This window comes from Heterodontus francisci, chromosome 9, assembly GCF_036365525.1.
Source record: "Heterodontus francisci isolate sHetFra1 chromosome 9, sHetFra1.hap1, whole genome shotgun sequence".
NCBI classification, from domain to species: domain Eukaryota; kingdom Metazoa; phylum Chordata; class Chondrichthyes; order Heterodontiformes; family Heterodontidae; genus Heterodontus; species Heterodontus francisci.
Window position 1 is genome coordinate 35,520,879 of NC_090379.1, and position 138,690 is coordinate 35,659,568.

At 43.0% G+C, this 138,690-nt stretch overlaps 1 protein-coding gene and 1 long non-coding RNA gene across 6 annotated transcripts; both read right to left on the reverse strand.

The window, feature by feature from the left end:
* Window positions 1-4,854: 4,854 nt before the first annotated feature.
* Window positions 4,855-35,404, reverse strand: LOC137373662 (uncharacterized). 3 transcript variants are annotated; one of them, XR_010975666.1, is made up of 5 exons: window positions 35,110-35,404; window positions 18,656-18,779; window positions 12,197-12,308; window positions 11,208-12,095; window positions 4,855-9,927 (listed from the first exon to the last, which is right to left on the reverse strand). It is a non-coding gene; the product is annotated as an uncharacterized lncRNA (long non-coding RNA). The 3 variants fall into 3 exon arrangements; XR_010975667.1 differs by adding an exon at window positions 13,037-13,079 and having other exon boundaries at window positions 4,855-12,095; XR_010975665.1 differs by having other exon boundaries at window positions 4,855-12,095; window positions 35,110-35,393.
* A 9,213-nt stretch (window positions 35,405-44,617) lies between these two features.
* Window positions 44,618-118,641, reverse strand: LOC137373663 (synaptotagmin-16-like). 3 transcript variants are annotated; one of them, XM_068038778.1, is made up of 7 exons: window positions 118,572-118,623; window positions 106,766-107,472; window positions 72,955-73,167; window positions 72,233-72,447; window positions 67,452-67,895; window positions 64,364-64,553; window positions 44,618-52,762 (listed from the first exon to the last, which is right to left on the reverse strand). In XM_068038778.1, the coding sequence occupies exons 2-7, from the start codon at window positions 107,388-107,390 to the stop codon at window positions 52,449-52,451; spliced, it is 2,001 nt and encodes a 666-aa protein (XP_067894879.1). In that variant the 5' UTR covers window positions 107,391-107,472; window positions 118,572-118,623; the 3' UTR covers window positions 44,618-52,448. The 3 variants fall into 3 exon arrangements, with proteins under 3 accessions (XP_067894879.1, XP_067894877.1, XP_067894878.1); XM_068038776.1 differs by lacking the exon at window positions 72,955-73,167; XM_068038777.1 differs by lacking the exons at window positions 72,955-73,167; window positions 106,766-107,472 and having other exon boundaries at window positions 118,572-118,641.
* Window positions 118,642-138,690: the final 20,049 nt, after the last annotated feature.

Consider the following 138,690-nt stretch of genomic DNA (forward strand, 5'->3'; position numbering starts at 1 on the left):
AATCAGAGTGGTCAATAGCCATCATAGTTTGCTCAACAAGCTCTCGTTCAGCAGAGGGCCATATTTTGCAGGGACACCCTTGAGTTAATATGTAGCTCACAAAGCCAGTGACAATACTGGCCAGTATTGAGGTCTCAAGCATGTCTCCTTCCCCTTCTAGGCATGTAGTAATGCCAACCACAGAGTGCCAAACAAGCCCAATCTCCTTGCAATCACCTCATGCAGAACCACCTTAGTTTCAGCAGCCATGACATTGTATGTTCACTTCTGCATTGTTCCATAATTTCAGTTTTGTTTGTCACTCCTTCTCAATCTTCCATAAGCCTTCTCAAAGGCTACCAAGTCCTTTTCAGCCTTTCCTAATGCTGCAAGCATTCTTCTCCCCCAATTCTGACATCTCACTCTCATTGTCCACATCTCCATGAATTTTAGCTACACACAATTTTCCTCTCCTGCCACTAATGTTCTTCCTTCTGTGTTCAGATCTGTTGGGTATTTCATCAAAACCTGGGTCAGATTAATACACAGGGGTCCCAGACAAATGTAGGACTCTGTGGTCTCCTGGGCACTGCTGTTAGTGAGCAACCTGGGAGAGGATCCAGAAGAAATGTTCATACTTTGAACCTGGAGTTTGCTCACGTCTATGATCTGTGTGGTAGTCGGGACTTCTCACAGAAGGTGTGATGCTTCTACCACCAAACCCCTCCCATTCCCACTCTCTGATCCAGTTTTACTCTTTGTCTTCCTCGTCTTCCTGTTGCTCTGCATTTGGTCCGTATTTTTAAATTGCTTTGTATACATTTATAATGGAAACTGTGTTACATTCTGTCACTAATTTGTATAATTTAGAAGCAGAGAAGGAAGCTTGGTTTGAGCATAAGGGTGAAAACAGATGATAAATGGGTGCTGTACTAATAAGGCTGTTTGAAAGTTTGGTTTTAGAACTGAGATTCTCAGACATTGGCACCGGAGGTCCTGGCAGAGCAGGTCCAGAAGAGGAGGAATGTTCTGTATGTACATGGGATTGGGGGAAAGGAGTCCACCTTGTTATCCTGCAGCAGCTGGTGCCTGGCCATAGTCCTCCTCCCATTCCTTCTACAGACCAATGGGGACCCTTAGCAAGATGCCCATGACAAAGTACTCCCTTTCTCCTTGTGGCTCCTACATGGTGTCCAATAAGGTACAGTAGCACAGCACTTCATCTATTTAGGTGAAGTCCTCAGAGAATTTCTGAAATAAATATTGATAAAGTGTTGAAGTCTTGACAAACTGTCCCAAAAAATTTCCAGATGTGTTTCAAAAGTCCTCTTCAAATCTCCAGCAGGAAGTGAACATTAAAAGACAAGTGTGCCTTTAAGCAGGGCTTGAAATCCTCAAGCAACAACCTGTTTACTTCCAATTAGCTGATCGCTGTTAGGAGAGTGCATTTGGTCAAGCGTTGTCCATCAAAATACTGTGCAGCCTCATCAATGCGTACTCGCAGGCAATTTAAATGGCAATCAACTCCCTAATGATCCTCCAGATGGCCGTTCCTAGCATGCATTTCAACTCCATTACAAAGATGGAATCCTGTGCTAGAAACATAGAAAATAGGAGCAGGAGTAAGCCATTCGATCCTGTTCAGTCATTCATTATGATCATGGCTGATCATCCAACTCAGTAACCTGTTCCTGCTTTCCTTCCATATCCTTTGATCCCTTTCACCCCAAGAGCTATATCTAACTCCTTCTTGAAAACATACAATGTTTTGGCCTCAACTGCTTTCTGTGGTAGCGAATTCCACAGGCTCACCACTCTCTGGGTGAAGAGATTTCTCCTCATCTCAGTCCTGAAAGGTTTACCCTGTATCCTTAGGCTATGACCCCCGATTCTGGACTCCCCCACCATCAGGAACATCCTTCCTGCATCTACGCTGTCAAGTCCTGTTAGAATTTTATAGGTTTCTGTGAGATCCCCCCTCACTCTTCTGAACTCCAGCGAATATAATCCTAACAGACTCAATCTCTCCTCATACATCAGTCATGCCATCCCAGGAATCAGTTGGTAAACCTTCACTGGACTCCCTCTATAGCAAGAAAATCCTTCCTCGGATAAGGAGACCAAAACTGCACACAATATTCCAGGTGTGGCCTCACCAAGGCCCTGTATAATTGCAGCAAGACATCCCTGCTCCTGTACTCGACTCCTCTCGCTATGAAGGCCAACATATCATTTGCCTTTTTTACCACCTGTTGCACCTGCATGCTTACTTTCACAACTTGTGGTACAAGACCACCCAGGTCTCGTTGCATATTCCGCTCTCTCAGTTTATAGCTATTCAGATAATAATCCGCCTTCCTGTTTTTGCTACCAAAGTGGATAACCTCACATTTTACTGCATCTGCCATGCATTTGCCCACTCACTCAACTTGTCCAAATCACCGTGAAGTCTTTCTGCATCCTCCTCACAACTCACCCTCCTGCCCAGTTTTGTGTCATCTGCAAATTTGGAGATATTACATTTAGTTCCCTCATCTAAATCATTAATTGTGAATAGCTGGGGTCCTCGCACCAATCCCTGTGGTACCCCACTAGTCACTGCCTGCCATTCGGAAAAGATCCATTTATTCCTACTCTTTGTTTCCTGTCTGCCAACCAATTTTCTATCCATCGCAATACGCTACCCCCAATCCCATGCGTTTTAGTTTTACACGCTAATCACTTATGTGGGACTTTGTCGAAAGCCTCCTGAAAGTCCAAATAAACCACAACCACTGTCTCCCCCTCATCAACTCTACTAGTTACATCCTCGAAGAATTCTAGTAGATTTGTCAAGCACGATTTCCCTTTCGTAAAGCCATGCTGACTCAGTCCAATTCTACCACTGTTCTCCAAGTGCTCTGCTATAAAATCTTTGAATTTGGACTCAGGCTGACTGGTCTATAATTCCCTGCTTTCTCTTTACCTCCCTTTTTAAATAGTGGGGTTAAATTAGTTACCCTCCAATCTGTAGGAACTGTTCCAGAGTCTATAGAATCTTGGAAGATGACCACCAATGCATCCACTATTTCTAGGGCCACTTCCTTAAGTACTCTGGGATGCATACCATCAGGCCCTGGGGATTTATCGGCCTTCAATCGCATCAATTTCCTCAACACCATTTCTCTACTAATACTAATTTCCTTCAGTTCCTCCCTCTCACTAAACCCTGTGTTCCCCAGCATTTCTGGTAAACATGAGCTAAACCGGCCTTTCAACTCAAGACCCCATCTTGGCCATCTCAGAGGCTCTTTAACGCCTAAAGGAGCTGGCAAAAGTCATTCCCGAACAGGTTCACCAGAATACAGGCTGAGAAGCTAAGAAATGTGAAACTGAAGTGCCATAGGACCACCACTGGCAGAGGGTGCATTTACAACATCACAACCTTACAGTGGTATTTCCATTACAGATAGGGAATTTGGAACTTATAGTGGGATGAGTTGAAATCAGGCTTTGTAGACATTCAGACATAATTTTATTTTATTATATACTGGGCATAGATATGCATTTGAAAACCTACACCCTGTCATGACACAGGATATTTTCAGAAGAGGAAAAGTATTTTTGGGGCCAACAAACCTTTTCTTTTGTTTTTGGTTAAAAACAGAGAGAGGAGTAAAACCCACGGTCTAGCAAACTGAGATAAACAATCCAGTGCAGTACTGAGGGAGTACTACACTGTTGGAGGTGCCGTCTTTCAGTTGAGACATTAAACTGAGGCCCCATCAGCCATCTCACGTGTATGCACTATTTTGAAGAAGAGTAGGGGAATTATTCCTGGTCTCCTGGCCAATCTTTATCCCTCAATCAACATCACGAAAACAGATTATCTGGTCATTTAAAAAAATTCATTCATGGATGTGGTGTCGCTGGCTAGGCCAGTATTTATTGCCCATCCCTAATTGCCCTTGAGAAGGTGGTGGTGAGCTGCCTTCTTGAACCGCTGCAGTCCATGTTGGGTAGGTACACCCACAGCGCTGTTAGGAAGGGAGTTCCAGAATTTTGGCCCAGCGACAGTGAAGGAACAGCGGTATAGTTCCAAGTCAGGATGATGTGTGGCATGGAGGGGAGCTAGCAGGTGGTGGTGTTCCCATGCATTTGCTGCCCTTGTCCTTCTAGATGGTAGAGTTTGCGGGTTTGGAAGGTGCTGTTTAAGGAGCCTTGATGTATTGCTGCAGTGCATGTTGTGGGAGTTTGCTGCACAAATTGGCTGCCATGCTTCCATTACAACGGTGACTACACTTCAAAAATATTTCATTGGCTGTAAAGCGCTTTGAAACATCCAGCGGTCATGAAAAGTGCTACATAAATGCAAATCTTTCTTTCATAACTGTGGTCCCATTTCAGATCCACCTAAGCCATTGGACGTCAATCTAGTTAAAGAATGGTCTAGCTTCTAGGGTTGAGAATTTCTTCAAACGTGTTCTTCCTTCTTTCCTGACATTTTTAATCAAACTATGGTCCTAAAAATTAATCATTTTAGAGCCTCACTTCTTCTGTTAAATGTTTGCTTAACAAGGGCCTTGAATGGTTATTCTCCAATATACAACATGTGAAAGCAGCCAGACCTGAATCGTAAGCAGCAAACTCAAGAGATGGACTCCAGCCCCTCCATTACTTGCCATTGTCAATCAAGGGAGGGGGAAGACACTTGATTAAGAGGTCATTAGCTTCTTCACAAGATAGGAGGAGGAAAAAAAGAGGTAATATTATACATTCTCCAGCAGTTGAATTAGCAAAGGCCTAGCAACAGGTAGGTAGACATTAATCTGAAGAGGATGGGGAGAAATCCTGTGACAAATACACCTTTTAACAATACCTCAACAGCACTTTATCTCCTCAGACAGTATACTGTAAACATACACAGCCAGCATGTCAAGCATACTTGTATTTCTTACAACAATGTATTACATCTGTGCTATTAACAATCAATTTTAATGCAGATTGGTATATGTATTTCAGTTCCAGTGTAGGCTCATTATGCTGAGGTCCTTGACGTGGAACAAAAATATATTTTGGTTTTTTTTCTGATGCTACAAGTTTTCATTAAAGAACATGTTAGAACATTAAATACTACAAATACCGCATGATAGCTATCTCTTCTTGACAACACTTTACAATACGTGAAAGTAAAAACTAAAACAGGAAAAGCTAATGAAACATGGTTTATATGTGCTATCATCATATAGTTATGCCACTGTGCACATTTTACATAAATAACGTTCAATTCTGATCACATTCATTACATTAAGGCACATTTACTTTACAGAAGTACTGAATATCACTATATCTGAAGAGCAGATGCAATACAGGCCATGCACAGCAGGTTACAAAAAGCACGCTGACAATACTAAACACTTAAAGAAAGTTTTCCATCATGAAACAATATTATTCAGCACTTAACCTGATAATGTGCACATACATGTTCATTCTAAGTACATATATATATACGTTTGTAACAAAGAGGCAACACAGCGGGGGTAGCACCTTATGCAGATCCCCAGTACATCACATTGTGTTCATGAGTTGAATTGTTTTTTGAAATCTTGGTTTAGAATTTAAAAATATTCTGAAGAAGTATCATTAATCATAATATTTTACTTTGGATCTTTAAAATATTTATGTCAGGAACAAGTGCTCCCATTTCAAGCTAACAGTTGCAAAGTAGCTGAATTTAGCGGTGTTAAAGGCTCAAGAATCTGAATGACTATTTCATAGAAAACACTTCTAAAAATTGGCTTATTTCTTAACTTTTTGTGCCATTCCCCCATCACACATTAGATCTCCACTATTGCTACTCACCTCAATTTCCCTTTACAGCTGGGAGGTTTGGATTGTTGGTGATGCAGATTACCCTGTGGTTTACGATCTGCAATTGCATTCTGCGATTGTGATGTCATAAGGAGTATAAAAGGTAAATACAATGTGCTATTTCAATTTAAACAATGTCAAAGACCAGGGGACACAGGGTTCAAAGTGGCAAAAGTCAAACTTAGGGCCAAGGTAAGAATGTTCTTCACAGAGTGAGCAGCACATGGAATGGGACAACCTGATACAATAGTGGAGGAAGAAACCCGGAAACATCAAGAACCAGTTGGATCCTCTAATGGGGCTGTTGAGTTTTTCTGGATGGCTGAATTAGGATAGGTTGAACAGTCTTCCTTATCCATATTTTCCTTACATCTGCTCTTCTTCACATGATTCTAAAGTAGAGCTGTTAAAGTTGGTAATGAGCATTGCACCGACTAGCGTGCAGCATTCATATCCGGAGCACGGAAACACATGCAATTACTTTATAAAGCTTCATTTTAAAACAAGATTAAAACAAAGGAGCAAATAGAACCTAGGCCCCAGTAAAATTATCTGAAGGAAGGCAAATTCCAAATGTATGTCGGAGTGTAAAAAAAGTGATAAATGAAGCCAGATTGTATTAACAAGTATACCAACCTGAAACAATAGCTGAGACTAGTAGGCCAGATATGTTGCGGATTTTACTCCAGAAATAGCACAGAATCTGAGCCATAGAAGCTTACAGACAGCACAGAAGGAAATGTACAACCCATTGAGTCTGTGCCAGCTGGAATAATTTAAAACTAATGCCATGGCCTAGCTCTCTCCATTGTCCATTAACTTCCTTTGCTTGAATTATTTATCCATTTTTCCTTTGCAAGATGCAATGGTCTCTTTCTCAACTATTTCCTATGGCAAAGTAGTCCACGGTTCAATAACTGTGCATAAGGAAACTTCACCTTGTCTTCATAATAACAATTTTATGTTGATGACCCCACATTTTCTCAATGTTTTTTTTCCTGTTCATTTTATCAAAACCCTTCATAATTTTTTTTTTAAAGTCTCTATTAAATCTCTTAATCTTCTCTGCTACTGTGGATACAGTGCCAGTATTTATAGTTCCCCAAACCTGGCATTATCCTGATGAATCTACACTGTATGTTCTCTATGCCTTTAATGTGTTTTCTATGATTGGGTACCCAAACTGCACAAAGTGCTGTAATGGTGGCTTAATCATTGCCTTAAAAGTTTATTTTCTCTTTGCTCTTTTATGGCTTTATCCATTTTAGAGAATTTTGTATTTGAACCCCTAAGCCTGTGCAGAGATTGCATCCCAATTCAATTTAACAGAACTCGTACTTCTTAAGGAGATTGTCTCACACTATTTCTGTTTCACACTGACTAAAATAACAACTGACTTGGAGCAAACGTTTAAAAATTCCAACTTTTTACAGCTTTAATGAGATAACCATCCTGTCACTAAAAATGTAAGTCGCATTTGGAGACCAGAAAATGAATCATTCATCCAAAGATCTTTGACTCTTTCTGACCATGCAACAGTGTACAGCCAGGAGTGTAACTCCAACACGCTGGCTTGCAATGCTATAAAGCAAAAACCCATGTCAAAATGATGCCTACCATATAGCAGGCCCATTAGAGCTCGTATCCACAGATTGGGAGTATTGTGACCCATTGCTACAACTATTGGACTATCTTTATAAGAAACACACAGGTAGATGACAGTAAAAGGGAGGAATATTCATTTTGCTGAAAAAGATATGACCAAGTCATGGAGATTTCAGCATAGGAACCAATCCTTTGGCCCTTCATATTATGCTGGTAATAGGTCCACATCAGAGTTAGTTGTACAAATGAGTTTGTGTCATTCGACTAACTTTGAATAGTTTTACAGACTAGACAAGTCCAATGCCAGCTTACAGGGTTAGCGGTCGAGCAAATCACCAGTTTAAACTTTGAATTTGGACATAAGTACCGGTTTGCATAATGCTGCAACAGTCAATAGTGTTAGTTATTTATAAAATGAATTTGCAGAATTGTGTCTGAATTTAAATTCTATCTTCAGGTATCAATTTAAAACTAGTGCAGAAGTACCTAAGCCATGAGGAACTTTAGCACTGAATCCAAGCCTTTTGGCTGAAAAGTGCAACACAAGTGCCTGCAGATTGTCCATTTTATTAGAATGAAAACTCCTGAACAAAGAATTTTTGGCTTCAGATGCGAGCATTTACATGTCAGTCCTGAGACTGAGACAAATGCAGATGAAGAAACAAAGGTAAAACATGAACAGATTCCCAATTTCTCTGCAACAATGATCCCACTGGATATTTAGCTCTAGTCAGACCATTAATCTTCTGAGAACTAAAGAGGATTTTAAAATGCACAAAAATGTAACAAGCACAAATGATCCCTGTGGTATAAAGTACATTTGGAGAAATGCATAGATGCACAACAAGTGTTTAAAGAAAATTTTGGGGGCAATTTGATTCAAAATGCTGCTACAGTCCTCAAAATATAAATCTGACATCTTTGATAGGGCTACTTTGAAAGTTTATTAAAACCATTGCAGGTAGAAATTCAACTTGCATCCAAACCGACAGTTCATTCCATGCTTGCCTCAGGACTGAACCAAATTTGGTATCAGACCTCATTGAATGGAAGTGGCAAGCTGCGAGCAGCAAACGGGAGTCACAATGCAGCTCGCCGGTTAGTTGGTTAGGCCGATGAAGGCCTTATACAAATAGGAGGAGTTTTTGTGACATGAGAGATTTGTACCTGAGTTTTTCATCATGGTCCCACAACTGGCGTCGGACCACAATTTGCATAGTAAAGCAGCATTCCACCTGTTTCAGGTGGACAGGCTGCTTGCCTATTTACAGGTCTGCCTGAATATAATATCAGGTGGGCCTTGGTCATCAAGGGAATGATCAAAGTGAACCCCACTCTCCCAATTTCCGTCTTATGACTGCATGTTTTTCAGGTGCAAATGAACGGCCAGGCCTCCAATGTCTGCGATGTTCCAATTTGTTTATTTGTAATTAATGTTATCATAAGCTTATTTCATTGTCTGGAATCTGATTATATGAAACTAATTTAGAACAGTATAAAGTACTTTCAATTACAATTTACTACCTTCACTAAACTTCAAAAAAGTACTTAATTAGTTGTAAAGTGCTTTGGGACATCCTGAAGTCCTGAAAGGCACTGTATAAATGAAAGTTCTTTGTTTCTTTAGAGGGGAATCGTTGACTGCACTAAGGAGGGAGAGGAACTAGGAGCGCCTTGCATCATTTAGCACAATGCTGTTGTTCACATGCAATGCAAATTATATTTCTGTGATGCTATCATGCATTGACATCAAGTAAATGATTAAAACAAGTGTAGGCTGTTAAGAAATTGTTTGCCCGGGGCCTGAGTAGAAGCACAATAGGCCCTGATACTTATGGCCAGGTGAGATAGAAATAAAACCAACCAAGGTTCCCAGTCCAGATTGCCAATGACCACTGCTGGAAAAGACACAATGAGTGAAGACAGGGATTGGGTTGAGCTGTGATACTGTAAATTGTCACTGTCTCGTCTCACACACAAAGACTAATCAATTGGGTGAATTAGCAGAAGGCCGTCAGCTCTGCAGAACCCAACAATTGTAGCATTTAGGTTGGAGAAGAGGAAAAAGGACAGGATATAAAATGGGGAGATTCACAACAAAGTTTATATAATACTGTCCAATTGCAAAAAGCAAAATATTCAAAAGTCTCAAATCAACGCAGACTCTAGGGATACAAGTTCTGTCAGGCCAATCCTTGGCTCATGCTAAGCATACCAATAGCAAAGTTGTTTATTCCCAGCCCACAATTAACCATCCATTAACTTTAATGAATGGAAAAGCACAGACTGGGAGTGTTCAGTTGTGCCACATTTACTCCAGACTTGGGACAATGAGCAGAGCGAGGAATTATTACCCTCTAGTGCCCAACCAATTAGAGTGCAAAGCAAAAGCATCAGAAAGTGAAGTAATTGACAGCTTAAACTCAAGTTCGGCAAAAAGAAAATCTTCATAGAATTGTTCTCCAATTATTTCACAGTCTTTTTCAGGTTATGCTATGGAGAAAAAAAGCATAATTTCAGAGACACATAGATTGACAGTAGTCAGGTTTGCCCTTGATTATAATTTGTCACAGGTTGGGGAAAGTTACCCCCAACATCATGGGATAGTTATCGGTGAAATTGGGAACATCATGTCAAATATAAGAACAGCTAATTGCTGTTCAAATGCGCTATGGACAAACATAAAGCATAAAGGGTAATAGAATTTATTTTAGAAACATCTATACAATCAACACATTTAGTTGTTAAATTGTGCCTTTTAAGACACCTAATCATGAGCCCTGGGATGAGCTGGAGTACAATATCTTACCAGCTCTAACATGTTACTCAACCAAGCTGCAGCTACACCCGATACAGTTACATTAGCGCCACTGAACTACAATATATACTGCAGCTCATCCCAATGTTTAAGTTTCTATTTAACTAAAATGCACATTTTAACAAATGTGATTATAGTATTCTCTTAAATCTCATTAGGTCTCTGGTGTTAGCCTTCTGGTGGTGCAGCAGTGTAGTTTAACCACTATTGTTTCTGTACTGTATCAGGTGCATCTGCAGTTTGGCTCTGTTCCACATGACAGTGGATGCAGTACAGGACTCCAGCTGATCCCAGGACACAAGCTTAAGTTTTTATTATCTTAAAAGGTACAATTTAACAAACACGTTTTTTTGATAAAAGAAATTGATAAGAGATTAAAATTAAAAAGAAATACGCACCGTGATAAGGTACAAAAGTCAATTGAGTTTGTTACTGGATGCCATACGAAGACAAATCAGTAAGTATTCTTACCAATCACTCAATGAATGGTGATTGCATTCCTTTCAATAAGGACTTTGGAGTCAAATGGTGTACATATCCAATTGCTCCACCCTACAAAACCCCTGTACAATAGATTAATTCTTTCCCTTCGCTTCATGCCCCCCAGCTTGGATCTTGTGTCACTTTCCAAGTCTGGCCATTCAAAAAGTAAACCCATTTTTGCTTTTTATAATCCTGTATAGGAGACTTTATCCAAACAAAAGAACCTATTGTGCATTGTTGAATGATTATGTGAATTAGTATTACAATGCATGTCATGATGTCTGCATAGGCACAGCTTCCCAAGCAATCACCCATAGTGAATAAGTTTGTTTTGTGAAGTATTAATTGAACCACACTCATTACATCATGCTGTTTTTATGATGACCCAAAAAGCTCCAGAAACTGAACACCTAAACTACTTTGGAGGTTATTGTTCAAATAACAGTCTCAATGGCTATCCAGGCATACTTACTCCTCCTTAGGTGAGAGGTGTTGGTTCCCAATCATGTCATTGGACACTGCATCATCAGGGACAAGAAAAAGTTGGCAGAATCTGACCTTCAGGAGCAGCATTGAAGGTGGCAGTGAAGTGTCCATCTCACCCTCCATCTAACTAAAGGAAGAGGTGAAATAGTAGAAACAATGACAAAAACAGATATAATACAAATACAAAGAAACACCAATAAATCACCATTTTGTACTGTGTCTATTAAAAATAATCTCCACATAGTCCATACTTGGCAACAAAAAATACACATTAAATACATAATGTTCCAAACAGATCTGATCAAAATCAAAGCTTAACATAAGTGCTTTCATTTTATTGATTTATAAAGTCACCAATTTTCCAACCAGAGAATATCCATCAGGCCTTGTATGCAGATTCATTGTTACTTTTTCAATGAATGAGTGTCAGTTTACAAAGCACTATCTCTGCCAAACACAGAGTGAGAGAGGTATAAATGTAACAGGTCATCATCCTGTTTGGAGTTCCATTTTAGGAGGTACTTTTTCCCAAATGGCCATTTGGGTAACCAAGTCCATAGATGACATTACTTGAAGAAAAAGGCACAATGGAGTATGAACCAATCTCTTCATAGTACAAAGATTGGGAACATCCATTACAATCCTTGATCATATACTTCACTCTTTTCTGCGCATCAGAATAGAGATGATCTGAGGCCTTATTAAACTGTTCAGCATAGTCATAAACTTCTTTCTCTGTTTCAATGTGGATTTTCCTCAATAAATTGTTTATTAATACAGCCCTTCGAAGATAGATTTCAGGATCTTCAAGAATCCTTAGTTTTTCAAGTGAAAGCCTCAGAATACATGTTCGATCTTCTGGAAAGATCAGGTTCTAAAAAAAAAGTACACTTGGATGTTTAAAGTAACAGTGCAAACGTGTCCAAAGTCGTTGCATTTGTTGTTTTAATTTTTTAAAATGTCATAAGCACTTACTTTTGGAAAGTACCCATTGTAAACTTTATGTAAATCTTCTTCTTCTGCATATTTTCTCTTGAAGTACGCTACTTTCGACGTTGTTAATGTATTTGGAAAATTTTCTGTCAATCTGTATGAGAAAAATAAAGAAAAACTCTTACTTGACTCAATAACTAGAAACTTTGTATTATCACCACAACCAGTGTAAGACTGAATTACGTGTTTTGAGTTAATACACTCAGTATTATCTCAGCTCCAGCAGCACTAGTGACTCCATAAGTCGGCCTCACATCCACTATGATCTGGGGTGCATCTTCTCCTATCCAATATCTGGGTAAGTCATAGTGTGACCCAGGGATCATAAAAGCGAACCCTTATTCTTTACACTAGCTACTAGAATATACCACCTATCATCACATGAATTAATTTTTCATATGGCTAGACTGGATAAATACACTGGCTGACGCACAAGCTTTGAAGCAACAAAGATTTTATGGATAGATGGATGAACAAAATACAGGAAGTTATATGTTTCATGGCACTCTTTGATATATAAAACAACAGACACAACTTGCTTTTTCTCTAAACATGAACTTTTAAACAGAAGTCCACGTACTGTAAATTCTCTCTAGACTACCTCTCTGGCAAAGATGGCACAGATTTTAAACTGGCCATGCATCTCTTGGCTGTGACGTTCAACCAGTGACCTCAAGTCCCACTATGATCTGTCAATATAAGTCTGGGAGAAAGTCTTAGTCCCCAAGCAGTCGATCAGAGAGAGTCTTAGCCGACCAGTAGCTCTATTACATTCTCACAAACATCTTTCAATCAAAGTCACTACTCAAGTCTGGGGCCTACCTTTGATCTGCGACTAGGTGGCTTGTGAACACCTCTGCAGATCCTGAAACAATGAGAGCAGATGATATACCTTTCATGATTTAATTCCAACATATAGCAATTCATCAATATTGAATGAAGAAAATCTCTGACATCAGCCTAACACATTTGTTATTGAATTTGAATGCCTGACCAAGTCAAACCCCCATTGCAGGACTTGATCCCATCATTCAGGCTGACACTTCAATGCAGGACTGAGGAAGTGCTGCATTACTGGCAATGACTTCTTTCCAATGCGACATCAAATCCAGGTTTCAACTGTCTGTTCGAGTGGATATAAAAGATCCCAAAGTACAATTCAAAGAAGAGCAAAGGAGGTCTCTCAATGTCCTACTCAACAGTTTTCCCTCAGCCAGCACCACAACTAGATTAATTGGTCAATTATTTCACGTAATTTTTTGGCTAAGAAGAATTCCTGAGACTCTAAAAGTCATGAGATATTTACGTGTTCTTTCTTCTTCCTTGACACCTGAAACATTCTATTGTCCTTAGTCTTACATTGTAAAAACATCATACTCAACATGTTTGGAATTGAATTGATGTGCTTGCCTTTGAGAAATACTATGTGGGACTCCATTTACTGCTTATATGCTGATTGTTTTTACTCTTTCATGGGATGTGAGCATTGTTGTTGAGCATTTGTTGCATATCCCTAATTGCTTTTGAGAAGGTGGTGATAAGCTGCCTTCTTGAACCACTGCAGTCCATCTGGTGTAGGAACTCCAACAGTGCTGTTAGAAAGCAAGTTCCATATTTTTGACACAGCAACAGTGAAGGAGGGATGTTTGTGTGGCTTGGAGGGGAACTTGCAGGTGGTGGTGTTCCCATGCCTCTGCTGCCCTTGTTCTTCTAGGTGGTAGAGGTCGCGGGTTTGGAAGGCGCTGTCGAAGGAGGCTTGGCAAGTTGCTGCAGTGCATCTTGTAGATGGTATACACTGCTGCTACTGTGAGCCAGTATTGGGGTGGGTGAATATTTAAGGTGATAGATGGGGTGCCAATCAAGCGGGCTGCTTTGTCTTGGATAGTGTCGAGCTTCTTGAGTGTTACTGGAGCTGTAGTCATCCAGACAAGTGGAGAGTATTCCACCATACTCCTAACTTGTGCCTTGTAGATGGTGGACAGGGTTTGGGAAGTCAGGTGGTGAGTTACTCGCTCCAGAATTCCCAGTCTCTGACCTGCTCTTTTTATTTAGAGATACAGCACTGAAACAGGCCCTTCAGCCCACCGTGTCTGTGCTGACCAACAATCACCCATTTATACTAATCCTACATTAATCCCATATTCCTACCACATCCCCACCTGTTCCTCTATTCCTCTTGTAGCCACAATATTTATGTGGCCAGTCCAGTTAAGTTTCTGGTCAATGGTAACCCCTGGGATGTTGATAATGGTGGATTCAGCGATGGTAATGCTATGTCAATACAAAATATAACTTCGAAATTTAGCACAGGCTGAATGTCACAACACATAAGTAAGAACTCTATACAATGACCATCAACGTTAGAATGATTAAATGATTTCTTGATTTTGTTGATAACGAGGGGCATAAGATAACCAATATGAAACTAACACTCTGAATGATACAAGTGGAGGAGCATGATTATTAGATTATGAAGTTCTGATCCTAATTTAAAACCAATTAATTCAGAGCTTTAACCTGACCAAAAGATGGAAGTTTGTACCATTAATATTCATTATATAATATCTATATTTGAAATAAATTTTGTTTACTTCCTAGCTGCCAAATTAATTGCTCAAAAAGAAGTCCACACACAGGTCAATGGATCATTTGTATTTCTCTTATTCAGTGTGTTGGATATTCTGTGCAAATTGCCGGGTTCTATTGTAGATTTCAATACATTAACTATTGGTTTATCTGATTCCATTTATAGAAGCACAATAAGCTTCTAGCACATAATACTTATATATTATTATAAATTCGTTCATATCACAGCTATGTATGATTCAAAATTACCATTATTGCACAAGGTAAAAATAGTAATCTTTTAGCCATCTTAATCACAACATAGTCTTGCCAAAATTGCCACTTGCTTTTCTATTTTAATATGAATGATTTGATGAATCCAAAACATAATAACCTGATCTTTGATGGCTCTAACAATAACAAATTTGTCACCAACATCAAGCAAGATATGAGCTCGTGAAAAGCATAAGGCAGATTGAAGAATGCCTTATTTATGTCAATGAGTAAAAATCTAAGGTGATGTTCACTGGTACAGGAAATATAAATTAGGCACAATAGGTGTTCCTTAACAAAGGGTAAGAGAAAAAGGTTTGCATGTGGTTTATAAGCATTCATGGCGTATTAATATGAGCCTGTCACAAAAAGATTCACAAAGCCAGAAGTTGCATCTTTATGGCAATAGATTCCAAGTCTAACCAACTTATTTTAATTACATTTATTGATAAGGGCTGATTTGGAATATTGCATGTTTACCTTATCTGCAAAACATTTTTGATGTGTTGCAAAGATTCATAGGACAAGAAAAATGATTATGATGATTGAATTGAATTTGTTCTCATTGGAAAAAGAGAAAGGTCATACCATTTGGATCTTGAGAATCATAGAATGATACAGACAGAAGGAGCCTTTTTCCTGCAGAGCCGTCCATCTAATCCCATTCCCCAGCTCTTTCCCCATAACCCAGTAATATTTTTCCCCTTCAAGTATTTATCCAATTCTCTTTTGAAAATTGCTTTTGAATCTGCTTCCACCAACCTTTCAGGCAGTGCATTCCAAATCACAACAATTCGATATAAAAGAAATGTTTTCTCATGTTGTCGCTGGTTCTTTTTGCCAATCATTTTAATTTGTGCCCTTTGGTTATTGACCATTCTGCTGCTGGAAACAGTTTCTCATTATTTACTCTACCTTTTACTATTCTTCTCAATGTTTACTACATTCCCTTGAACAACCTTCTTTGTGGCCTCATCAAAGAATTCAATTGAGTCAATCAGAGACAATTTACTTCTGAACACCTCTATCAAAGCTCCTCTTAATCTTCTCTGCTCTAAGGAGAACAACCCCAGATTCTCCAGCGTCTCCACATAAATGAATATCATTCTGCAAATCTCTTCACACATTCTCTATAAAGCCTTGACATATTTCCTATAGTGTGGTGCCCAGAATTGAACACAGTACTCCAGTTGAGGCTTAACCAATTTTTTACAAAGGTTTAGCATACCCTCCTCGCTTTTGTATTCAATGCCTCTATTAATAAAGCCAAGGATCTCATATGCTTTTTTAACAGCATTCTCAACTTGTCCTGCCACCTTCAAGCATTTGTATACATATTCATGTAGGTTGATCTGTTCCTGCACACCTTTAAAATTGTACCATTTCGTTTATATTGCCTCTCCTCATTCTTCCTACCAAAATGCATCATTTCACACTTCTCTGTGTTAAATTTCATCTGCCACATATCTGTCCATTTCACCAGTCTATGTCCTTCTGAAGTTTTTATTATTCTCCTCATTGTTTTACTACATTCCCTTGAACAACCTTCTCTGTTACCTCATCAAAGAATTCAATCGAGTCAGTCACACACAATTTACTTCTAATAAATCCATGCTTGATTAACCCATGCTTTTCCAAATGAAAGTTGATTTTGTCCCTAGATTTCAATGCTGAGTCTATAATGAGGGTACTGTTATAGTGCAGTCAATGGAGGAGCATGGTAATTTGTACAGCAATTTCTGGATTTCTGCTTTTAAATGTGTATGTGGGTGCTCTGGAAATTGCTGTCTGATTTATCCCAGGTCAAATTATATCATATTATGCCATTATATCATACTGCACATGGGGATTTGTACCTGCACTGCATCAACATTATTTACCTGGCTGTGTGCATTTACACACATCTCTAAACGCATCTTAGACTGCTTTATGTTTGTCTCCTGCCTGATCCCTCCTATTTCTGAACTATTCTTTACATTTGTGCTATTTGTCTCTCATAGTCCTCTGTGAACCTTGCCTCTCCTCTCTAACGATTCATCCTGGTGCCCACCCTCTCCTGCCAAATTAGTTTAAACTCTCCCCCACAGAATTAGTTAAACTTCCCATGAGGGCATTAATCCCAGCTCTGTTGAGATGTAACCCATCCACCTTGTAGAGGTCCCAATGCCTCAGGAATCTAAAGTTTTCCCTCCTGTACTACTTTTCTAGCTATGCATTAACCTGTCTTATCCTCCTATTCCTATGCTCACTAGCTCGTGTCACTGGGAGTCATCCAGAGATTACTACCTTTAAGGCTCACCTCTTTAATTTCCATCGAACTCCCAAAACTCTGACTGCAGGGCCTCAACCCTTTTCCTTCCTATGTCATTGGTTCCCACGACTTCTGGCAGTTCTTCATCCCCCCTCAAAATATTCAGCACCCTCTCATTGATGTCCTTTACCCCAGCACCAGTGAGGCAACACACCGGAGGGAATTTTATGTTGGCGGCAGGGGTCTTGACATTGGGAGAAACCGACAACGAGATCCCCTTGTCGCCTCTTTTCCGAAGGCCTGCCGAATTTAGTGCCAATCAGGCACTTGAGTGGACAGCGGGAGGCCTTCCATAGGATTTAGGACCCTGTCATCGGAAGTCCCGCCCTTGGAGAGCTGCCGGCCAATCAGAGGTCTGCTGCTGCAGTGCCACCACTGTTGCTTCTTGTGTTAAAGTACTCAGTACCTCCTTCCCCCTTTGCACCAAATTCCCATTCTCACCAAATTTCTGTCCACACAGTTTAGCAGATTCTCCCAACTCTGTATGCGCAGCTCAGAATGATAAAGGTTATGGAGTAGATTTGTAATGAAAATTCCCATTAAAACTTGATAATAAGTCCATAGTTAAATACTATTAATAAGAAGTATGACAAAAACTTATATAAGGTTTATGTGAATAAATAAAGCATATAGATGGTCTAATACACTGTAGAACATTTTGAGCTCCTGACTTCTTCTGAACACAAGTGTTTTGCACTTTGTATCTTTGGTCAGGATTGGAATGTACCTTCTAATCTTTTAATGACCTACACCTGTTCTTATGTTCCTGTGTTAAGTGTTAACTCTGATTATTTACTTCCATTGAGAGATTGGGAGAAAATATCAAGAATCTATGTCAATGCAGATTGTATATGGTGCACTGAGGAGTGGTCTTTTCATGTTCCATGCTTTCATACTTAGCTTGACCAAACAGTTTAACCTCAACTGGTGCCTTTAAAAGCCTTTTATCTTTAATTAAAGAGCTTTCTTGACCAATTTTCCTCTGAAAAAGGAAACAGTCCTGTTTTAAATTAAATAAATATTAAAATAAATTTTAAAAGGGTTAAAAAAAATTCTAATCATTTCATGTTACAATATGCAAGTGATACACATCACAGCATGTGCGGACTTGAGATACAACAAAGTATGAAAGAGATTCCTGACAGCTTTTCAATCGTGGGCTGTTGGAAGATCCACACCAAGCTACTGGGAGAATGAAACTTTGGAAAATAATTCTTGGTGGTACCCTGGAACATAAAAGGCCAGTCTAATACATATCTAAGTTCTTAAAAAGACTAAATCCAAACTCTAACCTTAATAGTTTCTTCACTCTATCCCATTCGGTCTTCCACTTGACTAATAAGCTAGTAGACTGCACGGTCAAAATCTCCCACCACTCTTCTATATGCTCAGGTACTGGTTGTAGCTTCTTGGTTACTGTGAAAAAATTAGAAAAGAGACTGATAATGTCCAATTTCTGACCTTTGGATAATCAACGCTTAGATCAGTGGACTTTCTGTTCAAATCATTCCACTGTACATGGCATCCACATACAACAAATGTCATTATAAAGATGAGAAGCATTGCACACACTCATTTACTACAACAACAGCAACAATTTGTATTTATACATGACACTGAGCTACATAAGGAGATATTGGCCAGGATTTTGTGTTGGAAGTGGGGCTCCCGGTGCCGAGCCGTAAAGATGGGGGAAAGCCCGCCTCTGCCTATTCATGCTGCCCTCCCCCTGCCGCCCCCCAACCTGGAGAGATTATCCGGTTGTTTTTAAATCTAAGTTTCACAAGCCGGCTTCCCCATCCCTTTAAAGATGGGGATCCTGCCTCCAAGAGCTGCCAGCCAATCAGGCGGGGATCCTCTGTGGGCCAAAGATTTTCCACAGACGAGGGACAGCACCCCTGCCCCCCAAGTCTGCAGGGAGCGCGTTTTGTAGCAAGGGTGAGAAGAGGCCTTCAATTGGCCATTAATAGGCCACATTAGGGCCTCAATTGGCCTCTGGGTGGGAAGGCCGTTGCCTATCCCACCCCCAATAAGATCACTTGGCAACAGGGAGGCAACAGGCCTTCTTCCCCCACAACCCATTGTGATTCTCCATGCCCCCCAGCCTCCAACCCGACCTCAGGGAGGGGGGGGCCATAAAATCCAGCCCATTAAGTCAGATGACCAAAAGCTTGGTCAGAGAGGTATGTTTTAAGGGGTGTCTTAAAGGAATAAAGCGAGGTGGAGAGGTGGCGAGGTGCAGGGAAGGTATTCCAGGAATTAGGGTCTAGGCAGCTGAAGGCACAACCACCAATCGTGCAGCTATTGTAATCGGGGATGCTCAGTAGCTAGAATTAGAGGACGTAGATACCTCGGTGGGTTCTGAGGCTGGAGGAGATTGCAGAACTAGGGAGCAGCAAGGCCATGGAGTGATTTTTTTTTAAAAGATGAGAATTCTAAAACAGATAGATGAGAATGGAACCAGGTGAATGCAGTTCCACCCAACTGGACGACGTTGGAGGAGGATGGTGTGATCAACCGTGTCAAAGCTGAAGACGGGTTGAGAAGGATGAGGAGAAATAGTTTACCTTTGTCACAGTCACATAGGATGCCATTTGTCACTTTGATAAGAGCAGCTTTGACTATGGCAGTGCGGAAAACTGATTGGAGGGATTCAGACATAGAGTTCTGGGAAAGATGGGCACAGGTTTGGGAGAACACGTTCAAGGACTTTGGAGAGGAAAGGGAGGTTGAAGAGGGGAAAGCAGTTTGGCAGGAAGGAGCTGTTTTGAGGAGAGAGGTGATGTTGATAGATTTGTAGGAGAGACCCTGTGAGTGAGAGAACCATTAACAATATGTGCTCACATGGGAGCCCAAAAGGGAAGTTGGGTGCTCAGTAGCTCTCTTGTTTAAAGCTAAGTTATTTCGCTTGTCTTTGTTATTTAGATTGCAGAATTCTTTTCAAGGATCATCTGGTAATTCAGTTTTAAAGGACAGCCCCGATGAAAGATCCAGATAATGCTTTACATAATCCACATCCATCTAATTTGGCTGCCAGCTTGTGTTTTGACTATATACTATTTTGTACAGTCATAACAACATGGCAATGAGCTTAAATGGATAACAAATCAAGATTAGTCACTGTAGGTGGCAGTAGATCTATGGATACAGAGTCAAATCCAGTGAAGAATTACAAGCAATTCATGTTTTAGATTAATCTTGTCAGAATCATTCAAGTGAACTTACGCAAGGTTATCACTTTGAATAGAACAATCCCAATTTCATCTCAACTAACCCATTTATCAATAAACTGTTTTAGAAGTGTTACATGTCCCATTTGTGACATTCACTGCCTCTTGTTAGCAGAATGTCGATGTGCAATTACAGATCTGCAACCTGCTACTGGGGACTGCAAACCTATAATGGGTCACTTACATGAACTGTGTCATTTGGTATATTTTCTTGTATTGCAACACATCAGGTAAACAAAAAATATTGTCATGCAATCAAAATATAAAATGTAGGCACTTTCTAATTAAGACTGACAGATTTCTCTAATACAGTATAAAACATGAAATACTTGCAACTATAAGTTCCTCAGCATGCACACAATGCAGCTCTTTTTTTTTTTTCTTTTTTGGGCCTCCTTATCTCGAGAGACAATGGATACGCGCCTGGAGGTGGTCAGTGGTTTGTGAAGCAGCGCCTGGAGTGGCTATAAAGGCCAATTCTGGAGTGACAGGCTCTTCCACAGGTGCTGCAGAGAAATTTGTTTGTTGGGGCTGTTGCACAGTTGGCTCTCCCCTTGCGCCTCTGTCTTTTTTCCTGCCAACTACTAAGTCTCTTCGACTCGCCACAATTTAGCCCTGTCTTTATGGCTGCCCGCCAGCTCTGGCGAATGCTGGCAACTGACTCCCACGACTTGTGATCAATGTCACACGATTTCATGTCGCGTTTGCAGACGTCTTTATAACGGAGACATGGACGGCCGGTGGGTCTGATACCAGTGGCGAGCTCGCTGTACAATGTGTCTTTGGGGATCCTGCCATCTTCCATGCGGCTCACATGGCCAAGCCATCTCAAGCGCCGCTGACTCAGTAGTGTGTATAAGCTGGGGGTGTTGGCCGCTTCAAGGACTTCTGTGTTGGAGATATAGTCCTGCCACCTGATGCCAAGTATTCTCCGAAGGCAGCGAAGATGGAATGAATTGAGACGTCGCTCTTGGCTGGCATACGTTGTCCAGGCCTCGCTGCCGTAGAGCAAGGTACTGAGGACACAGGCCTGATACACTCGGACTTTTGTGTTCCGTGTCAGTGCGCCATTTTCCCACACTCTCTTGGCCAGTCTGGACATAGCAGTGGAAGCCTTACCCATGCGCTTGTTGATTTCTGCATCTAGAGACAGGTTACTGGTGATAGTTGAGCCTAGGTAGGTGAACTCTTGAACCACTTCCAGAGCGTGGTCGCCAATATTGATGGATGGAGCATTTCTGACATCCTGCCCCATGATGTTCGTTTTCTTGAGGCTGATGGTTAGGCCAAATTCATTGCAGGCAGACGCAAACCTGTCGATGAGACTCTGCAGGCATTCTTCAGTGTGAGATGTTAAAGCAGCATCGTCAGCAAAGAGGAGTTCTCTGATGAGGACTTTCCGTACTTTGGACTTCGCTCTTAGACGGGCAAGGTTGAACAACCTGCCCCCTGATCTTGTGTGGAGGAAAATTCCTTCTTCAGAGGATTTGAACGCATGTGAAAGCAGCAGGGAGAAGAAAATCCCAAAAAGTGTGGGTGCGAGAACACAGCCCTGTTTCACACCACTCAGGATAGGAAAGGGCAACTACTACAATGCAGCTACTATAACACTAAACAGCCATGCCAGTGAAATTAGCAGCCCTTCAAGAAATATCTTCAAGCTTCTTTATCAAATTTGAAAGCAAACACAAACACCATCTGTTAAAATCACTACAGAGAAACACGCTCAGTGATACATTTCCCTCAGATTTGCCCAAAAGTAATTCTCATCAGAAACAATATCCTTCTACTTATGGACAAAGTACAAAGAATGCACAGCTTTAAAAGGCAACCTAAAGGCATCCTAGGGGTTGCAGTGAAGAGAGGCCCACACTATCAGGATTACGACTTCCTAATCAGCCTTCTGACTGCCTGTAAAACTCTGCTGTATACGTGTAAGAGTTTGATAAAGTTTAACATTGCAAAACCCGACCACATCAGAAAATATAAGGACTTATGATATCCAAATTATGGCCCATGGACCAATCCAGCCATTTGTTCCCAGGTCACTCATGTTCTATTTGCATGCTGAAGATATAGATCTCCTACTGCTAGCTTTACCTTTTTAAACCTTATATTTTTGAACTTCGCAACCCAGCAGATGGGGAAAACATCCAAAATCAAGTTGCTAAATCAGTCAATGAAAGAATGGTCTTTTCCATCAATGAACGGAGAAGAATTGCTCAAGACTCCAGGTTGATGACATTTTTTAAAAAGACAAAAGCAAAATAAATATTATCAGTGAGACAGCAATGAGCAGAGAAGAAACATAATCCAGTCAACAAGAGAGAGAGGGAAGCAGGCAGCTGGCAAAACGTGAGCAGCACATTTAATGGCCTTTTGACTGCATGTTGTCCAAGGTTACTGTTCTTATTAGTGTCAGCAGAGCTTTACAGATGTAATACACACACTGTATATATTACACAGACATACACGCAGTTTATTTCTTCTACTTATACATAGCCCAAACACTCCTTGATATACAAATAAGCTGTGCACAAAGGAAACTGTGCACCCTGGCCTAACCTCAGAGCTAAAGGCAAAATCTCAGCTCACTCTGAAATTGGTGGAAAATAGATTCTTCTTCATTTGACTCTTAAATATTCTTAAAAGGATATTTATGAAGCAAAATAATGACAAACAGAATGCAATTTAACCCTATTTGATGAAACTTTCAGGAGGGAGCAAAAACACGAATCCTGCCTCCATTTTCACTCTTAGAATCTCTCTTTGAATGTGTACAAACCACCAGTGGATTACAGCCTATTAGTAATCATTGGTCTAATCCTGATGGTCATGTCAATAACCAAAGAAGGATATCATGAAGTTGTATCCTCAATAACCAATGATTAAAGTGTTTCTTGAGATCATCATGCATTTTATTAGTTTGTGGAGGCCTGGACAACGTATGCCAGCCAAGAGCGACGTCTCAATTCATTCCATCTTCGCTGCCTTCGGAGAATACTTGGCATCAGGTGGCAGGACTATATCTCCAACACAGAAGTCCTTGAAGCGGCCAACACCCCCAGCTTATACACACTACTGAGTCAGCGGCGCTTGAGATGGCTTGGCCATGTGAGCCGCATGGAAGATGGCAGGATCCCCAAAGACACATTGTACAGCGAGCTCGCCACTGGTATCAGACCCACCGGCCGTCCATGTCTCCGTTATAAAGACGTCTGCAAACGCGACATGAAATCGTGTGACATTGATCACAAGTCGTGGGAGTCAGTTGCCAGCATTCGCCAGAGCTGGCGGGCAGCCATAAAGACAGGGCTAAATTGTGGCGAGTCGAAGAGACTTAGTAGTTGGCAGGAAAAAAGACAGAGGCGCAAGGGGAGAGCCAACTGTGCAACAGCCCCAACAAACAAATTTCTCTGCAGCACCTGTGGAAGAGCCTGTCACTCCAGAATTGGCCTTTATAGCCACTCCAGGCGCTGCTTCACAAACCACTGACCACCTCCAGGCGCGTATCCATTGTCTCTCGAGATAAGGAGGCCCAAAAGAAGAAAGAAAGAAAGAAGATACTTACACAATTGTTCATAGACAGCTATAACTAAAACAGCTATCTTGTATCTTTCTGTGTATATCAAAATCAGCTGCCAATTGTATTCATATAATACTTTGAGAAGTTTCACTGTGTTCTTGTGTAGGTTCTACACCATGGACGTTCAGTCCCTCTGCACCACCATCCCTCACCAGGACAGCCTGAGGACCCTTTGCTTCTTCCTTGAATGAAGGCCCAACCAGTCCCCATCTATCACCACCCTCGTCCACCAGGCTGAACTTGTTCTTACATTGAACAACTTCTCCTTTGACTCCACTCATCTCCTCTAAATAAAAGGTGTTGCTATGGGAGCCCGTATGGGTCCTAGCTATGCCTGCCTTTTTGTGGGATACATGGAATATTCTTTGTTCTGGTCCTACTCAGGTTCCCTCCCTCACTTCTTTTTTTCCTGTACAATGATGTTTCTATCAATGCTGCTTCCTACTTTTGCTCCGAACTGGAAAATATCATCAATTTAAGTTCCAATTTCCACCGTTCTCTCACCTTGACATCGTCCCAATCTGACTCTTCCCTTCCCTTCCTCAACTTCTCTACCTCCATTTCTGGGGACAGGCTAACAACCGATATTCACTATAAGCCCACTGACTCCCACAGCTTCTGTGATTAAACTTCCTCCCACCATGCTTCCTGCAAGGACTCTTTTCCCATTCTCCCAGTTTTTCAGCCTTCATTGCATCTGTTCTGACGATGCCACCTTCCGTATAGTGCTTCTGATATGTCCTCCTTTCACTGCAGCTGAGGAATCCCCTCCAGCATTGTTGACGGGGCCATCGATGGTGTGTATCCCAATTCCTGCACTTCTGCTCTCACCCCTCCCCCTCCATCCTAGAACAACAATAGGGTTCCCCTTGTCCTCACCTTTCACCCCAGCATCCTCTACATTCAATGGATCATCCTCTGCCATTTCTGCCACCTCCAGCATGATGTCACCACCAAAAGTATCTCCCCACCACGCACCCCCCCCCCCCCCCCCCCCCCACAACTTCAGCATTCTGAAGCGACCGTTCCCTCTACGGACCCTCGTTCACTATTCAATAACCCCCAACACTCCCTCCACATCCGACAGCACCTTCCCATGCAAGCACAGGAGTTGCAACATCTACCCATCCCAATGTCCAAGGTTCTAAACACTCCTTCCAGGTGAAACAGCAATTTACTCGTACTTCTTTCAATTTAGTATACTGTATTCACTGCTCACAATGCAGTCTCCTCTACAATGGGGAGAGCAAATGCAGATTGGGAGATCCCTTTACTAAATACATCCATTCAGTCTGCAAGTGTGACCCTGAGCATCTGGTTGCTTGTTGTTTTAATTCTCCACTCCACTCCCACTCTGACCTCTCTATCCTCAGCCTTCTACACTGTTCTAATGAAGCACACAGAAGCTCAAGAACCAGCACATCCTTTGATCAGGCATTTTACAGCTTTTCAGACTCAACATTGAATTCAGCAATTTCATATTAAAACCACTCCTACCATTATTTTTGGACATCAGTCGCTCGGATTGATTCCGCTTTTGTCATTTTTCAGCTCCTCTAGACCCATCTTTTGTTTCTTTTCTTGTCCCATTACCACTTTCTTTTGCCTTGCCCCATCATGCCTTTTTGTCATTAAATCCCTCCTGCCTTCCACACCATCACAGATCTTCCCTTTTATTCTTCACCCACCAACAGCACCCCCCCCCCCCCCCACCTGCCCTGCCTCCGTATTTGCTTGAAAACCTTTACATCGTTAACTTTTTCCAGTTCTGACGATGTCATCAACCTGAAACATTAACTCTGTTTCTCTCTCCACAGACGCTGCCAGACCTGCTGAGTATTTCCAGCATTTTCTGTTTTTATTTCTGATTGACAGCATCTGCAGTAGTTTTGTTTGAGTACTGTATGAGTAGCTGCAATTAAATAGTATCCTTCATGTAGATCAAAGATGCCAAGGTGCTTCACAGAAGTGGAATCAGACAAAAATCAACATCAAGCCAAAGAAGGATCTATTAGGAGGGGTAATTGAAAGCTTAGTCAAAGAGGTGGGTTTTAAGGAGAATCTTAAAGGAAGAAACTGTGGTGGAGAGGCAGAGAGGATAGGAATTCCAGAACTTAGCATCTAAACAGCTGAAGATAAGGCCATCAATGGCGAGACAAAAGGAGTGGGGAGTGCACAGGTGGCCAGAGCTGGAGGAACACAGGATTCTCAGAGAATTTTAGAGCTGGGATAAGGAAGGGTGAGAACATGAAATGATTTTTCAAGCAGCTGTTTATTATGTTTTGGTAGAGTGTAGGTTATAGAGATAAATAAATCTGGGATTGAAAGAATCAGTCAGATATTAGTTAATAAACTTCCACCAGCTTGGAGCACATCATAAGAGTATACAAATCTACAAACAACTCCCTGTAGAATTATTTCAAATGAGATCTTGTCAGTAAGACTGCTCTCAGAAATGGGTAAGACAGATTCAGCAGCCATATTGCTCTCATGATACTTTACAATGGTAAAAATGGTACAAGTTAGACAGCCTCCATTAAAGAGTTATAGATTAACCCTTTTTGCTCATATTGTCATGCCAACTTGCTTTGTTGAACGATAATTTTCTTTAATTCACTGACTGGAGATCTGAATTTTTTTTTGAAGAAATGTAAAAAAGAACAGATAAAAAAGATGACTTTGTTAGCAGCTTAAGATGGCCACCTAATTTGCAACACTGCATCCTACATTGAAAGGCATGTGAGGTGGGAAACAAAATGTCTGCTCATTCCCCAGCAAGAACCAAGACCCAGGAAGTTTAAAGGAACTGTTTGTTCTTTTCCTTTTAGCAAGAAGAAATACTGCTAACTACTATGCTTGAATGGCTGAGTGACTGTCATAGAACAAGTCCGTCCCCATCTGTTGTTTTAAGCTTGTGTTTCTCTATAGCGGAAGGGAGAAGCTTCTGGACTCTGACACGTGCAGACCCTAAGTGGGGGCCCCTCTCTCTCTCTCTCCATTTCAGCTTACAATCTTCAGACTCCGCCTGTTGGCTGACCACCTTTGCATACTCTGGCTACAATCAGGAACCCCATTGGAGGAAATCATCCACATCGCTATCTCCAAGAGACCAACCGAACCAGTCATCTACCTCTTCAAACTAAAAGCCTCAAGACCACCGAATTCAGCTGGAAGCCAGCTGAAAAGGGATATACAGTCTGTGGCTGCTGGTGCTTCGGCTGGAAGCCAGCTGAATCACCAGCCTCCACAGACAGTATACCCCTTTTTTCTATGGACTCCAACTCAATCAATCTACCTGTGTGTGTGCAAACCTCTAGTGTGTGTGTGTGTGTGTGTGTGTGAAAGTTGGCACATAGTATATTATTTTCATTAGTTCGGTTTAGGTACAATAAAGCTAACCTCTTTCTTTGTTAAACTCAAGAAAACCTGTCTGGTTGGTTTTTGTTATGATCATAGCAAGTAAGTAATCAAACACCTACTGAATTGGCCAGTACATCCACATTAAGAAAGAATTAAACCTGCTGTGGCCAAACAAGGAGAGAGAAAAGAGGGAAGCCCTTCAACACCACCCCCCCCCCCTCCACCTCCCCCCCCCACCCCTCACTTGACCTTAACAGAAATTTGGTGACTCATCCAGGATCAAACCCAAAGACAAATGGGAAGCAGGAAATCAAATTGATCCCTAGCAATAATTTAAAAACTTCAATACAGGTTTTCTTGTGGTTTTCAGTACTAGAGTAATAAATTGTCCACATTCGAGGCCAGTACCTTTCTAGAACAGAGTGAAGTAACTTGGGCCAGGTTAAAAGCCCTATATGTCGAACAGTTGAGGAATGTAGCTGGGCAGTTAGAGATTACTATCGTCCGAAAGTTAGGAAGCCTGAAATCCTAAAACCTGTGGCCAATCATTTTTAAATTGACACTGAAGAACCAGAGATAGGCATAGAATCTGAAGCAGACAACATAACATTAGCTAAGGTACAGCTAGAATTAGAATTTTAGAAGGAGAAAGAGCAGAGAGAGTTTTCGGGAAACAGAAAAAGAGAGAGCTATCCAGTGAGAAGAAGAAGAGAGAGAATTCCATGAAAGGGAAAAAGAGCTTTCCAAAAGGAGTTAAGGCAGCTCGAACTGAATAGGTGAAGACCCAATATACCTAGTGAAGGCACCATTAGTGAGGGAACTACCCCTAGCTCAGGACCAGGTGCTGAGCTTTTAAAGTTCTCCTAGTTGATAGCAAAATTCAATGAGGAGGATGTGGAAGCATTTTTCATCTCTTTTGAAAAGTTTGCAAAACAGTTGAAGTGGCCAGTAGACAACTGGATACTGTTATTGCAAAGCAAATTAACAGTAAATGCCCATGAGATTTATTCACTGTTGCCTGATGAAAGTTCATCAGATTATGAGATGACTGAAAATGCTATCCTGAATACATATGAGCTAATAACAGCAGTGAACCGCCAAAAGTTTTGAACCCGCTGAAAGCAGCCTGAACAAATTTACCTCAAGTTTGAAAGAGCTAAGCAGCTTGTTTTTGACCAGTTGATACAGGCCTCTAAGATAGAGTCCACCTATGAAAACCTCAGAGCGGTGATCCTCCTCGAGGAGTTCAAAAACTCACTTCCCCTTTCCATAAGAAACCATGTGGAGGAACAAAAGGTTCCAAGACCCAGTCAGGCAGCAATCCTGGCTGATGATTACACACTTATTCACAAGCCCTTTCCCCAAGGGAAACCCTTCCCTAGTCACCTCTAAAAACCTGAAAAGGATAGAAGGTGAGAGGGTGATAGCAGGATGAACAGCTATGGATGAGAAGGGGGAGCTGGAAACACAGGGGGCCCTCTTCAGGCCAAAATGGAAGGTGCTGAGAACAAGAGTGATGCCCAAAATTCTATATGTTTCCATTGTAACAAGGCAGGTTACCTTCAAGCTGAATGCATGACGTTACGGGGCAAACCCATAGGTTTAGTCAGGGTACACGAGACCAGTGCAGGAAAAGGGGTCCTGAAGAAAAGCACAGCAGACCCGGCTATGGCTTTAACTGCCTCTGTAAAACCTAGTAAACCTACCGCTTAGAGTGCAGGAAGACTTAACTAAATCCCTGAGAGTTATTAAGATTTTGTGTCCAGAGGAAAAGTGACCCCATACCCCGAGAGAGAGAGGTGGGTAAGCCCATAGTCATACTTAGAGATACAGGGGGCACCCAATCCCTTCTGCTGGGAAAAGGCATGACCTTTCCCCCAGAGAGTGCATTGAATTCTAGAGTGCTAGTAAATGGTATCGGAGGAAAGTATATGCTCATACCTTTATACCGGGGTGCACTAGAGTGAGACGTTGTTTCAGGACTGGTAACTGGGAGGATTTTCCCTAGTTTACCTGTGGACAGGGTCAACCTGCTCCTGGCAGGGGCAAGCGTGGTAGCTTCCCCAGCGGTTATATAGAGACCGAAAGAGGTCAGGGAGACAGAGCAGTTAGAGGAAAAGGTCCCTGGCATTTTTCCTGACTGTGTGGTGACCCCGTCCATGGCCGAACAAGCTCTGTTAGAGGAGGTGAATTGGCACTGCAGACAGCTGACTCTACTGTCTGGTTATCTGACACCTTCTTTGGGGAGTTAGAGGACCCAAAGGATGGGTTAAACAGGTCTTCCTTGATTGAGGCACAGCAAGCCGACCCAAGGTTAAAACCGTTAGCACAGACTGCCCAAACTGAAGCTGAAGCAGAGGGAGTTCCAGAGTACTACTATTTAAAGAATGATGTGCTAATGAGGAAGTGGAGACCTCCTCACAGACCAGCAGATGAAGAGTGGACAGTGGTTCACCAGGTAGTGGTGCCGCCAAGGTACCATGTGGAAATATTGAGAATAACCTATGAGATTCCAATGGCTGGAAATGTCGGTTTCAGGAAAACCCAAGCCCACATCAGACAGCATTTTCACTGGCCACAACTCCACAAGGATGTGGTGGAGTTCTGTAAGACTTGCCACACGTGCCAGGTTGTGGGGAAGCCGCAACCTGCAATAAAACCTGCACCCCTAATTCCCATACCGGCTTATGGGGAATCGTTTAGCACAGTGCTGGTAGATTGTGTGGGGGCCCTGCCGACAATAAAAGGGGGCTAACATTATCTTCTCACCATTATGGATATGGCTACACGATTTCCAGAGGCTATCCCTCGAAGAACTATCTCTGCCAAGGTAGTGGTTGATGGGTTAACCCAATTCAGCTGATATGGGTCTCAAGGACAGTCTTAAAGGAGGAATAGGATATTGAGAGGTGGAAAAGTTTAGGGAGGAAATTCCAGAACATGGGGCCTAGACAGTTAAAGGCATAGTCACCACTGCCGGTAGAAGGTGGCAGGAGGGCCCGGATGCACAAGAGATTTACAGGCCAATGTACATGCATTTTCAAGAAGTATGTTACACTGTCTAGTGACTATATGGCTATAAAATTTATCTTCACTTCTGAAGACATCCTTCAAAATCATACTTTTCAAAAAGATACATTAAAATAAGTCAATGTTTGGCACTGCAAGTTATAACTTCATAACTTTATCTAGTGACTTCCAATTTGCACCTTAGTTGATAATGTCCTGCTATAGCAAAAATATTTATAAACCTCCTGTTTAATAAATAGGTTATGATTTTATAATTGAGAAAGTCAAAGTCTATGAATTGTCTGGGTATCAAAACAACTAAAGATGTGCAAGGTTAACTATCAGGTACAAACTCAACTGTACGTGTAATATTTTTTCTCCAATGAGCAAGCTGAATTACATGTCAATCTGGTATAAAACATGATGCAATACAAACACATGATCATGTTACTGTTGGCCCTCTGTCCTTTTTCTCTCTACTTCTTTTCACATATATTTGTATTGAAAAGGGATTAGTCTGATTGTTATTTATACATTCATTGTGCAATCAGTGAATCTACCTAACAGTGGTGTAGTGATAATGTTACTAAACTGGTTAGAGACACAGGCTAATGTCCTGGGAACATGGATTCAAATCCCACCATGGCAGCTGGTGGAATTAAAATTCGATCAATTAATTAAATGAAATTGGAACTTGAAGCTAGTCTCAGTAATGATGCCATGAAACTATCATTGATTGCTGTAAAAACCCACCTGGTTCACGGCCTTAATGTGGTTGACTCTTAATTGCCCTCTGAACTGGCCTAGCAAGCCACTCAGTTGTCAAGGGTTAGGCAACAAATGCTGGCCTTGCCAGTGATGCCCACATCCCCTGAAAGTATATTAAAAAAAACTTTCCTCGGAAGAAATGGCTTCCCCTTTTTAATAGTGAAAATTATAATTATTCGATATTAATTTATTTATGATACAACCAAAAAACAAACTCATATGCTTCCGCTTTTGGTTGGAATATGATGTTTTAATGGTCCCCATTGTTGTACTATAAAGCCATTTATTTTATGTCAAGAAATCCATGGTGAAGCAAATCATAATGTTAGATTGTAAAATGTTTTGCTTTCCTTTAAACTATCCCTTTCTAAATATATTTTTCCTCCAGTGGCCCCTGGTTCTAGATTCTCCCACAAGGGGAAACATCCTTTCCACATCAACCCTGTCAAGATCCCTCAGGATCTTATATGTTTCAATCAAGTTGCCTCTTACTCTTCTAAATTCCAGCAGATACAAGCCTAGCCTGTCCGAGCTTTCCTCATATGATAACCCACCCATTCCAGGTATCAGTCTAGTAAACCTTCTTTGAAAAGCAGGATAAATCCAATCTAGCCTATTATCGCCCCATCAGTCTCCTCTCAATCATCAGCAATGTGATGGAAGGTATCAAGCAGCACTTAAACAAAAACAACCTGCTCACCGATGCTCAGTTTGGGTTCTGCCAGGGCCACTTGGCTCCTGACCTCATTACAGCCTTGGTCCAAACATGGACAAAAGAGCTGAACTCAAGAGGTGAGGTGGGAGTGATTGCCTTTGATATCAAGGCAGCATTTGACCGAATATGGCATCAAGGAGCCCTAGCCAAATTGAAGTCAATGGGATAAAAACAAGAAATGCTGAAAATACTCAGCAGGTCTGGCAGCATCTGTGGAGAGAGAAGCAGAGTTACCGTTTCAGGTCAGTGACCCTTCTTCAGAACTAGGAGATATTAGAAATGTGAAAGGTTTTAAGCAGTTTAAGCATGAAGTCAATGAGAATCAGGGGAATGCGCCGCCACATGCACACGCTGGACCTCTCTCTCCAGCAGCACAGCCTCACCTTATCTCAAAGCTGTTCTACTCCGCAGTTTCATCTCATCTTACGTCTCATCCGACGCATTAACAAAAAACTTTTTTTCTTCCTTTCAGGTGTTAAGGAACGCAATCTCCAGCAGCTGATGGGGACTAATGCCCCTCCAGATCCTCCCTCCGCTTCACTTCCCTCTGACCCCACCCCTTCTGATCTGACCCCTTGACCTTTTGGTCAGCTATGTGGCCTGGTCCAATCTAGACCTCCTTTGTTATCTCTTGCCCCACCCCCACCTCACTTGCTTATAACCTGTGACTTTTCTAATATTTGTCAGTTCCGATGAAGGTTTCACTGACCTGAAACGTTAACTCTGCTTCTCTTTCCACAGGTGCTGCCAGACCTGCTGAGTGGTTCCAGCATTTCTTGTTTTTATTTTATAATTGAAAACTTTCCACTGGTTGGAGTCATACCTAGCACAAAGGAAGATGGCTCTGGTTGTTGGAAGCCAATCATCTCAGCCCCAGGATATTGCTGCAGAAGTTCCTAAGGGTAGTGTCCTAGGCCCAACCATCTTCATCAATGACCTTCCCTCCATCATAAGGTCAGAAGTGGAGATATTCACTGATGATTGTACCATTCGCAACTCCTGAGATATTGAAGCAGTCCGTATCCATATGCAGCAAGACCTGGACAACATTCAGGCTTGGGCTGATAAGTGGAAAATAATATTCGTGCCACACAAGTGCCAGGCAATGACCATCTCAAACAAGAGAGGATCTAACCATCTCCCTGTTGACATTCAACAGCATTACCATCGCTGAACCCCCAACTACCAACACCCAGAAACTAAACTAGAGTAGCCATTATAAATACTGTGGCAACAAGAGCAGGTCAGAGACTGGGAATTCTGCAGTGAGTAACCACCTCCTGACTCTCCAAGGCCTGTCCACCATCTATAAGGCACAAATCAGGAGTCTGATGGAATACATTCCATTGTCTGGATGAGTGCAGCTCCACAAACAGTCAGGAAGCTTTACACTATCCAGGACAAAGCTGCCCGTCTAATCAGTACCCCATTCACTACCTTAAACATCCACTCCTTCCACCACTGACACACAGTGGCAGCAGTGTGTACCATCTAAAAGATGCACTGCAAAAACGCAACAAGGCTCCTTCAACAGCACTTTCCAAACTCACAACCTCTTCCACCTAGAAGGAAAAGGGCAGCAGATGCATGGGAACACCACCACCTGAAAGTTCCCCTCCAAGCCACATACCCTCCTGACTTGGAATTATATCACTGTTCCTTCACTGTCGCTGTGTCAAAATCCTGGAACTCCCTTCTTAACAGCACTGTTGGTGTACCTAACTGACATGGATTGCCACGGTTCAAGAAGGCAACTCGCCACCACCTTCTCAAGGGCAATTAGGGATGGGCAATAAATGCTGGGCATTTATTGTCAGCAATGCCCACATCCCATGAAATTAATTTTTTAAAAACTAGCCTCTCAGTTTACAGACTGTCAGATACAGCTTGACTGAATGGATACCATTACTGGGTCTTCAAGCTCTAGGCTGCCAGGTAGCCTGTGGGCTGAGAGGATTCGATTACCTCGCCTCCAGTTTGCAGTCTCACTCCAGGACCGTTGAATACGTCTGCACCAATTACATTTGCTCATTCGTTTTTAAAAGGGGATTGATTTATTTTTACCTTTTTACTGATTGCAACTGGTTTAACTCACCGGAAAGCAGAGGTGTTGTGAACTGTCCTTTTTCCCCCTAAATAAGAATATTATGATCTGATGTGTAATCAAACGCTGGGAGCAAGTTTTAACGTCGTTAGTATGAGACTTTAAACATGAAAACACCAATTAAAAACACCAGTTGCCAACGGGAAATATAAGTAAACGTGTCAGAATCATAGGCATGAAAAAAGGTGGATCAAAATCATCCGTCTTAAAAAAATACTCATAAAACCTTTTAGTTTTAGAAAATAGAGAAAATGGAATAGAATTTGCAGTGGTTTAAGTGGGAAATATATGTAAAACTGAAGTGCGTGAATTCAACTGCATTCGTGCTTTGAGCAAAGCTACACAGCGCGTTAGAACGCATAGCACACTCCAAATCTGACATCGATTTTTTTAAAAACCAGATACAGGGTGAATTGTCAGATAATGCAATTATCTTTGGAATTGGGAGGTTTCACCCTTTCCCCTTTTTCTAAAGTTAGGTTTCCGCCGGTTTGCAGACTAAGGGATTAGAAAAAACACTTCTGTCACAGTCATGCATTTGCATTAAACATCACTTACTGTCCGAGAACTGAAAGATCGGTGGGATGGTTGGTCACATGAAAGAGCAAAGCTTGAACTGAGTCCAAGGCTGGAAACTATTCCGACACGAATGGTTTGGGCTCCCTGTGAGACGCAGACCTGTAAACAAACTCTGACTGGGTGGTAAAGTGAAATCAAAACTCGCAATCACCATCTAATCATGTTACATGGCCCGAGTTCGAAAAAATCCCCAGGGTTGTTTTAAACAAATTATCCCATCTGCAGGTAGGGAGAAACTTAACTGATAAAATTAAGCGGGGAGAAAGACTCGGGCGTAGAAGCTTTCAGTAATGCAAACTAGAAGACACTAACTTTTCTCAGTTTTCAACCCTTTAAGTGTTCTGAGATCACCTGCCCCGTTCAAGCAGGTAAATCTGGTGCCTGTTGAGAATTACCTTGTCAGTAATAAAACTAACGAAGGCTTGATCCTGGGAGAATGAGCGGGTTTGTCCCCAGGTGGAAATGAACCTTCGACTGGACAGCACTCCAGGGTGTGAATGAGCTTCTCCTGACCGCTCCAAGTTGCTTCCTGAAGCAAGGTGCCCCGGGGAAATGTCCAAACGGCCGCTCTCCTGCTTGGCTTCTGAGCGACAATCTGTTAATGAAGAGAAGTCTGAAACTCACATCACACCGCAGCGTCCCCACCGATTGGCCCAGTGGCGAGCAGAGGTTGTCTGTTTCCAGGCAAGTTGCTAGGAGCTTGTTGACGCTCTTGGTATCTCAGGTACAACCCCGTTCTGTGGGAGCTGAGCTCAGCTCCTGTTCCTGCTCCTTCACCCATTCACAGCTTCGGTGGGAGAAGACAGGGAAAGAGGAAGCAAGGGTGTGCATCCAACCCCCCCCCCCCCTGTTCGTTTTACTGCGGTTTCACACTTCATTTTAAGTGAAGAATACAATCTGAACCTGTTCAGGTTTTTTTGCTGCAACACCAACAATTGCAGCAAATAAGAAATATCCAAGGGATCAAAAACAGAAACTTGCTGGAAATACTCAGCAGGTCTGGCAGCATCTGTGGAGAGAGAAACAAGAGTTAACGTTTCAGGTCTATAACTCTTCACCAGAACTTTGTCATCGACCTGAAACGTTAACTCTGTTTCTCTCTCCACACATGCTGCCAAACCTGCTGAGTATTCCCAGTATTTTCTGTTTTTTCAGATTTCCAGCATCCGCAGTATTTCGCTTTTCTATCCAACGGATCTCAGTGTGGGCTGCTTAATAAGTTACTTGTAACTGGAGCTCAAAAAAGGATAGACATTGAGAATATAATTTCAGTAGCAAAAATGACTTATTGCAAATAAAAAAAAGTCTACACCTTACCCTCACCACATCGTGCATCACCATTTGTTAGGGCTGTGTGTCTGTCTTCCCTTTGCCACACATTCAGCCTGCGTCATTATCAATAGAGTCAAGCATAACAAAGATACCTTCTACAGAAGTGGCCAAACACACAATGACTGACTTGCGAGGTGTTTGTAGTGTCATAACAATGTAGAGCATTAAAACTAGATTCCTGCGGTTGAGAAATTGGGTTTCTTTGTGCCCATTTTATGGGACTTATGAATACCCTTAGAAAATGACATCTGCGGCAGCAAGCCCCCCCACCCCACCCCACACACACACACACACACTTACAGGGTGGATCGTGCCAAATGCCATATCACTGCAAGTGTTGGTGTGCAAGCAGTGAACATCCATCAGAGGTATGCAAAGCTGGTCAATTATGATCAAACAGCATGCCATGATCATTTGGTGGCAGAGATGCCATTTAAGAGCTCAGTGTGCCAACCAATGCCTGCTTTTAACCATGTTCAGTAGCAGAAAGGATCCCCTACCAGCGCTATGGAAAAGGGTCATCAACTACTTGCAGGGTAGCTGCTGGTTGATTTCTTCTGGCTGTTGCTATGATTCTACAAGTATTTGGTACTTTCTATAGTTGTTTCAAGCTGCAAAAGTCAACAGGGAGTGGTAGGCAGGTGCTGAAGGACTTTGATTTGATTTAGAGATACAACACTGAAACAGGCCCTTCGGCCCACTGAGTCTGTGCCGATCATTAACCACCCATTTATACTAATCCTACACTAATCCCATATTCCTACCACATCCTCAGCTGTCCCTATATTCCCCTACCACCTACCTATACTAGGGGCAATTTATAATGGCCAGTTTACCTATCAACCTGCAAGTCTTTTGGCTGTGGGAGGAAACCGGAGCACCCGGAGGAAACCCAAGCAGACACAGGGAGAACTTGCAAACTCCACACAGGCAGTACCCAGAATTGAACCCGGGTCGCTGGAGCTGTGAGGCTGCGGTGCTAATCACTGTGCCACTGTGCCGCCCAGTGACTTTCCAGTGACTTCAAAGCTTCAGTATGAACCACTGGCTCCCAGACATGGGTGCACTAGTAGACATTCCTCTTGGAATATGGCATGAATTAGAGAATGAACAGAGGGCACTGAACTGGACAAGCTGTTGGAAGAGGGAGGAGGAGGGTGAGAAGGGCTCTCAGCAGAATGCCATATATGCCCAAAATGTTCAGGGAGCAATTCTTCTACCCAAACCTCAGTGAGAAACAATGTGCGAGATGTCTGCATTTCAGTAAGGACGTCTTCACTGAAATCTGCCATCTGCTGTGGCGACAACTGCAACCTCAGAGCAGGGTAAGGAAGGCACTACCAGTGACTGTGAAGGTGACTGTGGCCATGAACGTTTATGTGTCTGGCTTCTTCTAGGCTGGAGCTGGAGATATTTGCAACATCTCAGTTTTCTGTCCACTGTTGTGTAAGGGAGGTCACTGAGGCTCTCTATTCAATGAGAGCTAACTACATTTCATTCTCTTTTTTCAGAGAGAAGCAGGTGGAGTGAGCACACAGCTTCACTAGGATTGCAGGCTTCCCCATGGCACAGGGTGCCATCGCCATTGACTGCACACGTTGCTTTGCGAATGCCACTTGTCAACTCTGCCCTGCACCAGAACCAAAAGGAATTTCACGCTCTCAACATCCGGTTGGTGTATGACCATAGGTGCAAATGATACAGGTCAATACCCGATATCCTAGCAGCAGTCATGATGCCTTAATCCTACCAAAGGGTGGCTAATGAGTGACAAGGGCTGACGACATGGCTGCCTGCTCTGAGGAACAACCCACACACACGTGTGCAGCATGCACACAATGAAAATCATGCTGCCATACAAAAAGTGATAGAGCTGACCATTGGTGTGTGGGAACAATGCTTCCGCTCCCTTGGCCACTCTGGAGGAGCTCTGCAACACTCAGCAGACTAGGTGGCAAGATTTGTGGTGGTCTTCTGCATACTGCACAACCCCACCATCATGAGGGGGCATCCCTTGCCGCCAGCTATATGGTGTGCAGCTGAGAAGCAGAAGCATAAGTGGGAGGAGGAGGAGAAAGAGGAACAGAGGAGGCAACCTAGCCCCTTGCTGCCCAGGCCACCTGTGAAGAACTCATCCAAGTGAGATAACAGTAACAACCCTAATTCCACAATCACCAACAGTCCCATACCTTCCCTTCACTTTGTCATTGGCCATCACAGCATCCTGTAATGTATAGACGATCATATTATCATAGAAAACCTTCAATGATTTATCAGGTCAACATTTTAGCCTTCCCAAGCATCTGCCTTCTCTTTCCAATGCTTTTCCCCATCAGAGCATTGTACTTCCTAGCCCCTCCATCTTGCTGCTTTCCTTTGTGGTATGTCCAGCTCCTTATTGCTGTTCTCGCCTATTGATCTCTTTATTTCCCTACTTTCATTATTGGTTTGTATGGTGGCTTCCATCTCTTTGTCCACTTTGCTCAATTGCTAAGACGGGTTGAGGCCTGTATGTTCTGTAGCTCCATCCCTAGTATTAAAACAGCAAAATTGTCTAATGCAAAAAAGAAAGAAAATGCAGAAGGACTATGTAATCTAGAGTTCATCTGTTATATGCACTAATTCCCTTCAGGATCACCAGTACTTAAAACTAATGCTCCAAAATGATGGAAGAACAGGCCAGTATCTGGCAGAAACCATTTGGTTCATTAAAATACATAGAACTACAAAAAAAACTATTCATTTTATGCATATTAGTGTTTATTGAAAATAAGTCAGTAAATAGCTCAATGAAGAAGCTTCTTGAAGTGGAAGCACAGTTTGGTGAGCATGTATTGTAATGCATTCACTGTTCCATTGGGCCAGATACATTCCTGTAGTTTTATTGGTCAGTTGCTAACTGTACTGGTGTTGCTCCAGTTGGTCAATGATTACATTTAGGTTTCAAGTCATTATTGCTCTATTTGACACTTAATAAATAAAATAGCAACAGTCCTACTGTTCTATCTTCATAAAACAAGTTTGTAAGTGAGCTGGACCTTGGTAAATGCCTGCTTTCTATTTTAATTTACTTTTTAACACTTCATCGGATACATTGAGAATCCTTGCTCCCAGTTTCAAGTGTTTTGAAATATGATGGTTATGATGATTCCCCTTTCATCTTTGCATTCTCACAAGATTTTTCAAAAATACCTCCACTATGCCACTAGGCCAAATGAAGAAATCAAAATTTCATACAAATGAACAAGGAACAATCAAAATGATAGTGCTGATAATTATGGCAAATGCATTTCTGAAAAGCGAGAACTGGAGAATATTTACTGGGGTAGACAAGACTTTCATTATGAGGACTTAAAACATCCAGGGTAGAATTTCACTATTTTTAATTAAATGCGTTCATAAAGATTGGTAGCGAATGATGCAGTTTGCCTGTATGTTTACAAGCTGGCATGGATTTCATCCAATGTTGTTCTTTAGTTAGCTCCTCATTGTTTACAGAGTATCTGGCACATTTTACGGCTGCTGCTGTGAAAGTCAGTGCAAGGCTACTGAATGATTTTTTTTTTACAAAGCCAGATACAATCATAGGTTCACTTCAAAAAAACACAACCGTTCTATTTATCGTAGCCTAAATGCACTTCAAAACTGTATTTAAGTGTTTCGTTTGTGATGTACGGTTGTACCTGATGAGGCATTGTAAATGATGACAGGGTTGATAAATTTTACCATAGCTACAATGTAAGCATTTTCTACAAATAGAAATTCTGTTATCATACCAATGATGACTCACATTTGAACAAATAGAAAATTATGGATTTGCTAAATACACTCAGCTTGATATAAATGCATCTGTGTGTAGAATTCAAGTAAACCAAATTACTTCCCATTTTCTGCTCTTATATATAATTACTAATTCAGCTGTAACCTACAAGTTTGCAACCCAGACCCAAGGATACAATTTTCCTTGCATATTCATGTTTTTACTGCCAAGCACACTGAACCATCGCCAACCCATTGACTGTAATACACTTACAGATTGTAGGACACAATACAGTAATCTTTTTGAGTATAATACAAGCTAGTGCAGAAATTGCTGTGATGGTGTCCTTGTAAACAAAATACTTTGCAAAATGAAAAGAGTGTTTTTATCTTCTGAGAGTGCTGCCATTTTTGGAAGTGTGTGTGGTGGTGGTGGTGGTGGTGGTGGTGGTAGTGCTGGCTAAGGAAGGTGCAGAATCTTTCAGCAATATTATCCCATCCTTATGCAGCTTAACTGTGACCTGCATTTGATACTGTTATGACCGAGACGGGAAGAATGCACGGTCTTTCCCTAGTTCCACTTCTCCACAGGTCACAACATATATTTAAATATTTACCCAGTTACCGAAATGGTCAATCATATACTCTACTCTTTATCCCAGAACAAAATACACCAACCAGGTTTCTTTAATAAACAGCAAAATTATCAGTTTATTATAATACAAGACTTATCCAGTAACAAAGCAAAGCATTAACAGACTGAAATGTGAAAGTTCCCTTTTTAAATACCCAACAGACAAACACTGATTAAAGAGAAAAAAAAAAGAAATTTTCTCTGCAGAGGTCTTCTACAAAAAAATAAAAGACAAAAAAAGACGACTTTGGCCAAATACTTGTTAATTGTTGGAGAAAAAAGATGAGATATGTTGTGTCCCAAAAATGGCATACAGTCTGGCATCTGAGCACACATAGATAGGTCACTGGGATCTTTTCTTGAGCAGTTCTTTTTAGGTGGGTGTTGAGAACTAATCTGGCGGGCCTTCCAAGAGCATCTCAGAAGAAATGCGGCATCAGGGGCTTTAGCTCTCACACCCTGGATTCACAGGGTTTTTCAAAGAGGTAGAGAAAGAGGAGTGTTTTTCAGCTGGCTTATAAACCCAACTGCTTTCAACACAGTCCATACCCCAACTGAACCAAAACAATATCCCCAAAAGTGAAACCTCCTGACCACCATAAATCTTGATGTGTCACTTCTCTGTAAACATTTTCCTCAAGTCACCAAGGTTTCTATTGTTCATTGAGCTTGAGACATGCAACATTCAGTAAAGGTTTGTTTTCAAGCAAGACCTCTCAGTGACACTTGTAAAAAACATATCCATGGAATCTTTTCAGTTTTCCCAAATGAACCAATCTCCATAATTCTAAAATATGAGTCCTCAAAAAAAAATTAAAAATAGAAGCACTTATATAACTATAAGTCAAACTGTATTTTGCGCTAATGTGGTAATCACCATCATGGGGCAATAAATATGTCTGGCACAATTTATGCCTGAAACGTAGAATTTAACAGCACACGAGGAGGCCATTTGGCCCATCACACCTGCATTGTTTCTCTGAGAGCTATCCATTTAGTCACATTTCATATGAATACTGACAGCAGAAAAGAATGGATGGGAAGCCATGGAAGGTGGCATATAATTACATGCAAGCAAAGCTGAGTAGAAAGAGCCAGAATGACGTCTTAGAATTCATCTTAAAAGCAGTATAAAATATCTGCTGGTGACCCACTGAGGACATGGGGCCAGGGCTGGAAGAGAATATTATGCAATTTTTATGAGAAAAACAGAGGGCTTGTGTAGCACTGAGGGGCACTAGTTGACATTATCACAGTTATCTTGAAAAGATTTGAAAATTGAAAGACCGATAAATATTTTCCAGCTGACTCAAATTATACCAAACATAGGAAGTGTATGGAAAAGACCAGCTGATCCATCAAGCCTGTCCCATCCTGCATGGTGCAGCTGTTTCCAGCATTAAATCCATCTCCCCCTCCCTCACACTCGCTTCCAGAGCCACGTAATCTCATGGATACAAAGTTCAGTCAATTTTGGAGAAAACTCTGGGAATTCCCTCTCTAACCCCTCAAACCCTGAAGGCCATCAAGCAATCTTCAGGAGACTACGGTGGCTTGCACCATTAACCTAGATCAGCCCATCTATATACTATAACTTGAGATGGCTTCCATTTATGAGAACTTATCCAATTCCATTTTGGATGTCGGCAATAAATCCACACTCACTGCACATACTGACAAAAGCTTACTAATACTTTCTAATTCTCCCCTGTCTTTCTAGCTCAAATAACCTGTTCACATGAACAGAATCTAATCCCTTTAAGGCAATGAGAAATAATAATGACAAAAATTGAATATCACTTTAAATGAACGTGGAAGCAAACAATTTGAAAGTGAAAGAATACAAAATGTCAGCCTGCCCAAACTGCAAACAGAGAGTATCTATAAGGAATTAGGAATAATATGAAGTCTCAGCGAACCTCAGCAGATTTGGTCTAATTTCTACTTAGGATCTAGATGGAATATTACACAGCATCATAGTACTTTCCTTTGGAAGGAAGAAGAACTGGCAAGTTATTTTGTGATTCCCAGAAGTGCACCTCTCAACTGAGTAGGTGGTGTGTTTAATGGTGATAATTGAAAATATCACATTTCAAATCACATATAACTAGGGACAGTGGAAGAAATACATTTTTAAAAAATTGAGTAAAATGTGTCCAGAGGTTAGGGTAAAGTGAAATCAAAAATATCTGGTTATGAAATTATTGTGGAATGTTGGAAAATCTTTGCACAAATATTATGGAGTCTATTGATGCATTTAGGTCTTCAGAAGAAGGAATTTTCCTCCACACAAGATCAGATGGCAGGTCGTTCAACCTTGTCCGTCTTAGAGCAAAGACCAAAGTACGGAAGGACCTCAACAGGGAACTCCTCTTTGCTGACGATGCTGCATTCACATCCCACACACAAGAGTGTCTGCAGAGACTCCGACAGGATTGCGGCTGCCTGCAATGAATTTGGCCTAACCATCAGCCTCAAGAAAACGAACATCATGGGACAGGACGTCAGAAATGCTCCATCAATATCGGTGACCACGCTCTGGAAGTGGTTCAAGAGTTCACCTACCTAGGCTCAACTATCACCAGTAACCTGTCTCTCGATGCAGAAATCAGCAAGTGCATGGGAAAGGCGTCAGCTGCTATGTCCAGACTGGCCAAGAGGGTTTTGGAAAATGGCGTACTGACACGGAACACAAAAGTCCGAGTGTATCAAGCCTGTGTCCTCAGTACTTTGCTCTACTTGGCATCAGGTGGCAGGACCGCATCTCCAATGCGGAAGTCCTCAAGGCGGCCAACATCCCCAGCATATACACCCTACTGAGCCAGCAGCGCTTGAGATGGCTTGGCCATGTGAGCCGCATGGAAGATGGCAGGATCTCCAAGGACACATTGTACAGCGAGCTCGTCACTGGTATCAGACCCACCGGCCGTCCATGTCTCCGCTTTAAAGATGCTTGCAAACGCGACATGAAGTCCTGTGACATTGATCGCAAGTCATGGGAGTCAGTTGCCAGCGTTCGCCAGAGCTGGTGAACAGCTATAAAGGCAGGGCTAAAGAGAGGCAAGTCGAAGAGACTTAGCAGTTGGCAGGAAAAGAGACAGAAGTGTAAGGAGAGAGCCAACTGTGTAACAGTCCCGACAACCAATTTTATCTGCAGCGCCTGTGGAAAAGTCTGTCACTCTAGAATTGGCCTTTATAACCACTCCAGGCGCTGCTCCACAAACCACTGAAATCTAGGCGCTTACCCATTGTCTCTCATGACAAGGAGGCCAAAGATTGTTGTGTGGGTAGTGAGTCAACTGCCTTGTTAGCTACTAGGCAGTAAACAGTCATCAGTTACACACAGGTTTCTGCAGAGTGCCCACATGTCTTAATGCTCTCTTGTGAGCACTTCATATAACTTGGCATGTGACATATGTCTAATTTGTCAAAATTGACAAGGGTGTGAACTGTTTCAGGGACATTGCCAGAAATCTACATTTAGTCCTCAAGCAGTTATTTTCACTGTCTCCTCTTTTGATATTTGACACTATGAAGAAGAAAAATGATATTGTGCATGTGTAAAAGCTGCTAGCACAAGAAGCGCTACTCTAAAAGTGTTTGAAATGATCTGCAGCCAATGGAAGAACATTTCTGCAAAATATGGGATAAAAGATCGACCAGAAAAATCTATCATTGTTTAATGTGGCAAATGAATTAATTTGACAGCTTATTTGAGGTTAAGTCATTAATATCAATGCAGTACCTTGGATATAATTTTGTAATTAGAACTTCTGGATTTTACCACTTTTGGTATCATATTCCAAAGCCAAACAACAAAGATGAATTATTCTAAAACATTAACTGTACCTATTTGTTGCTACAACTCATTACTGTACAGAAACAGTGTGCCATGGGGTAATAAGAGGCATGTGTTAATGCAGGCACAGAGTAGGAGAGGGACAACAAACTACTGTATAGACATGGTATGTCACAGGGTAATAGGAGGTACAAAATGTTACTGTCAGGCAGTGTTATTGTGTAATAGAACCTTCAAGAGCTGTCTTCTTTGTTCATTCAATTTCTGCAAAATATCATTGAATTTATACTCTTAAAGGATTGACACCGTAAGTGCAATAAAAGTAATATCTTTTATTGTAATATATAAAAGTAAATACATTTTATTTAAAAGATGCATGCAATATGGATATTTTACGAACCAGGTCATGCATAAAGATTAATATGCATGCACAGTGCATCAAAATCCTGTTTTAAGACCATTAACTACACATACCTATGACAAGTACTATGTGTTCTTGTTCATTAAAATGGGAAAAATTGATCAGAAGTATGTTTGACCTATTGACTTGTTTCATATTCCAGAAAAAGAATTTTAAAAGGCATTTAGTCTCTTTGCAGAGAACAGAACATGTTGAATTAACCAAGAAATCAGAGTTGACAAGTCCATTGTTACATTATATGTGACTGACACTAGCATGTTCACATTGCACAAATCAACAATATCCTCACTGAAGTGAAAATATTGCTCCCATGTTCTCACTACAGTGGCAACACATTATAAAATTCTATTGATTTTAGGAAAATTCAGAACAATAGAATTTTAAAATAAAAAGAACACTTCCTTGGCAATCATTTAGCAGGGCAGATCAAAAACCTTTTATGGAACCCACCTAATTTTCATTCCACTGATTTCAGTTTCACTGTGTCAGAACACATGTCTGATCTGAATCATAGCTTTGCTGTGAGACAGCAGTGCATAATACATTTATCGGCCTGTTTAATTAAAGTAAATTGTAATAAACTTAATCTTCTAGAATTCAGCACACCACAGTGGTTACCTATTGCACCAGTTGACTTTCCTTCATTTGGAAAGCACTATGGACAATATGTTCATTAATCATTGCCTGAGTAAATGGTCAAGCAGTGCAACTATCCAATAAATTAACTCATCAAAATGGCCAAGGTGACTCACTGATTCTTGTGTGATTTGAGGCTGTACAGTTTTTCTCCTGTATGAAAAGGCAGTTGACAAAACCACTGGATATGATCACGAATAAGACTCATAACAGAAAGTAATGAATATCATCAGGCCCTACTCAATTTACAACATACAATAAGGCATTCATTATTTTTATATTTAATCCTAATAATACACAAAAAAGATGTTCTGAAGCACAATAATAATTTGAATAGAAAAAACTTTGTAAGTGCTAGCTCTGGTTTGAATAATAGCTTGCTCATTAAATCTGTACTAACAACAAGCAGCATGATGTGGAATGGACTATAAATACAAACCATTCATATAGCACAACATATAGGAGATATTTATTAATGATTGCAAAGATATATTGATGATAACGGGTGCGCTGCCAAAGAATCTCAAAGTGAACTGTATTAAAATGCAGATATATCTTATCTTGAATTTGCATTGCTCCATATCATGAAATAATGAAATAAATCAAAACCTATTTATGGAGTTCTGAAAATTGTTAACGGTTAATGCTTTCACGTGAAAGGCAAATGGCTTGACCACTTAATTGAATCTCAGCTGCACTTCTTTTCCCTTACTGCTCGATTGCAATACCTATAATTCCCACAACACAGGGGAGCTTCACTTCAACAAATGTTGTCAGTTAATCAAGCATACTGTATGTGTAATCAATTTATTAAAGATGTACAACCGTAACTATAAAGTGGCATACTGGTTCATGGATGGACAATCTGCAGCAGTGACCGGTTGATCTGGCTTTATGATTAGGTCATAAAGTGTTTCCCTACAGCAAAGGAGGGAAAAACAAGCATAACATAACCGAAGGGGGTCATGGAGTAGTAACTTGGTGGCACAGTGGCCTTTAAATTCTTTTTTTATTTTATTTTTATTTAGCGATACAGCACTGAAACAGGTCCTTCGGCCCACTGAGTCTGTGCCGACCATCAACCACCCATTTATGCTAATCCTACACTAATCCCATAGTCTTACTACGTCCCCACCTGTCCCTATATTCCCCTACCACCTACCTATACTAGGGGCAATTTATAAAGGCCAATTTACCTATCAACCTGCAAGTCTTTGGCTCTGTGGGAGAAAACTTGGACCTATGTTGAAATACATCCTAAACAGGTGGGTTGAAAGTCTCTTCTCCTGTCTGTAAAACATCCTATGTGATGCTTTTGGTCAGTCTCAATCCAGTTCCTGGCCCTCTGGCACAAAATTGCCCCTAATTAATAGGTAATGTCCCTTAAACAGGGCCAAGGAGAGTTGGCATAGGAAATGAAAGACAAATGCAGTGGAAAGGGTTGGGGGCGTGATGCACTTTGGTGGGGCAGAGTGGAAGGAGGATTGATCTGCTATCACCAACCTAGTTGGGAGTACTTGATATGTACAAGCAATGGATATCTGAAATAGAAAATGTGCCATCTCCCCCAGTACTAACATCCTTTAATTTGATGAGCACAAAAAATGATTTAAAAGTATGAGTCAGTCCACACTGTTTCACACTCTTGTTTCCAAGCAGAATCAGCAGAGACCAGAGTACAGGTTGTCTTCATTAAGATGGTGCCTGGCACTGGGGAACTAAAAAGCATAACAGGTGGGAGGAGGAAAGATTATTCCATCTGAAGCAGAGCAGCCAACTGTGACAATAATTTTAAATTTTAATGCACAATAATGTTTTAAAACACACAATTTGAAAATGCCATACATAACATGGAACACAAAGAGAACAAATTCCCTCCCAAAAATTATCAACAGTCTCCCTTTAAACAACTTAAAGAGGGTCCAGAGGAGATTTGCTAGAATGGTATCAGGGATGCAGGACTTCAGGTACATGGAGAGAATAAAGAAGCTGGGGTTATTCCCCCAAGAGAAAAGGTTAAGGGGAGATTTAATTGAGGTGTACAAAATTATGAAGCATTTTGATAGACTAAAAAATGAGAAACTGTTTCCAGTGGCAGAACAGTCAGCAACCAGAGGACACCGATTTAAGGTAACTGGCAAAAGAACCCAGAAGCAGGATGAGGGAAAACTTATGCAGTGAGTTACGATGATCTGGAATTCATTGCCTGAAAGGGTAGTGAAAACAGAATTCAATAGCAACTTTCAGAAGGAAATAAAAGAAGGAAAAATTGCAGGGCTATGGGGAAAGGGCAGGGTAGTGATCCTAATTGGATAGCTCTTCCAAAGAGGTGGCCCAAGCACAATAGACTGAATGATCTACTTCTGTGTTGTATATACATACGAACGTAGGAATTAGGAGCAGGAGTAGGGCATTCGGCCCTTTGAACCTGCTTCACCATTTGATAAGACCATGGCTGATCTGATTCTGGCTTCAACTCTACTTTCCTGTCTACCTGCTATAACCTACGACTCCCTTGTCAATCAAGAATCTATCTAACTCAGCCTTGAAAATATTCAATGACCCTGCCTCCACTGCCACCTGGGGAAGAGAATTCCACAGACGAACAACCCTCAGAGAAAAAATTTCTCCTTATCTCTGCCTTAAATGCGAGACCCCTAATTTTTAAACTGTGTCTCCTAGTTCTAGTCTTTCCCATAGGGGAACCATCCTTTCAACATCCACCCTGTCAAGTCCCCTCAGGATCTCATATGTTTCAATAAGATCACCTCTCATTCTTCTAAACTCCAATGGATACAGGCCCAACCTGTCGAACCTTTCCTCATTAGATAAACCCCTCATCCCAGGAATCAGTTGAATGAACCTTCTCTGAACTGCTTCTAATGCAATTATATCCTTTAAGGAGACTAAAAACTGTGTGCAGTACTCCATATGTGGTCTCACCAACGTCCTGTACAACTGTAGCAAAACATCCCTACTTTTATATCCCATTCCCTTTTCAATAAACAACAACATTCAGTTGCCTTCCTAATCACTTGCTGTACCTGCATACTAATTTTTTGTGGATCATGTACTAGGACTATCATTCTATGAAATAGCTTAATCAATTAGATAGTTCAAATCTGAATTTCTGGGTCATCTGTAGGTTCTCCATATATTACCTTTTGACTTAAAGCTGGTTTGAGTGCATTGTCTTTTAATGCAAGACATTACCCTGCCTTCAATATTTAGGAGAGTCTGCTCTGTGTATGGATTTCCAGTCTACATAAGAATGTCATTTAAGACGCAGAATAACCTTCTCTGTTGTCACTTTCACACACTTAAATCTAGTAGAGCAAAGCAGAGCAATTTAATAATTCAGAATTATTAATTATTGATCCTAGGAAAAATAAGCACCTCTGCAATGAAATATTACCATAAGGTAGATATCAGGAGATTGCTGGTATAGAATTTTTACATCATCATGCGACCCAATGGCTTTGCTGACGAGTGCAAATGAGGCAGAGTCACAAATCATAATAAAATCATGCATGCTGTTTATACCAGAGCTGGCTTTTCTTTTTAAAAGGATGTCATATTTCCATTTAGCATCTTACAATGTTGGTGCACAATGGGAGTATGATAGGGTAACTAGGAAATCATAAGCATGGCTGATGGAGGGAGGTGCACTTGCATCACAGAGTTTATACAAAGTACTGGTCAATGTGCTAATGGCACGGTATTACTCTCGATCTCTCTCGCACACATGCCACATGCATATGAATTGTAAATATAAAACAATACTTCTAATAAATTTTAATTTAGTTTAGTAAAATGTTTTATGCAATTTCTCAAAATAAGATTCTGGCTAAACAGCTTGAAAGTAATATTGCTCCACTGGAGATGAATATCTTAAAACACAATGTTTGAATGCTAGGGACATTTTTCCCCCATCCTATTTATTTTCCTAGAATAGCTAAGTAGAAGACTATTTTTGTTTATACTATTTAAAATAAGTGTTTTTTTTTCTCATCAATCTTCTTCACCCCCCTAACCCCCTGTAAATTTTGAGGCAAGGGAAATCAAATTATATTCACTATGTAATTATGCCAAATGGCTCACCAATCAAAAGCACTTCATCAGTATCCATTCACTTTATACTTCTACCATTTCCTTCTGCAAGCAATGTCACAGCACCCTGTCACTATCGATTTTTAGCTAATTAGTTCCTTTCAACCGATTCTGATACTCCCAGACTACTCGGCTCTGCTGCTCAGTCCTAGGCCAAGAAACGGTCCCACCTGGTAACAGAAAATAAAGCAAGTAACATAGCCCACAGAGACTTACTTTTACATGGTACATTTCATGATCACAGAGCGTCTCAAAGTGCTTTACAGCTAATTAAGTACTTTAGAAGTGTTTGAAGTGCATTCTTGTAATGCAAATTTGCTCATAGCAAGCTTCCAAAAACAGCAATGTGATAATGGCCAGATAATCAGTTTTTGTGATGTTGATTGAGGGATAAACATTAGCCAGGACACTGGGGATAGCTCACTTGCTCTTCCCCAAAATAGTGCCTTGGGATCATTTACATCCACCTGAGCAGGCCTTGATTTAATGTCTCATCCAAAAAACAGCACCTCTGAAAGTGCAGCACGCCCTTAGTACTGCACTGGACTGTCAGCCTTGATTTTTGTGCTCAAGTCCTGGAGCGGTGCATGAGCCCATAACCTCATAACCTTCTGATCTAGAGGCAAGAGAGCGATCAACTGAGCCACAACTGCCACTGCAAGGCAGAAGCACAATTTGTTTTTGGCATTGGGTCACAGAGTATGCAGGCATCATGGGAGCAACCAGTAAGAAGAATTGGTAGATCAGAAAGCTCTCTCACAAACACTTTTATGACCAAGAGACTTGGAAAATGAGGTGGGTTTTGGGGGAGAAAGAAAATGGAGGAAAACAGAAATGAAAATATATGGGTGGTGAATTTTCACAGACATTCTACCGATCGACTGCCATAAATGCAGTGGAGCATTTTGAACTTTCCTCCAAAAACTTCCAAGCGAAGTTCATAATTTTTTTTTAAAAAAGGAATTAGATAGTTGCTTGAAAAAAAGATTAAAAATATGGGGAGTGAGCAAGAGAATGTTTGGACGAGTGCTTCCTGTGGATAAAAACACTGCCAGCACAACTGATGGTTTAAATGGTTTGTTTCCATGCTGCAACATTCTACAAACTCTGAGAAACTTTGGGCTGCATTTTTCAATTTACCTGGAAGTTCCGCTGCCAGGGACGAAAGCAGGAGGCTTCGGTGGGCAATGGAACCCTGGGGCAGCATTTTGCTGGTGGAGACAAATTAACAGGCCACTGCTGGGGCCACTGTCTAATTGAGGATGGCTACCCGCCCCAAGAACTGCCAGCCGAATCAGAGGGCCAGCAGCTCGGCAGCCTCAACAGCGCCACCGCTACAGGCGGCCATTGCTGAGGGTGCAGCACAGGGACAGGGAGCCTAAATGGCAAGGTGCCCCTGAAGTGTGGTTAGTTTAGTTGGGACAAGCCAGGGCCAGGCAGACAGGCCCCTGCGATTGGCTAGGGAGTGGGTGGTGAGGTCATGGTGCACTGGCAGTTCTACACCCACAGGGATAGCCATTGCTGCCGGGATTCCCTCCGGGACAATGGAATGCCCATCAAGGTGGGATAGCCCCCCACCCCACGGAACCTGCTGGTAAAATGCCCGTGGGGGTGGGAAGTGGCCTTTAATTGGCTACTTAAATGGTTCAATTGGCCGCCCAATGAGCAGCCGCGCCACCAAGGTTTCCTTCACTGGCAATATGACATGGCAGCAGGAAGACATTGGGCTCCCCTCTTGATGCCTTCCCCCGCCATATTACCAGCCCTCCTGCCTCCCAGCCTGTCTGCAATGGGCTGGCAAAATTCAGCCCTCTACTTTTGTGACAGTATTTGCCCATTAATTTACCAAATATTATTGTTTGAAAAAATCCATGAGTGCAAGGTTAAGCCATTCTCAAGACATTTCATTTTCAGGACATACTTAGCAGACTTGTGTTTAGCCAAGGTGTATGCAGCCAAATCACTAAACTTTCCCGAATGGATTGTGTTCCTCTACTAGGTTTAAACACTTTTATAGCTGGCTTCTTCATTTGTACAAACCAATTCGTCCTATCCAGATAGTTTGAGGAAAAGTGCAATGTAGAGGGGTAATTTTATAAGTTGAAGTTGTACATGCTCAGAAAATGTGAAGTATCCCATGGACTTACTTGGCTACTCTTCTTCTAGGTATTCATCCCTAGTAAGAGCCATATTTTGCTTTCAATTGAATCATGATGCCAAGCACAACAGTGTTCATCTGGTTCTGGAAGTTGAATCACCAAAGGCGTAAAAAAATCTAATATTTACTGGCAGAGACAACTGCAAATAACATACAATTTGTAGAAAGCTGCTCTAGGTGACAGGTAATGATGTACTCATCCTTGCAGGTGAATCTTGTAATCCTTCAAACCCACTTCAAGGCTGACTCGAGATATGCTGGATGACACATTTCTATCAGGCCATTTTATTTACTGATTTTTTTGAATGGTGCTGTTTGTTTTGTTTATTATATTATTGATGAGACTTTTTAAAAATAGTATTATTTAGTAGCTGTAGTTGTCAATAAATTCTAGACTGAAGACTGTTCATCAAAGGAAGCTCTTTTGTAGGAAGAAAATGTTTAAAAAGCCAAATCATTTTTGCATGCATGGTGTGGCACTAAATATTGACCAGTTGAAGTGGGTTTGAAGGATTACAAGATTCACCTGCAAGGATGTGACGTGCACTTATATCTATAGCAACAGTAATTCTTTTGTACTACGTGCTCAATTGAAATACTGATGTTATCATTGTTAATGTTATATCACAGTGACACAATAATGCTCCTCCACAGGCACTTAACTAATGTAAATAGCTTTTAAATCCCTGTAAGAATTTCTCATGCTGGATAAGCAATCTTCTGTTCATTTTACAAAGCAAATTCTTGAACAATTTGACTATCTTAAGATTTTAGCAAAGAGTCTGAATATTGCAGTACAATAGATGTCTGTTGCACAGGTCAAAATATTCAGAAATGTCCAAATAAAAGGCCACACAAGCTGTCCTTTATTGAGCTGTATTGTGTTTAAGATTCCAGTAATGTATGCCATCTGCAGACTTGATAGTTCTTGGATTCTTTCATCTCCAGCCAGTGATTTTGCTCCTCATCACCGCTACTGTTTTGACCCATGGAGATCCATCCAATCATTTCCTTACGCTTCATACTACGACGGGTGTATATTGAGATCATTAATGTGACTTCAGACAACTGGAAAAGAGCGATCTGAAAGATGAAAGTCTCCTTGTAAACAGGGTTGGGCTGACCACGCCTGATGGACGTTTTGCACCGAGACATCTCCTGTCCAACTGAGTTAAGGAGAGAGAGTTTTGCATATGTGTCTGTAGAATTTCAACAAAAGAAAAAGAAATTAGTTTAAACTGAAATTGCACCAAATTAAGAGATAGGAGCAGCACAATTTTTCAAGGCCACTTGCAATAACATATTGTAAAAATCTAAAATAAATGGGCTAACAACTTGTGAAACAACAGACAAAGGAATTTAAAGAACTAATAACACCTTTGTATGGCAATATTGCATAGCTTAATTGCATCTAATAAATGCTTCATGCCAACTGAAGAAACTGCTTCTTTGTTCCACACAACATTCATTAGTGCTGTTAAGTTGTTCCAACAAGTTGATGTACATATTAAGCTTGGATGTTTTCTGTTGATGGAATATTATGTTCATGACTGACAGCCTCAACGTAGGCAGGACCCAGCCCCCGAGGGATAAGAGCTTGAATTGACGCCATATTCAGCTCCTAATTTTGATTAATTCAGATTAAAGGACTAAAATCAAAGGACTAAAAATCACCTGGTCATTTATTTGCAAACAGGATTATAAAAGGTGTCTCACATTAATGTTAGAAAATGCAAGAGCCACCTACATATTGTCAAAATGAGGCTTCAGCAATACACACAAAAGAGTCAATAATAGTTGTAGGGGGGCTGAATGTTCATCTTCACCACCTGGGCAGTAATCTGGTGCAAAGGTTCACCCACCCAGTGTAGAAAAGCTGAGTGACCTGCTTCACTGGATGAACAGGCAGCCAGTGGATAATGAAAATTACCCTCGAACTGTGGAAACTATTTGCGGACAAAGAGATATGAAAAAGAAAATTAATCAACCCCAATGAGACAGAGCACATACGGACACAGTACCATTATTATAAACAACATTTTCAGGTAGTGTTCTGTTTAACAATGAGGTTTTCAAGCTTAACAGACATCCTGCCTATGGGTCTTTTCTAATGTTCTTCCTCTAGATGATTTCAGTTCTTGTATCTTAGATTACCCTCCTGGGTGACTTCCAACTCCCAAAATGTTCCAGTGTGTCTATCCTTGCTTTGAGATCTAGGTAACATGCCAGCAAATGAACAGCACTTTGTGTCTGTTTTCTTTTATCTGGTGGATTTACCCTATGCTTCTAAAAGATTTCATTCAGTTTTCAAAAGTGGGAGACTTAGTTTTAAGCTTAATATGAAGGGGGAAAAAAAAAATCAGAAAATAAATAAATATTTACAATATCCACCCAACTCCTTGTGTAGGCAAAATAATGAAAAGGTCACAGTGCTAGGAATTAAGGGAATTCTCTATGTAATAGTTTACTTTCCTTGAATTTCTTACGAGTGTGGACAGTAAAATAATCTGAACAGTTACTTGGGGAGAAGGTTCTCAGGGGTTTCAAACTGACCAATTCGTTATCAGATTTTCGAAATGACCCCTGCTGTCCCTTCCCAATCCAAGAGGATTAGCATTTTATACCCTACAAAATAGGTCATCAGGATTTCCAGGATGTGGAAAATCTCTTCACAGAATAGATGGACACAACTGGATCGGTCATACAGGAATATTTAACTTTGAATTATTATTCTATCCAATCTATACACAACAAAATGGTCGAGTCTACTCTTGATAATCAGCAAAGAAGTGTTTTGAAATGGGCTTGGTACAGGAATCACAACTTGAAAATGCTACTTTTTTCTGTCTTATTAAAATCACTTAAGTGCCAGGCAATGACAAAAGAGAATCTAACCATCTCCCCTTGACATTCAACAGCATTACCATCACTGAATCACCCACCACAACATCCTAGGGGTTACCATTAACTAGAAACTTAACTGGACTAGCCATATAAGAGCAGGTCAGAGGCTGAGAATTCTGCAGCGAGTAACTCATCTGCTGACTCCCCAAAGCCTGTCCACCATCTACAAGGCACAAGTCAGGAGTATGATGGAATACTCTCCATTTCCCTGGATGAGTGCAGCTTCAACATCACTCAAGAAGCTCAACACCATCCAGGACAAAGCAGCCCGCTTGATTGGCACCCCATTCACCACTTTAAATATTCACTCCCTCCACCACCAGCACAACATGGCAGCAGCGTGTACCACATACAAGATCCACTGCAGCAACTCACCAAGCCTCCTTCAACAACACCTTCCAAACCCGCGACCTCTACCAGATAGAAGGACAAGGGCAGCAGACGCAAGGGAACATGACCAGCTGCAAGATCCCCTCCAAGCCACACGCCATTCTGACTTGGAAATATATCACAGTTCCTTCATTGTTGTTGGATCAAAATCCCACAACTCCCTTTCTAGCAGCATTGTGGGAGCACCTTCACCACATTTGGACCAGTTTAAGATGGTGGCTCATCACCACCTTCCCAGGGACAATTAGGGACAGGCAATAAACGCTGGTGTTCCTAGTGAAATCCATAACCCAAGAATGAACTAGTAAAACAAGAATTTGCATGGGTTCAGTGCCAGACCCCACCTGCTGTGCAGCACAGAACCCGGAATTGGGCCCATAATTTCATCTTCTCCTCCTAACTGTGCTCTTGACAGGTGGCAGGTGAAACAAAGGCTTCTTTCTATCCAATTTGTTGCACCCAAGAACAGGTATGGTGGGTGGGCCTTCACTGCATTAAGAGATATTATACATTATGGTAACTTGAGATCGTCTCTTAGTGACTGCAGAAACCCTGGAGTCCAATGTCACCACATTCCTTGAAAATATAAAGCCCTGTTCTGAAAATACTGCAATAAGCTGTTACAGGCATCAAATTACTGGCATTTTAAATTGAAGGTGTCTTTTTGATGTCATGTGAGGATAAAAGGTGCTCAATATCAAAATTCAACATCACTTTCACTTTAGGCATATTGGAACTTTATCTTCCCGTTCCTAAAGGCATGGCACTGAATCAACCACTTATAAAATGTCTCCTCACAATCAGCTTAATGTTAACTATAGAGGCCCCCTAAATCCCTTGGATTGTGATCCCAGTAGTTATGCTGAGAACATGCTCAATGCTGCTCTCCAGGTCTGACCCCACCACAGTTTACAGGATTAGTGGGAGGGAACCTCATTTACATGGGACCAGTGTGCACGAGCACCACTTCAAGCACATCTCCACAACTGGCTACCTATGCCAATCAGAAACACTATCAGTCATCCTTCCATTAAAGGAAGGCAGGGGTTTGCCTGGGCTCCAACCCAAGCCATGGTCCCCTTAACTCCCTCAGCCTGTAATCATTGTTTTCACAAATCTAGTTCCTTGAGGGAATCCAGTGTGGCCCACATTCACCTTTCTGAAGGCTGGTGCGCTTTCATTCACTCAGTGTAATGGTCTCCACTGATATCCAAAGCTTACAGGAGCCTGCGAAGCGGGAACTCTCATTGAAAGGAGTCTCTGCCCCTGGCTCCATGCCATGCCATTATGTGTCTTGATTATGAAGAGTTTTCCTCTTAAAGGCTAAGTAGGAATCTCCCGGAAACAGCCACAATCTGATCGCTACTATCTTGAGAGTATACTGGGGTACAGGCGGAATTGTGAGCCCAGAATATTTGCGCTGAACTATTTTAGAACGCTGAGATGCAACTGAGGTGCTCCGTTGACATCACTGGAATGAAGCACAAGGGGTCAATGTGACCTTGAATATGTTTTGCTCCAATCAATTTAAATAATACAGTGGATCTTTGTTTCCATAATCTGGGTGTTAATCTGGCAGCACTGATCACCTGTCTGTTATATAAAAAAACACTGCACCCACCACCTGATTTTGTATTCCATCGTTACTACTGCCATCCCATCCCACCCCATCGAAAGTGAGAATTTGCCCCTCTATGTCCCAACCCTGCTTTTAGATCTCCTTCTTATGGCCTGCTACCACACACAGTGCGTGGAATTTTGCTACCAGTGAGGAAGTCCAGACGTCAGGAAGCAAAGTGAATGGCGTGACTGCGCGGGTAGGTGATGGAAGGGGTAATGCAATTTTATTGGGGCTGTCCAATTAATGACCGTCAGGTATGGCAGCTGGCCAATAACACAGAGCAGGTGGGGGGGGGGGGGTAAGAAGTACCAATGCCTAACAAGCAGACGTCATATTGAAAGGGGAGATAGCACCCTGTGGTAAGGCAGCACAAGCAGGGGAGAGTGAAGGGGAGGCCTGACAAGTGTGGCGGCAGTGAAACGGCAGCATGTGGAAGACGGGTGGTGCCCAGATTCAGAGATGCCTCCCCAGAAGTGCGCCCCCAGATGGCAAGGGTGCAGAAGGAAGTCCTCTTCCCTTGTGATGGCAGGAGGAGGCCAGCAAAGCAGACCAAGAGGGCATGCTGCAGATTGCCAAGGAGGTTAGCAGCCATGGGGTGGCTCCACAGTTGCAATGCCAGAGGAGAATCAATGACCTATTGCGATCAAGAAAGATGAGTGAAGATCATAACATCAAACTCGGAGCCTTGGATGTCACAAAAAGTGCCAATGAAATGTGAGAAGATGGTGCCCACCCAGTCATCGGCCATGACCAGGCACCAGCATTCGCTGTCTGATACATAACAGTGGAGGACCCTGGTCTGTCAGAGTTGACTGCTGCACTGCCAATATTAAATGTCCAAATGCAGCAAGCATCCCTATGGCGCAATGAGGGACATTGAGGCTGCCACCAACATAGGAATACACGGTGACTATGTTAGGCAAGTTACATGTATTTCCGTGTTTGCAGAAGACAGCTCACAATGCCAAGGAAAGGTACAGACTGAAGGAGGCATGCCATATTTTAGGTGCTGATTCCGATGGAAAAGGAGAAGATGGAGCTCGGTGGCCGGGAAGCAGGATAGCCTGTCACTGATGATGATGCATGTGTGAAGCCACGAGACAGTGAGTAATATAATGGAAGAGGCCATTAAACCTTCTGATGAGCAACAACTCTAGTGCTCCTACGTCCGTCACTGAATACAGTAAGCTCCAGTTGAAGGACAGTCAGGAGGTGGTCTTAGAATGTGCAGTGCCCTCACGGCAGTCTTATCTCTCTCTCTCTCTCACATGGGTCAATAACAGATGAGGCATCAGCCATGCCTGCAAGAGAGCTTGGCACCTCAGAAGAGGAGAGGACATCTGAGGAGGTAGTGTCACATCATTCCACTGCCCCCTCCAGCAACGCAGATCCTCTCATGTTGGTGGACATTAGATCGGATACAGGAACAGTGGCAACATCTGGTGAGCATAACACAGATGTAGCTGAGCAGCTGACAGAGGCTGTCACAGTTGTGGCCACGCCCAGTCAGAGGGCAGGAGGTCACAGTGATGCTCAGCTTCAGGCTGATGACATGTCTCTGGAATCATCAACAAGATGGCAGATGCTGCGACTGCAGCATGAGGCACGTGAACATCTATAGGAGTTCCCAGAGGCTCTGTGCGACCATGTGTGGATGATGGAGGAGACTGATCCATGAGTGCAGCCAGGTCTCTGGTTTATGAGTGCATGCTCTACTCCATTAAGAGAGTGTCGTCCCTCATGCGTGTTAACCTGCATGCCATTGCCTCTTCCATGAGCTCTGTGCAGCAATGGCCAGGCAGGAGGATCACGAGCTGCCTGCAGTCTTTGCCAGCTGCTCCTGTTCTGCAGGTGAGCAGGGAGGGACAAACGTCCCTTGAAAGTGGCTGCCTGAAGTCCCTAGGCGTTCCTTTCCAGATGCAGTTGGCGTGTACAGCAGGACCTCAGCCCCCTCGGACTGTGACACCCACGTCGCATGAGGCCGTGAAGACAGAGGTGAGCCCTGCACAGGTGCAGGAGCCCTCCCATGTCCTGGGACCCTCTAGGTCTCAGGCAACCAGAGGACAATCGCTATTGAAAGCAATGGTTCAGAAAGGTACGCAGCCTGCCTCCACATCAGCTGCTTGCACAGGGGAAGCACAATGTAGAAGCATCTGCATAAATTCACCTAGCTGTACAGGGTGATAGTCTATTGCCGTATGTCACATCGCTGCCTAGATGTGCGAAATAAAGGTAATCTATTGCGCCACAAAATGATTCCTCTGCTCATTTCTGCACTATTGGGCCCTTAACAGCAGGAATGCTCTTGAGAAGAATGTGACAGAAAGGTCCAGACTGCATGAGGTCAATGCTTTCTCCAGGCCTTGGCCTGATTTCATGACAGGCCCAGTAAGATCTTAAGGGAATTCAAGGAAAGGCCAACAGGGTTATAGCAGGGCAAAAATTTAATTTTTTACATGGGTGTCTGAGAAAGGCTCATGAGAAATGTGCCAAAGCAAAATACTATGGATGCTGGAGATCTGAAATACAAAGCTAAAATGCTGGAAATACTCAGCAGGTCAGGAAGAGAGAAAGAGTAAGCATTTCAGGTAGATGACCTTTCAAAAGAAGTGGTCCCTCAGGTGCATTGCCATTACTCATCTGGTCTGCAGCCCCCTTCAAATCTTCCTCAGAGGAGGAGTAGAAGGCATCACGCTCTAGGAGACCCCCTCTCTCCAAAGGGTCTCCCCTCTGTAGCGCCAGCTTGTGCAAATGACAGTAAACCACCACGAGACCCGTGATGGGGCATATTGAAGGGCTCCACCAGATCTGTCCAGGCAGCTGAAATTCATTTACAGGAGGCCTTTGGCCTGCTCAACGACCACCCCTGCTGTTGTGTGGCAGCTGTTGTATGCCTCCTCTGCATCTGTGCTGCCATGTCTTCAGTGCATAGTCCACGTCACCCAATATTCAACTTCGAAGGTGCATGGGGGGCCTGAAAAGGTTGGGCACCTAAGACTGTATGAGAATAAGAGAGTCATGACAGCTTCCTGGGAACACTACACAGATCTGAAGGAACCATTTGCAGAGGTTGCAAAGTGGTTGTGGATTGAGAAAGTCGAAGCCCTTCCAGTTGATGAAGACTGCTGCCTGATCTGAGAGAGCCTTGATGGCCACATGCATGCAGTCGATTATAGTAGCTGGAAGAATCCAACGATGGCCCCGAATCCTACAGTCCACTTTGCCCGAGTGGCCGGATTGGTGCGAAACCACACATACTGGTCGACCTTCATGAACGTGGCATTAGTGATCAGCTTGATGCAGCAATGGTTTTCCACCAACATGCTGGAAAATCTGACAGATGACTCCAGATGATCCCTGGAATGAGCCTGAAGTGCCACTTGGACCTTCATCGCCACAGGCAACAAGTGCCCAGCACATCCCACTGGGCACAGGCCCTCCTCTGTCATAGCATACAGCTTGGCGATCATCTCCCTGGACAAGAGTAGAGTCATACAGCACAGAAACAGGCCCTTCGGCCCATCATGTCTGTGCCGGAAATAAAGCACCTAACTATTCTAATCCCATTTTCTAGCACTTGTATACTATGGAGATTCAAGTTCTCATCTAAATACTTCTTAAATGTAGTGAGGGTTCCTGCCTCTGCCACCTCTTCAGGCAGTGGGTTCCAGATTCCAACCACCTTCTGAGTGAAAAGGGTTTCCTCAAATCCCCTCTAAACTTCCTGCCCCTTACCTTAAATCTATGCCCTCTGGTTATTGACCCCTTCACTAAGGGAAAAAGTTTCTTCCTATCTAACCTATCAATGCCCCTCATAATTTTGTATACCTCAATCATGTCCCTCCTCAGCCTTCTCTGCTCCAAGGAAAACAACCCTGGCCTTTTCAGTCTCTCTTCATAGCTGAAATGCTCCAGCCCAGGCAACATCCTGGTGAATCGCCTCTGCACCCTCTCCAGTGCAATCACATCTTCAATGATACTGATGCTCCAACATCTGCAGGAAGCAGAGCCTCTGTCGATGAACCCTCTCTGGTGCGTCGCATCTCCGGCGCACGAGTCTGGTTGCATGTCCTTCGCGCCCTCATCTACACACCCTTTCACCCTCATGATCTTCCTTCTCCTCTAGGTGTTGCAGCCCCGCTGCCAGTGGCTGCACCTTTCTCACTCTCTCATGTTCCACGTCACCGGTGGCCCCAAAACCGCAATTGCAACACTCACTTCAAGACCTCTCACTCCCTTTACTCTGCATGCATAAGTTGCAACTCAGACAGCACTCCATCTGTATGCCTCCAACGTGTTCGCCACATTTGCCAGTCTCCAGCCTGTCACTCTCGCCCTCCCTGCACTGAAATGCTCCTGTTCACAACGGCTGCCAACTCCAGCCAGCACTGGCCTGTCGCTGAGCTGCCTGCTCCTTATAGATGGCGAGGCTCTGAAGCTTCGTTCTTCACGTGCGCCTCTGGTAAAACTTCAGATTTCTCCAGAAAGTACCTGGTAATTGGCTCCTTAACAGGTTAAATTTCCTGCCTGCCACTGAGAAGCACGGTCTCCACCCAGCAGCCTCTGGCAAAATTCACCAGCGGCGTGATCATGTCGGGCATCCGTACCAACACATTCTCCCGCCATTTTGCCGTCCCACCTGCCTCCCAGGCCATCACCCAGAGTGCGAGAAAATTCCGCCCAGTGATTCGGCAATAACGCCCCTCCCATCTGAATTTTCCCTCCTCTTAGACGTCCCAGTTAATGTCTCTCTCTGATATGACTCAGATTGGGAAGTCATGTCCTTCAATTCTCTAACATTGCATTGTGGAGCATAGTCACAGTGCTCCACAGTACATAGGCTTCTGAAAATGATGAAATGCTCCATTGAAGAACGGTGACTTATGATGTGCCAGCAGTGAACCAGATTCAGGCAGACTGTACAGTGGTTCAAAGTAAAGCAAATTTCTTGATGCTGTGATAAAAACTCCACAGATTCATTCCAGCTGATCTCTTGCTGTTTCATAGCATCTCAATGTCATTCAAGCCTAGTTTGATCAAATGAACACTTACAAACTAGACGCTCAACTCTCTTACGTACTGATTTCTTTGAGAGGGTAGTAGTGGAAAAATTATTTTCAAACAATTTTGATCCAAGGTTCTATCCCAACATGCAAGACACTGACAGTGCCACTGTTTGCCTATCCTTCATTTTTTTTTTTAAAAGGGGAAGGAAAATCAGGGGAGGGTACTTTACACTCCAAGTACTCCCACAGCCATTCCTTCTCCTTTATAGGAGAAAATTATAGTTCTCCCTGAAGTGGAGTCTTCCACTCTCTGAAGTGGGGTCTCCTTCCCCATTCAGTTGTACCTGTGATGTTAATTTTGGGGAGTTTCCTGGATAAAACTATTGCAAACAGTGGAAACTTTGGCTTCACACATTCTTGAGACCTGCTCTGAATCCAGCCAATCCCCAGGAAACAATGCTGCAGGCTGGAAATAAAAAATTCCCAACTGTAGACTGACTTCCAAAGTGGGGCTGCATCTGAACAGCTGGCAAGACAGTTTGAAGCCAGGGTCTCTGTTGTTTACGATGGCACTGCTCTGGGATGTTGCCTGTAGTTAATGTCATCGAGCAGTCTGCACGCCAACCAGATGATTGACATTTAAAAACTTAGAAGAAATTTAAGGTATAATTTATTTCTATAAAAGGAGGGAGGGGAGTAATATAGTTAACATAAAATGGCTCCCAGAGACTTCTTTCCTCTGTAAGGAGACAGATTAATTTTCACCGAACACTCATGAAGCCAGTACTCTAACCTGGTTACTGTGCCAGGATAGCAGGCACTTTAATTTTACCATCAATCCTTTCAGAAACCATGGGCTACAACATGAATCAGAGCTCTGTCATTGTACAGAGTACTGGCTTTAAGCACAGCAGCCAAATAGTCATTTTGTTATGATGCTACAACCAATCTTCTGTTGCTAGTATGGACTGTATGCTTATTAACAAGGGGATCATTGATAATTCCTTTATTTATATGCAACTTCCCTACCATCTAATACCAGTGATAGTGTCTAAAAAATCAGTTCTATGTCTAGAACAATTACATACATCTGCATTATATTAAGGTCTCCATTTAATAGTAAACTGTCACAATTATAGCCGATTGAAGAACAATCTGCCCAATCTGTCCCCAGTAGCTAGAGTGGGATTTTTAAGATTATGAGACACACTGCTCAAGGAAATAAAAACTGACTCAGTACATGTCAGCACATGGCACAATGCCACCTGTTGGCCAAACATTGATAGAGAAATGGCAGAAAAATCTGCACCTTAATCACCTATCCACAAACACTGGCAAAAAAAGATTGTGTTCATCAAGGATGCAAGAGTTTGCTCTAACACATACCAATGTGAAATGTAGTTAAGAGTTCCCAAAAAAACTGAACCGAACTAACATAGAGTATGAGTGCCTGTAGAAGTCATGCACGAGCTAGTTTTTAAGAAAACAGTTGTTTCTTGTAGGTATGGGTATTAAAGTCTTCACTGAGCCAATTTAGATCCAACTAACAGATATGTATAAAGTACATGTCTAACCCCTCCAATGGAATTATTGGTAGTCTGTCACGGTGGGTTAAGAATTGAATGCCCATAGGCAGAAAATGGCTGAGGATGTGGATGCGATTGTATACCAATTGCCAGTGCTGTCCCATAGGGGTTGGTGTTAGGACCTTTGCTATTTATTATTTTCATTAATGATCTAAATGTAGGTGGTGGGGAATGATCTGAAAGTTTGCAAATGATACCAATATCTGTGTAAGAGTTAAGGCTTTAGGATGCTTAACTACTACAAGCAGATCAAGATGTACTTGGATATTGGGCTTATGTTTGACAAACAATTTTTAACTTAGAAAATTGTAGTGCCATGCATGTGGGCAAGTCAAATGCTAAACATACATACAGTCTGCAGAGAATGGAATTTAAACCAGTGGTAATAGAAAGAGGTCTGGGTATTTTAGTACAACAATCTCAAAAGGTCTATGACTGATGCTGTGAAGCTATCGCTAAATCAAAAAGGGTAATTCACGAGAATACAAAACATACCATTTTGTCCTTGTACAAGGCTCAAGTTAGAAAACTACCAAATAAGCTGGGAAATACTGCAGCTTTGCAAAGGGTGCAGAGGAGGGCCACTAGGCCAATTCCCAGTTTAAAACACCTTTGTTAGCCAGATAGGCTCACTGAGCTAAGTCTCTTAGAAAAGTGTAGACTTAGGAGTGATTTGATCAATGTTTATAAAATAATGATTGTGTTTATGTGGGCCAATTAATTCAACTGATAGAGGGGGACCAGGAGTCACGGTTACAAGTTATGTAAGTGCAGAATTATGTTGGATATTAGATGGTTCTTCTTTTCCCAGAGAATAGTGGAACAGGTTGCTGACTCATGTAGTTGACAATGATTCGCTGAATTTACTCAAGCGAAAGCTAGACCTGTTGCTGGCTAGTGTGGAGATCACCTCATACAAGAGATAGGTATCCGGTAACATAAAGCGGGGCCAATATAAACTCTGGGACTAGTTTCAATGGCCTAAGGTAGGGAGGGGAGTGGGAGAACAGAGGAATTTTCCATTTCTCCCCCCTAATTGGTCTGTGGCCTCAGGCATCGTAACTGTGTGGCGCAGAATGGATGCACTAGTAGGTTTTTTTTTTGTCCTCCATTTTCATATGTTTGCATGTACCCAAACTGCACTACAATGGTCTTGGGATGAAAGTTTACTAGTTGGGAATGCACATGCATATGATCTTGTAGGAAAATGGGGAAATGTGACAAATTATAGAGAAAATGGTAACCTGAATATACCACAACTGTTCTGTTGCAATAAACATTTATTTCACTAACCCGGCGGCCTGTTCAAAGCCAAGTTTCGGAAGTGACTGCCTTTGATTACTTCAACAGAAAGTCTTCCTGTCGTGGCATTGTAAGACAATCCAATGAGTAGTTCTGGAGTTCCGCCATGTGAAAGCGATTGCGTTGATGAAGCACTGTCACTTTGAGAGACGGCAGACAGGCTGATCTGTGAATCTCCACTCTGTAGGGCATCAAAACATTACCTTTAACCTGAGATACTAAATAAACATTTCTCCAAGTTCTAACTAAGTTCTAACCTATAAAAAAGGTAATCGGAAATAGTTTCATGGTGCTTATATATAAGATCATGTTCGGTCTGCAGCTGATTCTAAGGTAGTAACACAGGTGACATCATTTATCAATGCAACATCTGCACCAAAGATATGTTTCCTGTCTAGAAATGCAAGGCACTCACAGGGAGTACATCTCAGGAAACTGTGGGTGTGGAGCCTGTAATTTTCCATCTCCTTTAAAGAACACTGTAATGTGCAGGAAGGAATGTCCTAAAAAAATCATCCATTAACAGGAACTATTGAATATCCTGTGGCAAAGTCCACAGTTCTCTTCCTACTTGTCTGTGTTATCTTTGTGTTGTTTCTTTCTCAGGATCTCCTTGGCAGCTCCCATCTCTCTCTTTTTATTTTCTCTTCTGTCTCCTTCTCTAACTCTGTTGTTCCTGCTTTTTTTCTTTCCTTTCAGTTCTGAGGTGGATGGTGGTGCGAGGTGGAGGAAAAAGGAACCGCTGAGGGCTGTATGTTCCACTTTCTAGTGGGGAAAATAGGAATTGCAGCTCTTGGCAGTTCCCTTCCCTTCTTTCACCCCTCCTTTGCTCTCATCACATCCCACACCTACACAGTTACCCACTATACCTTTTTTTAAAAATCTATTCCTCACATTGCTATCCCAACTCACTCACATCACTATTTCCACCTCTTCCTGCTTGAACTGCTAAACTGCTGCATTTTCCCCCTGCTTTCACTGACCTCATCTTACATCCACCTCCCTCTCACTTTTCCCAAGAGCAGGTGGCAAAAGGTCACAGATACTGTTACTTTCACCTGCTTCATTTAACCCAATTCATCTGACTTTCCCCCACGAAATTCCCTCAAAGATTTTGTTTGCTTTCAAAATCCATCTTTTTCCCCCCAAAGAACTCAAATAAACACAAAGTTAGACACTCCTTATGCCTCTTTCTCTCACACACAAGTGTCAATAAATAAATGTTAGCATTTTCTATCAACAAGACACAATTTTGATAACTGGATACTTTCCATTTGCTTCAAAAAGAAATTGATGAAAAAAATGGATCCAAATTAGGATGAAGACACTCTCAGCTTAAAATGTTTTCTGATGTTTATAGAACACAAAACAGCAATAGTTATGTAATCAGTACAGTCTGCAAATTTTTCTTACTCTCACACATATGAACATGCAGGTCACTTTTTTAAAAAAACACTCAATGAGAACTCCATCTGGAAAAAAGGCTTTTGAAATTTGACCTCCAGCTTTTCTTCTAAACCAATTGAGCAGAAGCTGTAGAAGTGAAAGGACAATATTGCAGCAGGTCTGCTGGAATAATTGTGATGTATCCTGGATATCTGGGTATAATGTACACGCTCAGTATGCACCATCTACATTCAGCTGTATTCATGCACAGCTCTGGGTAAAAAGTATCAAGTTCAAACCCAGGCTTTTAGGAGCATCGAAGACATTTCTGTAAAATCCTTTAATAAAAGTTTTCGAAAACAAAGACAATTCAATTAGTAAGTTCAATCTTGTTATTGTGATATATGTATCTTCTCATTTTAATTCTTTTTTGTTTAAAACCTTATTTTGTATATTAGAAATTTCAGTTGCTAACAAATAAATGGTGGATGAAAATCTTCTTCAGAAAACGTTAGGAGATTTGGGAGGTGAATAGATGATCCTATGTGGTGATGTAATGGAGCAAGTCAAAAAATTCACACTGAAAGTTAGGGTGCCACCTACTGGCAAACCTAACAGGTAAGTGTAAGCATAATAAAAGCAAAATACTGCGGATGCTGGAAATCTGAAACAAAAACAAGAAATGCTGGAGTCACTCAGCAGGTCTGGCAGCATCTGTGGAAAGAGAAGCAGAGTTAACGTTTCGGGTCAGTGACCCTTCTTCGGAACGTGTTCCAGGATACTATGGACATTTTAACTCAGATCTCCAAAGGAAATATGTAAATAACAATTTTCAATGAAGCATACAACCTATATAGGAATATAAGATACTTTTACCATAGTTTTACTAATACCGAACTCAACTTCTCAGTATAAAAGTGTCAATCCCGCCCAATCAGCAATTTTGCAACTATTAATTGATCAATTTATATTTATTGTCTAGATTGTCATCAAGTCCCCTTTAATAAGCACTAGACTATTATTCTCTCTGCAATATTTTAATTAGAGAAAAACATTAAAAAAATAACCTCCAAATAAGCCAATATACTGAATCAACATGTCTGACCACGTACAGATGTTTTTTTCTAATACTCCTCCCCTCATTCTACCTGGAAGAGAACGACTCTTGTAGGGTTACAGTTTGATCAGTAATAGGTTCCTCATTTCTAATCAACCAGTTTTGTCACCCACTCCAAATTCCATCAACTCGTGTACTTGGAAAGTTTCACAATCAAAAGGGACTATTTTGGTCAAAAGAAAGGGTTCCAAATGCTGATAGTTTTGATGGAGTAGGTTTCATACAACTACACAATTTCCCAGTTTAAGATAATTGGCATTAGACGCGGGGTGGGGGAGGGAGATGAAGAGAATTTTTTTTGTACAATGAATTGTCATGATCAGGAATGCACTGCAAAGGTGCCGGAAGCAAATTCAACTTTAACTTGCAAAAGGAAATTGGACAAATGCTTGAAAAAGAAAATTTTGAAGCATCATGAGGAAGGAGCAGGAGAGTAGAACTAGTTGGATAGCTCTTTCAAAGAGGATGATGGGCCGAATGATCTACTTCTGTGCCGTATGATTCTATGCTGCAATCTCCCTCCGATTAAGTTTCAGCAAGGTGGACATTTCATTCATTTATCATTATTATACTTACACTCATGTTACTCCTTGGCTCCAGGAGTAGCGACACTTCCATTTCTCCCTCTTGATTCAGATTCCTGAGGTAAAACAGCTTCTCTCCCATCATTTTCACTCGGTTCATCTTCCTCACGGCGTACAGGCGGAATCGGAGAGCATAATTACGCAGTTCCTCTGGCTCCAACTTGTTAAACCTAAAAGTCTCATTGAAGACTGGCATAGGCCCTCGCTGAATATTGGTTTTGGAACGTTGCTTCTTGCCAGGTAGGAGGACTATATGTACCTGCCATAAGTTAGCCCCACTGCGGTCCTTATCAGGGATGTTTTTAGCAGTAACTATTGTAACTGCCACTTTGTGATCCGAGGGTTTGTAATTGAATGTGAGGTAGAGGTCTCCACATTTTGAAATTGGTCCAGGTAGATCCTGCTGCTGAGAAACTGTTGGCTTTGCATCTGCCTCCTAAAGACAATTAAAATCTTTGGGTTAATGTACATTACAGTAACAAAACTGTGGATATTCCATCATGCCGTGGGATTAACTCAGCACATTATTTTAAGTCATTTTATTGTAATCTACTACAAAGGCTTTACAGAATCATTATTTATAATTTTTGCTCCTTTGTTTGGATGTGTTAAAACGTGGAATATGCAGCTCTGTAAGCAAGCGCACCAAATCATGAGGTACTGAGGAAGGTTCCAGGTTTGTTCCTTGATCAATGCTGGGTTAGTCAAGTTCGGCCAGAGTGACGGTGGAGGTGCTGCAAATGGCCTCAGAGGCAGAGGACAAAACCAAAAAATCTACCGGCATTCCAAGCGCTCAGCGCTCAGTGGGCCCAGCTGGAAAATAGGCATGTGTACATGCAGGATTTGATAATTTAGGCAGGGTGCATCAGCAGGCTTTCAAATGAAGGATAGCCACATGGACAGGATGCGAGGGGGCAGCTAGTGTCTATGGATCAGTGCCCCAGAAAAAGGCAGCACCTTCCTGGGGGAGGAGAGGTAGGGGGGATGGTGGTGGTAAAGGAAGGCAAAAAGAGCTAGTCTAGAACTTGATTTCCATTCACAAACAGTGTACAACAGGATAGAACAAAGCTACAAAATAGGAGAGGCCGAAAACAAATATAACTGTTACACAGGAAATAACGAGCTGGGAAAGGAAAGTGTTGAAAAACAACCTACATTAAAAATGCATGCAGGGAACCTTGAACAGAGTTAATAATTGGAATAAAACTGCTGGAACACATTGTTCCTGTGACCCTTTGCAGCAGTCAATGAGAGGAAGTGTTCATTTCATTTTCTCCTGGCTTTGAGTCAAACGCCAAGAGAAGAGGGACACAGCATTAGCGCACTGTTCTAAATCACTGCTCAGCACACTCTTCACCCTCCTCCCCCAATTTAGTGCATTTTAATACCTCAATCACAGAATGGTAGTTTTCCAGTATGCTCCAAATTGCTATTGTTCAGCATCTTGGCACAGGATCAAGGCTGCATTTGGTATTAAAAGATGAAGAATTCATCCTTTGTGCTATTTTTTAACTATTGCTTTCACTACAAGGATCAAGGTTCTGTCCCTATAAATAGGTTTATAGAAGTAATTAGATCAAGAGCCTTGAAACCATGCATCAGAATGGCATCCAGTTACCGAATCGGGCCATTAAAAATGTGAAGACAGCTTGACAGAAGAAAAAAAATCATGATCAAATAACACACAAAACTAAGAACAGCTAATCCAGTCTATCATGTTACATAGCCTCCCCACACATTTTAGAGCTGTTAGATTAAGCAATACTTTGTTCACCAGTTCTCACACAGATTCATTCCCATCCCCTTTCTCTGAAAATAAAAACATGGAGCAAGATTGTAATATCATTCATGTAAATAAAATAAGGAATTTGTTTTGTGTGTGTAGCTTTTAAAGGGAGGGTACATAACGCCCACATTTCAGTGTTGTGCGGGGATTTAGAGTTTCTGTAGTGGCCTCCATCTAGCTGCTCCTGCCTCCTTTCAGATTAGACAGTGATCTGTTGCTGAGCCATAGGCATCCTGCTGTAGGTGTTGAGCAACACCCATCCTCTGTCTACTCAGTCTGACTACGCTGAGAATGGCAGGTTAGCAGGATTCCGCAGAAAGTACAAGAAGAATGGCAGAGTACACCTTTATTGCACTACACCAGAAAACTGGAATGAATTTAGACTTACAATTCTCAGCACAGTGAGATTAATTGGATAGTTCTTTCACAATGGGATGAATGGTCATCTTCTGTGCTGAATGATTCTATGACAGTGAGTTAATCATTCAAGCTGAGAGAGAGAGGGGTGTCTTAGGATAGCTTTTCCACATTTCTTGGCAGCACTACAGGAGTATAGGGGAATTGGAAGCAATCCGAGAGAGGACTGCACAGTCAATCTCATCTCACAATGGAGTAGGGCATAGAGATGGAATATGATATAGAGAGTCTACAGAAAGGAGTAAAAATTTAAGGAAATTATATATATTTAAGCAATATGATTGGTGATAGTAAAATTTAAATAATAGTGATTCTATTGGCAGCAATAAAGCAATGCTAACCCTTTAAATTCTAAGTATAAGATTCAGTAATATAAGACAGGGGATGTAATAATATAAATGCACATGTACATATGGTGTCACATATTACAAAAGAGGCAATACAAAAAAAAACAATTTTTTTTTTCTTTACTCCCATACCCTCCTCAAACAAATCCTGAAGGTTGTGCCTTATTTTGGATGTGATTCAATAGAACTGACAACTCTCCTGTAACTGGTGTCATACAGAGTAGCCATTCATCAGCATTGAGCCTAAAGTGTGACAATTTGACTATGGGGCATTACACATGAAGCGAATCCCATCTGTACACATGCATTTTGAACTGGATTACATTCAGGAGTCAGAACCCTGGCCAGTTTTTCCAGTCTCTAACCTTGTAGTACAGTGCCATTACTGTTCATTGTTGTACAGTGTCATTACTGTGGCTGATTGAGTTAAGACTCCAGAGACCAGAGATGAAATCTCTTGCTGTAAGGCTTAATACTGTCAAGAAAACCTGCTATGCCAAAAAAGGAACTTTAATTAATCAGTTGGAAACTTACATTAAACTTTTAATGAAAAAAATCCAACAGTTAACTTTTTTAAAACCGACTGCCAAGATGGCCACCGCAATTTGAATCTGAAACACCTTGCACATTCCAAGGCATCCAAGAGGAAGCACATGTCTGATGAGCCTGTACTCAGAATAATGGTTTGCTTTTGTGTTTGAACTACATGAGATTGCTTTCATTAGCAGGACATTCAAAGCCACCCCAGAACATTAACCTTGAAAGTTCAAACCCCTCCAAATGTAAATATTGGCATGTTAAGTCATGAGAGATTGACATTCCTAAACTTGAGAATCTCGTTAGAAGGTCCCAGAGAATACACTGCGGCAGTCATGTGACCATCTGTCCATCTCTGTGAAAGCTGGGAGTTTCCCTTGGGCAAAAGAGACAAGCCAGTGACTCATTCGGGGCAGAAGCCAGAAGGGCTGTGTGTCTCTCTCTCCCCCTCTCCAGAAGGCCTGGTGGGGCGTGCAAAGTCCAGATGCTTGTTGCTAGATCCAAGACAAAGATACCAGAGGAAGAAAGCCACCGAAAAGTCTGCTTCCAAGAAAACTCTCAGCCAGGTGGGCCAGCCACTAGGTGCACTTCTACCAGCCAATGACTCCAAGAACACAACTTCAGCCAGAAGACAACTGAATTACCCGACCCCACAGACCATTAATCTTTATTTGTTCTGGACTCTAATCTAACCACAAATCTACTCCTCATTCTGTAATCTATTTGTGTGTGTGTGTGATTCTCATGTGAGCGTAAAGGGAAAATGTGTAATGTATTTTTTATTATTTTATTTAGATCGGGTTTTAGATTGTTAAGTATAATAAACTCACCTCTTTCTTGTTTAAACTCAAGAAGACCTGTCCAATTGGTTCTTTTACCATCACAAAAGGGAAAAGGTAAAGCACTCACCGAGGTGCTAAGCACATCCACTGTTTAAAAAGGAATAAACCCTGTTGCAGTCAAATAAGGGGAAGGACAAGAGGGGAGCCTGTAACCCTTCATCACCTGGCCGTAACAATACTTTTTGTGGGGCAACATGGGAGCACACTTAAAAAAAAATTGATGTTCCATGCATTTAAAAGATAATTATTCATCCCTGATCCCACACTGACCCAAGTTTTCATATCAAGAACTGGCTGAAGTTCAGTATCACTGCTGTTAATATGTTTTACTTCATCTGGAGGGCCACAATTGCAAGATACAATGACATCTGAATAGGATGCATGGGTTTAGCAAAATTTTTCTGGGGGGAGGGGGGGGGGGGGGGGGGGTGAAGGGAAGAGAGAAAACCGAAAAATTTCTCTCGTATGTAGTTTTAAACAAGTCAGAAACAAAGTGATGGAAGTGTTTACAATTTAATGTCTAGCACAGTTTGAAAATCCACCAAAAGCTCCAATGTGGATAATGATCAGAATTTAATTTTCTCTGTTGTTTAAAATTGTCATGGGGATTTCATACACAGACATCATGCTCAAATATTCACCTACTGTGTTCAGGGTGAAGAAAAGCAAGCAAGATAAAAAGCAATTAAATTAAGTTGGGATAAGAGAACGGTGGTTCATACCCAATTACAATCAATTAAATTAATTCTGTGCTCCAGTTTATTTTGTCAAAATAAGGAAAACAGTGAGAGAAAGTAAGATTTGACACAAAACTCTGAAAGGGATTGAATCCATAAGGCATTACCTCTGGACTCCATGGTGAAGAACTATCGGTTTGGTCATTTCCTTCATAAGCCTCATTATCGAAGTTGGTCTCTTGATCAGGACTTCCCTCTTCAGTTTGCTGTTTTCCGGAATTATTGTCCAGAGTTCCAGCTGCTTCATCCTCAGTGCCTGAACCCATAGATAATTGATCTTCTTGATAAGAGCAATTATCTTGGAAGCTAAACTGATGCGTATCTAAACAGGTAAACATGAAAAATATTTTTAAAGCAACTTGAGGAGAGAGACTGCAAACAGCAACGTACATAATAACAGGGAGGAATCTGTCATCACTTTTTAATCACTAGCAGCTCACAAAATCATGGAGAATAAAAGTTAATAAAAACCGTGCTTAAAAACAATTTACATGAAGTATTTTTCATTGTATTGGCTCTGATTCTGTCATGCTCTTTTAATTCAAACCTCAATATATTTAAAGAGCAGTGTTAGTTACCTCATGCAAACATGACAGAATTGCTATTGCTCTGTTTAATATTATTATAAGCAGGGTTTCGTGCAGTCTGGGCTTTATTTTTCTGCCCTTTTGTAATATGTCTCTGAAGTTAGAGATTGTCAGTGCTGAAGTGGGAAGAATATGGAAAAAAAAAGGAAAGCTCATTCAAGGTTGCAAGCTGCAAAGGGAACCAACAAAGTGTTCAAAATGTTGCATTGTCTGGTAATCCTACTACAAGCCATGCATGGTACCTTCGACTTCAGAGGTCCCTGTGCTGTACTCTTCATGATTCGAAGGTAAACGATTAAATTTCTGCCTACGCTCTAAACCCGCCAGCGTCGCCTTCTCTGACACTGTAGAGCGGAAACTCTGGGACCTCGAAACAGAGAATTCAAATTGTTTGATCACTTCCTCATCGCTGTCTGTGGATGTAGTCAACTCGTCATCATCCCCATAACTGTTCACTGGGGAGAGAAACAGAATACAGGCCTTGGACATTTTTCAGATGAAAGTATTTTCCCTGAACAGACAGGATGTTGATAGGAACACAGATCCATAGGATTGAAGTCTCAAAATGTTTTTTGTTTGATGGCGCATGTAATATTTTTCATGAAAATCCATTATTTTTGAGCAACTTGTTTTTATAGAAGTAAACAATACAAGTATCAGACGGAAAAGGAATCAGCTTTTTCAGTTTAGCTGTTAATGGAACTCAGAGCTTTTTTTAAAATACTAAGACGACACATTAGGGCAGACATTCGTCCTGGTAATGCCACTTCTAGCGGCACTATGTAGACTTATGTCAATTCCCCGGGGAAGACAGCATTTTCTTCATTGAGGAACACTGCACGAGCCACGTATGTAGCAGTCCGAGTCGCTGCTGGCTACCCCCAGGGAATTGATTGTAAATTCAAGATTGTGCAAAATTACCTTTTTCCATTTCTATGTTATGCCCTCTGATACACAGCCCAACATTTTGTTAATGTCTTTACCACCTGGGATTAGTTAACCGACAGGAAGCAATGAGTGGGCATAAACAGGGCATTTTCAAATTGGCAGGCATTAAATAGTGGACTGCCACAAGGATCAGTGCTGGGGCCTCAGCTATTTGCAATCTATATGAATGACTTAGATGAAGAGACAGAGAGTAATGTATCCAAGTTGCTGACGGTACAAAGGTAGGTGGAAAGGTAAGCTGTGGGGGGGGGGGGGGGGCACAGAGAGCCTGCAAAGAGATATGGACATGTTAAGTGAGTGGGCAACAAGATGGCAGATGGAGTATAATGTAGGGAAGTGTGAAGTTATGCACTTTGGTCGTAAGAATAGAAAAGCAGAATTTTTAAGGGCATGCAACTTTTAATTGTCGATGTTCAAAAAGACTTGGGTGTGCTTGTACAAAGAACGCAGAAAGCTAACATGCAGCTACAGCAAGCAATTAGGAAGGCAAATAGCATGTTGGCCTTTATTGCAAGGGGGTTGGAGTCCAGGAATAAGAAAGTATTGCTACAATTGTACAGGGTTTTGGTAAGACCACATCTGGAATACTGTGTGCAGTTTTGGTCTCCACATTTAAGAAAGGATATAATTGCATTGGAGATGGTGCAGCAAAGGTTCAGTAGATTGGTCCCTGCGATGAGGGGGTTGTCCTATGATGAAAGACTAAGTAAATTGGGCATGTATTCTCTGGAGTTTAGAGGAATGAGAGGTGATCTCATTGAAACATATAAGATTCTAAAGGGGCTGAATAGGTAGACACCTGAGAGATTATTTCCACTGGTCGGGGAATCTAAAACACGGGTGCACAGTCTCAGGATAAGGGGCCGATTGTTTAGAACTGAGATGAGGAGAAATTACTTCACTCAAAAAGTTGGGACTCTTTGGAATTCTCTACCCCAGAGGGTTGTGGATGCTCCATCATTGAATACATTTAAGGCTGGGATAGACAGATTTCTGGTCTCTCAGGGAATCAAGGGATATGATGAGTGGGTGGGAAAGTGGAATTGAATCCTAAGATCAGCCATGATCGTATTGCATGGCAGAGCAAGCTCGATGGGCCATATGGTCTACTCTTGCTCCTATTTTTTGTGTTCTTGGAACATTGGACTGTTGAGTTAGCGAGCCTTAGCCTCAAAATGGGCTCGGGCCTTGCACTGGCATCATGGAAAGGCACAGCAGTTTCTCTGATGACTTTGCCCTGTTTGGGTACTACTTGAATCAGCCTTTAATGTGCTTGAGGGAGGAGAGCATTGGTTATCAAACTACTCACTTAATTATCACCTTTCTTCCCTGCAACATATTTCAACATAATTTCTAAACTTAAATCTCCATCGTTCCTTTTTGAAACCCTGCAAAGTAGCCTATGCAACCACCTCCTGGAGTTAGTAGAATAAAGCTGGATAAAGTACTCCACATGGTGTGGTATAACCATGGCCATGCCAACTGTAAAGTTGCCTTTTTCCATTTCTATGTTATCCCCTCTAATATATAGCCCAATATTTTGTTTATTTTCTTTACCACCTGGGAACATTGGCCTGATGGGTTAAGTGGCATGTCCACCAATATTCTGAGATCTCTCTCCTGCAATGGGTTCTCACTGAGTTCATGTCCTGTATTACCATTCACTAAATCGCATCATTATACTTTTACCTTCATTAAATTGCACCTGCCCACAAGCCCAGGGCTCCAATTCTTTCTGAATTTACACACTGGTGCTTCATTTGTCATTACTCCCATTTTGGCATTATCTGTAAATTTAAGGCTTGCTTTGATTTGACTCCACCTTAAATAATTTAGAAAAAATAATAAATTGTAGTGGCCCCTAATACCACCGAGCGAGTTCTAGCTATAATCCTTAGTTTCTATAATCTTTAGTGCATTTTATTTTGCATACCATGCTACGGTTTGAATTATTCCCTCAACAGATGCCCTTATCTTCACAACTAAATTTATTTCTAAAATAGTTATTTTTCGGACTGGAAGAAGGTATATAGTGAGGTTCCCCGGGGCCACTGCTTTTCTTGATCTATATTTATGACCTAGACTTGGGTGTACAGAGCACAATTTCAAAATTTACAGATGACACAAAACCTGGAAGTATTATGAACTGTGCAGAGGATAGTGATAGACTTCAAGAGGACATAGAAAGGCTGATGGAATGGACTGACACGTGGCAGATGTAATTTAATGCAGAGAAGTGTGAAAAGATACATTTTGGTAGGAAGAATGAGGAAAAGCAATATAAAATAAAGGATACAATTCTAAAGGGTGTACAGGAGCAGAAAGGCCTGGGGGTATATGTGTACCAATTATTGATAGTGGCAGGGCAGGTTGAGAAAGTGGTTAATAAGGCATACAGGATTCTGGACTTTATAAATAGAGGCAGGAGTACAAAAGCAAGAAAGTTATGGTGAACCTTTATAAAACACTGGCTCAGCCTCTACTGGAGTATTGTGTCCATTACCGGGCACCACAGGAAGGATGCGAAGGCAACGGAGAGGGTGCAGAAAACATTTACGACAAAGGTTCCGGAGTTGAGAGGTTTCAGTGACGTGGATAGATTGAAGAAGCTGGAGCTGTTCTTTTTAGAGACGAGAAGTTTAGTTTAGTTTAGTTTAGAGATACAGCACTGAAACAGGCCCTTCGGCCCACCGAGTCTGTGCTGACCATCAACCACCCATTTTATACTAATCCTACACTAATTCCACATTACTACCACATCCCCACCTGTCCCTATATTTCCCTACCACCTACCTATACTAGGGGCAATTTATAAAGGCCAATTAACCTATCAACCAGCAAGTCTTTGGCATGTGGGAGGAAACCGGAGCACCCGGAGGAAACCCACGCAGACACAGGGAGAACTTGCAAACTCCACACAGACAGTACCCAGAATTGAACCCGGGTCGCTGGAGCTGTGAGGCTGCGCTGCTAACCACTGCGCCGCCCTAGAAGGTTGAGAGGAGATTTGATAGAGATGTTCAAAATCATGAGGGGGCTGGACAGAGTAGATAGAGAGAAACTGTCCCCATTGAAGAGTGGCACAGTGGTTAGCACCGCAGCCTCACAATTCCAGTGACCTGGGTTCGGTTCTGGGTACTGCCTGTGCAGAGTTTGCAAGTTCTCCCTGTGACCACGTGGGTTTCTGCCGGGTGCTCCAGATTCCTCCCACAGCCAAAGACTTGCAGGTTGATAGGTAAATTGGCTATTGTAAATTGTCCCTAGTGTAGGTAGGTGGTAGAAGAATTGAGGGAAGGTGGGGATGTGGTAGGGGACATGGGATTAATGTAGGATTAGTATAAATGGGTGGTTGATGGTTGGCAGAGACTCGGTGGGCCGAAGGGCCTGTTTTAGTGCTGTATTTCTCAGTTGAAAACTAGAGGATACTGATTTAAGGTGATTGGCAAAAGAAGCCACAGCAACATGAGGGGAAAAATATTTTACACAGCGAGGACTTAGGATCTGGAATGTACTGCCCGAGTGAGTGGTGGGAGCAGATTGAATCATGGCTTACAAAAGGGAATTGGATAATTATCTGAAGTAAAAGAATTTGCAGGGCTGCAAGGAAAAGGCAGGGGAGTGGGACTAGCTGTGTAGCTTTTAGAGAGAGCTGGCATGGGCACGATGGCCTCCTTCTGTGCTGTAGCCATTCTATGATTCTATAATGGTAAAATGTGGTGGTCCCAGTACCTGTCCCTGTAGCATACCTCATACAACCAGCTCCCTGTCACATCTGTTCTTGAATACTACTGCTCAGTGTTTTTGGCTGGCCATTGTATTTCCAACTATCCTGCAATCTGCATCTTGTTCAGTAATACTGTATGTGGAGCAGTGCCCAATTCCTTCTTAAAATCTAGGTGAACAACATCCCCAATTTCACCCTTAGCCACTGGGTCAACAGCTTCATCCAAAAAAACTTAAGGGCCGTCAAAAATGGTCTTGCACTTTTAATGCTGCGCTCATAGCCTTCTGTTAATCCATGCCCTCCAGTCAATCCTTACACTCTCTCTCAAAATAGTCTCCTACAATCAATGTGAGACTTATAGATTGATCATCTCCAGCCCACATGGTGAAGACAGGAGTTATGTTTGCTATTTTCCAGTCCTATGAGAACTGCCCTGCGTCCACTGAGTGCTGAAAAATATCTCTAAGTGGAACCACAATCAATTAGCTATCCAACTCATTTAATACCTGAGGAGGCACCTGAAGGATGCCAGGTGCCTAGCTGCCTTTGTGTCTGTAATCCAGTTCATACTTGCTCTTTTGTAATTGCAAAGTCCTGAAAACACACTCCTACCTCAGCGGGGTCTTTCACATCTTCAGTAAACACTATTGCAAAGTAGTGGCCTAATTCCTTCTTTTACTTGCTTCTGACAGACTTGAGGGCTTCACAGTTTGGTTTTATGTTTGCTGGTATATTAATTTAATTGGCCTTCTTTCCAGCTTTGACATATTTCAACTGTTCCTTATAGTCCCTCTTATCTTGCTAATTTTTTCAGCTCTTGAATACCCTAAATGGTTTCTCCACCTTCCCCAGTCACACTGGTTTTATGAACATATGAATTAGGAACAGAAGTAGGCCATTCGGCCCCTCAAGCATGCTCTGCCATTCAATAAGATCAAGGCTGATTTATTTGTGTCTCAAATTCCTCACTCCCATCTACCCAATAACCTTTGATTCTATTGCCTAACAAGAATCTATCTACCTCATATTCAATGATCCTGCCTCCACCACCTTTTGAGGCAGAGAATTCCAAAATCGTACACCCCCTCAGAGAGAAAAAAAAATCTCATCTCTGTCCTAAAAGGCCCCTAATTTTAAAACAGTGCCCCCTAGTTCTGAACTCACCCACAACAGGAAACATCCTTTCCACATCCTCCTTGTCAAGGCCGTTCAGGATCTTATATACTTCAATCAAGTCTCCCCTCACTCTTCTAAACTCCAGTGAAAACAAGCCCAGTATGTCTGACCTTTCCTCACAAGACAACCCGCTCATTCTAGGTATCAATCTAATAAACCACCTCTGGACCGCCTCCAATGCATTTACATCCTTCCTTAAATAAGGAGACCAAAACTGCACACAGAATTCAAGATGTGGTTTCACCAATGCCCTGTATAACTGAAGCATCACATCCTTACTTTTATTTTCAATTGCTCTCATAATTAAGGATAGCATGCCATTAGTCTTCATTATTACTTGCTGTACCCGCATACTAACTTTTTGTGACTCATGCACTAGAACGCGTAGATCCCTCTGCATCTCAGAATTCTGCAGTCTTTCTCCGTTTAAGTAATACTCTGCTTTTTTATTCTTCCCGCCAAAGTGAACAACTTCACATTTTCCCATATTATACTCCATCTGTCAGATTTTTTCCCACTCACTCAACCTATTTATATGGGTCTGCAACCTCCTTATGTCCTCTTCACAACATACTTTCCTACCTACCTTTGTCTCATCTGCAAATTTAGCTACCATGCCAACACTCCCTTCATCTAAGTCATAGATATAAATTGTAAAAAGTTGAGGCCCCAGCACAGACCCTTCCAGGACTCCACTCGTCACTTCTTGCGAATCAGAAAAGGACCCATTTATGCATACTGTGTTTTCTGCCAGTCATCCAATCTTCTATCCATGTTAATATGTTACCTACTACACCATGAGCTAATCCTTCGAGCAATAACCTTTTATGTGGCACCTTGTCAAATGCCTTCTGGAAATCCAAATACGGTACATCAATGGGCTCCCCTTTATTTCCCTTTCACAAAACCATGCTGACTATGACTGATATCCTTGAGTTTTTCTAAGTGTCCAGCTATAGCCTCCTTCTATTTTATCCATCCATTTCTCTCCCTATTAATTTTAGCCCAGATTTTGCAGGGGTTTTTTGACAGTGAACTGTTAGAGTTCGCCGCTTTCCCCTTTGAATCTGACCACAACTTCAGGATTTAGCACATGGGCAGATTAACACAGAAGTCCTCAAGTTTCAGTCCGTTACTCACTGCTCCGCCAGGCTGTGCTGTGAACATCCCATATATCCCCATCCAGAGTCAACAATCAGTGAATTCAGTTGATGTGATGAGAGCTTCCCCTTTTCTGCTGTCACGCAGAAGCCTCACTAAAAAGTTACACCTTCAATCAGGTGTAACTGTGTTTTTAGTAGCGATCTGAATAACTACTGCTGAACAATAGATCTGACCCTGAAAAAAACTGTATTTGTGGAGTATTAATTGTCTTCATGATTAATTACATTTAAAAAAAAATTTTTTTTGAAATGATTTTTTAGAACCAGTTTGTTCATGATATTTCAGCTGCTCCCTTCTCTCCATGTGCATTCTCCAATTTTTTTTTAATTTTGCTCTATGAAAATTTTTTTTTAGTGATTGTTTTAAAAAAGTGATTTAATTTTCATTTCATTTCCTGGTTGGCTGTCCATGAGAATTCTTTAATGGAATTGGCTGCTTGGATAGCCTTATGACATCACTGCAGCTCCATGCTGGGAATCCCCATTAAAGAACGCTGCAATCCACTGCACGATGGGAGAGAGAAAAAGTTCTTGCCACAGAGATCACTCGATCTCTCAGCGAGGCTTTCTTCAAAGTGAGGGGTGAGTGCCCTAGCTTCATTGCTGACCACAAACTCCAGGCCTTTGAAAATTACATTAAAATATTTGTAGTTTGCAGCACAACTTTTCCTTTTACTATTTCTTCCCAATTTACTGATTTCACATGTTTCCCTGCAATCTTAAACTCACAAAATTTACAAATGTTCATGCTGATTTTTATATTCAGGCATTGTGATAATGAGATTAGCAGGAAATTTAGGCATAAATTGACAACAGCAAAATGGGCACAAGACTAGCCATAACTTTGGGCGTAACCATGATTACGCCTCACACAAGAAATTCCACCTCTCTAACCACAAAGTAGGGTTTAATCAGCTTGTCCACTGCTTCCCTAGTGCAATGGGGTAGAGTGAAATAAAATGGATCTTTGTTTGTTAGCACAACACAGCTAAACCCTGAAGATAATATTTTGTCCTGTGAAGTGTTTAAATGTCTATTTAACTGTCATTTAGTCACTCCACTGAACAGCCACTGTTTTTGCTCACTAGCAGGGAGCATGCATTACATTTGTTTGAAGTGTAGTTACTATTGTTACATAGGCAAACGCTGTAGCTTATTTGTGTACACGGGCCCACAAACAGCATGAGAAGCACCAGGTAAACTCTCTTGGGTGGTAGCGGTTGTGGGAGGAACATTGGCCAAGACACTGGGAGAGTTCTATGCTCTGTTTCGAATAGTGCTGTAGGGTCATTACGACCCATCTTGCTTTGATAGAAATACAAGTGCACAGTATGAGCACACAGAGCCTTGCCCACCATGACTACATAATCGAGAAATTGTAGGTGCACTTCCTATGATTTTCTGAAATGGAATCCTAGTGTAACTGTGGGACTGTGTTACTGCCTGAAATATACATGCATGCATCAATAGGATACAAGCTTGTTTACATTCTGTAATCTGCCACTTAACATCTACTGTGCAGGTCTGTATCTGCCAGTACAATGGGTTACTATGTTTTGCATGCTGCCACCAAGCTCAGCAATTAGATTCCTGTCTTCAGTTATTGCCTAATGATTTCACTGAACAGGTCCCTTTTCCTCCTCCCAATCATCTTCATTTTTCTTCACTGTGATTGCTATTTAGAAATAGCTACTTTGTGCTTTACTGAGTTTCTGACCACAGATCTTCTCCAATGGTCAGACAGTACAGGTAGCCTGACAGGGGATGAATGAATTCATCCCCAGAGCGAGTGTTCTATTTCTTTGGATGGATATAATTGTATACACTTGCTGTTAGGAACACTTTCATTGTATCATAAGACAGTAACAGGGCTCCATATGTATATAAGCTACTTGAACTTTGCTTTTTTGAGATTATTCACATTGTTGGAAACACTTTAGTGCTTTGAAGCCCACTCCTTGCTTCACTATTATTCTTTAAATAACACAAAATTGTTCTTGCATCATTAAAGTCTACCATCAAGATACCCGAGACAAATACACAAGACACCACGAGAAAGACTTGCCCTGTTGTCGCCGTGGTAACACTTGAATAGAGATCATTATCATTCACTTCATTGTTTTTCTGACAGTCATTGCAACATTTCGATGCACTATAGTTGCCTTAGAGATTTTTACAAGCATTTCCAAGTACGTAGATGATTTCAACTAAAATGGATTTTTATGAAACCTTACTATTCATCAACTGATGCATGAAACACAATGGTGCCCATGAGATTTATCTAACATTTTCTTTTAAAATGCTGTAAAATCCTTTGGCTTCTCAATGTAATATATCCTATGGAAGTTATTATTTTCAAGTGAACTTAAAATCAGCAAATGGGCATTACTCTCCTCAATAAGGATTTTTTTTTAATTCCAATTTATCGCTTAGTTTTAAAATGTCCTGTGAGGTTTTCTGCGGGCAAAAAAAGAGCTCAGAGAATCTCCGGTTAAGTGGGCAGATCATGATCTTCTGGAAATTTCTGTTGATGACGTAAGTGGACAAAATCTTAGCGTGCTTGTATTACATCATCCGGTTAACTGCTTTAAGGGAGGTGTTAACACAGTTAAAGCAAAACATCAGACAGACATGACCACATTAAGCACTTGTCTAAGTCTTAGTCTCCTCACTTAATTCATTTGGTTTGATATTCTATGCGGACTTCTCCCACCCCAAACAGTTGCTCTTACATTCATTGTTAGACTGCAGAATTCATATGCAAGTCAAGTCGTTAAGAATTGAAACGCATCTTGAAGAGAGAGCAGTTTGCTCAAGTAACCCTTAGTTGTGGTATATTGCTCGCTGAAGAGAATAAGTAGGGTGCCCACCATGTTCTCCTATCACTTCCAAAGGGGCAAAGCTAACATATCACAATGCATGAAGACTAAAAACGCTTGGTCAATTTATTCACAAAGAACTTGCATTAACACTGCATCTTTCATGACCTCGTGATGACCCAAAGCGTTTCATCATGAATTATTTTTGAACTGTACTATTGAATGCAGGGAAATGTAACAGCCAATTTTAACACAGTATGGTCCCACAAACAGCAATTCAATAACTGGCCAGATAATTTGTTATTATGGTGTTCGTTGGGCAATAAATATTGACCTGGATATTGCAGAGAACTTTGAAATACACAGAAGCTTAAAAGCACAGCAAGAAACTCCAACAGCATGATAGTTGAAAAAGGTGAGCATTAGAATTCATTCACAAATATCTAATATATGTTTTTTCAGAATTGTGGGGCTGGACTTTAAGAGCCCACCGCAGAGCTCATCAGCAGGTGCTGGCACCATATTTAAATGGCAGTCAGCCATTGCATGCAACCTCTTGCAGATTTAAACCTTTGCTGCTGGAGCAGAACAGCCAGCTGCCAAGGAACAACTCCTGCAAGACACCGGAGATGCGAGGAAGTTCAGCAATGCCTCCCTGCTCACTCTCCTCCAGGCTGCAAGGGAATGGAGGGAGGTCCTTTTCCCCAATGATGGTAAGCAAGCCTGGACGGAAACTGCGGAGGAGGTAAGCTGCCCTGGGGTCATCCACCGAAACTGGGTCCAGTGCCGCGAGAGGATGAACGATCTCATGCGTTTGGCAAAGGTAAGTGGCACTTTGTTGTACTGCTCCGTTTGACCTGGGTCTCCCTACACAGAATGGCATATGGGTGCCACTGCCATGTCAAAGACAGGGAGGTCAGGTGGGGAGGATTGATGCCACGAGTGGCTGCATGTGTGAAAGAACTCAACCTCATTGGCTCCTCACAGCATGGCACCTACATGTCCGTATTACAGACTGAGCATCCCCCACCTTTTGTTTTCAAGCCCCTTTGTGACATGCCTCATGTCGTTGTTTGGCAATGTTCAATATCTGCATCCTTGCTCTTCCAGGTGAAGAGAGTCCATAATGCACGGGCGGTGTCCAGGACCGGTGGAGGGGTGCCAGAGATTAGCCCGCTGTCACAGGCTGAGGAGGCGGCCCTGAGCTAGCTAGCAGCCAGGCAGGACATGCCATTTTGGATGTGGAGCTTCGGGTCCCAGTTGAAAATATAGCTCTTTGACAAACACAATGATTACTCAAAACATTTCATTTTTGGAGACAATGCTGTCATATTCGTGACATGTGCACCGTAAAACCTAAAACTGTGATCTTCACATTGTATTTTGCAGGTTGACACTCTGAGCCAGCATTGGAGGCCCTGGAGACTTCCAGCACCTCTAAGGAAGAGCGAACCTCTGAGAATGCAACGTCCCATGACACTCCTGCACCTTCCACCAGCGCAGATACACTCACCTCGGTGAAAATCCATTTGGCTTTAGAGACTGGGTCACAAGCTGGTGAGAGCACCCGAACAGCGGGCTGAGGCTGAGAAAGGCAATGCTGCTGACAGTCAGAGGACTATGAGTAGCCAGGCCCATGCTGAGCCTCAGGTTGATGATGATCCTCTGGAGTCGACAGCACAGGGTATGCTGGAGTTGCAGGGAGAGGTAAGGCAACAATTGGCGGAGATGCCACTGGCCATGCACAGCCTTGAGTGGATGATGGGGGAGTTCATCCATGCCATGACAGCTGCCATGTCTCAGGCATATGAGCACATGGCTTCCTCCACGGAAAGGTTGGCAACCCTTATGGAGAGCCAGATTCCAATGATTCGCACTGACCTGCAAACCCTCGCCTCGGCCACGAGCTGGATGCAGCAGTGGCTAGGCGAGAGGGGAACCAGGGACCTGGAGAGTGTCTCCGCTCCTGGTGCTTCTCGGGAAAGCAACGAGGTTCGAGCCTCGAGAGGGAGGTGGTGAGCCAGCGCACCATATCTAGGTTCGCCCCCCTCAGGGTGATTCCAATGCGGACGCCGGCTCTTCAGTCCCTGCACCAGTGAGTCCAGCTCCAGCAGCTACGACGTCTGAGGATGGCCCTGCACTGGTGCACAAGGCCCGCCCGGCTTCAGATGCCCAGAGGACAACGGCTGAAGTCTTCCAAAGCCAAAGGGCATCCTGGTCAGCAGCCTGTATCCAGTCAAGCTGCGAGCGCAGAAGTGGCACCGTAAAGGAGCACCCACAAACGTTTCAAAAAGACACCATGACACATACAGGTTTTCATAGGTGACATGCCTATGTATTAATTCCTTCTCATGAAATGTGCTTTTCTAACATGTGTCTCCTTTTCACTGTGTGAATGACGCATGCCAGCATGTACCGATTATGTGTCCTCCCATTACATCATTGACCTGACAGAACTGCCAATGTATAGAATAACATTGCTGTCATGCCAACATGCATTATGTGGTATTACACAGATGCAGTCACATGGGCAATGGCTCAGTCTTCTGCTGCCAGTAATGGTGGAGATACAGATGTCACAGGTGCAGAAGGCTGCCTACCAGATGAAGCATGGCGGTGTGTGGCGTGGGGAGCATATGGTGAACTTCAGGGATTGTGGAAGTGCTCAAATATAAGCCATTGTTGTGCATCCATTGCTCGCTGCTCACCGTGTATGTGCAGCATCGATGCTATCTGTCCTCCCATGCGCATTTTCTGCTGCAACCCCTCTGTGTCCTCACCATCCAAGGATGTCTCCTGCTCCTGTCTCTCATCGTCCTGCAAGGCCACCCCCCTCAGAACTACAACGTTGTGCAGAGCGCAACATGCAGTAATGATGCGCGCAACCCTTTCTGGTTCGTACTGTAGGGCCCCACCCGATCTATGCAGACAGCAGAAGCGCATCTTCAGCATGCCGATGGCCTGCTCGATGGTAGCTCGTGTCAAGCCATGGTAGACATTGTATGTCTCCCCTGCATCGCTGGTGGGGTTTCTCACCGGTATCTAGAGCCATATCTGCAAGGGAAAGCCCTTGTCCCCTAGAATCCACCCCTGGATCTGAGCCGGTGCAGCAAAGAGCAGCGGCACCCGAGACTGGTGGGCACACACTTGCATGAAGCGCTTCCTACGATCACATACTAGCTGCACGTTGAGCAAGTAGAAGTTTAGATATACAGCTGGTTGCCCTGCTGGAGCCTTGGCCCACATGAGTGCAATCTATGACCCCTTGCACTTGTGGGAAGCCTGCAATAGACCCAAATCCGAGGGCCCTCTGATCCTGACACTCAGGGTCTGTCCTGAAGTGCACATAGTCACCAGCCCTCCTGTACAGGGCATCTCCCTGACACAGCGGTGCATTGCTGACTGTGAAACCCCACGTAGGTCACCTGTGGGTCCCTGGAATGATGCAGAGCCACGGTCACTTTGAGAGCCACAGGCATAGAGTGTCCAGCAAAGCCCATCGGCTGCAGGTCATCATTCAACAGTGCACAGACATGCATCACCGCCTCTCTGGACGTCCACAGTCATCACTGGCACTGGTGCTCCCACATCTGCAGGTATGTCATCTGGGTCCTGTAGGCCTGCTGTCTTCTCTGGCCCCAAATGTGCCTCGGTGGCTGCTGATGCTAGTGTCTGGGAGCTTCCTCCTGGTTCTGCCTCCAGCGGATATGGCTCCTCACGGCACGTGGATCAAGAAAGACAGGGTGGACCAACCCCCATCTGTATGCTGGAGGGTTAACTCGGTTCCTTCAGTCGATCAATGACACCTATCAGGGCAGACAATGATGTAAATTGGGGCTTCAACTGTGTTCTGGCATCACCTATATGGTAGGGCATAGCATTGCCCGTCTTAGCTTTAAATAAGAGTGGGACAGCATGACCACAGTCATATTATTGCAGTTGCCTGGACTGGACCACCAGCAACATGACCTTAAACCAGCTGCCATTTTTGTGGCCCCCACCCCACATAAAGGAGTCATGGACTGCCCCCTCCCCCAAACATTTATGGGTGTAGATTGGCCCCTTTATGGAACAAGGGTACGGGGTACCTCCCTCAAAACTGCAGAGTTGGGACCCCCTTCCCAACACACACCCATCCACCTTCACAGGCAGAGGACTGATGCTTCAGTGCCGCAGGCTTTTCACAGACGTGAAAATGAAGGCACGCGAGTGCCACACGTCCAAGCTTAAAATCGTGAACGGATGGCTGAATCGCAGCGGGATGCATAATAATGTATGGTAAGCAGTTCTTTACATATTTAAATCTGGGTCCCGTCGCCAAGTAGTGGAGGGGCCACCACGGAGCCTCGCCACCGCCAGGAGGATCGGGCTGGGCCCTCCCTGCGTCAAGCTCCTTGGCGGGCCTCTGCCGCAACCATCTTCCAGCCCCCCCAAAACCATGGAGCCTGACATTGTGGGCTTAGTAAGATCTAGCCCATGTTTCTTGCAGCCACTTTTCAGCAATCTCTTGAAAATGCAATCTTGAATACCGAGTTACATGAGATCAATTCCTCACAGAGCCCCTATTGGCACATAGCAGTGTCAAGTTAAAGAAGAAACTGCTAAATACAATGGTGCCTGAATTATCTATGAATTCTTTGTGATGTAAAAGCAGGCCCTTTGAAGAGAAGCACAGAGTAAATCATGTATTAATGGTTAAAGTATTAACGGACATCTATCGAAACGATGGAAGAATCCATCATCAACGGTTAAAGAAAGTTTCACCTCAAGTGACATTTGACCCTTCCAATTGTATTAGTTCTTTACACACAATAAAAAAGATTTCATGTTGAGGTAGCCATCAAGGTGAATTCATAGACTAGGATTGCAGAGGACATAAACAAAATAAACAATCCAATACATATTCAAAAAAAATTACATTTAAGACAAACATTTCCCATTGAATACAAAAGCTAGATCTAATTGAATACAGCACCTGGACTCTTTTTCAAGCTAATCACTACTAAAATTACACTTCTACATCTGTCCCATGAGGCAACAATTCTGTTTTCATCAAACTCTAATCTTGCTTTTCCTGCTCATTAGTTTTCATCCAACGAACATTCTCATTTGATAAATCCCTGCCGGTTTCCTGCAACTGTTCCTCTGAATAGATTTGGGTTTTTTTTCTCTCATTATTTTTTTATTCCACTCGTGCTGTCCTAGTTTATCCTTGTTGCACTGTTCCCAGTACACACCAAGGCACCTCGTATTTTCAGCTTTAGAGTCAGGGAAGAGAATAAAAAAGACAGCAACTGAGGTTGCAGCACATTTTGTAATCCTGGTTTATAATTTGCTCTGTAACTCAAGTGACCAGCCAGCTAATTGCACAATAAATAGCAAAGTTTTATTTACTCGAACACCTGTTGCTTAGTGCATCTGCAAAGATACCATTTTAATCAATTTTATTCTGGTTATGAAAGCATCAGGGAAATACAGATGAGGAACAGCAATAAATATTTGACCCTGCACTGTTGATCTGTTATATCCTGAATCACTGGTTTGTGCTGACATCATCAGAAAACAGAAGAACCTTCGGTAAATTTGCTGATGACACTGCAGGGCTGTTTTTGATATCGTCGCATAAAATCAAAACTCTGCATGTACTTTGCCAATGCAAATGAAACCCATTAAAAAGATCATTCAGGGCCTTTAACAACATTGTATTCTGACAATTTTTAAATTACATCATGCTCTGAGGTGAAATTTAGACAACTGGCGAAATTGATACTGGCCAATATTTTATGACTAATTTTCCACTCTAAGCAGCAAACAAGTATTCCATTAGGAAATAATTCTATATCAGTAAGATTGGCTCCTATGTTTTAGTTTGCGTGGACAACATAAACTCCAGTCAGTGCTTGAAATGCTGCATTCTAGTTTCTGATGTTTTCAATTATTTAAGTTATTAACTAATCTCCAAAAACCATGAAATCGATTTGTTTCTCTTTCTGTAGCTTTATTTCCTTCTGGGTGATTATGCTTCATGCCTCAGCCTCAATTGGAGGATTGTATCCAGTTCTGGGCACCACACTTTCAGAAGGATGTTAAGGTATTAGAGGGAGTGCAGAAAAGATTTATGAGAATGGTTCCAGGGGTGAGGAACTTCAGTTATGTGGATAGGTGTAGAAGCTGGGGTTGTTCCCCTTGGAGAATAGAAGATTATGAGGAGATCTGATAGAGGTGTTCAAAATCATGAGGGGCCTGGACAGAGTAGATAGGGAGAAACTGTTGCCATTGGCCGTTGGATCCAGAACCAGAAGGCAATATAAGGTAATTGACAAAAGAAGCAACAATGGCATGAGGAAAAACGTCTTTACCCAGTGAGTAGTTAGGATCTGGAAAGCACTGTCTGAGATTGTGTTGGAGGAAGGTTCAATTGAGGCCTTCAAAAGAGAACTGGATAATTATCTGAAGAGAAAAATATTGCAAGACAATAGGAAAAGGCAGGGGAGTGGGACCAGGTGAGTTGCTGTTGCAGAGAGCTGGCATGGACACAACAGGCCGAATGGCTTCCTTGTGTGCTGTAACCATTCTATGATTCTTTCTATCTCTTTTTTTCTTCATCCACTGCCAGAATTTTACTGTTTCAGTGGCCAAAATTTACTTCAGCACAGAGGCCCCACCAACAGGCTGAACAGTCTTGGGTGAGCCTGCCTCCACCAGGCTTGGAAACCACTGTTATGACCAAGATTGGAGAAGTGCACTGTCTTTCTCTAGTCCCACTTACCCCTTAATATATGGTCATAATATATATTTAAATCTTTTACCCAGTTACTGATACGGCCAATTATATACTTTATTTTCATTGCAGAATAAAAATTTGCCAACCAGGTTTCTTTAATAAATAAAAATATTAATTTATGAAACAAGACTTATTCAATAAAGATGCAAAGCTTTAACTCACAGTTTGAAATATGAAAGTATAAATATATACCCTTGTAAAACAACCTAACACACATGCACACACACATACCAGTTAAAGAAAAAAAAAGAGAAGCTTTCTCTGCGGAGATAAACTTTACAAAAACAAAAATACTTTGGCCAAATACTTGATAATTCTTGAAGAAAAGGGATAAGATATGGAATGTTACAGATGACATTCGGTCTGACGTCCAGGTACACGTAGATGGGCGTCACTTGACACATGTGGTCGTCACTGGGATCTTTTCAGAAGCAGTTTGTTCAGGAGATGTCGAGCAGTAGTCTTCCAGAAGCTTTTCAGGAGAAATGCTGCATCAGTTTTTCCAGCTCTCACACTGGATTCTCAGGGTTTCTCAAAGAGGTGGAACAGGATAAGTTGGTTGTTTCTCTCTCTCTCTCTCTCTCAGCAGGCTGCAATCCCAACTGAACTCCAAACAATATCCAAAAAACAAAAGCAAAACTCCTCAGCCATAAACCCAGACATATGACTTCTCTAAATCCAAACAGTTCCATAGTCCATAAGGCTCTGGCTGTTTACTTAGCCGAAGACATGTGACTTTCAGTAAGTGTTTGTTTTTAAACAAAGTCCCAAACGTCCTTCCAGTGACCCTTTAAGAAAAACTAAAGTCCAGCATCTCCTCAGGTATTTTCCACAGTCTTTTAAACACAAGTCCTCAAAAAACATTAATAATGCAAGCAATTTCATGACACATCCATCCTTGGAGGAATGAAACTCCATCTTTGAATGCGTTTCATTATAAAGTGTGGATATAAAAACAGAACATGAAAAAATATATAAAAACACATTTACACCCTCATTTTCATTTGCTCTTTAGCTGTAACTAATATAGTTCTGCCCTGTATCATGTTTGTACTCAGATAAAAGTTAGATTCTAGATAATCAGCAATTACATTATTTTTCCCCCACAATGTAGATAATCTTTAAGTGATAGGGCTGCAATAGAAAGCACCATCGAAATAGTCTGCCATTCTGGTTTTTGAATTTTTCCACAAAGGCTAGGGGGTTATGATCGGTATATACGAGGGTCGCCCTGTAGCCGTGGCAGACATATACTTCAAAATGCTAAAGAGCTAGTAATAAGCCCAATGCTTCTTTTTCACTGTTGAGTATCTCCTTTGCTGTCAATTTAGCTTTTTGTAAAAGTATCCCACTGGCCTTTGTATGCCCAATTCATCATCTTGTAACAGGACTGCACCCACCTCCAGATCACTAGCATCAATGGCTAACTTGAAGGGCTTAGTGAAATTTGGAGCAGCCAACTCTGGTTCATTGATCAAAATTGCTTTCAGCCTCTTAAAAGATGCTTGGCACTTCCCTGACCACACTACCCTGCCTTTCTTTTTTTTTTATTTATGCATGGGATGTGGGTGTCACTGGCTAGGCCAGCATTTATTGTCCATCCCTAATTGCCCCTGAGAAGGTGGTGGTGAGCCACCTTCTTGAACCGCTGCAGTTCATCTGGGGTTGGTACACCCACAATGTAGTTAGGAAGGGAGTTCCAGGATTTTGACCCAGCAAAAATGAACGGCGATATAATTCAAAGTCAGGATGGTGTGTGGCTTGGAGGGGAACTTACAGGTGGTGTTCCCATGCATCTGCTGCCCTTGTCCTTCTAGGTGGTAGAGGTCACGGGTTTGGAATGTGCTGCCTAAGGAGCCTTGGTGAGTTGCTGCAGTGCATCTTGTAGATGGTACACACAGCTGCCATTGTGCGGTCGATGGTGGAGGGAGTGAATGTTGTGCTTGGGGGTGCCAGTCAAGCAGACTCATTTGTCCTGGATGCTATCAAGCTTCTTGAGTGTTGTTGCAGCTGCACCCATCCAGACAAGTGGAGAGTATTCCATCACACTTCTGACTTGTGCCATATAGATGGTGGACAGGCTTTGGGGAGACAGGTGGTGAGTTACTCGCTGCAAGATTCCTAGCCTCTGACCTGCTCTTGTAGCCATGGTATCTATATGGCTACTCCAATTCAGTTTCTGGTCAATGGTAACCTCCAGGATGTTGATAGTGGGGGTTTCAGCAATCGTAATGCCATTGAATGTCAAAAGGAGATGCTTAGATTCTCTCTTGTTGGAGATGGTCATTGTCTGGAACTTGTGTGACACAAATGTTACTTGCCACTTATCAGTTAAGCCTGGATATTGTCCAGGTCTTGCTACATTTCTACACTGACTGCTTCAGTGTCTGTGGAGTCAGGAATGGTGCTGAACATTGTGCAATCATCAGCGAACATCCCCACTTCTGGCCTTATGATGGAAGGAAGATCATTGATGAAGCAGCTGAAGATGGTTGGGTCTAGGACACTACCCTGAGGATCTCCTGCAGCGATGTCTGGAGTGGAGATGATTGATTTCCAACAACCACAACCATCTTCCTTTGTGCTAGGTATGACTCAAACCAGCGGAGACTTTTCCCCCTGATTCCCATTGACTCCAGTTTTGCTAGGGGTTCTTGATACCATACTCAGTCAAAGGCTGCCTTGATAATAATGGCAGTCACTCTCACCGCACCTCTGGAGTTCAGCTCTTTTATCCATGTTTGAACCAAGGCTGTAATGAAGTCAGGAGCTAAGTGGCCCTGGCGGAATCCAAACTGATCGTCACTGAGCAGGTTATTGCTAAGCAAGTGCACTTGCTTGTGGTCGAGTACAATTCTGCTGCTGCTGATGGTCCACAGCGCCTCATGGATGCCCAGTTTTGTGTCGCTAGATCTGTTCGAAATCTATCCGATTTAGCACGGTGGTAGTGCCACACAACACGATGGAGGGTATCCTCAATGTGAAAATGGGACTTTGTCGCCACAAAGACTGTGTGGTGGTAACTCCTACCAATACTTTCATGGACAGATGCATCTGCAGCAGGCAGATTGGGGAGGACGAGGTCAATAATGTTTCTCCCTCCTCTTGTTGGTTCCCTCACCTCCTGCTACAGACCCAGTCTAGCAGCTATGTCCTTTAGGACTCAGCTAGCTTGATAAGTAGTGGTGCTACTGAGCCACTCTTGGTGATGGACATTGAAATCCCCCACCCAGAGTACATTCTGTTCCCTTTCCACCTTCAGTGCTTCTTCCATTTGGCATTCAATATGGAGAAGCTCACCGGACAGTAGGAGGTTCAATTTGAGAACTGTCTAGGCCTCCTTCTGCCTCATCTCACTATCCCTTTTGTCCTTCACTATCCCTACTACCAGACATACCTCTGCTTGCTTATCCTCCTCCCGGCAATGATACTGTTTCAACATATTGATACGACACAGCTGATTCTTTATCCGGCAATCTGGGGTGTCAATCAAATAACTTACTTTACTAATCCTTTGACTATTCTATATGGACCACTTGAACCCTGCTTTCAACGGTTCACCCTGTAAAGGCAGTAATGCTAACACCTCATCCCCTGGTTGAAATGTTCGGGTCTTTGCATCCTTGTCTGCCCATTTCCTCACGGTTGTTTGGGAAACTTTAAGGTGTTCCTCAGCCACTTTGCAAACTCTTGAGTGCTGCTCCCAGAACATGGATATGTAATCCTACATGGAAGATTTGCCCCTCTGTTCTGAAAACTTTTCTTTGATTAGTTTTTGAGAATCTCTTACCTCATGTCCATAAACTATTTCAAAAGGACTATAACCAGTAGACTCATTCGATGAATCTCTGGTGGCAAACAAAAGAAATTTCAGCCCTTTGTCCCAATCATGGGGATATTCATAACAATATGCCCTGATCATTGTTTTGAGAGTCTGATAGTACTGTTCGAAAGCCGCTTGTGTCTGTGGGTGGTATGCTGAGGACTTTAACTGTGTTACACCCAGACTACTCATAACTTCCTGAAAATGTTAGGCATAAAATTGGAACCTTGATCCAACTGGATCTCAACCAGTAATCCATATCAAGTGAAGAACTGGGTTAACATCTCCACCATTACCTTAGCAAAAATTGTTCTCAAGGGAATGGCCTCTGGGAACCAAGTAGCCATATCCATAATAGTGAGTATATATTGGTGTCCCACTTTTGTTTTCAGTAAAGGTCCCAAACAATGTACCAACACCCTACTAAATGGTTCCCCAGAAGCTGGTATGGGAATTAGAGGTGCCGGTTTTATTGCAGGCTGCGGTTTTCCCACAATCTGGCAAGTATGGCATGTTTTACAAAAACTGCACCACGTGCTTGTGAAGACCTGGCCAGTAAAAATATCAACTTATATAGCTCTTCCGGATTCCTGCATGTCCCGCCATAGGAGTTTCATGGGCTATTCTTAATATTTTGTGATGATACTCGGACAGTACCACTATCTGGTGAACCACCGTCCATTCTTCATCTGCAGATCTGTGAGGAGGTGTCCACCTCCTCATCATAGTCCCAGTTTTAATATAATAGCATTCCGGAACTCCCTCTCCTTCAGCTTCATTTTGAGCCAATTGTGCCACTTTACCTAATTCTGGATCAGCTTGCTGAGCCTTGATCAGAGAAGAATTGCTGAATATTTCGTTTGGATTATCCAAATCCCCCCAAAAAGTTTCAGATAGCCAAACATCTGTCTGTGGTGCCAATTTTACCTCCGACGATGGAACTTGTTTAGCTATTGCTCGGGTCACTACACATGAAGGAAAAATTCCTGGAAACTTTTCCTGAAACTGCTCGGTCTTCTTGACTTCCCTTGGTCTTTCCGTGACTACTGGAGAAGCTACTACCTTCACTCCGGCCAAATAATTCCCCAGGTGTAGGTTAACTCCATCTACAGGCTAACTATGGACAACTCCTACAGTTACCATTCCAGACATTAGGCCACACTCCAGGTGCACCTGATACAAAGGTACGGATATACACTCCCCGCCAATACCATTCAGTAAAACCTTGGCGTTCAGTGTGCTCTCTGGTGGAAAAGTCATGCCTTTTCCCAGCAAACTATTTTGGGCGGCTCCTGTATCCTTAAGTATAACTATAGGTTCACCTGCCTCACTTGAGGGATAGAGAGTTACTTTTCCTTTTGGCAAGAATTCCTTGTAGCTTTCAGGTATCTTGCTCACCTTCAGCGACTCACAGCAGTGTTTGTACTTGACCTTACAGCTGCAGTCAGAGCTACAACATGGTCTGTCATACTCTCGGTCAGAGCTCCTTTCTCTGCATTAGCCTGTGTGCCCCAATAAGTCCCATGGGCTTACCCCGCAACTTCCAGCATTACATAGAACATAGAACATAGAACATACAGCACAGAACAGGCCCTTCGGCCCACAATGTTGTGCCGATCCTTTGTCCTCTGTCAAGGACAATTTAATCTATACCCCATCATTCTCCTTTATCCATATACCTATCCAAAAGCCTTTTGAAAGTCCCTAAAGTTTCTGACTCAACAACTTCCCCGGGCAAGGCATTCCATGCCTCGACCACTCTCTGGGTAAAGAACCTTCCCCTGACATCCCCCTTATATCTCCCACCCTTCACCTTAAATTTATGACCCCTTGTAACGCTTTGCTCCACCCGGGGAAAAAGTTTCTGACTGTCTACCCTATCTATTCCCCTGATCATCTTATAAACCTCTATCATGTCACCCCTCATCCTTCTCCTTTCTAATGAGAAGAGGCCTAGAATGTTCAGCCTTTCCTCGTAAGACTTATTCTCCATTCCAGGCAACATCCTGGTAAATCTCCTCTGCACCCTCTCCAAGGCTTCCACATCCTTCCTAAAATGAGGCGACCAGAACTGCACACAGTACTCCAAATGAGGCCTTACCAAGGTCCTGTACAGCTGCATCATCACCTCACGGCTCTTAAATTCAATCCCTCTGCTAATGAACGCTAACACCCCATATGCCTTCTTCACAGCCCTATCCACTTGAGTTGCAACTTTCAATGATCTATGCACATAGACCCCAAGGTCTCTCTGCTCCTCCACATGCCCAAGAACCCTACCGTTAACCCAGTATTTTGCATTCATGTTTGTCCTTCCAAAATGGACGACCTCACACTTTTCAGGGTTAAACTCCATCTGCCACTTTTCAGCCCAGCACTGCAACCTATCCAAGTCCCTTTGCAGACGACAATAGCCCTCCTCGGTATCCACAACTCCACCAACCTTTGTATCATCTGCAAATTTACTGACCCACCCTTCGACTTCCTCATCCAAGTCGTTAATAAAAATCACAAACAGGAGAGGACCCAGAACTGATCCCTGCGGCACGCCACTGGTAACTGGGCTCCAGGCTGAGTATTTACCATCTAAGACCACTCTCTGCCTTCTATCAGTTAGCCAATTCTTAATCCAACTGGCCACATTCCCCACTATCCCATGCCTCCTGACTTTCTCCATAAGTCTACCATGGGGGACCTTATCAAATGCCTTACTAAAATCCATGTACACCACATCCACTGGTTTACCCTCATCCACTTGCTTGGTCACCTGCTCAAAGAATTCAATCAGGCTTGTGAGGCAAGACCTACCCCTCACAAAACCGTGCTGACTGTCCCGAATCAAGCAGTGTCTTTCCAGATGCTCAGAAATCCTATCCCTCAGCACCTTTTCCATCAACTTGCCTACCACCGAAGTAAGACTAACTGGCCTGTAATTCCCAGGGTTGTTCCTATTCCCTTTCTTGAACAGGGGCACAACATTTGCCACCCTCCAATCACCTGGTACCACCCCCGTCAGCAGAGAAGATGAAAAGATCATTGCCAGCGGCTCTGCAATTTCATCCCTTGCTTCCCATAACATCCTTGGATATACCCCGTCAGGCCCGGGAGACTTGTCTATCTTCAAGTTATTCAAAAACCCCAACACATCTTCCCTCCTAACGAGCACTTCCTCGAGCTTACCAGTCTGCTTCCCACCGTCCTCTTCAGTAATACACCCCTTCTCATTCGTAAATACCGAAGAGAAGTACTCATTCAAAACCTCACTTATCTCTTCCGGCTCAACACACAGTCTCCCGCTATTGTCCTTGACCAGACCTACGGTCCCCCTAGTCATCCTCATATTTCTGACATACGCGTAAAAGGCCTTGGGGTTTTCTTTTATCCTACCCGCCAAGCATTTTTCATGCCCTCTCTTAGCTCTCCTAATCCCTTTCTTCAGATCCTTCCTGGCCATCTTGTATCCCTCCAGAGCTATGCCTGTGCCCTTTTTCCTCAACTTTATATACGCAATCTTCTTCTTCCTAACAAGACTCTCAACCTCTCTTGTCAACCACGGTTCCCTCACATGACCATCCCTTCCCTGTCTGACAGGGACATGCTTATCAATGGCCCCTACTATCTGCTCCTTGAAAAAGTTCCACATTTCGACCGTGCCCTTCCCTGCCAGCATATGCTCCCAACTTATGCTCCTCAGTTCCTGCCTGACAGCATCATATCTACCCTTCCCCCAATTGTAAACCTTGCCCTGTTGCACATACCTATCCCTCTCCATTACCACAGTGAATGCTACAGAATTGTGATCACTATCTCCAAAGTGCTCGCCCACCAACAGCTCTATCACTTGCCCTGGTTCATTACCTAGTACCAAATCCAATATTGCCTCCCCTCTGGTCGGGCAGTCTACATACTGAGTCAGAAAAGCTTCCTGGACATACTGCACAAACACTACCCCATCCAAACTATTCGATCTAAAGAGTTGCCAATCAATATTTGGGAAGTTGAAATCCCCCATAATTACTACCCTGTGACTTCTGCTCCTTTCCAAAATCTGTTTCCCAATCTGCTCTTCCACCTCCCTGCTGCTATTGGGGGGCCTATAGAAAACTCCCATCAAGGTGACTGCTCCTTTCCTGTTCCTGACCTCAACCCACAGTGCCTCAGTCGGCAGATCCTCCTCGAAAATTCTTTCAGCAGTTGTTACACTATTTCTAACTAACAATGCCACCCCCCCACCTCTTTTACCACCATTCCTAATCTTATGAAAACATCTATAACCAGGTACCTCCAAAAACCATTCCTCCCCCTCACCTATCCACGTTTCAGTGATGGCCACAACATCGTAGTCCCAAGTGCCCATCCACGCCTTCAATTCACTCACCTTATTCCTGATGCTTCTTGCGTTGAAGTATACGCACTTTAACCCTTCTCCGTGCCCATCTGTCCTCTGTGACAGTGCTACCTTCCCCAATACCTCACTACACTCTTTGTCTTTCTGAGTGGACCCACTGGTCCCTGGATTACAAGTCCGGTTCCCATCCCCCTCCCAAACTAGTTTAAACCCTCCCGAACAGTACTAGCAAACCTCCCTCCCAGGATATTGGTGCCCCTCTGGTTCAGATGCAGCCCGTCCTGTTTGAACAGGTCCCATCTTCCCCAGAATGCAGTCCAATTATCCAAGAACTGGAAGCCCTCCCTCCTACACCATTCCTGCAGCCACGTGTTCAGCTGTGCTCTCTCCCTATTCCTAGCCTCACTATCACGTGGCGCCGGCAACAAACCAGAGATAACAACTCTGTCCGTCCGAGCTTTCAGCTTCCAGCCTAACTCCCTAAACTCACTTCTAACATCTGTGCCACCCTTCCTTCCTACGTCGTTGGTGCCAATGTGCACCACGACCTCTGGCTGCTCCCCCTCCCCTTTAAGGATCCTGAAGACGCGATCACAAACATCACGGACCCTGGCACCAGGGAGGCAACAAACCATCCGTGCGTCTCGCCTGCGCCCACAGAACCGCCTGTCCGTACTCCTCACCATCGAGTCCCCGATGACTAGTGCTCTCCCATTCTCCCTCCTTCCCTTCTGAGCCACAGTGCAGGACCCCGTGCCAGAGGCCCGGTCACTGCAGCCTGCCCCCGATAGGTGTCCCACCTTGTGGCAATGGAAACACTTAGGCTTTTAGACCTCACTTCCACCCTCAGCACCTTCCTTTCTGGCCTGAGGAGGAGATTCCAGGGCATTCCCAGTTGTCCCTTCCTGTCCCCAGCTACTTGCCTCCCTTTCACCCTCCCACCTTCTATCCTTCTCGGGTTTATGGGGGTGACGGAAAAAGGGTTTGGGGTTGTGGACAAGCTCGTAATCATCAGCATCTCAGCTGCCTGTCTGGCTGTTGAAACCTTCTGGTTCTCTATGTGAATTCTTACAAACGGAGGGAGTGAATTTTCAAATTCTTCCAAGAGAACTATTTCCCTAAGGGTCTTATACGTGGCCTCTACCTTTAGTGCCCACATCCAACGATCAAAGTTAATTTGCTTTACCCTCTCAAATTCTATCTAAGTTTGCCCAGGCTGTTTCTGGAGGTTCCAAAATTTCTGCCTGTAAGCTTCAGGGACCAACTCATAAGCAGCAAGAATAGCCTTTTTTGCCATCTCTATATGCAGAAGCCTCCTCAGAAAGCATAGCATAAACTTCATGAGCTCTGTCAATCAACCTACTTTGCATGAGCAGTGTCCAGTTTTCCTTCGGTCACCTCATCTGTTTAGCTATCTCTTCAAAAGTCCCTTTCCTCAAACTTCAAGAGGGCTGGCACAAGTTTAAATAGCTCCCCACTGGGTCCTGGGTTGGAGTCAGGTCTTTCCTCACCAGAATTTTCATCGGTGTCAAGGACATCTGTTTTTTTTTCTTGATCCAGCCTTTTAAGCTGGTCTTCCCTTTCTCTTTCCTTTTCCTCTCTCTCTTTTCCCCTTTCTTTCTCCTGCTGCTCTGCTTGCTCCCTTTGAAATGCTCTCTCTTTTTCATTTTCTCTCTCCTGTTGCTCTGCTTGCTCCCTTCGAAATACCCTTTCTTGTTCCTTTTCCCTTTCCTGAAATTCTAGCTCTAACTTCTTCCTGCCTAACTGAATCTGTGCCAGTGTTACCTTCTCTGTTTCTGATTTTACTCATCCCTCTGGCTCTTTCACTTCACTCTCCAGTTGTCTGGCCACTAGTCTCTGAATTGCAGGTCTCCTAGCTTTTGGTCTAATATCTAACTTCAAGTGTTCTGCCACACTTAACAGCTCGTAAGTGGACAAGGCCTTTAAAGAATCATAATCTATTTCAGACCGCTGCACAAATGCTCTTGCATCAAAAGTAGCCATTCCAGTAGTGTATGCTTTACTCTAATGCACAAGAAACCTGGTGTTTCTTTTCCCCTTTTCAATTATTATTACCCCACTTACAACTGGACTTCGTCAGCTTTGGGTTAACCCACGAGCCCCCAATAATATGTTACAATCAAGGTTGGAGGAATGCAGTGTCCTTCTCTAGTTCCACTACTCCAAGGGTCACAACATATATTTATGTGTTTACCCAGTTACCGATACAGCCAATTATATATTTTATCTATTTTAGTATCAGAATAAAAATCCGCCAACCAGGTTTCTTTAATAAACAACAAAATTATTGATTTATTATGAAACAAGACTTATTCAATAAAGATGCAAAGCTTTAACACACAGTTTGAAATAAGTATAAATATATACCCTTCCATAATAACACAACACACACGCACACAAACATACTGATTAAAGAAAAAATAAAGAAGCCTTCCCTGCAGAAATCAGCTTTACAAAAACAAAAATACTTGGCCAAATACTTGTTAATTCTTGAAGAAAAAGGATAAGATATGGAATGTTCCAAATGACATTTGGTCTGGCGTCCAGGTGCACATAGATGGGTGTCACTAGACACATGCGGTTGTCACTGGAATCTTTTCAGAAGCAGTATGTTCTGGAGATGTTGAGCAGTAGTCTTCCAGAAGCTTGCCAGGAGAAATGCTGCATCAGTTTTTCCAGCTCTCACACTGGATTCTCAGGGTTTCTCAAAGAGGTGGAAGAGGATGAGTTGGTTGTTTCTCCCTCTCAGCAGGTTGCAACCCCAACTGAATGCCAAATAATATCCAAAAAATGAAACTAAAACTTCTGAGCCATAAACCCAGCCATGTGCCTTCTCTTAGTCCAAACAGTTCTGCAGTCCATAATGCTCTGACATGTGACTTCCAATAAGTGTTTGTTTTTAAACAAAGTCCCAAGTGTCCTTCCAGTGACCCTGTTAAAAACTAAAGTCCAGCATCTCCTCAGATTTTAAAACACAAGTCCTCAAAAAATATCAATAATGGAAGTACCTTCATGAAACTACGCAGAGATTTTATGTGGCCCAGGCCCTTAACTGACCTCGGAGGGACTTCTGCCCCTCTGCAATATTGCTCCTGAGGTAGCCATAGCATCAGTAATCATCAAACACTTTGTACTTGGACACATAACTCTTGTAATCCCAAATTGGTGCCATGGTAACTCTGACTTTAAAAATATGCAAGTTCTGACTTACAAAATAAACTATAGGGTTTTTTTTCTCCAATGAGTAACTCCTGATTAATGGGTATAACTGCTTAGAAGAATGGATGAAGATCCATTCCACCAGATCTGACCATTAAGCAGCACATCCAGTTTTCTAGCCAGGCTTTTATACTAGCACCAGAAGTGCCCACCAGTTTGCAGTTAAGTCCCAATGATATCTTTTAGATGCCCATGCAATTTTCCAGCATTTATATCAGTATAGTGCTCGACCATCTACCTACCCAAATTAGATGGCCATCCAAGGCTACCAGGGTGTGCTGTTTACAGAAGCACATTAATAAGAATCCTATAGTATAGTGTTCTGAAAATATTTCTGAATTTTATTTTGTGCTTTTCTTTTTTCCACTTAATTGATTGGGGAGCTTTGTAGAAACATCCTTGCCCTGCCACATTTTTTTGGTATATCCACAATATTGCGACAATGGGCTTTCCAATGCAAATCCTACTCTACTTGTTTTGGAGGAGCAAGAGAAGGATTAATGGAGGGATGCCAGATAGGTCAAAGACAAACTGCACCCAGCTTCCAGTACCCTCCTACCCACACTATAGGTACAGACATACCTACCTGCTTATGGCTGCACAAACTCTAGGTCAGCAGTCAAACATATGCAGAGCTATGCTTTCTGCTTCAAGGACATTCTGAGAGACAGTATTAATCATCATTTAGAAAGGCACAGATTAAATCAAGGGAAGGTCATGTCTAAATTGATTGAATTTTTTGAGGAGGTAACAAGGAGGGTTGATGAGAGTAGCATGCTTGATGTAATCTATAGGGATTTTAAAAAGCTTTTTGACAAGGTCCCACATGGCAGACTGGCCAGAGAAGTAAAAGTCCATGAGATATTTGGTAAAATGGCTCAGAGACAGGAAGCAAAGGGTGTTTTTGTGACTGGGAGGCTGTTTCCAGTGGGGTTCCCCAGGGCTCAGAATTAGGTCCCCTGCTTTTTCTGCTATATATCAATGACTTAGGCACAATTCAACATGGCGGCTCCTCATCAGAGCCCTTTCCTATCCTGAGTGGCGTGAAACAGGGCTGTGTTCTCGCACCCACACTTTTTGGAATTTTCTTCTCCCTGCTGCTTTCACATGCGTTCAAGTCCTCTGAAGAAGGAATTTTCCTCCACACAAGATCAGGGGGCAGGTTTGTTCAACCTTGCCCATCTAAGAGCGAAGTCCAAAGTACGGAAAAGTCCTCATCAGGGAACTCCTCTTTGCTGACGATGCTGCTTTAACATCTCACACTGAAGAGTGCCTGCAGAGTCTCATAGACAGGTTTGCGGCTGCCTGCAATGAATTTGGCCTAACCATCAGCCTCAAGAAAACGAACATCATGGGGCAGGACGTCAGAAATGCTCCATCCATCAATATTGGCGAACACGCTCTGGAAGTGGTTCAAGAGTTCACCTACCTAGGCTCAACTATCACCAGTAACCTGTCTCGAGATGCAGAAATCAACAAGCGCATGGGAAAGGCTTCCACTGCTATGTCCAGACTGGCGAAGAGAGTGTGGGAAAATGGCGCACTGACACGGAACACAAAAGTCCGAGTGTATCAGGCCTGTGTCCTCAGTACCTTGCTCTATGGCAGCGAGGCCTGGACAACATATGTAAGCCAAGAGCGATGTCTCAATTCATTCCATCTTCGCTGCCTCCGGAGAATACTTGGCATCAGGTGGCAGGACTATATCTCCAACACAGAAGTCCTCGAGGCGGCCAACATCCCCAGCTTATACACACTACCGAGTCAGCGGCGCTTGAGATGGTTAGGCCATGTGAGCCGCATGGAAGATGGCAGGATCCCCAAAGACACATTGTACAGCGAGCTCGCCACTGGTATCAGACCCACCGGCCGTCCATGTCTCCGCTTTAAAGACGTCTGCAAACGCGACATGAAATCCTGTGACATTGATCACAAGTCGTGGGAGTCAGTTGCCAGCGTCCGCCAGAGCTGGCGGGCAGCCATAAAGGCGGGGCTAAAGTGTGGCGAGACGAAGAGACTTAGTAGTTGGCAGGAAAAAAGACAGAAGCGCAAGGGGAGAGCCAACTGTGTAACAGCCCCGACAAACAAATTTCTCTGCAGCACCTGTGGAAGAGCCTGTCACTCTAGAATTGGCCTTTATAGCCACTCCAGGCGCTGCTTCACAAACCACTGACCACCTCCAGGTGCTTATCCATTGTCTCTCGAGATAAGGAGGCCAAAGAAGAAGACTTAAATATAGGGGTCATGATTAAAAAGTTAGCAAATGATATAAAAATTGGCCATGTGATTGATAGTGAGGGTAAAAGCTGTAGACTGCAGGAAGATATCAATGGACTGGTCAGGTGGGCAGAAAAGTGGAAAATGAATTTCAATCCAGAGAAAAACATGGGTGGCGCAGTGGTTAGCACCGCAGCCTCACAGCTCCAGCGACCCGGGTTCAATTCTGGGTACTGCCTGTGTGGAGTTTGCAAGTTCTCCCTGTGTCTGCGTGGGTTTGCTCCGGCTGCTCCGGTTTCCTCCCACAGCCAAAAGACTTGCAGGTTGATAGGTAAATTGGCCATTATAAATTGCCCCTAGTATAGGTAGGTGGTGGGGGAATATAGGGACAGGGGACAGGTGAGGATGTGGTAGGAATATGGGATAAGTGTAGGATTAGTATAAATGGGTGGTTAATGGTCGGCACAGACTCGGTGGGCCGAAAGGCCTGTTTCAGTGCTGTATCTCTAAATCAAAAAAAAATAATGCATTTGGGGAGAGAAAACAAGACAAGGGAATACATAATAAATAGTAGAATTATAAAAAATGTAAGGAGCAGAGGGACCTTGGAGTGCATGTCCACATATCCCTGAAGGTAGCAGGACAGGTAGATAAGATGGTTAAGGCAGCATGCTATACACTTTCCTTTATTGGCCAAGGCAACATAAGAGCAGAGAGGTTATGCTAGAACTGTATAAAACACTGGTTAGGCCACAGCTAGAGTACTCTATACAGTTCTGGTCACCTCATTACAGGAGGTGATCACACTAGAAAGGGTACTGAGGAGATTTATGAGAATGTTGCCAGGGATGGAGAATTTTAGCTATCAGAAAAAATTGAATAAGCTAGGGTTGTTTTCTTTCGAACAGAGGAGGATAGGGGAGATTTAATTGAGGTGTATAAAATTATGAGGTGCCTAGATAGTGTGGCTGAGAAGGGCCTATTTCCCTTAGCAGAGTGGTGAATAACCAGGGCACATAGATTTAAAGTAATTAGTGGAAGGATTGGATGGGAGTTGAGGAGAATTTCTTTCACCCAGAGGATGGTAGGGGTCTCGAACGCACTGCCCAAAAGGCAGTGGAGCAGAAACCCTCATCGCATTTGAAAAGTGCTTGGATATGCACTTGAAGTACTGTAACCTACAAAGCTCTGGACTAAGAACTGTAAAGTGGGATTAGGCTGGATAGCTCTTGTTTGGCCAGCACAGACACGATTGGCCGAATGGCCTCTTGTGCCATAAATTTCTATGATTCTATGACACCTGCATCCTTTATAAGACTGGCACTTAGGGCAGTAACGATCAGCCTCGCTTTTAATTCTCTTCCTTTGCATCCTTCCAGAATGGCGCAATACTTAGGGTTCAATAGGGAAGAAACATCAAATAGCGCCAGCCTCCTCTGCATCATATCCACTTTGCTGGCCTTCAAATTGGGGAGGTTGAAGTGTTGAACCTCTCCATCACTCAACAACAGACTTGGTTTCCCACTTCTACATTTATTATCCATCCATTAAGTTTTACCAAACATATTTACCCTCATATTATCCATTTATTTCTACTCATCTTTAAGGACTGTTTAAATGCAATCTCCCTATCTAGTGAGCTCCACTATGCTGAGCTCCCAACACCCAGCCCAATATGGGCCAAGGGCTCACCCACAACATGTGAATAAAGCTGAGCTCGCAAAATCAAACACGGTGAATATATTAATGACTGTGCTATAATATTAGCATCTATTTTGCTCAAATCTAAGTGGGATGTCAAACCGCTTAATAGAGATATTGAGAGATTACGGCACAGGTTTCAGGGATCTGATCATTATATATTCACTCACAGTAATTCTGTGTATTAAATTTCCTTTAGAGCTTGTTGTACTTGAATGTGTTTTCCATTTCAAAAAGACATTGAAAAAATTATTAAAGCTCAGCACACAAAAGCAATTTCCAAAAGTTACCAGCAAAAGTGATGCAACATTCAGTCCAGCAATCATAAATGATGATCATGAACAATGGACAATAAAGTTCCAAAGGTGTAAAAAGCATGGATTAGCTGAATTGTGTCAACACAAGAAACCCATCAATGATTTAAGGATAATCTGCAGATAAGGATTGCAACAACACTTTGTTTGACAGCTCCAAATCACTTTTAAAAATATTGAAGTGAAGGAAAGAACAACTTTCTTTTGGACTAATTAGAGCATCACTTGAACAAAACAGGGCAACAAAATTAGATTAGATTTTCTAATTGGTATTATTTAAATGTGGGTGGTAGCCCATTTACTTTAAATGTGCTATCACTAGCATTAAAATTATGCTGATTGGAGATTCGGGGTCCCAGGCTCAGTAAATGTACTTTATTACTTGTGTCCTAGAGTGAGCCTTTAGCTCGGTGATTGCATTTCCACTACAGAATCAAAATGTAAAGGGCTTGAGCCCAACTCCACAGCAAGTGGAGACTAGACCATGAGATGAAATTAGTCTTACCCAATAGCATGAAATGGGTTTAGAGGGAATTGGTATCATTGGAAAAGAAAATCAGGCACAGTATAAAACGGGGTGACCGTTTGCTATGAGGTCATTCTACTCTTACTGTTAAAGACCAATTTCACCCCCATGTTCACTAAATACTGGGTTGACATCCAGTGGGATAGAGTGAATACACACTCAGTACTAGTATTCTCACCTCCGAGTCAAGAAAGTTTGGGTATGGGCCAAACTCCAGACTGCTCTGGTGGAAGCAGACCAGAGTGCTGGCTCTGAATACTGGATTGATTTCCAGCAGGGCAAATTGCAACTGATGGGTGCGGGTAACCCACCTATCATAAATGATAGCTGGGGCACTTTAGCCTTGGCTGCTGCCCACCTAGGAGAAGGTACTCCGAAGATTAAAAAAGTCAATGGAAAATCACCTCAGCCAATCTTCACTATTAAGTGGCTCAAAATTCTCATGTATGTGAGACTTGAGTTAGAAACTGCCCTCGGGCAGAACACAATGGACCATGTACTGTTGTTAAGTAAGGGTTAGGTGTTATTTTAAAATCAACTACATCAAAATTAGAATTCAGCCAAAAAAAACTAAACTTTATGTTAATCTTTTGGATTTGTTTGCTCTGGGCTTTATCAAGCTGGTTTCCCTCCCTTAGCCTAGTGCAGGAAACAGTAGGGAGCTAAAAAAGGTTGGCACGTTATTACTTTGTTGGCAGGTGATAATGGAACTGAGGATGTGAAGCAGGTACTTCCCATCACTGTTCGGAAGCCCTGTTACCATAATTGAATGTGCTTCTTAATTATTTATAAAATCTAGGCATGCAGGACAAATAATTCAGATACGGAAACTGTAAACTTTAGGATGATGGATAAGATACAATGACAACAAAATTTTGTACATTAATGATTTCACCATCTCCCAATAGTTTCCAAAATCCAACAGCATTAACTTATCTAGGCTTAAAACAAGAATATCCATAACAATTCATTAACTTTCACTTCACCACACTTACAATTTACTGTTAGTTGCATTTTAACCACCTAATTTAGATAAAAGTCTGTGTAAAGCAAGATACAATTCAATAGGTTATGACCAATTACAATTTACATGAATTTTTAAAACATACTTGACCTTCCTGAAATCATCCGAAAATTTAAATCAAAATGGGTGAAGACAATCCCAAGATCTAAGCGAGAATGAACTGCTAAAAGATACAAAGGTAGAAGAAAATGCAATTTATCCACATATTTTGATGCCTTATGTGGGAGCGTTTCCTTCTCTTCTTACCTGCCTGAAATTTCGTATCCGTTTCATTATATTCTGCACCACGCTTTACATTGATATAGTTGTGATCAGATCCGATCTGATTATTCGAGTTTTCTGTTTCTTCGGGAATAACAGTCAGATAATTTGGAGGTTCGTCGTCACAAAGATCCTCATTGCAATATATGTTGGCCTTTACAACAGTTACACCTTTTGAATCTATTCCATTGTATGAAAATGAGATGTCTTCTCCCAAGTCTTCATCTTGCAAACTATGAGGATCAAACTGGAGTCTTTGAATTGCACCTTCATCATGATGCAATCCCATTTCAGCAGCTAGATATTCTGAAGGTTCCAATCCTTCAGCAGTTGCTGCTTCTAAATCACGACCTGTGTATTGTTTGCCCAAAGAATCATCACCACCAGCATTTAAAACTGAATCCATTTTCATCTGATCCTCTTGCTCTGCTTTTGTTGAGGAGTTTGAAACCCCAGAGTTTGATGTTTGATTAGGTGCACCTTGACGAAGATTTAGAAATGTATTGGAAATGGAGCTCCCAGCTTGTTGGACCGATACGGACATCTGAGACATCCAATCAGAGAAGGACAGAGAGAACGGACCCTTCTTCGGAATTTCTTCAGAAGCCATGACTAATGGATGCACGATGCTTGATCACCAAATGGTCGAGATGTTTTAATTTGTCAACATGCCACAGTTACTTTGTTGTGAGCTACAGAATGAGGATCATAATCAATTAAAATCTGTCACTCCCAAGAAGCAGCCACTACTCCTACAAAGTGGGGAAAGACCAGACTAAAAGAGAAATAGGAAAAGCCAACCCACAACAATTAAGAACCACAACCAAGAAAAAAAAGTTACTTAAGGTCCATCAAAAGAAAAATCAATATTAATTTAAAAGGGTTATTCTATATCAGTCACATAATTTTCTAAGAAGAAAATAACAGGATACTCTGGAAAGTTGACTCAAATAGGAATCCCATAGCACTGATTCCAACACACGGCTTAACACAAGAATTAAAACACAGGCTCCAGATCTTAACACAACCACTAAACACTGGAGGGGGGAGAGATATTGAGCAGAAGTGAAATTCACCCCCGCCCTGAGGGGTGTAATACATTAGTCTGTTATCCTGCTTGCTCTGCTATCCAAGGAACAGACAACAAAAGGATGTGGCAGAGCAATTTTAAATCAACAAAACAACCCTACAACCCTTTTTCCCACCATTTATGGTCATGCCTTCAGTTGCCTTGACTCCACTTCAGAATTCCCTTCATAAAACCTTCACCCTGTTAACCTCCTGACCTCCATGAGAACCCTTCGCAAAACACAACACCTTGTCAAAGCATATGGCTACCTCTGATAATAGTCTCTATGAAGTGCCTTGGGACATTTTTCTATGTTAAAGATTCAATATAAATCCAAGTTTCTGTATTTGAAATTGGAGAACGGTAAGTTCCAAAAACAACCCTGACTTTTAAATTCTCTACAGAGAGATTTTCTGTAGAGAAGACAATCATTTATTTAATTTGCCCCCAACAACTCCGTCTTTACTTTTTTGCCCTTGCTCCTGCTTTTCTGCAGGTGTTGACTTCCTGGTTACAGTTCTATAAGTGGTCGTACCTCTCCAGTACTGAAAATTGGAGGTCTTGCGGAGTGGTGGTAGATCAGAGGCCTCGGAAGAAGTTGTTGTTGGGGCTGGGGAGGGAGGGGGGGGGGGGGGGGGGGGGGAAAGAGAGCCCAATTGTCTTAGGCAGATACCTGAATCCAGGAGGTAGGTGAGAAGACACTTACCTCCTGATCCACCAACTGCTCACCTCAATGAAGCTGTCGAGTTACCTGACACTCAGGAAACGCAGCCAGTCAACAACAACTACAGTTTAAAAACTGCATAACAATGAGGCTCACAGTCTCATTATCATAGTTAAAATTTCAATGCACCTCCTTGGATAGGGTTGGTCACCCACCCATTTCTTGAGGCTTTATCCCCCTCCCATACCCTCCCCTCACCACCCGACCTAAACCCACCCGCTTTTTTCGTATGTAAAAATTCAACCCATCATGTTTTGTTCCCATATACACACTTAATGCATAAAATTCCATATATGAACTAGAAAAATACATCATTTTAACTTTCTAAAATCCTTGCATTTTATGATCACCTTTCATGTACAGAAAGTGATACAAAGAAGACATTTTCTGTACAAAACTTTTTCTTTCTTTTGGGCCTCCTTATCTCGAGAGACAATGGATACGCGCCTGGAGGTGGTCAGTGGTTTGTGAAGCAGCGCCTGGAGTGGCTGTAAAGGCCAATTCTGGAGTGACAGGCTCTTCCACAGGTGCTGCAGAGAAATTTGTTTGTCGGGGCTGTTGCACAGTTGGCTCTCCCCTTGCGCCTCTGTCTTTTTTCCTGCCAACTACTAAGTCTCTTCGACTCGCCACAATTTAGCCCTGTCTTTATGGCTGCCCGCCAGCTCTGTACAAAACTACATCTAATCTATCAGCATTGATGGATTCAGCAGCCTAGATCCTGGTGCCAGATTCTCACCTGCTGCCCTCACCTCTACCAATTCCATTCCCCAGTCAAGAGAGAAGTCAGACCACTTTTTATCAGGCCTCTGTTAATTCAGCTGTAGACGATATCACAAAGATACACATAAAGGCAAACTTGGGTAACTGGCTCTCTGATTTTCCCTACCTCCCACTCACTGGAGAGGTGACTGCCATACCTTGCCACTCCTTTTGATGGCAGTGCCAAGATCAGAAGTCCACATGGAGAACAGCAATAATAAACCTGACCACTGCAGGACACAATTGTGTCAGCATGGTGTCACTGTACTATCCATTCCAGCCGCAACATTCAATTTGCTGCAATGATTTGATAGCACAGGCTATGGCAAACAACTTAAATACTATTACATAATAATTACAGCACAGAAAGAGGCCATTCAGCTGAAGTGGTCCATCTCAATATGCTGAACACAAGTCTCCTCCCACCTTCTTCAACTTACTCTATCAAGATATCCTAATATTCATTTCTCCCTCATGTGTTTATCTAGTATCCCCATAAATGCATCTATGACCAGCAACTCAACCACTCCTTGTGGTCGTGAGTTCCACATTCTAACCATTCTCTGGGTAAAGAGCTTCCTCCTCCATTCCCTATTGAATTTAGTGAATTTATGGTCTCTATTTCTGGTCTCCCCAACCAAGTGGAAACATCTTCTCTACGTCTATCCTCTATATAATCTCAAAGGCCTTCATCATGGTACTCTTCAGTCTCTTCTTTGAGAGAAGAGCCCCAGATTGCTCAATCTCTTTTGATAGTTATAACCTCTCCGTTCTTGTGTCATTCTAGTAAATTCTTTTCACACCCTCTCCAGTGCCTTTATATCTTTTTTAGAATATGGAGACCAGAACTGTTCTGGAGTACTCCAAGTGTGTTCTAAGGTTCTATACAGGTTCAACATAACTTCTCTGCTTTTCACTTCCTGCCCTCTATAAATGACCTCAATAGCTTTGTTTGCTTCTTTATGGCTTTACTTTTACTTGGCTACTTTTAGTGATTTGAGATTCTGTATCCCCATATCTTTCTGTTCCTTTTTCCCATTTTTTCCCATTAAAACGTACCACCTCATTTTTATCTATATTGAAGTTCATTTTCCAATTACATGCCCATTCCGCAAGTTTATTGATGTCTTCCTGTATTTTGTCTCAGTCCTCCTCTGTATTAATTATACCCCCAATTTGGTGTTGTCTGCAAATTTTGCAAATGTACTTCCGATTTGAGAGTTCAAATTCTTCATGTAAATAGTGAAGAACAGTGGTCCCAGGAACGATCCTTGTGGAATGCCACTTCCCATCTTTTGCCAGTCTGAGTAACTACCTTTAACCCCGGCTCCCTGTTTTCTGCTTTGTAGCCAGCTTTCTACCTATCCCCTGACTCCACATTCTGACTTTAGTCTATCATGCAGTACCTTATCAAATGCCTTTTCAAAATCCAATTATGTCTACTGCATGTCACTAATCTACCCTTTCTGTTACTTCTTCAAAGAATTCAATAAGGTTGTTCAAACATGACCTTCCCTTTTGAAATCCATGCTTTTTTTTCAGTTTCTAGCTGCTTTGCTAATATATCTTTGAGTAATGAATCCATTATGTTTCCTACCAATGACGATAAACCAGTTGATCTATAGTTCTGTGGACTTGTTCCATCTCCCTTTTTAAATATAGGAATTACATTATCTGTCCACCAGTCCTCTAGCAAATGTCATAGCGTCTTTGCTATCACTTGCTTAACTTATTTTAGTATGCGCAGATTTGAATAAAAGTGTTGCCTGGACAACATGCAGTGCTCTCAGTATCTTCAAGGTACTGGTATTATTTGGTTTCTGTGTTGTAGTTACAGAAAATATGTTGCAAGCATCAAAAGGAAGTTCAGTTGTCTAGGGTCAAAGAGGAAACCTCTTCGAGAAATTTGCTGGAGCTCTACGCGGATATAACACGCAGAGTTGATAAAGGGGAACCGGTAGACACAGTATATTTGGATTTCCAGAAGGCATTCGATAAGGTGCCACATAAAAGATTATTGCACAAGACAGGGCTAGCATGGATTGAGGATTGGTTAACTCACAGAAGACAGAGAGTCTGGATTAATGGGTCTTTTTTAGGTTGGAAAGACAAAACTAGTGGATCCACAAGGATCAGTCCTAAGGCCTCAATTATTTACTATCTATATTAATGACATGGAGGAGGGGGGCAGAATGTAATGTATCCAAATTTGCTGATACAAAAATAGGTGGGAGGGCATGTTGTGATGAGGACATAAGGAATCTGCAAGGGGATATAGATAGGTTGAGTGAGTGGACAAAAACTTGGCAGATGGAGTTTAATGTAGGAAAGTTTAAACTCTAACCCCCTAGCAATAAAGGCCAAAATTCCATTTGCCTTCTTAATTACTTGCTGCCCCTGCATGCTAACTTTTTGTGTTTCATGCACAAGAACACCCAGATCCCTCTGTGCTGCACTTTTTTGGAGTCTCTCTCTATTTAAATAATAGTTTGCCTTTTGATTCTTCCTACCAAAATGCATGACTGCACACTTTTTTTCTATTCATTCATGGGATGTGGGTGTCGCCGGCCAGGCGAGCTGCCTTCTTCAACCTCTGCAGTCCATGTGAGGTAGGTACCCCACAGTGCTGTTTGGAAGGGAGTTCCAGGATTTTGACCCAGTGACAATGAAGGAACGGCGATATAGTTCCACACACCATCTTGACTTGGAACTATATCGCAGTTCCTCCACTGTCGCTGGGTCAAAATCCTGGAACTCCCTTCCTAACAGCACTGTGGGTGTACCTACCCCACATGGACTGCAGCAGTTCAAGAAAGCAGCTCACCACCACCTTCTCAAGGGCAATTAGGGATGGGCAATAAATGCTGGCCTGGCCAGTGACGGCCACATCCCATGAATGAATTTTTTAAAAAGTGTGAAGTCATGCACTTTGGTAGGAAGAATCAAAAGGCAGACTATTATTTAATGGAGAGAGACTCCAAAAAAAGTGCAGCACAGAGGGATCTAGGTATTCGTGTGCACGAAACACAAAAAGTTAGCATGCAGGGGCAGCAAGTAATTAAGGAGGCAAATGGAATTTTGTCCTTTATTGCTAGGGGGTTGGAGTTTTAAAATAGGGAAGTCTTGTTACAACTGTACAGGGCGTTAGTAAGGCCACACCTGGAGTACTGTGTACAGTTTTGGTCCCCGTATTTGAGAAAGGATATACTGGCATTGGAGGCAGTTCAAAAGAGATTCACTAGGCTGATTCCTGGGATGAAGGGGTTGACTTATCAAGAAAGGTTAAACAGGTTAGGCCTTTATTCATTAGAGTTTAGAAGAATGAGGGGTGATCTTACTGAAACGTACAAGATTCTGAAGGGGCTCGACAGGGTAGATGTTGAGAAGATGTTTCCACTAGTGGGGGAATCTCAAACTAGGAGACATAGTTACAGAATAAGGGGACACTCATGTAAAACTGAGATGCGGAGGATTTTCTTCTCTCAGAGGGTAGTGAATGTCTGGAATTCTGTACCCCAGAGAGTTGTGGAGGCTAGATCACTGAAAATATTTAAAGAGGAGGTAGATAGATGTTTGAAATATCGGGGAGTTGAGGGCTATGAGGAGCTGGCACGAAAGAGGAGTTGACATCTGGGGCAGATCAGCCATGATCTTACTGAATGGCGGTGCAGGCTTGAGGGGCCGAATGGCCTACTCCTATTTCTTATGTTATGTTCCTTGTTGCTGAAAACAGAAAAGGAATGAAATAACCACTTAGCCTTGTGCAACCAGTGGAAAGAAATTGATTTTTGTGGAATCACATTGCACCTGGGAGGAGGGAGCAGGAATATTAATGGAACTGCAGAACTACATCGGTATCCTGCGATTGGGAACTATTTGTGGGCTAACTACTCCAGTCATACAAGGGAAAAAATGGGCATCCCAGTTCCCTGGGATCCCGTGGAATAAAATGCAAATCTCACAAAACAGACAGCTCCATTTCAGGGAAAGCTAGAAAAACACGAGGGAGAAAGGAATAGAAGGTTATGCTGATAGGGTTCAATGAAGAGGGGTAGGAGGAGGTTTGTTGTGAGTATAAATACTGACCTGGGCCAGTTCAGCTAAATGGCCTGATCTGTGGTGTACATTATATGTAATTCTATGTATCTGAGTGAATTACAAAGAACCATCAGCATATTTACTTCTATCCACTTCAACTGCTGTTGACCAAAGCCTCTTATATGAGCTTAAGTACCATCAATTGGAAGAAATGTTTAGTATTTGCAATGTTCATCCACACCTACCCTCCAATTCTCAGAGCCACAACAGTGAAGAAAAGCAAGAAGTGCATTTGCCCTCTAGGCTATGTTACTTGGACTAAGAACTCAAAGGCATTTGCCAAATTATAGGCACAAACCTAGTGAAAGGGGCTGTGAAAATACTGAATCTGGGTACTGCTGGATCAGCATAGCTTCTGCTTGTTTTTTTTTAAATGCATAGCCATCGGACTATCTACATGTAAAGATATGGGGATAGACTTACCTGCAGTTATCATCCAACAGTTTTAAGTCTCATATTACTCATTTGCTTACAAATCCTACGACAGAACAGAACCTAAAATAGTTTGTGTTTCTGCTCTCCAGAGTGAAGCACAACTTTTAGTGTTATGATATTAAAATTTCAGTTAATTCGATGGCAAAAGCAGGGGTGGGCAATATCACAAAAATGTTAATGTCATTTAAATTAATTACTGGCATGGTGAGAATCACAAATGTTCATTGGGAGGAACAGCCTGACATGGTAGAAAAAGGTTATGAGATCCTTAGTTTCCCAGTTGCAAGAGTTGAAGTGGTGGCAGGGGTATTTAAACAAGGCTAAAGAAAGTACAGAAAATCCAATGTGCATGGCAATACCTTCAGGCAACTGTTTGTTGCTAGGAAGATTGGAGAACAGGTAGTACACCAGCGCAGAGAACAGACCAGTGCAGTCAGAGCAGGAACGAAAGCATACCAACAAATATTTCAAGAGCATTTATTCAGAAGAGATTGAAAAAAGTGTAAGCAGTTTTGTTATTTTTTTCATTTCTTCCTTCTTCTACGATTGTCTGTTTACAACTTAAACACCGATCAAGGTGCTTCATTTCAACCATTTAATAAAATGTCAAATTCTGCGTGCTGCATCGTGAGTGAATTTGTGGGATTCAAATATAGAAAATAATTATTTAAAATAAAAAGTCAAAAATGAAATTCAGGTGCTAGTGTATTGTTCCTAAAACAGAAACTATAATGTGCCCCATTTTGTGTACCAATGGTACAGTCCTGAGTCATCTAAGCAGGAGTGCCCTAAGCTGATCTATTCTATAATCTTAGTCACCATGACAGTGCAAACACTTCAATAGCCTCAGAGTGTTTTTATGCTGTTGATAGAGTGCCAGGCAAGCAGTGTTCATGCACACACCCATAGTTTGTGCTTTCTTTGGCATTGTGTGCCAGTTTGTATTGGGTCTATTGGAGGCTGAGCAGGAAACAAGCCAGCATTTTCCATGCATCTGACAGCAGCTTTCAGAACTCATTAAGCCCTGAACAACTTTGAAAATGATCGTTCCTCCCCCACCTGCTGATGGTGCATGATGTGCCAGCTGCTAACAACCATTGGAGCTGATGGCCTGGGAAGAAGGAAACATTCAACCAGGGTTTCCATTTCTGATTGTTCCTACTGCAAAGTGCGTGTGTAAGGGCAGGATCTGGCTCTGCTATGATGTCCCCACAGTCTACTGACACTCATCCTTTGGGTTTTTAATATCAAACCATTGACTTTTTAAATCAAAAAAGTGATGCTGAAGTTCGATATTAGTGAGGCCATAGCAGGAGTACTGAAAACAGCTCTAGGTATCCCATTATAGGAAGGATATTGGAGCCATGGACAAATACAGTGAAGATTCATGAGAATGATCTCAGGACTGAAGTTTGCTCTAGCCATAATCCCCAAAGGACCATAGGCATCACTCCCCATTTGAGAGAGACAGTTGGTGATATATAGCTTGAGGGTCACCACTCCTCAAGGGTGGGGCAAGGTGAGGAGGCAGGCCTCCGTGAACTACCAAATGAAAAGTATAGTCATGAAGAAAGACTCAACAATTTGGACATTTCTCATTGAAATGGAGGAGACAAGGGAGAATCTAAAACAGGATTTTAAAATCAAGAAATGGTTTGAGAGGGAAAATACTGCAAGATTGTTTCCACTGGCTGGTGAATGAGTAACAGGGATCATCACTAGAACAGAGGGGCAATTTAGAAGAATTTTTTTTTTTAAAACAGCAATCAGAACAAGGAATACTTCCCCACAAATAACTATTGAGGCAGAGGCTATAAAATCCTTTACAAGGGAATCAGTTAAGTATCTGAAAAGGAAAAATATAAAGGGGAAAGGGTTCAGACAGCTTCAGGTGAGCAGCTAGCATTGGGACATCGGCACAATAGGCCGAATGGTCTCCTCCTGGCTGTGATTGCTATCATTCTTTTACGACACTAGGCTTACACAAGAAAGTAGCCAAATATGTTGGGTACTGGAGATCTGCCAGCAACCATGGAAACATAACGATGAGTATGAGTCACCGTCTCCAGAAAGGGAAGGGCAGCAAAAGAAAAGAGAACTAAAGAATTTTTAAAAATCAAGCAATTATAAAATAGGGTGGGGCCTGTTTCAGGTGTAATTTGTACACAAGACTCCCTGGTATATTTCCTGTCTGATTAAATCCTCAGATTATGGATGTAACTACTGTGATATGCCAGCTTGATTGGGTTTACAACAGTGCAAATCTCAAGGCCATGTGACAACTTTAAAACAACATTTGAACTTGGCAGTGGTTGTGATGGTGAATTAGTATGATTACCCTGCCCTGGCACCACTTCATAATAGCACAGAAATATTCAAGTGCAATTTTACTGCATCACTAAATTAGCATTATTATTCTGTTACTGATGTTATTTTGCACTGGTGCTGCAGGCATAAACTTAGAGGGATGTTCAAGGGCTTGTCACAGTGCAAACTACTAAAATGACAAAGAAAATCATGTCATTAACAATTAAATTAGACAATAAAAATTATCTGTATTTCATATCTGCTGACCTGTGGCTACGCACATTTGTCATGACTGAATATAAATACAGATCAATGAATGTTGCTTAAAATAAAATATTGCAGCAGTTAAATGTTAATTTTTGCATGCAATTTGTGGGGCCATAGCCTAAAACAAATCAATGACAGATTTCTAATCAAAATGAATTGCTTATTTTAAATTCCTTCATAGCAGTACACGAAGTGCAGTTCAGATATGTAACGGTTCTTCCACTTGAGAGGCTCATTATGACTGAATGTTCCAGTCCCTCATTACCTTTTCAGACTTCCTTTACTAGTGCCTATGTGGCTAGAAAGCACTTGTCAGTGATATTAGTGGACAAACATTCAACATCTTCATACAATATCCCCGTGTCTTATACCTTGACAAGTATCTTAACAGAGACATTACCCATTTATTTTAAACATCTTGGTTAAAATAGTGAATTGGGAATCCTTAAATGTTCATCTGTTGATATCATCAAGGATAATTTCGAACCCATAGATAGAAGAGGATATTATGGCTTGGCATTAGTCCTTATAAAAGTTTAATCATCAAGACCCATTTTTAAATGTCAAACCATTCACTTTTTTTTTACAAATATTTACTAACTTTAACACCTGCTTTGCTTAGTTTTTTGACAGCTCAGTTTCAGTAACAATGCCAGCATTAAGGGAACTGGGCTTGAGGCATTTGTGAGTCTGATGGTTTAAGGGATTATGTCCTCTAAGAGGTTAGTGTGCAAAATTAAAGCACATGGGATTGGGGTTAATATACTGGCGTGGATTGAGAATTGGTTGACAGACAGAAAACAGAGAGTAGGAATAAACGGGTTTTTTTCCAGGTGGCAGGCAGTGACTAGTGGGGTACCGCAGGGATCAGTAATTGGGCCCCAGGTATTCACAATATATATTAATGACTTGGGTGAAGGAACTAAATGTAATATTTCCAAGTTTGCAGACGACACAAAGTTGGGGTGGGGGGGGTGGGGTGAATGTGATTTGTGAGGAGGATGCAAAGAGACTCCAATGTGATTTGGACAAGTTGGTTGAGTGGGCAAACGCATGGCATTTGCAGTATAACGTGGATAAATGTGAGGTTATCCACTTTGGTTGTAAAAACAGAAAGGCAGATTATCTGAATGGTTATAGTTTGGGAAAGAGGGAGGTGCAACGAGAGCTGGGTGTCCTTGTACACCAGTCGCTGAAAGCAAGCATTCAGGTGCAGCAAGCAATTAGGAAGGTGAATGGTATGTTGGCCTTCATTGCAAGAGGATTTGAGTACAGGAGCAAGGATGTCTTACTGCAGTTATACAGGGCCTTGGTGAGACCACATCTGTAGTATTGTGTGCAGTTTTGGTCTCTTTATCTGAGGAAGAATGTTCTTGCCATGGAGGGAGTGCAAAGAAGATTTACTAGGCTGATTCCTGGGATGGCAGGATTGGCGTTTCAGGAGAGATTGGGTCGACTAGGCCTATATTCACTAGAGTTTAGAAGAATGAGAGGGGATCTCAAAGAAACTTATAAAATTCTAACAGGATTAGACAGGCTAGATGCAGGGAGGATGTTCCCAATGGCTGGGGAGTCCAGAACCAGGGGTCACAATCTCAGGATACAGGGTATGCCATTTAGAACCGAGATGAGGAGGAATTTCTTCACTCAGAGGGTGGTGAACCTATGGAATTCTCTACCGCAGAAGGCAGTAGAGGCCAAGTCATTAAATATATTCAAGAAGGAGATAGATATATTTCTGAATGCCAAAGGGATCAAGGGATGTGGGGAGAAAGCGGGAATAGGGTACTGAATTAGACAATCAGCCATGATCTTTTTTGAATGGCGGAGCAGGCCCGAAGGGCCGAATGGCCTACTCCTGCTTCTATTTTCTATGTTTCTATGCGTTGAAATGGACAAATGCTGAAGTGATCTGGGTTACTAACTAATATTATGTCATCACCTTCAGTCATTTCCCCTGGTTAAACTTAAACAGATGCATAAATAAGGAAAAAGACACCAAGATTAATTTGAATTATTTTTCCTGATTTTTAAATAATGTACCAGTATAAAATTCATTGTTCAAACATATCCTAATAGGAGGCCCCACAAACATTCATCATCACATATTGATGAATATACAAGACACTCACCAAGTCCCCTGTGTATTCCAGCTTTTTCTCGTACCCGCTTCTTTCTTCGCTGCAGTTCAAGACATGGGAGTCCACCAATTTTTTCAAAGCACAATTTTTTGTTGATGAAGAGGAATAGAACTGCCAACAAGACAACAAAGACTCCAACTGCTGACAAGAACCCAATGGCCTCTGGTGTGACTACAGAGAGAACAAAAGTAAAACGAATTATTGGAGAATCCATTTATTTGCCTCTTTTTTTGCTTTCTCTCCTCATCTGTTTCTTTCCTCCAACCCTCTATGCAATGGGCCGTTCTCTAAATAGAGAAGCAGGTCACCTGCTGCTAGCCCTTTGCTGTCTCTTCAGCCAGCTGGTTGGAGTACCCAATGGTGTTGCATTTGAAGATCTTTAAGATAATATTTTATTTTCCGGACCTTATTTGCGGCGAGATTGGCTTGGGATGATTGCTGTATTATAAATAAATCATATTGTAGTACTTTTTTTTAATAAATATATTCTTTTTCTTCCTCCTCTCCCTAAAGGTGCCAGTGCTTACTGAGAAACAGTTCCATTCACATTGGAAACTTCACCAAGATGGTCAATCCTCACAGTGAGAGTTGGCAAGCTATTTAACCATGGAGAACATCATAGCTCAGGCTAATCTTGTAGTCAGGTGACATTCAGTTGTAGCAGGAGTTGCCTCATGCAGGTGTTACTATGAGAGAGACAGCTGGGGAGTGCAGCAATGGCATTATCAGTGGATGTGGAGGAGAGGTAGAGGCTGAGAGTCAACAGCGTACATATGGAAGGTCATCCTGTGCTTCTGGAAGAGGTTACTTGAAGAGGCAGGCTACAGAATGACTGGTCACATTTCGTTGCATCGTAACAGTGACTACATTTCAAAAGTACATAACTGGCTGTAAAGCACTCTGGGACATCCTGGGATCCTTAAAGGAGTTATATAAATAGAAATTCATTCTTGATAATGTCCTCTTGTTCCACTACTGTTTAATAAATTTGCTTGGCAGTTAAAGCCCAACATAAGGTTTAGCGTAGTGTTCTTCTGCTGCCTTTTGAAGACAAGTGGAACCCCATGCAAACAAGGGATAGAACCGGTGACTTAAAGTCTTTAAAAAATGGCAATTTTCCATTCATTACTTTGAGCGTGCTGTGAAATGTACAAAGCTATCAAGACAAATGAGAACAAACTTAGGAATGGAGGGAGCTAGACCCGCCCCACACAAAAATAATCTCAAACATGATCACCAAAAACAGTGAGCAAAAAGAAACCAAAAAATCTAACAGTCAACCTTCACTTGGTGCCTCATCTGAATTACACCAAGACTGAAATTGTAAAAAGGAGGCGGTGGCGTAGTGGCAATGTCATTCGACTAGTAATCCAGAGCCCTGGCCAATGCTCTAGGGACATGAGTTCGAATCCCATCACAGCGGATGGTGAAATTTGAACTCAATTAATAAACCTGGAATTAAAAGCTAGTCTAATGGTGGCCACGAAACCAGTACCAATTGTTGTAAAGACCCATCACTAATGTCCTTTAGGGAAGGAAATCTGCCATCCTTACCTGGTCTGGCCTACATGTGACTCAAAACCCACACCAATGTATTTGACTCCTTAAAAAAGTGCTCTCTGAAATGGCCTAGCAAGCCACTCAGTTCAAGGGCAATTAGGGATGGGCAATAAATGCTGACCTAGCCAGTGATGCCCACATCCCATAAATGAATTTTTTAAAAGTTAAAAGGGAGTCTAAAAGAGGAAAAGGGGAGGAGCCTTGTGGCTGGAGCAGGTGCTGAGAATCGTGCAGGAAGCGAATCTGTCCTGGGAAACAGTGAGGAACAGCACAACATGGAAGAGAGTGGGTTCCAAGGTTTCTGCTGCTAGACTGGAGTTTCTGGTGGAAAGGAGGAGAGATGTCCTGTTACAGGGGGGAGGAGGCATTCCACTGTGAACAGATAGCCGTGGAGGTCAATGCCAGGAGCTCAGCCCCAAGGACCTGGATGCTGTGCCACAAGACCAAGTTCAACGACCTCACACTAGTGGTCAAGGTCAGCGAAAACATCTTCAAATGTCACATCCTACCAAATACACTACCCAAGCCTCAAATCATCACACCCCCATTACTAACCTACCAGGATGCATACTTAACATTCATATACTTCACCGCACCCTCACACATTTAGCACTGCTACAATCCTCACATCCACATCTCACAGCTGGCATACACTGCCACCTTTTCAATCATGAGAGCCACATTATCCAAACACATTGCACCATAATCACTGACACACTTCCCTCTCTCTTGCAGGACAAGATGGCGCACAACCCGAGGCAGCAGGACTAAGCGCAGGGGACAGGTGTGCCTGCATGTCCTAACCTCCATGGAGGAAACGATGCTGGCCATTATTGGAATGACCACAACTGAGAGCGTGGTAAGCAGCAAGGCAGAAACCATTAAAGATGATCGTATCATCATTCCCAATCCTCCTCACATCCCACTCCCTCCTCATTCCACACTCTCTTCTGATTTACACCCTGTAGATGGTGTAAACATGCACGTCTGACTTTCAACCCCTTCCCTCACCATTGCCTTTAACCTGCTATACCATCTTTAATAATAGCTTCTAACATTTTCCCGAAGACAGATGTTAAGCTAACTGGCCTGTAGTATCCTGCATTCTGTATCCCTCCCCTTTTGAACAAAAGCAGTTACATTCACTATTTTCCAATCTAATGGAACCTTCCCCAAATACAGAATTTTGGAAAATTAAAACTAATGCATTACCTATCTCACTAGCCACTTCTCTTAACACCCTAGGATGAAATCCATCAGGACCCGGGGACTAGTCAGCCCGCAGCTCCAATAATTTGTTTAGTATCACTTCCCTGGTGATTATAATTTTCTTGAGTTCCTTTATTTTTATTCATTCATGGGATGTGGGCATCACTGGCCAGGCCAACATTTAATGCCCATCCCGTAATGCCCTTGAGAAGGTGGTGGTGAGCTGCCTTCTTAAACCGCTGCAGTCCATGTAGGGTAGGTACACCAACAGTGCTATTAGGAAGGGAGTTCTAGGATTTTGACCCAACGATAGTGAAGGAATGGCAATATGGTTCCAAGTCAGGATAGTGTGTGACTTGGAGTGGAACTTGCAGGTGGTGATGTTCCCTTGCATTTCCTACCCTTGTCCTTCTAGTTGGTAGAGGTTGCGGGTGTGGAAGGTGCTGTCGAAAGGAGCCTTGGTGCATTGCTGCAGTGCATCTTGTAGATGGTGCACACTGCTGCCACTGTGCGTCGGTGGTGGAGGAAGTGAATGTTTGTGAATGGGGTGCCAATCAAGTGGGTTGCTTTATCCTGGATGGTGTTGAGCTTCCCGAGTACTATTGGAGTTGCACCCATCCAGGCAAGTGGAGAATATTCCATCACACTCCTGACTTGTGCGTTGTAGATGGTGGACAAGCTTTGGGGAGTCAGGAGGTGAGTTACTCACCTCAGGATTCCTATCTTCTGAACTGCTCTTGTAGCCATGGTATTTATATGGCTACTCCAGTTCAGTTTCTGGTCAATGGTAACCCCTAGGATGTTGATAGTGGGGATTCAGCAATGGTAATGCAGTTGAATGTCAAGGGGAGATGGTTAGATTCTCTCTTGTTGAAGATGGTCATTGCCTGGCACTTGTGTGGAGCAAATGTTACTTGCCACTTATCAGCCCAAGCCTGGATATTGTCCAGGTCTTGCTGCATTTCTACACAGACTGATTCAGTATGTGAGGAGTTGCGAATGGTGCTGAACATTGTGGATTCATCAGCGAACATCCCCACTTTTGACCTTATGATTGAAGAATGTCATTGATGAAGCAGCTGAAGATGGTTGGGCTTGGCACACTACCCTGAGGAACTCCTGCAGTGATGTCCTGGAGCTCAGATGATTGGCCTCCAACAACCACAACCATCGTCCTTTGTGCTAGGTATGACTCCATCAGCAGAGTGTTTTCCCCTTGATTCCCATTGATTCAGTTTTGATAGGGCTCCTTGATGCCATACTCAGTCAAATGCTGCCTTGATGTCAAGGGCAGTCACTCTCACATCACCTCTTGAGTTCAGCTCTTTTGTCCATGCTTGAACCAAGGCTGTAATGAGGTCAGGAGCCAAGTGGCCCTGGCGGAACCCCAAGTGAGCTTCACTGAGCAAGTTAATGCTAAGCAAGTGCTGCTTGATGACACTGTTGATGATACCTTCCATCACTTTACTGATGATTGAGAGTAGAATGATGGGACAGTAATTGGCCAGGTTGGACTTGTCCTGCTTTTTGTGTACAGGACATACCTGGGCAAGTTTCCACATTGCCAGATAGATATCAGTGTTGTCGCTGTACTGGAACAGCTTAGCTAGGGGCGCGGCAAGTTCTGGAACACAGGTCTTCAGTACTATTGCCAGAATATTGTCAGGACCCATAGCCTTTGTAGTATCCAGTGCCTTCAGTCCCTTCCATTTCCTGACTTGCAGGTAATACTGGGATGTTACTTGTATCCGCAATAGTGAAGACCGATGCAAAATATCTGTTCATTGCAGCACCAGCAGCTGCCTCTATTCTCTTCACTTGCTCACACATACACACACACAATATTCTTCCTGCCTGAGAGTGCTGAGGCCAATTACAGCGCAGTCCAACTGAAATCAGCCTCTCTGCTTTATAGTGGTGCCTCACTTTCCTCAGGGAAAGGTGGCAGCCAATTTGTGTACACAGGCTCCCACAACAGCAGTGAGATAAAAAACCAGCCTGTTTTAGTGATATCAGTTGAAGAATAAATGATGTCCAGGTCACCAGGAGAAATCCCTGCTCTTCTTGCAATAGTACCACAGGATTTTTTTTTATGTAATCCTAAGTGGGTAGAGAGAGTCTCAGTTTAATGTCTCATTCAAAGGACAGCACCTCTGGCAATTATCCACTCCCTCACCCACAGCCAAGTCTGACACAAACGTCCATGTAAAATGCAACTGGCCGGCATGTTTCCCACATTACAAGTGACTCCACTTCAAAAGTATTTCATTGGTTGTAAAATGGTTTGAGATGTCCGGTGGTTGTGAAAGGCACTATATAAATGCAAGCCCTGTCTTTCTTTATGTCTCATTCTGTTTATTCAATGGGTTTGCAGCCATGTGCAGAATGCAAGTCATGGGTTTAATTTAATTATGCAACAACACACGATCAGTGGCATTCTGAATTTTCACCTTTGTGAAATAAGGAGGGTGTGGGAGTGAAATTACCATCACGCCTATAATGTAAACTTTTCCAATGTTTCCGTGCCCATCTAAATCCTCAAGACTACTGACATTTTCCCTTTCACGCTAAACTGATATTTATTCACCAGGCACTCGTCACTACAGTTAATTGTTAAATACTAACCTGCCAGACTCAGAATTATGTTGTAGACTGATGTGTGGGCGGTAATTTGAATTATATTGTGTATCTTGATGACTACGAAAATGATTAATTACGCATTAAGATGCCACTTATATGATAACCTACACAATTTGCTTAAAGATGCAATATAGTAAGTTTGTTAACCCTTTTTGAAGGCCTGCTCTGGTTTTGAAGCTATGCTGTGTCTTCCATCGTTCAGCCAATTGTATAATGAATAGTTAGGACAATTGTGTACACAACAATTTCCAGTTCAACCCGGAAGATGCCAGGATCAATCCCTGATCTGTGCTAAATTGTCTGATCTAAGCCTGGATGATTGTAGAGATACTGCAGGCCTGAAATACTCAAGGTTAGAGAAGGAGAGAAAGAAAATTGGCTTGTTTCCCACTCTTCACCATTATTCAGCAGCCCTTGCTGGAGTACAGATAGCAGTGAGGCCAGCCTCGGACTCAGCCTTAAAGTTCCCTGCTGTCAAGTGGCTGTATGAGGTGGTGGTATAGTGGTTTGAATCTCACCATAGCAGATGGTGAAATTTGAATTCAATGAATCTGGGAATTAAAAAGCTAGTCTAATGGTGACCATGAAACCATTGTCGATTGTTTGTTCATTGATGCCCTTTAGGGAAGGAAATCTGCTGTTCTTACCTGGTCTGGCCTACATGTGACTCCAGGCCCACAACAATGTGGCTGACTCTTGAATGCCCTCTGAAAGGGCAATAAATTCTGGCCTTGCCAGCAACACCCACATCCCACAAACGAATATTTTAAAAAATGACACTCACCAGCAAGACTCATAATTAATTGCCAATCAAGAAAGATATTAGAGGGTGACCAACACCCCTTGAACCACTCTCTAGCCAAGGACTCAACACCTTAAGAGAAGAAAGGAAACTTTTGAAAAGCAAGGAGGAAGCTGGTGAGAAGAGGAGCAGTATTTTGTGTTTGGGATCAGGACTCTGACACCAGATCCAATTCCAGGTTCCGACCCACAATGGAAAAGGGCAGGGTCGTGGTGAAGTTTGCACAAGGTCACAGCTAATAGGCTGGAGGGTGAGTTTGGTGGCCAATTAACAGCAGCGGGCGCAGGATGGAGGCAGGTCTCTTAAAGTACTGGTGCAATTTAAAGGCATAACGGCAGTCATTATTGTGACAAAGTCAGTGGGAGGAGAGGCAGAGGCCAGGAAACTGTGTCAGGGCTGCCCCACGGTTTACTGATGCAGCCCTTGAGGTGATGTTGGAGGCAGTAAGCGAGAGGCGAGGGTGTGATGGAATATAGGTATAATAGGCTTAATTAGGTAGAATTTAGATACAGTTAATATATTATATCTTTTAGAATTAAGGATTGAATAAATAGTCAATTTCCAAGACTCACTGACACTCCCCTTTAAGAAGGTTGAGTTAAAAAATGTCAAGGTCTTTCAAGGTCCCTGTTCCAATAGAATAGGAACCAGAAACAAGTTGGGAAATCCATTTCAGCGTCTCTGTTGCCAGGGTCTTGGAGGATAAACACACACATTGAAATATCCTGTGTGACATCAGGAAAAGTTAGCCATAAATTTAATTCATTGATCGTGTTGGTAAATGTAGGCAGATTGACCCACAGAGAGGGTTCAACCTACCATAAAACACAATTATAGATAATAAAACAATAAAATAGAATAGTACTTACAGGAACAAGAGGTCAAGTAAACACAATTATAAATATTTTGACCAGTTAAATATTTTGACCAGGGGCAACACAGTGGTTAGCACTGCAGCCTCACAGCTCCAGTGACCCGGGTTCAGTTCTGGGTACTGTCTGTGTGGAGTTTGCAAGTTCTCCCTGTGACCGCATGGGTTTCCGCCGGGTGCTCCGGTTTCCTCCCACAGCCAAAGACTTGCAGGTCGATAGGTAAATTGGCCATGGTAAATTGCCCCTAGTGTAGGTAGGTGGTAGGAGAATGGTGGGGATGTGGTAGGGGATATGGGATTAATGTAGGATTAGTATAAATGGGTGGTTGATGGTCGGCACAGACTCGGTGGGCCGAAGGGCCTGTTTCAGTGCTGTATCTCTCTGTGACTCTATGACTGTATAAATGCTCACAACTTCCAAGAGCAGGGGCTTGCCATTAAAACATTAAATGGAGATGTTAGTTAATACTACCAAATATGGATCTTGAAAGCAAGAAAAACACACACAGAAAGGTATCAATATGCTAAAAGGTCAGATGACACTTTAGATACAGTATAAACATGAGGGTATCTGAAGCAAAAATTAGAAGTGTTGAATTCCTCAAACAATACTTCTCACCCATGGCTTACTTGGGGAATTTAAGGTAAAAGTTTACTTTAAATTTTGATGGATATTCTAAGATATTTTGCTGTAAAATTAGCAAGGTTAAACTTTTGGATTCTCGGTTGGAAATAAGATTATGTGGTACATTGCTTAGTAATATTTGATATTGTGATATACCTATCCACTTAAAAGTGTATTGCATGTTAAATTCTTTAATAAATATATAAAAGTTAATAAATTGTCTCATATAGCATTCTATATACAACTACATGAACACCCCCCCCCCCCCCACCGTGTCTCTTTAGGTGGAGAGATATGTATTGAAGAGAGTTTCCCAGACCCTTATAATATCTGGGATATTTATGACTTAGCCATAATTATTAAAAATAGGCTATCCAAAAGGTGATAATATTCTCTGTCAGTTTTCTTTCTTTGAGGGAAAGCTAGTTCAATTCTTTGGACCCAAATTAGTGTCTATAAGAATTTGTCTGGATTGAACTTAATTAAAAGAGATTCATAGGGATGTACTCCTCATTTGGTTTTGTTTATATAAGGGGTTAAAGTCATAAATCACGTCAAGGGGTCTTGTTCCCGGAGGGTGGCAGGAGACCACCCAGCCAAACTAGGCATGCCTGTCCGGAGGTGACAGAACATGTCAGTAGCTGCAGTGTTGTCCAGGGGACTTGGTTGCAGTGCCTCAAATGGTTTAATTACCTTCTTAGCTCTGGCAAGCTGAGTGCAACATAACACCCAGATAACAGGCCTCCAGGTCTGCAGCCAGCAGCAGACACACCAGCTAAGCAGCCTGAGGGTGCATGGTGCTCCTGAACATGGGAATAATATGTGCCCAGGGTAATTACTGACCTGTCAGCAAGACTCAGAGCTCTAGTGCTGTTGAGGAGTTGACAGCAATGATATATGCAGCTTTTTATGTGAAAGAGGCACTGGCATTGGTGAGAGAGGCCAGCATTGGCTCATCTCTCTTTCTCTTTTGTCCTTGCAGGAGAAGAGGGTGCAGAATGCAAGGGAGGGGGCTCAGGCAGGAGGGGGAGTGCCTCAGCTCACCATCCTCACAGCTATGGAGGAGGTGGGGCATTGGACAAAGCGAGAGTAGCGCAGGACGACATGTGGGCAATTGAGAGATAGGAACACCTGCAGGAAAGGGTGAACCAATATTGCAATCCGTAGATGAAGGGGATGGGATGTGCTCCTCCCCTCCAACAGCATGTCAATGCCTCAGCTACATCTGGAAGCCTCAATTCCGCAGAGGCATCTTCTGTCAAAGATGAGTTCTCATGATATCCCTCTTATGTCCCTCATGGGATCAGTCGTGGACATTTAGCATGTCAGTGCAGAAGCTCACAGGGGGCCTCTCAAGAATCTTAATCAGCACAGTCACATCATTCAAGCACACCTTCCACCAGCACAGATACCCTCACATCGGTGGGTCTTTGCGTGCAGTTAGAAAGGGTGGCACTGGGTGAGGAGCATGTCACTAGTGAACAGAAGATGATGAGAGAGGCAGAAGTAGATATGGACAGTCTCTCTTGGGGGTTGGAGGGCAGACAGAGCCCTGCTCAGCTGGGCGCAGGTGCAGGGCCTCGGGAGTCACAAGCAAGGCAGCTCTACCTAGCCTAGCTGCGAGGGATGTGCACCCACATGTCAGGGTTTCCAGACTCATTGAGGAGTCACAGGCCAAGAAAGGAGAAGTCCATTCAGTCATGTGCATCACAATGGCTCGGGGCTTTTTGAGAGCATGAGCTCCTCCACTAAGAGAGTAGCCAGCACTCTAAGTGGATGCAGGAGCAGCGCACTGACATGCACAGAATACATGCAACACTCTGTAGCATTGAGCAGCCAGTGGTCCTGATGACGCGAAAGAAGCATGGATGGATGCCAGTTGTGCCACAAGTTCCCCTCCAGTGATCCAGAGGCACCAAAGAGCTGAGGCAGTCACCAAGGAAGATGAGGGTGCCACCCCTCATGGGCGCTATCATCATCGGCCTCCTTGGCCACTCTGACTGAGGAACCATCTCTGCAGCAGAGCCCTGTGGCAGCAGCTGCCCTGCATGGAACCCAGTGGAGCAGCCTCTGGAGGTGCCCCCACTGGCACCTCCATGACAATGACAACCACCATATACATCTCAGCCACAAGCAGACACAAGCGAGCAGGCTGCCTCTACCTCCTCCAAGGCTACAAGGGAGTACTGCATAGAAGTGTCTGAGAGAGGAGGCCACCAGGTCAGTCAGTGCACGGAGTGGTTCACTCAGATTTACTTCACTTGTGAATGTGCACATTATAATTTATTAACAACACTGGAAACGTTGAGCTATGACCCCAGACGCGTGAGCTTCCATTCTTTCATGGCAAGACTGGAAAAGAAGGAGGAAGTGGTGAAGGGAAGCAATGGTCTTTGAACAGGGACACTGCGTCAACTGGACAGATGTGCACCATGCCTTGGCAGTAAGAGTGGATCTAATCACGGCTGTGCTTTTAATGGATGTGTTCTCACAGACAAACCGAAGTGAATGCCAGAACATGCAGTCCCACTGGATGAGCAGCACTCAGGAAAAATGTGCCTGGATCAGATGTGTTCTGGTGTTTATGCCATCCCGATAAGAGCTTTGACTACTGAGCTGGCCCCAGCCATCACCCTGTGCAGAATGGGCGGGGTCCTGCTTGGCATCTTCCACCTCATCTTCCTCCACCAATCTAGCACTTGACCCTCTTCAACATCCACACCTCTCCAGAGGGCCATGTTATGGAGAGCACAGCAGACCACCACAAAGCACGAGACCCTGACAGCAGTGTACTGCAGGGCGCCACCTGACCCACCCAGACACTTGAACTTCATCTTCAGAAGGCCAATGGCTTGTTCAGTGATGGGCCCTGTGAGCAGATGGTTTCAGCTGTTCTGCCTCTGTGGCTCTGTCTCGGGGTCACGTAAAGGGGTGAGTAGCCATCTCTTCCAGGGATATCACTTGTCCTCTGCATTTCATTAATGCAGTTTGTGAAATGAAGAGCTGCTGTACCCAGGACTGCTGGACAATGAAGGCATTATGACAGCTGCCAGGATAGTGAGCACACACATGCATGAAGTTCTTGTTATGGTCACAGACTAGCTGAATGTTGAGGGAGTAGAACCCCTTCCTGTTAATGAATCTCATTGCCTGCTCACTTGCCACCTTGATGGCGAAGTGGGTACAATCAATGATGCCCTGCACGTGGGGAAATCCAGCCATGGAGCAGAACCCCACTACTCTTTGTGCCTGCGAGTAACATCGGTTTGAAACTGTATGGGGCATCAGTGACCTGCGAGATGCAATGATGTGCTGCCACTTGTGAGATGCCACAAAGGTCTGCTGCTGATCCCTGGAAGGAGCCAGAGGCAAAGAAGTTAAAGGTCACAGTGACTTTAATGGCTAGTGGCAGGGCATGCAAGCAGTGCTGTGAGGTCTGAAGTCTTCCTCAATTAGGGCACAAATCTCAGTGACCATCTGCCTAGATGGGTGCAGTCTCCTGTGGAACTGATTCTCTGACATATCCAGGTAGCTTCTTTTTGTTGGTATACTCGATGCTACAGGTATGGCTTTCATTGCCTTTCTGCCCCTTGTTCCTCTCCTCTGCCCTCCTCATGTCCGGGGCTTGGCATCTTCTCCTGAGGATGTTGATCCTCACTGCTACTAGTCCCTATCTCTGAGTACCTTAATCCCATGTCCAGCTGTTGTCTTGTTTGAGGACAGCTGCACTCACAATGCTTACTGGACCCTCCTCTGATGGCCCCATGATCCCTGCAGGATCACGGCCCCCTTGACTCACCGTGTTTGCACAGATCACTTGCTCCACCAATTCAGCTCATCCGATGGCATCTGTATGCCAATGGTTGGGTGCCCCTCTCAGCCATGTAGCCTTTTATGGGCCCACCTTATTGAATGGCAAAGCCATGACTGGCTCCCTGCTGTGTTGCTGCCTCCTTATACTTGGAGTGTTTCAGATCAATTGTGTAACCCAGGCGCCCACACAAAATTTCCAACTGGCCCTTGATGAGCTGACAACAAGCTAGTTAACAAGCATAACTGACCATTGATCTGAAGCTGCCTTCCCCCACCCCACCCCCCCATACCACCCCAGAGCAAAATGGCCGACAGTCAGAACAGCATCATGCCAAACTGGCATGATGGCCAGCAGTGCTAAATTACGCATCGGCCCGCTTCCATACGCACCCCCAAATCGAGGCGAAAATTCAGCTGAAGAGAAAGAAAAAAAACTGTGTACGTTCTTATGCATCAGCATTAGAATTTTCTGGTATCATCTTCATTGGTCAGTTTGGATGGCATTTGCTACCACACCAATCAAAGCCACAAGCTCCGTTACACCAAGAATAAACAAGCTTATTTGTGAAAGTGTTGGTTGGTGCCTGCTGAATGAATATTGATAAACTAATTTCCCACAATAGATTTACGATAGGGCACTAGCAGAATGATTTCACATGGACAAGGCACAACACATATAAGGCAATTATCATCGAAGGACCTAGCTTGTGCAATCTATATTAATTATATTGACCGCAGCGAGAAGCAGCGTGCTACCATTGCTGCACCTCTCCAAAATAGCAGTTCCAGCAATGGGCCGAAGCTAATTTAGCACAACGCTCAAATTCACCACCATTGCTTCTTGCTACATCGCAGAGTTTTCTTGATCCTGCCTGCTCCAAAACTGCATTTTTTTAAAAATATCTAGGACTGCTATGCATAGTCTAACCTCTGGACGTCAAGGATTAATTTTACAGTTCATTTATAATTTTTGGAAGAAATTTAGTCCTAATCAGTAGTCCAATGTTTTGTTCCAAAATTTCTGTCATGCTCTAATTTTGGGAAAACATTTAGCCAAACGTTTAGCTTCCACCGCACCCACCCCCCATATTTTCAGCCCAGCCTTTTCAAAAATGTTTCAAAATTCAATTTTCAGTAAAGGCCATTCTACTTCTCACATAATGGGCTTCAACAAATGGAGAAATAACAAAGTGGAGCTTGAATGAGAACTTTATTCACCCATTTCATTATCCAACATCTCTCCCAGAAGTTGTGCTGTACAGAGCAGTGTTCTTTCAGTGCTTAGAAATATCTGGATTAGGTTAAAATTTCTGACTTCATAAGAAATTTGATTTACATTTGAACTTAGTTGACTTAAACAGTAATCTTAGGACACAGTCACAATACAGGGAGATCGCCTGAACACAGTGAATATAGGAACACATGACTGACTGAAGCACACACCCATGCAATACTGTTGACTATTGACTACAGGCTGTGCACAGATTGAGGAGAGAAGAGGAGACACAACTGGAACAAATAAAACTTCAAAATAATTCCTTGCACCCACAAAAAATTAAAAATTTGCTTCAAATTTTACTGATGTCAACATATGGATCATTTTACCTTAAAATAAAAGCTACTTTTTCCAGTTATAAATGCACCACTTTACCACAGCAACCTCAATATACTGAGATTCTAAACTATGTGCAGAAATCGAAAAAAAACCTGAAGGAAGCCATCTGCCTGAATTGTGAAAACTGTCCAAGAGGAAGGATCCTTGTTAGGGGTTGGGCCAAGGCAGGAGGCAGACCCAAATTCAGTCACTGATACAAGAACTGGCTGATTTTGAGTGCTGGGCCTTGTTATATAATTGGCAGTCTGCATAGCCGATTAGGTCACCCACTCACTTGACTTGCATAATTCATGGCACAAGCCCAAGACTATCATATTTGAAAAGTGGGGACACCTCCAGAGATGTTGCAGACATTCACTTTCAAGACTTTGACAGTTCCGAATTGTGAATCTGCTAAGGCTTTCAGATGGCTTCAAGGAGGGGAAAGGAAGTCCCCAGATATTCATACTGCACCGCCTCTCATTCCCACTCTTAAAATACTATCACCCATCCAGTCCTTTGAAATAGAGAATTTTCTGAGAAGAAGCTTTATCCACTTTTAGAGGCTAAGCTGCGATCTAGTTGTGCCTATGAGGCTCAAGATTGTATCCTGGAGCCTTGCGTCAGAAAGTCCAAGAGAAATTTCCAAAGTTTTCTTAAATTGGCCACATTTTTCCCCAGGAGATGGAATACGAACATATGAATTAGAAGCAGGAGTAGGCCACTCGGCCCTTCGAGCTTGCTCTGCCATTTGATAAGACCATGGCTGATTTGATTGTGGCCTCAATTCTACTTTTCTGTCAACCCCTACACCCTTCGATTCCCTTGTCAATCAAGAATCTATCTAACTCTGCCTTAAAAATATTCAATGACGTTGCCTCCACTGCACTCTGGGGAAGAGAGTTCCACAGACTAATGACCCTCAGAGAACACATTTCTCCTCATCTCCATCTTAAATGGGATACCCTTATTTTTAAACTGTGTCCCCTAGTTCTAGGCTCTTCCATAAGTGGAAACATCCTTTCAACATCCACGCTGTTAAGTCCCCTCAAGATCTTGTATGTTTCAATTAGATCACCTCTCGTTCTTCTAAACTCCAATGGATAAGGTCCAACCTGTCCACATAAGATAAACCCTTCATCCCAGGAATCAGGCGAGTGAACCTTCTCTGAACTGCTTCTAATGCAATTATATCCTAAGTAAGGAGACTAAAACTGGACACAGCACTCCAGATGTGGTCTCACCAATGTCATGTAAACTGTAGCAAAACTTCCCTACTTTTATATTCCATTCCCCTTGCAATAAACAACAACATTCCATTTGACTTCCAAATCGCTTGCTGAACCTACATACTAACTTTGTGATTCCTGTACCAGGACAGCCAGATCCCTGCAACCTCTCTTCATTTAAATAGTACACTGCTTTACTATTCTTCCTGCCTGAGCGGACAAGTTCATATTTCCCACATTAAACTCCATCTGCCAAATTTTTGCCCACTCACTTAAACTATCTATATTCCTTTGCAGACTCCTTGGGCTGGATTTTACCAAGTCCTTGGCATCTGTCTCTGTGGTGAGGGTGGGTGGGGGCGCTTGAAGATTGGTCTGGAAGTGGCCCGCCATGGACGTCAACACCGGGAGGGCTCCGTGGGGCGCCTCCCCCGCTGCTAGGTTGATGGGACCTCAATTACAATATTCAAATGAAAAAATGAATAAATTTATATTAACTTATCTATAACCTTGAGGGAAGATCATGGCGGCCGGCACTCCCGCGCCTTCAATTCCCTGTCCGGGGAACGCTGGTGTGACACTGGGCGGGCGGTGAGCAGATGGGGGTCAAATACATGCAATGGGTTTAGGGGATGATGGGAAGGGTTGAACTTCAAACTTGGTGCAATCTGGTGGGGTGGGAAGGTCACTTTTAAAAGGTAAGTGTTTTGGCGGGTGGGGGAGGGCAAATAGTTACTGTAATTGTTATTGGGAGCGGGGTGGGAAAGGGATGTTATAAATTTATTTAATTTTGGGGGCTACGCCTTTAAAAAAATTTAAATTGGGCAGCAAGGCTGGCTGCCCCTTAAAAATGGTGCCTGTACTGGGGACAGACAGTCTGCCCCCCTCCATGAGATTTGGGGGGGAGGGGGGTTGGGGTGGGGCAGGCCACCCCAGCTATTTAAATTAGCCACTGCGCTTGAGACTGCAGCGGCTCTGTGGTGTGCGGCTGCCCTTTTATCCTCCTCATAACTTACTCTCCTACCTATCTTTGTGTCATTAGTAAACTTAACAACCATACATTCGGTCCCCTCATCCATGTCATTTATAGAGATTGAAAATAGTCGAGGCTCCAGCACTGATCCCTGTAGCACTCAGCTAGTTACAGCTTGGCAACCCAAAAATCACCCATTTATTCCTACTACTGTTAGCTAACCAATCCTCTATCCATGTTAATATGTTACCCCAACACCATGAGCTCTTATTTTGATGTTTAGGAAGTGGTTGAATAGTGTTTGGAGTTACATGCTGATTCAATGGGACAGGCTTGAAAGGCCTGATGGTCTTTCTTTGCCCTTCTTTTCCTATGTAATCCCTGAAGATATGTTTTTAATAAATCTAAAAGCAATCTTAAATGGAAATGAGAATTTTTACCAATGAAATGCAACACAAAAAACGCTTCACTACTTCATCAGATTGAACCCTCCTAACTACTACTTCTTGTGAGAGACAATCCTTTGCCACCTATTCCCAAAGCAGACATTTATAGAACATAAAAGAAAACTAACAGATGATACTCAGGTGCATCGTACTACATTACATCAGTGATGACACTTGGAAAATGGCTGCATCTATTGAAACTGCAACACTAGGAGGAATACTTGCTGCACATGTGCAGTGCAGTGTCTGTGATATCATACTCCACGATGATACCGATAATCAGTGTATCCTCCATTCAGAGAATCACATGATCATAGGGATAATAAGAGAGAGTGTGTGTATTTGTACGGGAGTGTATGTGTGTGTCTGGGGAGGGGGAAAAGAGAGAGAGAGAGAGAGAGTGTATTGGGGAGAGTCTGCGTCTGTCTCTCTTTCTCCCCCAAGATAGACAATGTCGGGGGAGGCAGAGGAGAGAGAGACTTGGGGAGGGTGGAAGAGAGACTTGGTTGGGGGTGGGAGAGAGGAGTGAATTGAGGAGGGGGGAGAGGAGTGACTTGGGGAGGGGGGAGAGGAGAGTGACTTAGGGAGGGGGGAGAGGAGAGTGACTTGGGTGGGGACGCGGGGGGGGGGAAAGAGTGACTTGGGCGGGGTGGGGGGGGGAAAGAGAAGAGTGACTTGGGCGGGGGGTGGGGAAGTGACTTGGGGGGGTGGGGAAGAGTGACTTGGGGAGGGTGGGGGAAGAGAGACGCGGGGTGGGGGGAGAGACTTGCGGGGTGGGGGGGTGGGGGGGTAGAGACTTGCGGGGTGGGGGGGAGACTTGAGGGGTGGGGGGTAGAGACTTGCGGGGTGGGGGGTAGAGACATGCGGGGTGGGGGGTAGAGACATGCGGGGTGGGGGGAGAGAGAGAGACGAGGGGGAGAGAGAGAGAGAAAGAGAGAGAGACTGGGGGGGGGGGGGGGAGAGAGAGAGAGAGAGAGAGAGAGAGAGAGACTAGGGGGAGAGAGAGAGAGAGAGAGACTAGGGGGAGAGAGAGAGAGAGAGAGAGAGAGAGAGAGAGAGAAAGAGAGACTAGGGGGAGAGAGAGAAAGAGAGACCAGGGGGAGAGAGAGAAAGAGAGACTAGGGGGAGAGAGAGAAAGAGAGACTAGGGGCAGAGAGAAAGGGAGACTAGGGCAGAGAGAAAGAGAGACTAGGGGCAGAGAGAAAGAGAGGACTAGGGGCAGAGAGAAAGAGTGACTAGGGGGAGAGAGAGAAAGAGAGACTAGGGGGAGAGAGAGAAAGAGAGACTAGGGGGAGAGAGAGAAAGAGAGACTAGGGGGAGAGAGAGAAAGAGAGACTAGGGGGAGGGAGAGAAAGAGAGACTAGGGGACAGAGAGAAAGAGAGACTAGGGGGACAGAGAGAAAGAGAGACTAGGGGGAGAGAGAGAAAGAGAGACTAGGGGGAGAGAGAGAGAGAAAGAGAGACTAGGGGGAGAGAGAGAGAGAAAGAGAGACTAGGGGGAGAGAGAGAGAGAAAGAGAGACTAGGGGGAGAGAGAGAGAGAAAGAGAGACTAGGGGGAGAGAGAGAGAGAAAGAGAGACTAGGGGGAGAGAGAGAGAGAGAGACTAGGGGGAGAGAGAGAGAGAGAAAGAGAGACTAGGGGGAGAGAGAGAGAGAGACGAGGGGGAGAGAGAGAGAGACTAGGGGGAGAGAGACAGAGAGAGACTAGGGGGGGGAGAGAGAGAGAGAGAGAGACTAGGGGGGGAGAGAGAGAGAGACTAGGGGGGGAGAGAGAGAGAGACTAGGGGGAGAGAGAGAGAGAGACTAGGGGGAGGGAGAGAGAGAGAGAGAGAGAGACGAGGGGGGAGAGAGAGAGAGAGAGACGAGGGGGAGAGAGAGAGAGAGAGACGAGGGGGAGAGAGAGAGAGAGAGAGACTAGGGGAGGGAGAGAAAGAGAGACTGGGGGAGAGAGAAAGAGAGACTAGGGGAAGAGAGAAAGAGAGACTAGGGGGAGAGAGAGAAAGAGAGACTAGGGGAGGGAGAGAAGAGAGAGTAGGGGGAGAGAGAGAAAGAGAGACTAGGGTGAGAGAGAGAAAGAGAGACTAGGGGGGGGAGAGAGAAAGAGAGACTAGGGGGAGAGAGAGAGAGAGACAGAGAGAGAGAGAGAGACTAGGGGGAGAGAGAGAGAGAGAGACTAGGGGAGAGAGAGAGAGAGAGAGAGAGAGAGACTAGGGGGAGAGAGAGAGAGAGAGAGAGACTAGGGGGAGAGAGAGAGAGAGAGAGAGAGACTAGGGGGAGAGAGAGAGAGAGAGACTAGGGGGAGAGAGAGAGAGAGAGAGGAGAGACTAGGGGGAGAGAGAGAGAGAGAGAGACTAGGGGGAGAGAGAGAGAGAGAGAGAGAGAGAGAGAGAGAGACTAGGGGGAGAGAGAGAGAGAGAGAGACGAGGGGGAGAGAGAGAGAGAGACTAGGGGGAGAGAGAGAGAGAAAGAGACCAGGGGGAGAGAGAGAGAGAAAGAGACTAGGGGGAGAGAGAGAGAGAGACTAGGGGGAGGGAGAGAGAGAGAGAGAGAGAGACGAGGGGAGAGAGAGAGAGAGAGACGAGGGGGAGAGAGAGAGAGAGACGAGGGGAGAGAGAGAGAGAGAGACGAGGGGAGAGAGAGAGAGAGAGAGAGAGACTAGGGGGAGGGAGAGAAAGAGAGACTGGGGGAGAGAGAGAAAGAGAGACAAGGGGGAAGAGAGAAAGAGAGACTAGGGGGAGAGAGAGAAGAGAGACTAGGGGAGGGAGAGAAAGAGAGAGTAGGGGAGAGAGAGAAAGAGAGACTAGGGTGAGAGAGAGAAAGAGAGACTAGGGGGGGAAGAGAGAAAGAGAGACTAGGGGAGAGAGAGAGAGAGAGAGACTAGGGGGGAGAGAGAGAGAGAGAGAGAGAGAGAGAGAGAGACTAGGGGGAGAGAGAGAGAGAGAGAGAGAGAGACTAGGGGGAGAGAGAGAGAGAGAGACTAGGGGAGAGAGAGAGAGAGAGAGAGAGAGAGACTAGGGGGAGAGAGAGAGAGAGAGACGAGGGGGGAGAGAGAGAGAGAGACTAGGGGAGAGAGAGAGAGAGAGACGAGGGGAGAGAGAGAGAGAGACTAGGGGGAGAGAGAGAGAGAAAGAGACCAGGGGGAGAGAGAGAGAGAAAGAGACTAGGGGGAGAGAGAGAGAGAAAGAGAGACTAGGGGGAGAGAAAGAGAGAGAGAGAGACTAGGGGGAGAAAGAGAGAGAGAGAGAGAGAGACTAGGGGGAGAGAGAGAGAGAGAGACTAGGGGGAGAGAGAGAGAGAGAGACTAGGGGAGAGAGAGAGAGAGAGACTAGGGGGAGAGAGAGAAAGAGAGACTAGGGGGAGAGAGAGAAAGAGAGACTAGGGGGAGGGAGAGAAAGAGAGACTAGGGGACAGAGAGAAAGAGAGACTAGGGGGAGAGAGAGAAAGAGAGACTAGGGGGAGAGAGAGAAAGAGAGACTAGGGGGAGAGAGAGAGAAAGAGAGACTAGGGGGAGAGAGAGAGAGAAAGAGAGACTAGGGGGAGAGAGAGAGAGAAAGAGAGACTAGGGGGAGAGAGAGAGAGAAAGAGAGACTAGGGGGAGAGAGAGAGAGAAAGAGAGACTAGGGGAGAGAGAGAGAGAAAGAGAGACTAGGGGGAGAGAGAGAGAGAAAGAGAGACTAGGGGGAGAGAGAGAGAGAAAGAGAGACTAGGGGGAGAGAGAGAGAGAGAGACTAGGGGGAGAGAGAGAGAGAAAGAGAGACTAGGGGGAGAGAGAGAGAGAGACCGAGGGGGAGAGAGAGAGAGAGAGAGAGAGAGACTAGGGGGAGAGAGAGAGAGAGAGAGACTAGGGGGGGAGAGAGAGAGAGAGAGACTAGGGGGGGAGAGAGAGAGAGAGAGAGACTAGGGGGAGAAAGAGAGAGAGAGAGAGAGAGACTAGGGGGAGAGAGAGAGAGAGAGACTAGGGGGAGAGAGAGAGAGAGAGACTAGGGAGAGAGAGAGAGAGAGACTAGGGGGAGAGAGAGAAAGAGAGACTAGGGGGAGAGAGAGAAAGAGAGACTAGGGGGAGGGAGAGAAAGAGAGACTAGGGGGACAGAGAGAAAGAGAGACTAGGGGGAGAGAGAGAAAGAGAGACTAGGGGGAGAGAGAGAAAGAGAGACTAGGGGGAGAGAGAGAGAAAGAGAGACTAGGGGGAGAGAGAGAGAGAAAGAGAGACTAGGGGGAGAGAGAGAGAGAAAGAGAGACTAGGGGGAGAGAGAGAGAGAAAGAGAGACTAGGGGGAGAGAGAGAGAGAAAGAGAGACTAGGGGGAGAGAGAGAGAGAAAGAGAGACTAGGGGGGAGAGAGAGAGAGAA

What these genes read in the sequence shown, in the direction of transcription:
- LOC137373663 (XM_068038778.1), bottom strand. Translation starts at nt 107,390, where the DNA reads ATGGCTTCTGAAGAAATTCCGAAGAAGGGTCCGTTCTCTCTGTCCTTC. An exon ending in GGATACGAAATTTCAGGCAG is followed by an intron (nt 73,168 to 106,765) that starts GTAAGAAGAGAA and finishes TTCTCTCCCCAG; the next exon opens with TGAACAGTTATGGGGATGAT. An exon ending in AGCCAAGGAGTAACATGAGT is followed by an intron (nt 64,554 to 67,451) that starts GTAAGTATAATA and finishes GATGCCCTACAG; the next exon opens with AGTGGAGATTCACAGATCAG.